This window comes from Anomaloglossus baeobatrachus, chromosome 2, assembly GCF_048569485.1.
Source record: "Anomaloglossus baeobatrachus isolate aAnoBae1 chromosome 2, aAnoBae1.hap1, whole genome shotgun sequence".
Taxonomy (NCBI): Eukaryota; Metazoa; Chordata; class Amphibia; order Anura; family Aromobatidae; genus Anomaloglossus; species Anomaloglossus baeobatrachus.
Window position 1 is genome coordinate 6356747 of NC_134354.1, and position 144179 is coordinate 6500925.

The window sequence follows — 144179 nt, forward strand, 5'->3', positions numbered from 1 at the left end:
AGGCTCTGTAAGGGGAACTGTGAAAACAGGCTCTGTAGGGGGAACTGTGAATACAGGCTCTGTAGGGGGAACTGTGAAAATAGGCTCTGTAGGGGGAACTGTGAATACAGGCTCTGTAAGGGGAACTGTGAAAACAGGCTCTGTAGGGGGAACTGTGAAAACAGGCTCTGTAGGAGGAACTGTGAATACAGGCTCTGTAAGGGGAACTGTGAAAACAGGCTCTGTAGGGGGAACTGTGAATACAGGCTCTGTAGGGGGAACTGTGAATACAGGCTCTGTAAGGGGAACTGTGAAAACAGGCTCTGTATGGGGAACTGTGAAAACAGGCTCTGTAGGGGGAACTGTGAATACAGGCTCTGTAGGAGGAACTGTGAATACAGGCTCTGTAAGGGGAACTGTGAAAACAGGCTCTGTAGGGGGAACTGTGAATACAGGCTCTGTAGGGGGAACTGTGAATACAGGCTCTGTAGGGGGAACTGTGAAGACAAACTCTGTAGGAGGAACTGTGAATACAGGCTCTGTAGGAGGAACTGTGAATACAGGCTCTGTAAGGGGAACTGTGAAAACAGGCTCTGTAGGGGGAACTGTGAATACAGGCTCTGTAGGAGGAACTGTGAAAACAGGCTCTGTAAGGGGAACTGTGAATACAGGCTCTGTATGGTGAACTGTGAAAACAGGCTCTGTAGGGGGAACTGTGAATACAGGCTCTGTAGGGGGAACTGTGAATACAGGCTCTGTAGGAGGAACTGTGAAGACAAACTCTGTAGGAGGAACTGTGAATACAGGCTCTGTAGGGGGAACTGTGAAAACAGGCTCTGTATGGTGAACTGTGAAAACAGGCTCTGTAGGAGGAACTGTGAATACAGGCTCTGTAGGGGGAACTGTGAAAACAGGCTCTGTAGGAGGAACTGTGAATACAGGCTCTGTAGGGGGAACTGTGAAGACAAACTCTGTAGGAGGAACTGTGAATACAGGGTCTGTAGGAGGAACTGTGAAAACAGGCTCTGTAGGGGAACTGGGAAAACAGGCTCTGTAGGGGGAACTGGGAAAACAGGCTCTGTAGGGGGAACTGTGAATACAGGCTCTGTAGGGGGAACTGTGAATACAGGCTCTGTATGGTGAACTGTGAAAACAGGCTCTGTAGGAGGAACTGTGAATACAGGCTCTGTAGGGGGAACTGTGAAAACAGGCTCTGTAGGAGGAACTGTGAATACAGGCTGTGTAGGGGGAACTGTGAAGACAAACTCTGTAGGAGGAACTGTGAATACAGGCTCTGTAGGGGGAACTGTGAATACAGGCTCTGTAGGGGGAACTGTGAAAACAGGCTCTGTAGGGGGAACTGTGAATACAGGCTCTGTAGGGGGAACTGTGAATACAGGCTCTGTATGGTGAACTGTGAAAACAGGCTCTGTAGGAGGAACTGTGAATACAGGCTCTGTAGGGGGAACTGTGAAAACAGGCTCTGTAGGAGGAACTGTGAATACAGGCTGTGTAGGGGGAACTGTGAAGACAAACTCTGTAGGAGGAACTGTGAATACAGGCTCTGTAGGGGGAACTGTGAAAACAGGCTCTGTAGGGGGAACTGTGAAAACAGGCTCTGTAGGGGGAACTGTGAAAACAGGCTCTGTAGGGGGAACTGTGAAAACAGGCTCTGTAGGGGGAACTGGGAAAACAGGCTCTGTAGGGGGAACTGTGAATACAGGCTCTGTAGGGGGAACTGTGAATACAGGCTCTGTATGGTGAACTGTGAAAACAGGCTCTGTAGGAGGAACTGTGAAAACAGGCTCTGTAGGAGGAACTGTGAATACAGGCTCTGTAGGGGGAACTGGGAAAACAGGCTCTGTAGGGGGAACTGTGAATACAGGCTCTGTAGGGGGAACTGTGAAGACAAACTCTGTAGGAGGAACTGTGAATACAGGCTCTGTAGGGGGAACTGTGAAAACAGGCTCTGTAGGAGGAACTGTGAATACAGGCTCTGTAGGGAGAACTGTGAAGACAAACTCTGTAGGAGGAACTGTGAATACAGTCTCTGTAGGGGGAACTGTGAAAACAGGCTCTGTAGGGGGAACTGTGAAAACAGGCTCTGTAGGGGGAACTGGGAAAACAGGCTCTGTAGGGGGAACTGTGAATACAGGCTCTGTAGGGGGAACTGTGAATACAGGCTCTGTAGGGGGAACTGTGAATACAGGCTCTGTATGGTGAACTGTGAAAACAGGCTCTGTAGGAGGAACTGTGAATACAGGCTCTGTAGGGGGAACTGTGAAAACAGGCTCTGTAGGGGGAACTGTGAATACAGGCTCTGTAGGGGGAACTGTGAATACAGGCTCTGTATGGGGAACTGTGAATACAGGCTCTATAGGAGGAACTGTGAATACAGGCTCTGTAGGAGGAACTGTGAATACAGGCTGTGTAGGGGGAACTGTGAAGACAAACTCTGTAGGAGGAACTGTGAATACAGGCTCTGTATGGGGAACTGTGAAAACAGGCTCTGTAGGGGGAACTGTGAAAACAGACTCTGTAGGGGGAACTGGGAAAACAGGCTCTGTAGGGGGAACTGTGAATACAGGCTCTGTAGGGGGAACTGTGAATACAGGCTCTGTAGGGGGAACTGTGAATACAGGCTCTGTATGGTGAACTGTGAAAACAGGCTCTGTAGGAGGAACTGTGAATACAGGCTCTGTAGGAGGAACTGTGAAAACAGGATCTGTAGGAGGAACTGTGAATACAGGCTCTGTAGGGGGAACTGTGAAAACAGGCTCTGTAGGGGGAACTGTGAAGACAAACTCTGTAGGAGGAACTGTGAATACAGGCTCTGTAGGGGGAACTGTGAATACAGGCTCTGTATGGGGAACTGTGAAAACAGGCTCTTGTGAATTGTGAAAACAAACTCTGTAGGGGGAACTGTGAAAACAGGCTCTGTAGGGGGAACTGTGAAGACAAACTCTGTAGGAGGAACTGTGAATACAGGCTCTGTAGGGGGAACTGTGAAAACAGGCTCTGGTGAATTGTGAAAACAAACTCTGTAGGGGGAACTGTGAAAACAGGGTCTGTAGGAGGAACTGTGAATACAGACTCTGTAGGGGGAACTGTGAATACAGGCTCTGTAGGAGGAACTGTGAATACAGGCTCTGTATGGTGAACTGTGAATACAGGCTCTGTAGGGGGAACTGGGAAAACAGGCTCTGTAGGGGGAACTGTGAAAACAGGCTCTGTAGGGGGAACTGGGAAAACAGGATCTGTAGGAGGAACTGTGAATACAGGCTCTGTAGGAGGAACTGTGAATACAGGCTCTGTAGGAGGAACTGTGAATACAGGCTCTGTAGGGGGAACTGTGAATACAGGCTCTGTAGGAGGAACTGTGAAAACAGGCTCTGTATGGTGAACTGTGAATACAGGCTCTGTAGGGGGAACTGTGAAAACAGGGTCTGTAGGAGGAACTGTGAATACAGGCTCTGTAGGGGGAACTGTGAATACAGGCTCTGTACGAGGAACTGTGAATACAGGCTCTGTAGGGTGAACTGTGAAAACAGGCTCTGTAGGGGGAACTGTGAATACAGGCTCTGTAGGGGGAACTGTGAAAACAGGCTCTGTAAGCGGAACTGTGAAAACAGGCTCTGTAGGAGGAACTGTGAATACAGGCTCTGTAGGGGGAACTGTGAAGACAAACTCTGTAGGAGGAACTGTGAATACAGGCTCTGTAAGGGGAACTGTGAAAACAGGCTCTGTAGGAGGAACTGTGAAAACAGGCTCTGTAGGGGGAACTGTGAATACAGGCTCTGTAGGAGGAACTGTGAATACAGGCTCTGTAGGGGGAACTGTGAATACAGGCTCTGTAGGAGGAACTGTGAATACAGGCTGTGTAGGAGGAACTGTGAATACAGGCTCTGTAGGAGGAACTGTGAATACAGGCTCTGTAGGGGGAACTGTGAAGACAAACTCTGTAGGAGGAACTGTGAATACAGGCTCTGTATGGGGAACTGTGAAAACAGGCTCTGTAGGGGGAACTGTGAATACAGGCTCTGTAGGGGGAACTGTGAATACAGGCTCTGTAGGGGGAACTGTGAATACAGGCTCTGTAGGGGGAACTGTGAATACAGGCTCTGTATGGTGAACTGTGAAAACAGGCTCTGTAGGAGGAACTGTGAAAACAGGCTCTGTAGGAGGAACTGTGAATACAGGCTCTGTAGGGGGAACTGTGAAAACAGGCTCTGTAGGGGGAACTGGGAAAACAGGCTCTGTAGGGGGAACTGTGAAAACAGGCTCTGTAGGGGGAACTGTGAATACAGGCTCTGTAGGGGGAACTGTGAATACAGGCTCTGTAGGAGGAACTGTGAATACAGGCTCTGTAGGGGGAACTGTGAAAACAGGTTCTGTAGGAGGAACTGTGAATACAGGCTCTGTATGGTGAACTGTGAATACAGGCTCTGTAGGGGGAACTGGGAAAACAGGCTCTGTAGGGGGAACTGTGAAAACAGGCTCTGTAGGAGGAACTGTGAATACAGGCTCTGTAGGGGGAACTGTGAATACAGGCTCTGTAGGAGGAACTGTGAATACAGGCTCTGTATGGTGAACTGTGAAAACAGGCTCTGTAGGAGGAACTGTGAATACAGGCTCTGTAGGGGGAACTGTGAATACAGGCTCTGTAGGAGGAACTGTGAAAACAGGCTCTGTAGGGGGAACTGTGAAAACAGGGTCTGTAGGAGGAACTGTGAATACAGGCTCTGTAGGGGGAACTGTGAATACAGGCTCTGTAGGAGGAACTGTGAAAACAGGCTCTGTATGGTGAACTGTGAAAACAGGCTCTGTAGGGTGAACTGTGAAAACAGGCTCTGTAGGGGGAACTGTGAATACAGGCTCTGTAGGGGGAACTGTGAAAACAGGCTCTGTAGGAGGAACTGTGAATACAGGCTCTGTATGGTGAACTGTGAAAACAGGCTCTGTAGGAGGAACTGTGAATACAGGCTCTGTATGGGGAACTGTGAAGACAAACTCTGTAGGAGGAACTGTGAATACAGGCTCTGTAGGGGGAACTGTGAAAACAGACTCTGTAAGGGAACTGTGAAAACAGACTCTGTTTGGTGAACTGTGAATACAGGCTCTGTAAGGGGAACTGTGAAAACAGGCTCTGTAGGAGGAACTGTGAAAACAGGCTCTGTAGGGGGAACTGTGAATACAGGCTCTGTAGGAGGAACTGTGAATACAGGCTCTGTAGGGGGGACTGTGAATACAGACTCTGTAGGGGGAACTGTGAATACAGGCTCTGTAGGGGGAACTGTGAATACAGGCTCTGTAGGGGGAACTGTGAAAACAGACTCTGTTTGGTGAACTGTGAATACAGGCTCTGTAGGGGGAACTGTGAATACAAGCTCTGTAGGAGGAACTGTGAATACAGGCTCTGTAGGGGGAACTGTGAATACAAGCTCTGTAGGAGGAACTGTGAATACAGGCTCTGTAGGGGGAACTGTGAATACAGGCTCTGTAGGAGGAACTGTGAATACAGGCTCTGTAGGGGGAACTGTGAAAACAGACTCTGTAGGGGAACTGTGAAAACAGACTCTGTTTGGTGAACTGTGAATACAGGCTCTGTAAGGGGAACTGTGAAAACAGGCTCTGTAGGAGGAACTGTGAAAACAGGCTCTGTAGGGGGAACTGTGAAAACAGGGTCTGTAGGAGGAACTGTGAATACAGGCTCTGTAGGGGGAACTGTGAATACAGGCTCTATAGGAGGAACTGTGAAAACAGGCTCTGTATGGTGAACTGTGAAAACAGGCTCTGTAGGGTGAACTGTGAAAACAGGCTCTGTAGGGGGAACTGTGAATACAGGCTCTGTAAGGGGAACTGTGAAAACAGGCTCTGTAGGAGGAACTGTGAATACAGGCTCTGTATGGTGAACTGTGAAAACAGGCTCTGTAGGAGGAACTGTGAATACAGGCTCTGTATGGGGAACTGTGAAGACAAACTCTGTAGGAGGAACTGTGAATACAGGCTCTGTAGGGGGAACTGTGAAAACAGACTCTGTAGGGGAACTGTGAAAACAGACTCTGTTTGGTGAACTGTGAATACAGGCTCTGTAAGGGGAACTGTGAAAACAGGCTCTGTAGGAGGAACTGTGAAAACAGGCTCTGTAGGGGGAACTGTGAATACAGGCTCTGTAGGAGGAACTGTGAATACAGGCTCTGTAGGGGGAACTGTGAATACAGACTCTGTAGGGGGAACTGTGAATACAGGCTCTGTAGGGGGAACTGTGAATACAGGCTCTGTAGGGGGAACTGTGAAAACAGACTCTGTTTGGTGAACTGTGAATACAGGCTCTGTAGGGGGAACTGTGAATACAAGCTCTGTAGGAGGAACTGTGAATACAGGCTCTGTAGGGGGAACTGTGAATACAAGCTCTGTAGGAGGAACTGTGAATACAGGCTCTGTAGGGGGAACTGTGAATAAAGGTCTGTAGGAGGAACTGTGAATACAGGCTCTGTAGGGGGAACTGTGAATACAGGCTCTGTAGGAGGAACTGTGAATACAGGCTCTGTAGGAGGAACTGTGAATACAGGCTCTGTAGGAGGAACTGTGAATACAGGCTCTGTAGGAGGAACTGTGAATACAGGCTCTGTAGGAGGAACTGTGAATACAGGCTCTGTAGGAGGAACTGTGAATACAGGCTCTGTAGGGGGAACTGTGAAGACAAACTCTGTAGGAGGAACTGTGAATACAGGCTCTGTAGGGGGAACTGTGAAAACAGACTCTGTAGGGGAACTGTGAAAACAGACTCTGTTTGGTGAACTGTGAATACAGGCTCTGTAAGGGGAACTGTGAAAACAGGCTCTGTAGGAGGAACTGTGAAAACAGGCTCTGTAGGGGGAACTGTGAATACAGGCTCTGTAGGGGGAACTGTGAATACAGGCTCTGTAGGAGGAACTGTGAATACAGGCTCTGTAGGGGGAACTGTGAATACAGACTCTGTTGGGGGAACTGTGAATACAGGCTCTGTAGGGGGAACTGTGAATACAGGCTCTGTAGGGGGAACTGTGAAAACAGACTCTGTTTGGTGAACTGTGAATACAGGTCTGTAGGGGGAACTGTGAAAACAGGCTCTGTAGGAGGAACTGTGAAAACAGGCTCTGTAGGGGGAACTGTGAATACAGGCTCTGTAGGAGGAACTGTGAATACAGGCTCTGTAGGGGGAACTGTGAATACAGGCTCTGTAGGGGGAACTGTGAATACAGGCTCTGTAGGAGGAACTGTGAAAACAGGCTCTGTAGGGGGAACTGTGAATACAGGCTCTGTAGGAGGAACTGTGAATACAGGCTCTGTAGGGGGAACTGTGAATACAGGCTCTGTAGGGGGAACTGTGAATACAGGCTCTGTAGGAGGAACTGTGAATACAGGCTCTGTAGGAGGAACTGTGAATACAGGCTCTGTAGGAGGAACTGTGAATACAGACTCTGTAGGGGGAACTGTGAATACAGGCTCTGTAGGGGGAACTGTGAATACAGGCTCTGTAGGGGGAACTGTGAATACAGACTCTGTAGGGGGAACTGTGAATACAGGCTCTGTAGGGGGAACTGTGAATACAGGCTCTGTAGGGGGAACTGTGAATACAGGCTCTGTATGGTGAACTGTGAAAACAGGCTCTGTAGGAGGAACTGTGAAAACAGGCTCTGTAGGGGGAACTGGGAATACAGGCTCTGTAGGGGGAACTGGGAAAACAGGCTCTGTAGGGGGAACTGGGAAAACAGGCTCTGTAGGAGGAACTGTGAAGACAGGCTCTGTAGGGGGAACTGTGAAAACAGGCTCTGTAGGGGGAACTGTGAATACAGGCTCTGTAGGGGGAACTGTGAAGACAGGTTCTGTATGGGGAACTGTGAAGACAAACTCTGTAGGAGAAACTGTGAATACAGGCTCTGTAGGGGGAACTGTGAAAACAGGCTCTGTAGGGGGAACTGTGAATACAGGCTCTGTAGGGGGAACTGTGAAAACAGGTTCTGTAGGGGGAAATGGGAAAACAGGCTCTGTAGGGGGAACTGTGAATACAGGCTCTGTAGGGGGAACTGTGAATACAGGCTCTGTAGGGGGAACTGTGAATACAGGCTCTGTAGGAGGAACTGTGAATACAGGCTCTGTAGGGGGAACTGTGAATACAGGCTCTGTAGGGGGAACTGTGAATACAGGCTCTGTAGGGGGAACTGTGAATACAGGCTCTGTATGGTGAACTGTGAATACAGGCTCTATAGGAGGAACTGGAAATACAGGCTCTGTAGGAGGAACTGTGAAGACAAACTCTGTATGGTGAACTGTGAATACAGGCTCTGTAGGGGGAACTGTGAATACAGGCTCTGTAGGGGGAACTGTGAATACAGTCTCTGTAGGGGGAACTGTGAATACAGGCTCTGTAGGAGGAACTGTGAAGACAAACTCTGTAGGGGGAGCTGTGAATACAGGCTCTGTATGGTGAACTGTGAAAACAGGCTCTGTAGGGGGAACTGTGAATACAGGCTCTGTAGGAGGAACTGTGAATACAGGCTCTGTATGGTGAACTGTGAATACAGGCTCTATAGGAGGAACTGGAAATACAGGCTCTGTAGGAGGAACTGTGAAGACAAACTCTGTATGGTGAACTGTGAATACAGGCTCTGTAGGGGGAACTGTGAATACAGGCTCTGTATGGTGAACTGTGAATACAGTCTCTGTAGGGGGAACTGTGAATACAGGCTCTGTAGGAGGAACTGTGAAGACAAACTCTGTAGGGGGAGCTGTGAAAACAGGCTCTGTAGGGGGAACTGTGAAAACAGGCTCTGTAGGGGGAACTGTGAATACAGGCTCTGTAGGAGGAACTGTGAATACAGGCTCTGTAGGGGGAACTGTGAATACAGGCTCTGTAGGAGGAACTGTGAATACAGGCTCTGTAGGAGGAACTGTGAATACAGGCTCTGTAGGAGGAACTGTGAATACAGGCTCTGTAGGGGGAACTGTGAAGACAAACTCTGTAGGAGGAACTGTGAATACAGGCTCTGTATGGGGAACTGTGAAAACAGGCTCTGTAGGGGGAACTGTGAATACAGACTCTGTAGGGGGAACTGTGAATACAGGCTCTGTAGGGGGAACTGTGAATACAGGCTCTGTAGGGGGAACTGTGAATACAGGCTCTGTATGGTGAACTGTGAAAACAGGCTCTGTAGGAGGAACTGTGAAAACAGGCTCTGTAGGAGGAACTGTGAATACAGGCTCTGTAGGGGGAACTGTGAAAACAGGCTCGGTAGGGGGAACTGGGAAAACAGGCTCTGTAGGGGGAACTGTGAAAACAGGCTCTGTAGGGGGAACTGTGAAAACAGGCTCTGTAGGGGGAACTGTGAATACAGGCTCTGTAGGGGGAACTGTGAATACAGGCTCTGTAGGGGGAACTGGGAAAACAGGCTCTGTAGGGGGAACTGGGAAAACAGGCTCTGTAGGAGGAACTGTGAAGACAGGCTCTGTAGGGGGAACTGTGAAAACAGGCTCTGTAGGGGGAACTGTGAATACAGGCTCTGTAGGGGGAACTGTGAAGACAGGCTCTGTAGGGGGAACTGTGAATACAGGCTCTGTATGGGGAACTGTGAAGACAAACTCTGTAGGAGAAACTGTGAATACAGGCTCTGTAGGGGGAACTGTGAAAACAGGCTCTGTAGGGGGAACTGTGAATACAGGCTCTGTAGGGGGAACTGTGAAAACAGGTTCTGTAGGGGGAAATGGGAAAACAGGCTCTGTAGGGGGAACTGTGAATACAGGCTCTGTAGGGGGAACTGTGAATACAGGCTCTGTAGGGGGAACTGTGAATACAGGCTCTGTAGGAGGAACTGTGAATACAGGCTCTGTAGGGGGAACTGTGAATACAGGCTCTGTAGGGGGAACTGTGAATACAGGCTCTGTATGGTGAACTGTGAATACAGGCTCTATAGGAGGAACTGGAAATACAGGCTCTGTAGGAGGAACTGTGAAGACAAACTCTGTATGGTGAACTGTGAATACAGGCTCTGTAGGGGGAACTGTGAAAACAGGCTCTGTATGGTGAACTGTGAATACAGGCTCTGTATGAGGAACTGTGAAGACAAACTCTGTAGGGGGAGCTGTGAATACAGGCTCTGTATGGTGAACTGTGAATACAGGCTCTGTAGGGGAACTGTGAATACAGGGTCTGTAGGGGGAACTGTGAATACAGGCTCTGTAGGAGGAACTGTGAATACAGGCTCTGTAGGGGGAACTGTGAATACAGGCTCTGTAGGGGGAACTGTGAATACAGGCTCTGTAGGGGGAACTGTGAATACAGGCTCTGTATGGTGAACTGTGAAAACAGGATCTGTAGGGGGAACTGTGAAAACAGGCTCTGTAGGGGGAACTGTGAAAACAGGCTCTGTAGGGGGAGCTGGGAAAACAGGCTCTGTAGGGAGAACTGTTAAAACAGGCTCTGTAGGGAGAACTGTGAATACAGGCTCTGTAGGAGGAACTGTGAATACAGGCTCTGTAGGGGGAACTGTGAATACAGGCTCTGTAGGGGGAACTGTGAATACAGGCTCTGTAGGGGGAACTGTGAATACAGGCTCTGTAGGGGGAACTGTGAAAACAGGCTCTGTAGGGGGAACTGTGAAAACAGGCTCTGTAGGGAGAACTGTTAAAACAGTCTCTGTAGGGGGAACTGTGAAAACAGGCTCTGTAGGGGGAACTGTGAAAACAGGCTCTGTAGAGGGAACTGTGAAAACAGGCTCTGTAGGGGGAACTGTGAAAACAGGCTCTGTAGGGGGAACTGTGAAAACAGGCTCTGTAGAGGGAACTGTGAAAACAGGCTCTGTAGGGAGAACTGTGAATACAGGCTCTGTAGGGGGAACTGTGAATACAGGCTCTGTAGGGAGAACTGTTAAAACAGGCTCTGTAGGGGGAACTGTGAAAACAGGCTCTGTAGGGGGAACTGTGAAAACAGGCTCTGTAGAGGGAACTGTGAAAACAGGCTCTGTAGGGGGAACTGTGAAAACAGGCTCTGTAGAGGGAACTGTGAAAACAGGCTCTGTAGGGGGAACTGTGAAAACAGGCTCTGTAGGGGGAACTGTGAAAACAGGCTCTGTAGGGAGAACTGTTAAAACAGGCTCTGTAGGGGGAACTGTGAAAACAGGCTCTGTAGGGGGAACTGTGAAAACAGGCTCTGTAGAGGGAACTGTGAAAACAGGCTCTGTAGGGGGAACTGTGAAAACAGGCTCTGTAGGGGGAACTGTGAAAACAGGCTCTGTAGAGGGAACTGTGAAAACAGGCTCTGTAGGAGGAACTGTGAATACAGGCTCTGTAGGGGGAACTGTGAATACAGGCTCTGTAGGGGGAACTGTGAATACAGGGTCTGTAGGGGGAACTGTGAAAACAGGCTCTGTATGGGGAACTGTGAATACAGGCTCTGTAGGGTGAACTGTGAAAACAGGCTCTGTAGGAGGAACTGTGAATACAGGCTCTGTAGGGTGAACTGTGAATACAGGCTCTGTAGGGTGAACTGTGAATACAGGCTCTGTAGGGGGAACTGTGAATACAGGCTCTGTATGGTGAACTGTGAATACAGGCTCTGTAGGGGGAACTGTGAATACAGGCTCTGTATGGTGAACTGTGAAAACAGGCTCTGTAGGGGGAACTGTGAATACAGGCTCTGTATGGTGAACTGTGAAAACAGGCTCTGTAGGAGGAACTGTGAATACAGGCTCTGTAGGAGGAACTGTGAATACAGGTTCTGTAGGGGGAACTGTGAAAACAGGCTCTGTATGGTGAACTGTGAATACAGGCTCTGTAGGGGGAACTGTGAATACAGGCTCTGTATGGTGAACTGTGAAAACAGGCTCTGTATGTTGAACTGTGAATACAGGCTCTGTAGGGTGAACTGTGAATACAGGCTCTGTAGGGGGAACTGTGAATACAGGCTCTGTAGGAGGAACTGTGAATACAGGCTCTGTATGGTGAACTGTGAAAACAGGCTCTGTAGGAGGAACTGTGAATACAGGCTCTGTATGGTGAACTGTGAATACAGGCACTGTAGGGGGAACTGTGAAGACAGGGTCTGTAGGAGGAACTGTGAATACAAGCTCTGTAGGGGGAACTGTGAATACAGGCTCTGTAGGGGGAACTGTGAAAACAGGCTCTTTAGGGAGAACTGTGAAAACAGGCTCTGTAGGAGGAACTGTGAATACAAGCTCTGTAGGAGGAACTGTGAATACAGGCTCTGTAGGGGGAACTGTGAATACAGGCTCTGTAGGGGGAACTGTGAATACAGGCTCTGTAGGGTGAACTGTGAAAACAGGCTCTGTAGGAGGAACTGTGAAAACAGGCTCTTTAGGGAGAACTGTGAAAACAGGCTCTGTAGGAGGAACTGTGAATACAGGCTCTGTAGGGGGAACTGTAAATACAGGCTCTGTAGGGGGAACTGTGAAAACAGGCTCTGTAGGGGGAACTGTGAATACAGGCTCTGTAGGAGGAACTGTGAATACAGGCTCTGTAGGGGGAACTGTGAATACAGGCTCTGTAGGGGGAACTGTGAAAACAGGCTCTGTAGGGGGAACTGTGAATACAGGCTCTGTAGGGGGAACTGTGAATACAGGCTCTGTAGGGGGAACTGTGAATACAGGCTCTGTAGGGGGAACTGTGAATACAGGCTCTGTAGGAGGAACTGTGAATACAGGCTCTGTAGGGGGAACTGTGAATACAGGCTCTGTATGGGGAACTGTGAATACAGGCTCTGTAGGGTGAACTGTGAATACAGGCTCTGTAGGGGGAACTGTGAAAACAAGCTCTGTATGGGGAACTGTGAATACAGGCTCTGTAGGGGGAACTGTGAATACAGGCTCTGTAGGAGGAACTGTGAATACAGGCTCTGTAGGGGGAACTGTGAATACAGGCTCTGTAGGGGGAACTGTGAAAACAGGCTCTGTAGGGGGAACTGTGAATCCAGGCTCTGTAGGGGGAACTGTGAATACAGGCTCTGTAGGAGGAACTGTGAATACAGGCTCTGTATGGGGAACTGTGAATACAGGCTCTGTATGGTGAACTGTGAATACAGGCTCTGTAGGAGGAACTGTGAATACAGGCTCTGTAGGAGGAACTGTGAATACAGGCTCTGTAGGGGGAACTGTGAATACAGGCTCTGTAGGGGGAACTGTGAATACAGGCTCTGTATGGTGAACTGTGAATACAGGGTCTGTATGGGGAACTGTGAAAACAGGCTCTGTAGGAGGAACTGTGAATACAGGCTCTGTAGGGGGAACTGTGAAAACAGGCTCTGTAGGAGGAACTGTGAATACAGGCTCTGTAGGGGGAACTGTGAAAACAGGCTCTGTAGGAGGAACTGTGAAAACAGGCTCTGTAGGAGGAACTGTGAATACAGGCTCTGTAGGGGGAACTGTGAATACAGGCTCTGTAGGGGGAACTGTGAATACAGGCTCTGTAGGGTGAACTGTGAATACAGGCTCTGTATGGTGAACTGTGAATACAGGCTCTGTAGGGGGAACTGTGAATACAGGCTCTGTAAGGGGAACTGTGAATACAGGCTCTGTATGGTGAACTGTGAATACAGGGTCTTTAGGAGGAACTGTGAAAACAGGCTCTGTATGGTGAACTGTGAATACAGGGTCTGTATGGTGAACTGTGAAAACAGGCTCTGTATGGTGAACTGTGAATACAGGGTCTGTATGGTGAACTGTGAAAACAGGCTCTGTAGGAGGAACTGTGAATACAGGCTCTGTAGGGGGAACTGTGAAAACAGGCTCTGTAGGAGGAACTGTGAAAACAGGCTCTGTAGGGGGAACTGTGAATACAGGCTCTGTAGGGGGAACTGTGAAAACAGGCTCTGTAGGGGGAACTGTGAATACAGGCTCTGTAGGGGGAACTGTGAATACAGGCTCTGTAGGGGGAACTGTGAATACAGGTTCTGTAGGGGGAACTGTGAATACAGGCTCTGTAGGGGGAACTGTGAATACAGGCTCTGTAGGAGGAACTGTGAATACAGACTCTGTAGGAGGAACTGTGAATACAGGCTCTGTAGGAGGAACTGTGAATACAGGCTCTGTATGGGGAACTGTGAATACAGGGTCTGTAGGGGGAACTGTGAATACAGGCTCTGTAGGGGGAACTGTGAATACAGGCTCTGTATGGTGAACTGTGAATACAGGCTCTGTAGGAGGAACTGTGAATATAGGCTCTGTAGGGGGAACTGTGAATACAGGCTCTGTATGGTGAACTGTGAAAACAGGCTCTGTATGGTGAACTGTGAATACAGGGTCTGTAGGGGGAACTGTTCAAACAGGCTCTGTATGGTGAACTGTGAAAACAGGCTCTGTAGGGGGAACTGTGAAAACAGGCTCTGTAGGGGGAACTGTGAATACAGGCTCTGTAAGGGGAACTGTGAATACAGGCTCTCTATGGTGAACTGTGAAAACAGGCTCTGTAGGGGGAACTGTGAAAACAGGCTCTGTAGGGGGAACTGTGAATACAGGCTCTGTAGGAGGAACTGTGAATACAGGCTCTGTAAGGGGAACTGTGAAAACAGGCTCTGTAGGGGGAACTGTGAATACAGGCTCTGTAAGGGGAACTGTGAATACAGGCTCTGTAGGGGGAACTGTGAATACAGGCTCTGTAGGGGGAACTGTGAAAACAGGCTCTGTAGGGGGAACTGTGAATACAGGCTCTGTAGGGGGAACTGTGAAAACAGGCTCTGTAGGAGGAACTGTGAAAACAGGCTCTGTAAGGGGAACTGTGAAAACAGGCTCTGTAGGAGGAACTGTGAATACAGGCTCTGTAGGAGGAACTGTGAATACAGGCTCTGTAGGAGGAACTGTGAATACAGGCTCTGTAGGGTGAACTGTGAATACAGGCTCTGTAGGAGGAACTGTGAATACAGGCTCTGTAGGGGGAACTGTGAATACAGGCTCTGTAGGAGGAACTGTGAATACAGGCTCTGTAGGGTGAACTGTGAATACAGGCTCTGTAGGAGGAACTGTGAAAACAGGCTCTGTAGGGGGAACTGTTAAAACAGGCTCTGTAGGGGGAACTGTGAAAACAGGCTCTGTATGGTGAACTGTGAAAACAGGCTCTGTAGGGGGAACTGTTCAAACAGGCTCTGTAGGAGGAACTGTGAAAACAGTCTCTGTAGGAGGAACTGTGAATACAGGCTCTGTAAGGGGAACTGTGAAAACAGGCTCTGTAGGAGGAACTGTGAATACAGGCTCTGTAGGGGGAACTGTGAAAACAGGCTCTGTAGAGGGAACTGTGAATACAGGCTCTGTAGGAGGAACTGTGAATACAGGCTCTGTAAGGGGAACTGTGAATACAGGCTCTGTAGGAGGAACTGTGAATACAGGCTCTGTAGGAGGAACTGTGAAAACAGGCTCTGTAGGGGGAACTGTTAAAACAGGCTCTGTAGGGGGAACTGTGAATACAGGCTCTGTATGGGGAACTGTGAATACAGGCTCTGTAGGGGGAACTGTGAATACAGGCTCTGTAGGAGGAACTGTGAATACAGGCTCTGTAGGGGGAACTGTGAATACAGGCTCTGTATGGGGAACTGTGAATACAGGCTCTGTAGGGGGAACTGTGAATACAGGCTCTGTAGGGGGAACTGTGAATACAGGCTCTGTAGGGTGAACTGTGAATACAGGCTCTGTAGGAGGAACTGTGAAAACAGGCTCTGTAGGGGGAACTGTTAAAACAGGCTCTGTAGGGGGAACTGTGAAAACAGGCTCTGTAGGGGGAACTGTGAAAACAGGCTCTGTAGGGGGAACTGTTCAAACAGGCTCTGTATGGTGAACTGTGAAAACAGTCTCTGTAGGAGGAACTGTGAAAACAGGCTCTGTAGGGGGAACTGTGAAAACAGGCTCTGTAGGGGGAACTGTGAATACAGGCTCTGTAGGGGGAACTGTGAAAACAGGCTCTGTAGGGGGAACTGTGAATACAGGCTCTGTAGGGGGAACTGTGAATACAGGCTCTGTAGGGGGAACTGTGAATACAGGCTCTGTAGGGGGAACTGTGAATACAGGCTCTGTAGGGGGAACTGTGAAAACAGGCTCTGTATGGTGAACTGTGAAAACAGGCTCTGTAAGGGGAACTGTGAAAACAGGCTCTGTAGGAGGAACTGTGAATACAGGCTCTGTAAGGGGAACTGTGAATACAGGCTCTGTATGGGGAACTGGGAAAACAGGCTGTGTAGGGGGAACTGTGAAAACAGGCTCTGTAGGGGGAACTGGGAAAACAGGCTCTGTAGGGGGAACTGTGAATACAGGCTCTGTAGGGGGAACTGTGAATACAGGCTCTGTATGGGGAACTGGAAAAACAGGCTCTGTATGGGGAACTGGGAAAACAGGCTCTGTATGGGGAACTGGGAAAACAGGCTCTGTAGTGGGAACTGTGAAAACAGGCTCTGTAGGAGGAACTGTGAATACAGGCTCTGTAGGGGGAACTGGGAAAACAGGCTCTGTAGGAGGAACTGTGAATACAGGCTCTGTATGGGGAACTGTGAAAACAGGCTCTGTAGGGGGAACTGTGAATACAGGCTCTGTATGGGGAACTGTGAAAACAGGCTCTGTAGGAGGAACTGTGAATACAGGCTCTGTAGGGGGAACTGGGAAAACAGGCTCTGTAGGAGGAACTGTGAATACAGGCTCTGTATGGGGAACTGTGAAAACAGGCTCTGTAGGGGGAACTGTGAATACAGGCTCTGTAGGGTGAACTGTGAAAACAGGCTCTGTAGGAGGAACTGTGAATACAGGCTCTGTATGGGGAACTGTGAATACAGGCTCTGTAAGGGGAACTGTGAAAACAGGCTCTGTATGGGGAACTGTGAAAACAGGCTCTGTAAGGGGAACTGTGAAAACAGGCTCTGTAAGGGGAACTGTGAATACAGGCTCTGTAAGGGGAACTGTGAAAACAGGCTCTGTAAGGGGAACTGTGAATACAGGCTCTGTAAGGGGAACTGTGAAAACAGGCTCTGTAGGGGGAACTGTGAAAACAGGCTCTGTAGGGGGAACTGTGAATACAGGCTCTGTAGGGGGAACTGGGAAAACAGGCTCTGTAGGAGGAACTGTGAATACAGGCTCTGTAGGGGGAACTGTGAATACAGGCTCTGTAGGAGGAACTGTGAAAACAGGCTCTGTATGGGGAACTGTGAAAACAGGCTCTGTAGGAGGAACTGTGAAAACAGGCTCTGTAAGGGGAACTGTGAAAACAGGCTCTGTAGGAGGAACTGTGAATACAGGCTCTGTAAGGGGAACTGTGAAAACAGACTCTGTAAGGGGAACTGTGAAAACAGGCTCTGTAGGAGGAACTGTGAATACAGGCTCTGTATGGGGAACTGTGAAAACAGGCTCTGTAAGGGGAACTGTGAATACAGGCTCTGTAAGGGGAACTGTGAATACAGGCTCTGTAGGGGGAACTGTGAATACAGGCTCTGTAAGGGGAACTGTGAATACAGGCTCTGTATGGGGAACTGGGAAAACAGGCTCTGTAGGGGGAACTGGGAAAACAGGCTCTGTAGGGGGAACTGTGAAAACAGGCTCTGTAGGGGGAACTGTGAAAACAGGCTCTGTAGGGGGAACTGGGAAAACAGGCTCTGTAGGGGGAACTGTGAAAACAGGCTCTGTAGGGGGAACTGTGAATACAGGCTCTCTATGGGGAACTGGGAAAACAGGCTCTGTAGGGGGAACTGGGAAAACAGGCTCTGTAGGGGGAACTGTGAAAACAGGCTCTGTAGGGGGAACTGTGAAAACAGGCTCTGTAGGGGGAACTGTGAATACAGGCTCTCTATGGGGAACTGGGAAAACAGGCTCTGTAGGGGGAACTGGGAAAACAGGCTCTGTAGGGGGAACTGTGAAAACAGGCTCTGTAGGGGGAACTGTGAAAACAGGCTCTGTATGGGGAACTGTGAAAACAGGCTCTGTAGGAGGAACTGTGAATACAGGCTCTGTATGGGGAACTGGGAAAACAGGTTCTGTAGGGGGAACTGTGAATACAGGCTCTGTAGGGTGAACTGTGAATACAGGCTCTGTAAGGGGAACTGGGAAAACAGGCTCTGTAGGGGGAACTGTGAATACAGGCTCTGTAGGGGGAACTGGGAAAACAGGCTCTGTAGAGGGAACTGTGAATACATGCTCTGTAGGGGGAACTGTGAAAACAGGCTCTGTAGAGGGAACTGTGAATACATGCTCTGTAGGGTGAACTGTGAATACAGGCTCTGTAGGGGGAACTGTGAATACATGCTCTGTAGGGTGAACTGTGAATACAGGCTCTGTAGGGGGAACTGTGAATACAGGCTCTGTAGGGGGAACTGGGAAAACAGGTTCTGTAGGGGGAACTGGGAAAACAGGCTCTGTAGAGGGAACTGTGAAAACAGGTTCTGTAGGGGGAACTGTGAATACACGCTCTGTAGGGGGAACTGTGAATACAGGCTCTGTAGGGGGAACTGTGAATACAGCCTCTGTATGGTGAACTGTGAATACAGGCTCTGTATGGGGAACTGTGAATACAGGCTCTGTAGGGGGAACTGTGAATACACGCTCTGTAGGGGGAACTGTGAATACAGGCTCTGTAGGGGGAACTGTGAATACAGGCTCTGTAGGGGGAACTGGGAAAACAGGCTCTGTAGAGGGAACTGTGAAAACAGGTTCTGTAGGGGGAACTGTGAATACACGCTCTGTAGGGGGAACTGTGAATACAGGCTCTGTAGGGGGAACTGTGAATACAGGCTCTGTAGGGGGAACTGTGAATACAGCCTCTGTATGGGGAACTGTGAATACAGGCTCTGTAGGGGGAACTGTGAATACACGCTCTGTAGGGGGAACTGTGAATACAGGCTCTGTAGGGGGAACTGTGAATACAGGCTCTGTAGGGGGAACTGTGAATACAGCCTCTGTATGGTGAACTGTGAATACAGGCTCTGTATGGGGAACTGTGAATACAGGCTCTGTAGGGGGAACTGTGAATACAGGCTCTGTAGGGGGAACTGTGAATACAGGCTCTGTAGGAGGAACTGTGAAAACAGGCTCTGTAGGGGGAACTGTGAATACAGGCTCTGTAGGGGGAACTGTGAATACAGGCTCTGTAGGGGGAACTGTGAATACAGGCTCTGTAGGGGGAACTGTGAATACAGGCTCTGTAGGGGGAACTGTGAAAACAGGCTCTGTAGGGGGAACTGTGAATACAGGCTCTGTAGGGGGAACTGTGAATACAGGCTCTGTAGGGGGAACTGTGAATACAGGCTCTGTAGGGGGAACTGTGAAAACAGGCTCTGTAGGGGGAACTGTGAATACAGGCTCTGTAGGGGGAACTGTGAATACAGGCTCTGTAGGGGGAACTGTGAATACAGGCTCTGTAGGGGGAACTGTGAATACAGGCTCTGTAGGGGGAACTGTGAATACAGGCTCTGTAGGGGGAACTGTGAAAACAGGCTCTGTAGGGGGAACTGTGAATACAGGCTCTGTAAGAGGAACTTTGAAAACAGTCTCTGTAGGGGGAACTGTTAAAACAAGCTCTATGGGGGAACTGTAGAAACAGGCTCTGTAGGGGGAACTGTGAATATAGGCTCTGTAGGGGGAACTGTGAATACAGGCTCTGTAGGGGGAACTGTGAAAACAGGCTCTGTAGGAGGAACTGTGAAAACAGGCTCTGTAGGGGGAACTGTGAATACAGGCTCTGTATGGGGAACTGTGAATACAGGCTCTGTAGGGGGAACTGTTAAAACAAGTTCTATGGGGGAACTGTGAATACAGGCTCTGTAGGGGGAACTGTGAAAGAAGGCTCTATAGGGGGAACAGTGAAAACAGACTCTGGAGGGGAAACAGTGAAAACAGGCTCTGTGAGACCCGCAACACACATCCGTTTGTACGTGTGCGGTACGTATTTGCACATACCGGAGACACATACACATGGAGACCCATGTTATTCAATGGTAGATGGCACACACACGTAAAATCACACGGAACGTGTGTCCGTGTCGTAAAGACGTGTGTGCGCTTTTCTACACAGACGACATGTCCGTTTTTGGCCGGCAGCACGCAGGCATTGACCCGCTTTAGTCTATGGGTCCGTACCTGCTCGTACCGCACACGGAGTATGTCCGTGTTCAGCAGGTTTCGTGCGTGTGCGTTTTTACACTAGCGATCTTATTTTTTGATTTTTTTAAATTAAAGTCAGTATACTTACCTTTTTTTCTGCTGTTCTCAGTCATACTTACATTGGCACTCGTTTTTTTTCTTCCCCCGGCTCATATCGCTCCCCGATCACCAGCGCGGCGAGGAACAGCTGTGCAGAGAATGCGCAGCAACAATTACTTTGAATATGCCGGCCGCTCATTAATCAATCTGAAGTTCACCCGAGTTCATTCTCATCGCGCAACTCTGTCTGCTGTCAGCCGACATGTATCAACGACATTGTGCAACACACACACGGACATTCCACACGCACATTCCACACGGACATTCCACACGGACATTCCACACGGACATTCCACACGGACATTCCACACGGACATTCCACACGGACATTCCACGTACACATACACGGGCATTTTACACACAAACACGGACATTTTACACGTACACACGGCTCGCATACGCCATCACACAGATGCCATACGTACCGGAGAAACGCCCCAAAAAAACGGAACACGGACCCGAAAAACGGACCGTGTCACACGGACGGTTTTTTTGCGGAAGTGTGTTTTAGGCCTAAGAAGAACTGTGAAAACAGGCTCTGTAGGGGGAACTGGGAAAACAGGATCTGTAGGAGGAACTGTGAATACAGGCTCTGTAGGGGGAACTGTGAATACAGGCTCTGTAGGAGGAACTGTGAATACAGGCTCTGTAGGGGGAACTGTGAATACAGGCTCTGTAGGAGGAACTGTGAATACAGGCTCTGTAGGGGGAACTGTGAATACAGGCTCTGTAGGGGGAACTGTGAATACACGCTCTGTAGGGGGAACTGTGAATACAGGCTCTGTAAGGGGAACTGTGAATACAGGCTCTGTATGGTGAACTGTGAATACAGGCTCTGTAGGGGGAACTGTGAAAACAGGCTCTGTAGGAGGAACTGTGAAAACAGGCTCTGTAGGGGGAACTGTGAAAACAGGCTCTGTAGGGGGAACTGTGAAAACAGGCTCTGTAGGGGGAACTGTGAAAACAGGCTCTGTAGGAGGAACTGTGAATACAGGCTCTGTAGGGGGAACTGTGAATACAGGCTCTGTAGGAGGAACTGTGAATACAGGCTCTGTAGGGGGAACTGTGAATACACGCTCTGTAGGGGGAACTGTGAATACAGGCTCTGTAGGGGGAACTGTGAAAACAGGCTCTGTAGGAGGAACTGTGAATACAGGCTCTGTAGGGGGAACTGTGAAAACAGGCTCTGTAGGAGGAACTGTGAATACAGGCTCTGTAGGAGGAACTGGGAAAACAGGCTCTGTAGGGGGAACTGTGAATACAGGCTCTGTAGGAGGAACTGTGAATACAGGCTCTGTAGGAGGAACTGGGAAAACAGGATCTGTAGGGGGAACTGTGAAAACAGGCTCTGTAGGGGGAACTGGGAAAACAGGCTCTGTAGGGGGAACTGGGAATACAGGCTCTGTAGGGGGAACTGTGAATACAGGCTCTGTAGGGGGAACTGTGAAAACAGGCTCTGTAGGAGGAACTGTGAATACAGGCTCTGTAGGGGGAACTGTGAAAACAGGCTCTGTAGGAGGAACTGTGAATACAGGCTCTGTAGGGGGAACTGTGAATACAGGCTCTGTAGGAGGAACTGTGAATACAGGCTCTGTAGGAGGAACTGTGAATACAGGCTCTGTAGGAGGAACTGTGAATATAGGCTCTGTAGGGGGAACTGTGAATACAGGCTCTGTAGGGGGAACTGTGAATACAGGCTCTGTAGGAGGAACTGTGAATACAGGCTCTGTAGGGGGAACTGTGAAAACAGGCTCTGTAGGAGGAACTGTGAATACAGGCTCTGTAGGAGGAACTGGGAAAACAGGCTCTGTAGGGGGAACTGTGAATACAGGCTCTGTAGGAGGAACTGTGAATACAGGCTCTGTAGGAGGAACTGGGAAAACAGGATCTGTAGGGGGAACTGTGAAAACAGGCTCTGTAGGGGGAACTGGGAAAACAGGCTCTGTAGGGGGAACTGGGAATACAGGCTCTGTAGGGGGAACTGTGAATACAGGCTCTGTAGGGGGAACTGTGAAAACAGGCTCTGTAGGAGGAACTGTGAATACAGGCTCTGTAGGGGGAACTGTGAAAACAGGCTCTGTAGGAGGAACTGTGAATACAGGCTCTGTAGGGGGAACTGTGAATACAGGCTCTGTAGGAGGAACTGTGAATACAGGCTCTGTAGGAGGAACTGTGAATACAGGCTCTGTAGGAGGAACTGTGAATATAGGCTCTGTAGGGGGAACTGTGAATACAGGCTCTGTAGGGGGAACTGTGAATACAGGCTCTGTAGGAGGAACTGTGAATACAGGCTCTGTAGGGGGAACTGTGAAAACAGGCTCTGTAGCGGGAACTGTGAATACAGGCTCTGTAGCGGGAACTGTGAATACAGGCTCTATAGGGGGAACTGGGAAAACAGGATCTGTAGGGGGAACTGTGAAAACAGGCTCTGTAGGGGGAACTGGGAAAACAGGCTCTGTAGGGGGAACTGGGAATACAGGCTCTGTAGGGGGAACTGTGAATACAGGCTCTGTAGGGGGAACTGTGAAAACAGGCTCTGTAGGAGGAACTGTGAATACAGGCTCTGTAGGGGGAACTGTGAAAACAGGCTCTGTAGGAGGAACTGTGAATACAGGCTCTGTAGGGGGAACTGTGAATACAGGCTCTGTAGGAGGAACTGTGAATACAGGCTCTGTAGGAGGAACTGTGAATACAGGCTCTGTAGGAGGAACTGTGAATATAGGCTCTGTAGGGGGAACTGTGAATACAGGCTCTGTAGGGGGAACTGTGAATACAGGCTCTGTAGGAGGAACTGTGAATACAGGCTCTGTAGGGGGAACTGTGAAAACAGGCTCTGTAGCGGGAACTGTGAATACAGGCTCTGTAGGGGGAACTGTGAATACAGGGTCTGTAGGAGGAACTGTGAATACAGGCTCTGTAGGAGGAACTGTGAATATAGGCTCTGTAGGGGGAACTGTGAATACAGGCTCTGTAGGGGAAACTGTGAATACAGGCTCTGTAGGGGGAACTGTGAATACAGGGTCTGTAGGGGGAACTGGGAATACAGGCTCTGTAGGGGGAACTGGGAATACAGGCTCTGTAGCGGGAACTGTGAATACAGGCTCTGTAGGGGGAACTGTGAATACAGGGTCTGTAGGAGGAACTGTGAATACAGGTTCTGTAGGAGGAACTGTGAATATAGGCTCTGTAGGGGGAACTGTGAATACAGGCTCTGTAGGGGGAACTGTGAATACAGGCTCTGTAGGGGGAACTGTGAATACAGGCTGTGTAGGGGGAACTGTGAATACAGGCTCTGTAGGGGGAACTGTGAAAACAGGCTCTGTAGGGGGAACTGTGAATACAGGCTCTGTAGGGGGAACTGGGAAAACAGGCTCTGTAGGGGGAACTGTGAATACAGGCTCTGTAGGGGAAACTGTGAATACAGGCTCTGTAGGGGGAACTGTGAATACAGGCTCTGTAGGGGGAACTGTGAATACAGGGTCTGTAGGAGGAACTGTGAATACAGGCTCTGTAGGAGGAACTGTGAATATAGGCTCTGTAGGGGGAACTGTGAATACAGGCTCTGTAGGGGAAACTGTGAATACAGGCTCTGTAGGGGGAACTGTGAATACAGGGTCTGTAGGGGGAACTGGGAATACAGGGTCTGTAGGGGGAACTGTGAAAACAGGCTCTGTAGGGGGAACTGTGAATACAGGCTCTGTAGGGGGAACTGTGAATACAGGCTCTGTAGGGGGAACTGTGAATACAGGGTCTGTAGGAGGAACTGTGAATACAGGCTCTGTAGGGGAAACTGTGAATACAGGCTCTGTAGGGGGAACTGGGAAAACAGGCTCGGTAGGGGGAACTGTGAAAACAGGCTCTGTAGGGGGAACTGTGAATACAGGCTCTGTAGGGGGAACTGTGAAAACAGGCTCTGTAGGGGGAACTGTGAATACAGGCTCTGTAGGGGGAACTGTGAATACAGGCTCTGTAGGGGGAACTGTGAATACAGGCTCTGTAGGGGGAACTGGGAAAACAGGCTCGGTAGGGGGAACTGTGAAAACAGGCTCTGTAGGGGGAACTGTGAATACAGGCTCTGTAGGGGGAACTGTGAATACAGGCTCTGTAGGGGGAACTGTGAATACAGGGTCTGTAGGAGGAACTGTGAATACAGGCTCTGTAGGAGGAACTGTGAATATAGGCTCTGTAGGGGGAACTGTGAATACAGGCTCTGTAGGGGAAACTGTGAATACAGGCTCTGTAGGGGGAACTGGGAAAACAGGCTCGGTAGGGGGAACTGTGAAAACAGGCTCTGTAGGGGGAACTGTGAATACAGGCTCTGTAGGGGGAACTGTGAAAACAGGCTCTGTAGGGGGAACTGTGAATACAGGCTCTGTAGGGGGAACTGTGAATACAGGCTCTGTAGGGGGAACTGGGAAAACAGGCTCTGTAGGGGGAACTGTGAAAACAGGCTCTGTAGGGGGAACTGTGAAAACAGGCTCTGTAGGGGGAACTGGGAAAACAGGATCTGTAGGGGGAACTGTGAAAACAGGCTCTGTAGGGGGAACTGGGAAAACAGGCTCTGTAGGGGGAACTGAGAAAACAGGCTCTGTAGGGGGAACTGTGAATACAGGCTCTGTAGGGGGAACTGTGAATACAGGCTCTGTAGGGGGAACTGTGTATACAGGCTCTGTAGGGGGAACTGTGAATACAGGCTCTGTAGGGGGAACTGGGAAAACAGGATCTGTAGGGGGAACTGGGAAATCAGGATCTGTAGGGGGAACTGGGAAAACAGGCTCTGTAGGGGGAACTGGGAAAACAGGCTCTGTAGGGGGAACTGGGAAAACAGGATCTGTAGGGGGAACTGGGAAATCAGGATCTGTAGGGGGAACTGGGAAAACAGGATCTGTAGGGGAACTGGGAAAACAGGATCTGTAGGGGAACTGGGAAAACAGGATCTGTAGGGGAACTGGGAAAACAGGATCTGTAGGGGAACTGAGAAAACAGGATCTGTAGGGGGAACTGGGAAAACAGGATCTGTAGGGGGAACTGGGAAAACAGGATCTGTAGGGGAACTGGGAAAACAGGATCTGTAGGGGGAACTGTGAAAACAGGCTCTGTAGGGGGAATTGGGAAATCAGGATCTGTATAGGGAACTGGGAAAACAGGATCTATAGGGGGAATTGGGAAATCAGGATCTGTATAGGGAACTGGGAAAACAGGATCTATAGGGGGAATTGGGAAATCAGGATCTGTAGGGGGAATTGGGAAAACAGGATCTGTAGGGGGAACTGGGAAAACAGGATCTGTAGGGGGAACTGGGAAAACAGGATCTGTAGGGTGAACTGTGAATACAGGCTCTGTAGGGGGAACTGGGAAAACAGGATCTGTAGGGGGAACTGTGAATACAGGCTCTGTAGGGGGAACTGGGAAAACAGGATCTGTAGGGGGAACTGGGAAAACAGGATCTGTGGGGGGAACTGGGAAAATAGGATCTGTAGGGGGAACTGGGAAAACAGGCTCTGTAGGGGGAACTGGGAAAACAGGCTCTGTAGGGGGAACTGTGAAAACAGGATCTGTAGGGGGAACTGGGAAAACAGGCTCTGTAGGGGAACTGTGAAAACAGGATCTGTAGGGGGAACTGGGAAAACAGGATCTGTAGGGGAACTGGGAAAACAGGCTCTGTAGGGGGAACTGTGAAAACAGGATCTGTAGGGGGAACTGGGAAAACAGGCTCTGTAGGGGAACTGTGAAAACAGGATCTGTAGGGGGAACTGGGAAAACAGGATCTGTAGGGGGAACTGTGAATACAGGCTCTGTAGGGGGAACTGGGAAAACAGGATCTGTAGGGGGAACTGGGAAAACAGGATCTGTAGGGGGAACTGGGAAAACAGGATCTGTAGGGGGAACTGGGAAAACAGGCTCTGTAGGGGAACTGTGAAAACAGGATCTGTAGGGGGAACTGGGAAAACAGGATCTGTAGGAGGAACTGTGAATACAGGCTCTGTAGGGGGAACTGTGAATACAGGCTCTGTAGGGGGAACTGTGAATACAGGCTCTGTAGGGGGAACTGTGAATACAGGCTCTGTAGGGTGAACTGTGAATACAGGCTCTGTAGGAGGAACTGTGAATACAGGCTCTGTAGGGGGAACTGTGAATACAGGCTCTGTAGGGGGAACTGTGAATACAGGCTCTGTAGGGGGAACTGTGAAAACAGACTCTGTAGGGGGAACTGGGAAAACAGGATCTGTAGGAGGAACTGTGAATACAGGCTCTGTAGGGGGAACTGTGAATACAGGCTCTGTAGGGGGAACTGTGAATACAGGCTCTGTAGGGGGAACTGTGAATACAGGCTCTGTAGGGGGAACTGTGAATACAGGCTCTGTAGGGGGAACTGTGAATACAGGCTCTGTAGGGGGAACTGTGAATACAGGCTCTGTAGGGGGAACTGTGAATACAGGATCTGTAGGGGGAACTGGGAAAACAGGATCTGTAGGGGGAACTGGGAAAACAGGATCTGTAGGGGGAACTGGGAAAACAGGATCTGTAGGGGGAACTGGGAAAACAGGATCTGTAGGGGGAACTGGGAAAACAGGATCTGTAGGGGGAACTGGGAAAACAGGCTCTGTAGGGGAACTGTGAAAACAGGATCTGTAGGGGGAACTGGGAAAACAGGATCTGTAGGGGGAACTGGGAAAACAGGATCTGTAGGGGGAACTGGGAACACAGGATCTGTAGGGGGAACTGGGAAAACAGGATCTGTAGGAGGAACTGGGAAAACAGGATCTGTAGGGGGAACTGTGAATACAGGCTCTGTAGGGGGAACTGTGAAAACAGGATCTGTAGGGGGAACTGGGAAAACAGGATCTGTAGGAGGAACTGGGAAAACAGGATCTGTAGGAGGAACTGTGAATACAGGCTCTGTAGGGTGAACTGTGAATACATGCTCTGTAGGGGGAACTGTGAATACAGGCTCTGTAGGGGGAACTGTGAATACAGGCTCTGTATGGGGAACTGTGAATACAGGCTCTGTAGGGGGAACTGTGAATACAGGCTCTGTAGGAGGAACTGTGAATACAGGCTCTGTAGGGGGAACTGTGAATACAGGCTCTGTAGGGGGAACTGTGAATACAGGCTCTGTAGGAGGAACTGTGAATACAGGGTCTGTAGGGGGAACTGTGAATACAGGCTCTGTAGGAGGAACTGTGAAAACAGGCTCTGTAGGAGGAACTGTGAATACAGGCTCTGTAGGAGGAACTGTGAATACAGGCTCTGTAGGGGGAACTGTGAATACAGGCTCTGTAGGAGGAACTGTGAAAACAGGCTCTGTAGGAGGAACTGTGAATACAGGCTCTGTAGGGGGAACTGTGAATACAGGCTCTGTAGGGGGAACTGTGAAAACAGGCTCTGTAGGAGGAACTGTGAATACAGGCTCTGTAGGGGGAACTGTGAATACAGGCTCTGTAGGGGGAACTGTGAATACAGGCTCTGTAGGGGGAACTGTGAATACAGGATCTGTAGGAGGAACTGTGAAAACAGGCTCTGTAGGAGGAACTGTGAATACAGGCTCTGTAGGGGGAACTGTGAATACAGGCTCTGTAGGGGGAACTGTGAATACAAGCTCTGTAGGGGGAACTGTGAATACAGGCTCTGTAGGGGGAACTGGGAAAACAGGCTCTGTAGGAGGAACTGGGAAAACAGGCTCTGTAGGGGGAACTGTGAATACAGGCTCTGTAGGGGGAACTGTGAAAACAGGCTCTGTAGGAGGAACTGTGAATACAGGCTCTGTAGGGGGAACTGTGAATACAGGCTCTGTAGGGGGAACTGTGAATACAAGCTCTGTAGGGGGAACTGTGAATACAGGCTCTGTAGGGGGAACTGGGAAAACAGGCTCTGTAGGGGAACTGTGAATACAGGCTCTGTAGGAGGAACTGTGAATACAGGCTGTGTAGGGGGAACTGTGAATACAGGCTCTGTAGGGGGAACTGTGAATACAGGCTCTGTAGGAGGAACTGTGAATACAGGCTCTGTAGGGGGAACTGTGAATACAGGATCTGTAGGGGGAACTGTGAATACAGGCTCTGTAGGGGGAACTGTGAATACAGGCTCTGTAGGGGGAACTGTGAATACAGGCTGTGTAGGGGCACTCAAATGTTTTACTTTTTTCATTTACTTCCTATCCACATTTGTTTGCAGGGCAATTGTCCTTCTCTTACTTTCATTTTGCTTCCTTCTGCAGCCCCCTAGCCCTTACTATGACCATTTTACAAAACAGAACTCCGGGTCTCGATTGACTTATATGGGGGTTCAGAGTCCAGGGTCAAGTTCGGGTCAAGGTTGAGAACCGAAACAAACTTCTAATTAAACTCCGGCTGAACCCAAGCAAACCTGAACATGCACGGATGCACTCATCTTTAGTGGTCACCCCAGGAGCTGGTTCTTTCCTGTGAGAGCGGTGAATCTGTGGAGTAGTCACCCCAGGAGCTGGTTCTTTTCTGTGAGAGCAGTGAATCTGTGCAGTAGTCACCCCAGGAGCTGGTTCTTTTCTGTGAGAGCGGTGAATCTGTGGAGTAGTCACCCCAGGAGCTGGTTCTTTTCTGTGAGAGCGGTGAATCTGTGGAGTAGTCACCCCAGGAGCTGGTTCTTTTCTGTGAGAGCAGTGAATCTGTGGAGTAGTTACCCCAGGAGCTGGTTCTTTTCTGTGAGAGCAATGAATCTGTGGAGTAGTCACCCCAGGAGCTGGTTCTTTTCTGTGAGAGCGGTGAATCTGTGGAGTAGTCACCCCAGGAGCTGGTTCTTTCCTGTGAGAGCAGTGAATCTGTAGAGTAGTCACCCCAGGAGCTGGTTCTTTTCTGTGAGAGTAGTGAATCTGTGCAGTAGTCACCCCAGGAGCTGGTTCTTTTCTGTGAGAGCGGTGAATCTGTGGAGTAGTCACCCCAGGAGCTGGTTCTTTCCTGTGAGAGCGGTGAATCTGTGGAGTAGTCACCCCAGGAGCTGGTTCTTTTCTGTGAGAGCAGTGAATCTGTGCAGTAGTCACCCCAGGAGCTGGTTCTTTTCTGTGAGAGCAGTGAATCTGTGGAGTAGTCACCCCAGGAGCTGGTTCTTTTCTGTGAGAGCAGTGAATCTGTGGAGTAGTTACCCCAGGAGCTGGTTCTTTTCTGTGAGAGCAATGAATCTGTGGAGTAGTCACCCCAGGAGCTGGTTCTTTTCTGTGAGAGCGGTGAATCTGTGGAGTAGTCACCCCAGGAGCTGGTTCTTTCCTGTGAGAGCAGTGAATCTGTGCAGTAGTCACCCCAGGAGCTGGTTCTTTTCTGTGAGAGCGGTGAATCTGTGGAGTAGTCACCCCAGGAGCTGGTTCTTTTCTGTGAGAGCGGTGAATCTGTGGAGTAGTCACCCCAGGAGCTGGTTCTTTTCTGTGAGAGCAGTGAATCTGTGGAGTAGTCACCCCAGGAGCTGGTTCTTTTCTGTGAGAGCGGTGAATCTGTGGAGTAGTCACCCCAGGAGCTGGTTCTTTTCTGTGAGAGCGGTGAATCTGTGGAGTAGTCACCCCAGGAGCTGGTTCTTTTCTGTGAGAGCAGTGAATCTGTGGAGTAGTTACCCCAGGAGCTGGTTCTTTTCTGTGAGAGCAGTGAATCTGTGGAGTAGTCACCCCAGGAGCTGGTTCTTTTCTGTGAGAGCAGTGAATCTGTGGAGTAGTCACCCCAGGAGCTGGTTCTTTTCTGTGAGAGCAGTGAATCTGTGGAGTAGTCACCCCAGGAGCTGGTTCTTTTCTGTGAGAGCGGTGAATCTGTGGAGTAGTCACCCCAGGAGCTGGTTCTTTCCTGTGAGAGCGGTGAATCTGTGCAGTAGTCACCCCAGGAGCTGGTTCTTTTCTGTGAGAGCAGTGAATCTGTGGAGTAGTCACCCCAGGAGCTGGTTCTTTTCTGTGAGAGCGGTGAATCTGTGCAGTAGTCACCCCAGGAGCTGGTTCTTTTCTGTGAGAGCGGTGAATCTGTGGAGTAGTCACCCCAGGAGCTGGTTCTTTTCTGTGAGAGCGGTGAATCTGTGCAGTAGTCACCCCAGGAGCTGGTTCTTTTCTGTGAGAGCAGTGAATCTGTGGAGTAGTCACCCCAGGAGCTGGTTCTTTTCTGTGAGAGCAGTGAATCTGTGGAGTAGTCACCCCAGGAGCTGGTTCTTTTCTGTGAGAGCAGTGAATCTGTGGAGTAGTCACCCCAGGAGCTGGTTCTTTCCTGTGAGAGCAGTGAATCTGTGGAGTAGTCACCCCAGGAGCTGGTTCTTTTCTGTGAGAGCAGTGAATCTGTGGAGTAGTCACCCCAGGAGCTGGTTCTTTCCTGTGAGAGCAGTGAATCTGTGGAGTAGTCACCCCAGGAGCTGGTTCTTTTCTGTGAGAGCAGTGAATCTGTGGAGTAGTCACCCCAGGAGCTGGTTCTTTTCTGTGAGAGCGGTGAATCTGTGGAGTAGTCACCCCAGGAGCTGGTTCTTTTCTGTGAGAGCGGTGAATCTGTGGAGTAGTCACCCCAGGAGCTGGTTCTTTTCTGTGAGAGCGGTGAATCTGTGGAGTATTTACCCCAGGAGCTGGTTCTTTTCTGTGAGAGCAGTGAATCTGTGGAGTAGTCACCCCAGGAGCTGGTTCTTTTCTGTGAGAGCGGTGAATCTGTGGAGTAGTTACCCCAGGAGCTGGTTCTTTTCTGTGAGAGTAGTGAATCTGTGGAGTAGTCACCCCAGGAGCTGGTTCTTTTCTGTGAGAGCGGTGAATCTGTGGAGTAGTCACCCCAGGAGCTGGTTCTTTTCTGTGAGAGCAGTGAATCTGTGGAGTAGTCACCCCAGGAGCTGGTTCTTTTCTGTGAGAGCAATGAATCTGTGGAGTAGTCACCCCAGGAGCTGGTTCTTTTCTGTGAGAGCAGTGAATCTGTGGAGTAGTTACCCCAGGAGCTGGTTCTTTTCTGTGAGAGTAGTGAATCTGTGGAGTAGTCACCCCAGGAGCTGGTTCTTTTCTGTGAGAGCGGTGAATCTGTGGAGTAGTCACCCCAGGAGCTGGTTCTTTTCTGTGAGAGCGGTGAATCTGTGGAGTAGTCACCCCAGGAGCTGGTTCTTTTCTGTGAGAGCGGTGAATCTGTGGAGTAGTCACCCCAGGAGCTGGTTCTTTTCTGTGAGAGCGGTGAATCTGTGGAGTAGTCACCCCAGGAGCTGGTTCTTTTCTGTGAGAGCGGTGAATCTGTGGAGTAGTCACCCCAGGAGCTGGTTCTTTTCTGTGAGAGCGGTGAATCTGTGGAGTAGTCACCCCAGGAGCTGGTTCTTTTCTGTGAGAGCAGTGAATCTGTGGAGTAGTCACCCCAGGAGCTGGTTCTTTTCTGTGAGAGCAGTGAATCTGTGGAGTAGTCACCCCAGGAGCTGGTTCCTTTATATACAAGCAGTGAATCTGTGGAGTAGTCACCCCAGGAGCTGGTTCTTTCCTGTGAGAGCGGTGAATCTGTGGAGTAGTCACCCCAGGAGCTGGTTCTTTTCTGTGAGAGCAGTGAATCTGTGGAGTAGTCACCCCAGGAGCTGGTTCCTTTATATACAAGCAGTGAATCTGTGGAGTAGTCACCCCAGGAGCTGGTTCTTTCCTGTGAGAGCGGTGAATCTGTGGAGTAGTCACCCCAGGAGCTGGTTCTTTTCTGTGAGAGCAGTGAATCTGTGGAGTAGTCACCCCAGGAGCTGGTTCTTTTCTGTGAGAGCAGTGAATCTGTGGAGTAGTCACCCCAGGAGCTGGTTCTTTCCTGTGAGAGCAGTGAATCTGTGGAGTAGTCACCCCAGAACCTGCCTCTTTAATGTACAAGTAGTGAATATATTTAGAAGGTTCCTCTGGATTCTTCACTGTAGGGGCGGTAGATCAGTAGAGCAGTCACCAGAGCGTGACTCTTTTCTGTAACAGCGGAAATCTGTGGAGTAATCATCTCAGGAACCTGTCAGACGAGTAACTGGTCTGGGCTTTGGTGATTGTGTGATGATCATATGTAACTATGTAACAGGGACTGCACAGAGCGATGTCGGCTTATAACCCCATACTCCATATTCCCAGGACAGTGAGAAGATTCCGCAATATCGTACAGGAGGAATCCTGGAGAAGACAGGCTCCGGCCGACATCCGCGAGGGTGGGAAGAAATGCAGCCCTTCGATGAAGAACCCGATGAGCGCTCCAGACTGAATCCGACCTCCGCAGTGCGCCGGAAATTCAACATGTGAGTGACTTGTATAATTGATATACAAAGTATCTAGAGTGTACACAGCCCATTATACTCATAGATCGTATAGTCATAGATCTTATACAATGTATCACATGACCCGGTGACACTGATACTGCACATAACTCAGGAAGTGCCCACAACCCCCGAGACGGAGAGTTCCCTCGCAGCAGTCCTCCGAGGGTCTGATCCGCATCTCATACTTACTCTATGGGCTGTCCGAGTGTATCCACCCAAGCAAGAGTAATATCTACAGTCATATGAAAAAGTTTGTGCACCCCTATTAATGTAACCTTTTTTCTTTATAACAATTTGGGTTTTTGCTATTTCAGTTTCATATATCTAATAACTGATGGACTGAGGAATATTTCTGGATTGAAATGAGGTTTATTGTACTAACAGAAAATGTGCAATCCGCATTTAAACTAAATTTGACTGGTGCAAAAGTATGGGCACCCTTATCAATTTCTTGATTTGAACACTCCTAACTACTTTTTACTGACTTACTAAAGCACTAAATTGGTTTTGTAACCTCATTGAGCTTTGAGCTTCATAGGCAGGTGCATCCAATCATGAGAAAAGGTATCTAAGGTGGCCACTTGCAAGTTGTTCTCCTATTTGAATCTCCTATGAAGAGCGGCATCATGGGCTCCTCAACACAACTCTCAAATGATCTGAAAACAAAGATTATTCAGCATAGTTGTTCAGGGGAAGGTACAAAAAGTTGTCTCAGAGATTAAACTGTCAGTTTCCAATGTGAAGAACATAGTAAGGAAATGGAAGAACACAGGTACAGTTCTTGCTAAGCCCAGAAGTGGCAGGCCAAGAAAAATATCAGAAAGGCAGAGAAGAAGAATGGTGAGAACAGTCGAGGACAATCCACAGACCACCTCCAAAGACCTGCAGCATCATCTTGCTGCAGATGGTGTCAATGTGCATCGGTCAACAATACAGCGCACGTTGCACAAGGAGAAGCTGTATGGGAGAGTGATGGGAAAGAAGCCGTTTCTGCAAGCACGCCACAAACAGAGTCGCCTGAGGTCTGCAAAAGCACATTTGGACAAGCCAGTTACATTTTGGAAGAAGGTCCTGTGGACTGATGAAACCAAGATTGAGTTGTTTGGTCATACAAAAAGGCGTTATGCATGGAGGCAAAACAACACGGCGTTCCAAGAAAAGCACTTGCTACCCACAGTAAAATTTGGTGGAGGTTCCATCATGCTTTGGGGCTGTGTGGCCAATGCCGGCACCGGGAATCTTGTTAAAGTTGAGGGTTGCATGGATTCAACTCAGTATCAGCAGATTCTTGACAATAATGTGCAAGAATCAGTGACGAAGTTGAAGTTACGCAGGGGATGGATATTTCAGCAAGACAATTATCCAAAACACGCTCCAAATCTACTCAGGCATTCATGCAGAGGAACAATTACAATGTTCTGGAATGGCCATCCCAGTCCCCAGACCTGAATATCATTGAAAATCTGTGGGATGATGTGAAGCGGCTGTCCATGCTCGGCGACCATCAAACTTACCTGAACTGGAATTGTTTTGTAAACAGGAATGGTCAAATATATCTTCATCCAGGAACTCATTAACAGCTACAGGAAGCCACTAGAGGCTGTGATTTCTGCAAAAGGAGGATCTACAAAATATTAATATCACTTTATGTTGAGGTGCCCATACTTATGCATCGGTCAAATTCTGTTTAAATGCAGATTGCACATTTTCTGTTAGTGCAATAAACCTCATTTCAACCCAGAAATATTCCTCAGTCCATCAGTTATTAGATATATGACACTGAAATAGCAAAAACCCAAATTGTTATAAAGAAAAAAGGTAACATTAATAGGGGTGCCCAAACTTTTTTATATGACTGTATACAAACATATATCGTACATTCAGTAAATATTGTATATATATAATTCTTAATATTGAAATTGCACCATCAAGATGGAGCAGTGGTGGAATTATGGAGATCAAAAAACTGACCAGTACTTCCAAATGGAATAAAGCAAGTGTGAACAGGTGCAAGCTCCTGTGAGTGTATACCAACAGAAGAATACAACAGTGTCACACAGTGTTTGGCTCTAAACTCACTGACTGTCATGGCGGCATCAGATACTGTTCACAATGCAGAGTCTGACACTCCACACTATGCCTCTTTTGGTGCTTCTGACTAACACAGGCAGGCTCGGGCATTGACCAGCTGTGTGCTCATTAGTGATCCGGCATGCAGGAGTTAATTGCTACTAGCCTGCTGGTTACCTCTTGGATCACATGTTGTGGGAGATCTATCACAGTTACTCCTCGCCTTTTTAGGATGGAGGAGCCTGTTTTCTGTTTTCCCATGCCTACTATAGCTTTAGCTACACCGGTCCATGTGCTGTTGTATCCCAGTCCTGCTGGTGCTTTGTGTGTGGAGTTGTTGTGGAGTTTTCTCATTGTCTCGGTGTTTCCTCCAAGCTCTTATTTTCCTTCTTACCACTTTTTGTCTAATACATTTGTGTTAGCGTGCTGTTTAATCGAGTTTTGATTTCCCGTTTGTCCTTATCTATTGATTCTGCCACTTCTGTCCCGGCCCTCTCCTAGGGTGAGGGAGAGGGGTATTAGATCAGGGATATTCAGGAGCAGGGCAAGGAAGGCGGCCCAGACATCATCACCATCAGAGATATCTCTGTGATCAGGGACAGCTAGGGGGCGCCCTAACCTGAGGGCCGGTTTATGAGCCCTGGTCCAGAGTTATCCCGTCACTCCTCGTGATAATCTGCCTCAAAAAGAGCTAAAATATCTGGAAGAATTGAATCTATGACATGTAAACTGCATTCATGCTGTACGGAATATAGCTATAAAATGAAGGAGCATAAAGTGGCCAATTGTCGTGAGCCCACCAGACGCGACAAGCAAGGTTTACCTGTCTTTGATGGGACCTACTATGGCTGGTGGGCTCCCATGAATTGGCCAATTTATGCGCTAAGCTCTTCATTTTTAATGTTTTGGTTAATATTTTATATCTTGTTTTGATTTTAGTTTACACAATGTACTGTACATCTATATCTCTAGCTTTAATATCTTCTTGTTTTGTATTAGTTTTATAATCTTGTTCATAAAAGTAACGAGACGGTTTTGGCTTTGTTTAAAACCGTTGAAAGCATTGAGGGCTGTTTCAGCTTGGTCTTGAGATGAAGTAGCAGAATCCAAAATTCGCATAATTGCTCTGATCATTGGAGGCAGCGGAGGCTGGTGATGACAAATTGGTTGCAGCAGTGGAACATCTGTGACCCCCCCCCGCTGCCCCGGAGTCAGTACTTTGTAGGACCACCTTTCTATGTCTTGCATTAGTATTCAGCCCCCGGAGTCAGCACTTTGTAGGACCACCTTTCTCTGTCTTGCATTAGTATTCACTCCCCGGAGTCAGTACTTTGTGGGACCACCTTCCTCTGTATTTTGGGGTCTCTCCAGCTTTGCACATCTGGAGGTGACATTTTCCTCTTCTCTCGGTCGGTGAGGTTGGATGGAGACGTCTGTGATCGGTGATCTTCCCGTCTTGTCACAGATTCTCGGTGGATTTGGGTCTGGGCTGTGACTTGGCCGCTCACACACAGGAATATGCTCTGATCTGACCCTCCATTGTGGATCTGCAGGAAGATGAGGGTTGATGTCCTGCTGGAAAGTGAACCTACGCCCCCACAGCAGGATGCTGCTTCCACCATGTATGACAGTGGGGAGGGTCTTCAGGGAGATGTGAGGGGTTAGTTCACCGCCACACACAGCAATTTGCATTTAGCCCAGTTCTCCTTTTTTCTTCACTGACCAGAGCCCCTTCCTCCACTGCTCGCTGTGGCGCCTACATGTCTTTCTTCTTGTTACTCTTCCATATAGCAGCTTTGTGGATTATGCGACTAATAGTCGTCCTGTAAACAGATTCTCCTCCTGAGCTGTGGTCTCTGCTCGTCCTGTGGACAGATTCTCCTCCTGAGCTGTGATCTCTGCTCGTCCTGTGGACAGATTCTCCTCCTGAGCTGTGGTCTTTGCTCGTCCTGTGGACAGATTCTCCTCCTGAGCTGTGATCTCTGCTCGTCCTGTGGACAGATTCTCCCCTGAGCTGTGATCTCTGCTCGTCCTGTGGACAGATTCTCCTCCTGAGCTGTGATCTCTGATCGTCCTGTGGACAGATTCTCCTCCTAAGCTGTGATCTCTGATCGTCCTGTGGACAGATTCTCCTCCTGAGCTGTGATCTATGCTTGTCCTGTGGACAGATTCTCCTCCTAAGCTGTGATCTCTGATCGTCCTGTGGACAGATTCTCCTCCTGAGCTGTGATCTCTGCTCGTCCTGTGGACAGATTCTCCTCCTGAGCTGTGATCTTTGCTCGTCCTGTGGACAGATTCTCCCCCTGAGCTGTGATCTCTGCTCGTCCTGTGGACAGATTCTCCCCCTGAGCTGTGATCTCTGCTCGTCCTGTGGACAGATTCTCCTCCTGAGCTGTGATCTTTGCTCGTCCTGTGGACAGATTCTCCCCCTGAGCTGTGATCTCTGCTCGTCCTGTGGACAGATTCTCCTCCTGAGCTGTGATCTCTGCTTGTCCTGTGGACAGAGTCTCCTCCTGAGCTGTGATCTCTGCTCGTCCTGTGGACAGAGTCTCCTCCTGAGCTGTGATCTCTGCTTGTCCTGTGGACAGATTCTCCCCCTGAGCTGTGATCTCTGCTCGTCCTGTGGACAGATTCTCCTCCTGAGCTGTGATCTCTGCTCGTCCTGTGTACAGATTCTCCTCCTGAGCTGTGATCTCTGCTCGTCCTGTGGACAGATTCTCCTCCTGAGCTGTGATCTCTGCTCATCCTGTGGACAGATTCTCCTCCTGAGCTGTGATCTCTGATCGTCCTGTGGACAGATTCTCCTCCTGAGCTGTGATCTCTGCTCGTCCTGTGGACAGATTCTCCCCCTGAGCTGTGATCTCTGCTCGTCCTGTGGACAGATTCTACCCCCTGAGCTGTGATCTCTGCTCGTCCTGTGGACAGATTCTCCTCCTGAGCTGTGATCTCTGCTCGTCCTGTGGACAGATTCTCCCCCTGAGCTGTGATCTCTGCTCGTCCTGTGGACAGATTCTCCCCCTGAGCTGTGATTTCTGCTCGTCCTGTGGACAGATTCTCCTCCTGAGTTGTGATCTCTGCTCGTCCTGTGGACAGATTCTCCTCCTGAGCTGTGATCTCTGCTCGTCCTGTGGACAGATTCTACCCACTGAGCTGTGATCTCTGCTCATCCTGTGGACAGATTCTCCTCCTGAGCTGTGATCTTTGCTCCTCCTGTGGACAGATTCTCCTCCTGAGCTGTGATCTCTGCTTGTCCTGTGGACAGATTCTCCTCCTGAGCTGTGATCTCTGCTCGTCCTGTGGACAGACTCTCTCCTGAGCTGTAATCTCTGCTCGTCCTGTGGACAGATTCTCCTCCTGAGTTGTGATCTCTGCTCGTCCTGTGGACAGATTCTCTTCCTGAGCTGTGATCTCTGCTCGTCCTGTGGACAGATTCTCCTCCTGAGCTGTGATCTCTGCTCGTCCTGTGGTCAGATTCTCCTCCTGAGCTGTGATCTCTGCTCGTCCTGTGGTCAGATTCTCCTCCTGAGCTGTGATCTCTGCTCGTCCTGTGGACAGATTCTCCTCCTGAGCTGTGATCTCTGCTCGTCCTGTGGACAGATTCTCCCCCTGCGCTGTGATCTCTGCTCATCCTGTGGACAGATTCTCCCCCGGAGATGTGATCTCTGCTCATCATGTGGACAGATTCTCCCCTGAGCTGTGATCTCTGCTCATCCTGTGGACAGATTCTCCTCCTGAGCTGTGATCTCTGCTCGTCCTGTGGACAGATTCTCCTCCTGAGCTGTGGTCTTTGCTCGTCCTGTGGACAGATTCTCCTCCTGAGCTGTGATCTCTGCTCGTCCTGTGGACAGATTCTCCTCCTGAGCTGTGATCTCTGCTCGTCCTGTGGACAGATTCTCCTCCTGAGCTGTGATCTCTGCTCGTCCTGTGGACAGATTCTCCTCCTGAGCTGTGATCTCTGCTCGTCCTGTGGACAGATTCTCTCCTGAGCTGTGATCTCTGCTCGTCCTGTGGACAGATTCTCCTCCTGAGCTGTGATCTTTGCTCGTCCTGTGGACAGATTCTCCCCCTGAGTTGGGATCTCTGCTTGTCCTGTGGACAGATTCTCCCCGTGAGTTGTGATCTCTGCTTGTCCTGTGGACAGATTCTCCTCCTGAGTTGTGATCTCTGCTCGTCCTGTGGACAGATTCTCCTCCTGAGCTGTGATCTCTGCTCGTCCTGTGGACAGATTCTACCCCCTGAGCTGTGATCTCTGCTCATCCTGTGGACAGATTCTCCTCCTGAGCTGTGATCTCTGCTCCTCCTGTGGACAGATTCTCCTCCTGAGCTGTGATCTCTGCTTGTCCTGTGGACAGATTCTCCTCCTGAGCTGTGATCTCTGCTCGTCCTGTGGACAGACTCTCTCCTGAGCTGTAATCTCTGCTCGTCCTGTGGACAGATTCTCCCCCTGAGCTGTGATCTCTGCTCGTCCTGTGGACAGATTCTCTCCTGAGCTGTGATCTCTGCTCGTCCTGTGGACAGATTCTCCTCCTGAGCTGTGATCTCTGCTCATCCTGTGGACAGATTCTCTCCTGAGCTGTGATCTCTGCTCGTCCTGTGGACAGATTCTCCTCCTGAGCTGTGATCTCTGCTCGTCCTGTGGACAGATTCTCCCCCTGAGCTGTGATCTCTGCTCGTCCTGTGGACAGATTCTACCCCCTGAGCTGTAATCTCTGCTCGTCCTGTGGACAGATTCTCCTCCTGAGCTGTGATCTCTGCTCGTCCTGTGGACAGATTCTCCTCCTGAGCTGTGATCTCTGCTCGTCCTGTGGACAGATTCTCCTCCTGAGCTGGGATCTCTGCTCGTTCTGTGGACAGATTCTCCTCCTGAGCTGTGATCTCTGCTCGTCCTGTGGACAGATTCTCCTCCTGAGCTGTGATCTCTGCTCGTCCTGTGGACAGATTCTCCTCCTGAGCTGTGATCTCTGCTCGTCCTGTGGACAGATTCTCCCCCTGAGCTGTGATCTCTGCTCGTCCTGTGGACAGATTCTACCCCCTGAGCTGTGATCTCTGCTCGTCCTGTGGACAGATTCTCCCCCTGAGCTGTGATCTCTGCTCGTCCTGTGGACAGATTCTCCTCCTGAGCTGTGATCTCTGCTCGTCCTGTGGACAGATTCTCCTCCTGAGCTGTGATCTCTGCTCGTCCTGTGGACAGATTCTCCTCCTGAGCTGTGGTCTCTGCTCGTCCTGTGGACAGATTCTCCTCCTGAGCTGTGATCTCTGCTCGTCCTGTGGACAGATTCTCCTCCTGAGCTGTGATCTCTGCTCGTCCTGTGGACAGATTCTCCTCCTGAGCTGTGGTCTCTGCTCGTCCTGTGGACAGATTCTACCCCCTGAGCTGTGATCTCTGCTCGTCCTGTGGACAGATTCTCCTCCTGAGCTGTGATCTCTGTTCGTCCTGTGGACAGATTCTCCTCCTGAGCTGTGGTCTTTGCTCGTCCTGTGGACAGATTCTCCTCCTGAGCTGTGATCTCTGCTCGTCCTGTGGACAGATTCTCCTCCTGAGCTGTGATCTCTGCTCGTCCTGTGGACAGATTCTCCTCCTGAGCTGTGATCTCTGCTCGTCCTGTGGACACATTCTCCTCCTGAGCTGTGATCTCTGCTCGTCCTGTGGACAGATTCTCTCCTGAGCTGTGATCTCTGCTCGTCCTGTGGACAGATTCTCCTCCTGAGCTGTGATCTTTGCTCGTCCTGTGGACAGATTCTCCCCCTGAGTTGGGATCTCTGCTTGTCCTGTGGACAGATTCTCCCCGTGAGTTGTGATCTCTGCTTGTCCTGTGGACAGATTCTCCTCCTGAGTTGTGATCTCTGCTCGTCCTGTGGACAGATTCTCCTCCTGAGCTGTGATCTCTGCTCGTCCTGTGGACAGATTCTACCCCCTGAGCTGTGATCTCTGCTCATCCTGTGGACAGATTCTCCTCCTGAGCTGTGATCTTTGCTCCTCCTGTGGACAGATTCTCCTCCTGAGCTGTGATCTCTGCTTGTCCTGTGGACAGATTCTCCTCCTGAGCTGTGATCTCTGCTCGTCCTGTGGACAGACTCTCTCCTGAGCTGTAATCTCTGCTCGTCCTGTGGACAGATTCTCCTCCTGAGTTGTGATCTCTGCTCGTCCTGTGGACAGATTCTCTTCCTGAGCTGTGATCTCTGCTCGTCCTGTGGACAGATTCTCCTCCTGAGCTGTGATCTCTGCTCGTCCTGTGGTCAGATTCTCCTCCTGAGCTGTGATCTCTGCTCGTCCTGTGGTCAGATTCTCCTCCTGAGCTGTGATCTCTGCTCGTCCTGTGGACAGATTCTCCTCCTGAGCTGTGATCTCTTCTCGTCCTGTGGACAGATTGTCCCCCTGCGCTGTGATCTCTGCTCATCCTGTGGACAGATTCTCCCCCGGAGATGTGATCTCTGCTCATCATGTGGACAGATTCTCCCCTGAGCTGTGATCTCTGCTCATCCTGTGGACAGATTCTCCTCCTGAGCTGTGGTCTCTGCTCGTCCTGTGGACAGATTCTACCCCCTGAGCTGTGATCTCTGCTCATCCTGTGGACAGATTCTCCTCCTGAGCTGTGATCTCTGCTCGTCCTGTGGACAGATTCTCCTCCTGAGCTGTGGTCTTTGCTCGTCCTGTGTTCAGATTCTCCTCCTGAGCTGTGATCTCTGCTCGTCCTGTGGACAGATTCTCCTCCTGAGCTGTGATCTCTGCTCGTCCTGTGGACAGATTCTCCTCCTGAGCTGTGATCTCTGCTCGTCCTGTGGACAGATTCTCCTCCTGAGCTGTGATCTCTGCTCGTCCTGTGGACAGATTCTCTCCTGAGCTGTGATCTCTGCTCGTCCTGTGGACAGATTCTCCTCCTGAGCTGTGATCTTTGCTCGTCCTGTGGACAGATTCTCCCCCTGAGTTGGGATCTCTGCTTGTCCTGTGGACAGATTCTCCCCGTGAGTTGTGATCTCTGCTTGTCCTGTGGACAGATTCTCCTCCTGAGTTGTGATCTCTGCTCGTCCTGTGGACAGATTCTCCTCCTGAGCTGTGATCTCTGCTCGTCCTGTGGACAGATTCTACCCCCTGAGCTGTGATCTCTGCTCATCCTGTGGACAGATTCTCCTCCTGAGCTGTGATCTCTGCTCCTCCTGTGGACAGATTCTCCTCCTGAGCTGTGATCTCTGCTTGTCCTGTGGACAGATTCTCCTCCTGAGCTGTGATCTCTGCTCGTCCTGAGGACAGACTCTCTCCTGAGCTGTAATCTCTGCTCGTCCTGTGGACAGATTCTCCTCCTGAGTTGTGATCTCTGCTCGTCCTGTGGACAGATTCTCTTCCTGAGCTGTGATCTCTGCTCGTCCTGTGGACAGATTCTCCCCCTGAGCTGTGATCTCTGCTCATCCTGTGGACAGATTCTCCTCCTGAGCTGTGGTCTCTGCTTGTCCTGTGGACAGATTCTACCCCTGAGCTGTGATCTCTGCTCGTCCTGTGGACAGATTCTCTCCTGAGCTGTGATCTCTGCTCGTCCTGTGGACAGATTCTCTCCTGAGCTGTGATCTCTGCTCGTCCTGTGGACAGATTCTCCTCCTGAGCTGTGATCTTTGCTCGTCCTGTGGACAGATTCTCCCCCTGAGTTGGGATCTCTGCTTGTCCTGTGGACAGATTCTCCCCGTGAGTTGTGATCTCTGCTTGTCCTGTGGACAGATTCTCCTCCTGAGTTGTGATCTCTGCTCGTCCTGTGGACAGATTCTCCTCCTGAGCTGTGATCTCTGCTCGTCCTGTGGACAGATTCTACCCCCTGAGCTGTGATCTCTGCTCATCCTGTGGACAGATTCTCCTCCTGAGCTGTGATCTCTGCTCCTCCTGTGGACAGATTCTCCTCCTGAGCTGTGATCTCTGCTTGTCCTGTGGACAGATTCTCCTCCTGAGCTGTGATCTCTGCTCGTCCTGTGGACAGACTCTCTCCTGAGCTGTAATCTCTGCTCGTCCTGTGGACAGATTCTCCTCCTGAGTTGTGATCTCTGCTCGTCCTGTGGACAGATTCTCCTCCTGAGCTGTGATCTCTGCTCGTCCTGTGGACAGATTCTCTTCCTGAGCTGTGATCTCTGCTCGTCCTGTGGACAGATTCTCCTCCTGAGCTGTGATCTCTGCTCGTCCTGTGGTCAGATTCTCCTCCTGAGCTGTGATCTCTGCTCGTCCTGTGGTCAGATTCTCCTCCTGAGCTGTGATCTCTGCTCGTCCTGTGGACAGATTCTCCTCCTGAGCTGTGATCTCTGCTCGTCCTGTGGACAGATTCTCCCCCTGCGCTGTGATCTCTGCTCATCCTGTGGACAGATTCTCCCCCGGAGATGTGATCTCTGCTCATCATGTGGACAGATTCTCCCCTGAGCTGTGATCTCTGCTCATCCTGTGGACAGATTCTCCTCCTGAGCTGTGATCTCTGCTCGTCCTGTGGACAGATTCTCCTCCTGAGCTGTGGTCTTTGCTCGTCCTGTGGACAGATTCTCCTCCTGAGCTGTGATCTCTGCTCGTCCTGTGGACAGATTCTCCTCCTGAGCTGTGATCTCTGCTCGTCCTGTGGACAGATTCTCCTCCTGAGCTGTGATCTCTGCTCGTCCTGTGGACAGATTCTCCTCCTGAGCTGTGATCTCTGCTCGTCCTGTGGACAGATTCTCTCCTGAGCTGTGATCTCTGCTCGTCCTGTGGACAGATTCTCCTCCTGAGCTGTGATCTTTGCTCGTCCTGTGGACAGATTCTCCCCCTGAGTTGGGATCTCTGCTTGTCCTGTGGACAGATTCTCCCCGTGAGTTGTGATCTCTGCTTGTCCTGTGGACAGATTCTCCTCCTGAGTTGTGATCTCTGCTCGTCCTGTGGACAGATTCTCCTCCTGAGCTGTGATCTCTGCTCGTCCTGTGGACAGATTCTACCCCCTGAGCTGTGATCTCTGCTCATCCTGTGGACAGATTCTCCTCCTGAGCTGTGATCTCTGCTCCTCCTGTGGACAGATTCTCCTCCTGAGCTGTGATCTCTGCTTGTCCTGTGGACAGATTCTCCTCCTGAGCTGTGATCTCTGCTCGTCCTGTGGACAGACTCTCTCCTGAGCTGTAATCTCTGCTCGTCCTGTGGACAGATTCTCCTCCTGAGTTGTGATCTCTGCTCGTCCTGTGGACAGATTCTCTTCCTGAGCTGTGATCTCTGCTCGTCCTGTGGACAGATTCTCCTCCTGAGCTGTGATCTCTGCTCGTCCTGTGGTCAGATTCTCCTCCTGAGCTGTGATCTCTGCTCGTCCTGTGGATAGATTCTCCTCCTGAGCTGTGATCTCTGCTCGTCCTGTGGACAGATTCTCCTCCTGAGCTGTGATCTCTGCTCGTCCTGTGGACAGATTCTCCCCCTGAGCTGTGATCTCTGCTCATCCTGTTGACAGATTCTCCCCCGGAGATGTGATCTCTGCTCGTCCTGTGGACAGATTCTCCCCTGAGCTGTGATCTCTGCTCATCATGTGGACAGATTCTCCTCCTGAGCTGTGATCTCTGCTCGTCCTGTGGACAGATTCTCCCCCTGAGCTGTGATCTCTGCTCGTCCTGTGGACAGATTCTCCCCCTGAGCTGTGATCTCTGCTCGTCCTGTGGACAGATTCCCCTCCTGAGCTGTGATCTCTGCTCGTCCTGTGGACAGATTCTCCTGAGCTGTGATCTCTGCTCGTCCTGTGGACAGATTCTCCTCCTGAGCTGTGATCTCTGCTCATCCTGTGGACAGATTCTCCCCCTGAGCTGTGATCTCTGCTCGTCCTGTGGACAGATTCTCCTCCTGAGCTGTGATCTCTGCTTGTCCTGTGGACAGATTGTCCTCCTGAGCTGTGATCTCTGCTCGTCCTGTGGACAGATTCTCCTCCTGAGCTGTGATCTCTGCTCGTCCTGTGGACAGATTCTCCTCCTGAGCTGTGATCTCTGCTCGTCCTGTTGACAGATTCTCCCCCGGAGATGTGATCTCTGCTCGTCCTGTGGACAGATTCTCCCCTGAGCTGTGATCTTTGCTCATCATGTGGACAGATTCTCCCCCTGAGCTGTGATCTCTGCTCGTCCTGTGGACAGATTCTCCCCCTGAGCTGTGATCTCTGCTCGTCCTGTGGACAGATTCCCCTCCTGAGCTGTGATCTCTGCTCGTCCTGTGGACAGATTCTCCTGAGCTGTGATCTCTGCTCGTCCTGTGGACAGATTCTCCTCCTGAGCTGTGATCTCTGCTCATCCCGTGGACAGATTCTCCCCCTGAGCTGTGATCTCTGCTCGTCCTGTGGACAGATTCTCCTCCTGAGCTGTGATCTCTGCTTGTCCTGTGGACAGATTGTCCTCCTGAGCTGTGATCTCTGCTCGTCCTGTGGACAGATTCTCCTCCTGAGCTGTGATCTCTGCTCGTCCTGTGGACAGAGTCTCCTCCTGAGCTGTGATCTCTGCTCGTCCTGTGGACAGATTCTCCTCCTGAGTTGTGATCTCTGCTCATCCTGTGGACAGATTCTCCTCCTGAGCTGTGATCTCTGCTCGTCCTGTGGACAGATTCTCCCCCTGAGCTGTGATCTCTGCTCGTCCTGTGGACAGATTCTCCCCCTGAGCTGTGATCTCTGCTCGTCCTGTGGACAGATTCTCCTCCTGAGCTGTGATCTCTGCTCGTCCTGTGGACAGATTCTCCCCCTGAGCTGTGATCTCTGCTCCTCCTGTGGACAGATTCTCCTCCTGAGCTGTGATCTCTGCTTGTCCTGTGGACAGATTCTCCCCCTGAGCTGTGATCTCTGCTCCTCCTGTGGACAGATTCTCCTCCTGAGCTGTGATCTCTGCTCGTCCTGTGGACAGAGTCTCCTCCTGAGCTGTGATCTCTGCTCGTCCTGTGGACAGATTCTCCTCCTGAGCTGTGATCTCTGCTCGTCCTGTGGACAGATTCTCCCCCTGAGCTGTGATCTCTGCTCCTCCTGTGGACAGATTCTCCTCCTGAGCTGTGATCTCTGCTTGTCCTGTGGACAGATTCTCCCCCTGAGCTGTGATCTCTGCTCCTCCTGTGGACAGATTCTCCTCCTGAGCTGTGATCTCTGCTCGTCCTGTGGACAGATTCTCCTCCTGAGCTGTGATCTCTGCTCGTCCTGTGGACAGATTCTCCTCCTGAGCTGTGATCTCTGCTTGTCCTGTGGACAGATTCTCCCCCTGAGCTGTGATCTCTGCTCGTCCTGTGGACAGAGTCTCCTCCTGAGCTGTGATCTCTGCTCGTCCTGTGGACAGATTCTCCCCCTGAGCTGTGATCTCTGCTCGTCCTGTGGTCAGATTCTCCCCCTGAGCTGTGATCTCTGCTCGTCCTGTGGACAGATTCTCCTCCTGAGCTGTGATCTCTGCTCGTCCTGTGGACAGATTCTCCCCCTGAGCTGTGATCTCTGCTCGTCCTGTGGACAGATTCTCCCCCTGAGCTGTGATCTCTGCTTGTCCTGTGGACAGATTCTCCCCCTGAGCTGTGATCTCTGCTCGTCCTGTGGACAGATTCTCCCCCTGAGCTGTGATCTCTGCTCGTCCTGTGGACAGATTCTCCCCCTGAGCTGTGATCTCTGCTCGTCCTGTGGGCAGATTCTCCTCCTGAGCTGTGATCTCTGCTCGTCCTGTGGACATATTTTCCTCCTGAGCTGTGATCTCTGCTCGTCCTGTGGACAGATTCTCTCCCTGAGCTGTGATCTCTGCTCCTCCTGTGGACAGATTCTCCCGGAGCTGTGATCTCTGCTCCTCTTGTGGACAGATTCTCCTCCTGAGCTGTGATCTCTGCTCCTGCTGTGGACATATTCTCCCTGAGCTGTGATCTTTGCGGCTCCTCTAGTGACCAGGGACCTCTCCGCTTTTCTTTTATGGTGCTTTCCTTCTTGGGATGTCAGTCTTAGTGGACGCCATATCTTGGTCGGTTTGCAGTCGTGCCATACTCCTTCCATTTTTAGATGATGGATTGATCACTGCTCTGTGAGATGATCAGAGCTTGGGCTATTTTCTATAGCCTAACTCTGCTTTCCTCCTCTTTATCCCTGACCTGTCTGGTGTGTTCCTTGGTTTTCATGATGCCAATTGATCTCTGACCTGTCTGGTGTGTTCCTTGGTTTTCATGATGCCATTTGATCTCTGATTTGTCTGGTGTGTTCCTTGGTTTTCATGATGCCAATTGATCTCTGACCTGTCTGGTGTGTTCCTTGGTTTTCATGATGCCATTTGATCTCTGATTTGTCTGGTGTGTTCCTTGGTTTTCATGCCGCTGGTTTGTGGCGCCCCAGGACCTGGTCGCCACAACAGCATTGCCCCTCCAAAGGGTTAATGCTGAGCCTGGAGGTAATTGGGGAAATCATTGGCCAGTAGATACCAACATCCAACGCAGTTTCTCCCTCAGGCCAGCAGAGGGAGCTCTGAACCTGGAGTTCCAGGGAGCATTCCTCAAGCCTGACCTGAGGGAGGAGTTAGTGTTTAGTCTGAGAGAAAAGTTTGGAGAGTGCAGACGCAGAGTAGTGCTGTCCTGTGGACTGGGGCCTGGAGCTGGAGTAGCTTGGCCCAGTGAAGCAGGATTGGCAGAGAGGCACAGAGGAGAACTAGACATCGGAGTCTGTGGCCGCCAGGGCCTAAAATCCTACCTGGTAGCCGAATCCGAAGGGCAGGAGAGCTGCAAGTCTCCTGGCCCCAAAACGAACCTAAGGTGCAGCTGCGGTGCGGACCCCGGAGGGGAAGCATCAGAGAGGGTCTGCGCAGCCTATCCTAAGAAAAAGGGACGAACCACCGGTCCCAGCAGCAAGAGGGACGTTGCTACATCCAGAGTGCAGGGTCCTGTAAAAACAAAGGAAGAACAGGGAGTAGGCCTCAATACTCAACTGGCCAAGGGATCACCCCCCATCTACTTACAGGCCGGCCGGATCACCTTACCACCTGTAACGGTCTCCCAAGACGACTGGCTGCCAGTAAAAGAAAAGAAGGTAAAAAGACTGTTGTTTGTGTCCGGTCCTTTCACCGCCCTGTTGGCCCTGCACTACACCGCAACTACATCGACACTTACAAGCACCAACTGTTGCCCCGGGGCACCGCTCCACCTGTGGGGAGCAGTACCACCATTGCTGCCGTTCCATCACCCCGGAGGCCTCATACAGCAGCGGCGGCTTATTAGCCGCAAACCACAAGTGGCGTCACGAATAATACAAACTTTAATCACCCCCAAGTCACCAGCCATATTAATTGACCCCACCAGGGTACGGAGTTGGGCCCAGCCACCACTGACGACCCTCAAGACTAGTCCGGCCCGGCACCGGGTGTCCCATAGCCCTGGAGTGGGCGAGTCAGGTTGATCCCTGACCTGTCTGGTATGTTCCTTGGTTTTCATGCTGCTGGTTGATCCCTGACCTGTCCGGTGGGTTCCTTGGTTTTCATGCTGCTGGTTGATCCCTGACCTGTCTGGTGGGTTCCTTGGTTTTCATGCTGCTGGTTGATCCCTGACCTGTCTGGTGGGCTCCTTGGTGTTCATGCTGCTGGTTGATCCCTGACCTGTCTGGTGGGTTCCTTGGTTTTCATGCTGCTGGTTGATCCCTGACCTGTCTGGTGGGTTCCTTGGTTTTCATGCTGCTGGTTGATCCCTGACCTGTCTGGTGGGCTCCTTGGTGTTCATGCTGCTGGTTGATCCCTGACCTGTCTGGTGGGTTCCTTGGTTTTCATGCTGCTGGTTGATCCCTGACCTGTCTGGTGGGTTCCTTGGTTTTCATGCTGCTGGTTGATCCCTGACCTGTCTGGTGGGCTCCTTGGTGTTCATGCTGCTGGTTGATCCCTGACCTGTCCAGTGGGTTCCTTGGTTTTCATGCTGCTGTTTAATCCCTCACCTGTCTGGTGGGTTCCTTGGTTTTTATGCTGCTGGTTAATCCCTGACCTGTGCGGTGGGTTCCTTGGTTTTAATGCTGCTGGTTAATCCCTGACCTGTCCGGTGGGTTCCTTGGTTTTCATGCTGCTGGTTGATCCCTGACCTGTCTGGTGGGTTCCTTGGTTTTAATGATGCTGGTTAATCCCTGACCTGTCTAGTGAGTTCCTTTGATTTTCATGCTGCTGGTTAATCCCTGACCTGTCTGGTGTGTTCCTTGGTTTTCATGCTGCTGGTTGATCCCTGACCTGTCTGGTGGGTTCCTTGGTTTTCATGCTGCTGGTTAATCCCTGACCTGTTCAGTGGGTTCCTTGGTTTTCATGCTGCTGGTTAATCCCTGACCTGTTCAGTGGGTTCCTTGGTTTTCATGCTGCTGGTTAATCCCTGACCTGTCTGGTGGGTTCCTTGGTTTTCATGCTGCTGGTTGATCCCTGACCTGTCTGGTGGGCTCCTTGGTGTTCATGCTGATGGTTGATCCCTGACCTGTCCAGTGGGTTCCTTGGTTTTCATGCTGCTGTTTAATCCCTCACCTGTCTGGTGGGTTCCTTGGTTTTCATGCTGCTGGTTAATCCCTGACCTGTCTGGTGGGCTCCTTGGTGTTCATGCTGCTGGTTAATCCCTGACCTGTTCAGTGGGTTCCTTGGTTTTCATGCTGCTGGTTAATCCCTGACCTGTTCAGTGGGTTCCTTGGTTTTCATGCTGCTGGTTGATCCCTGACCTGTTCAGTGGGTTCCTTGGTTTTCATGCTGCTGGTTGATCCCTGACCTGTCTGGTGGGCTCCTTGGTGTTCATGCTGCTGGTTAATCCCTGACCTGTTCAGTGGGTTCCTTGGTTTTCATGCTGCTGGTTAATCCCTGACCTGTCTGGTGGGTTCCTTGGTTTTCATGCTGCTGGTTGAGCCCTGATCTTCTCACACAAACCTCTGAGGTCTTCACAGAACAGCTGTAGTTATACTGTGGAGAAATCACCCAGGAGGTGATGTACGGATTATGTGAGTTCTGGGGGTGACTGGTCACTCAGTATTATATTTAGGGAAATTAGACTACAGGGGGCTGAGTACTAATGAATATTAGAATATTCAGATTCTTTTTATATATATATATATATATAATATGTGGAAAACAGGCATCATTTCCTTTACATGTCACACATCCTTGTACTCAGTGCTGGAATCACCTATAATCACAATAAAATATAATTAAGTTTCGGGATGTAAAATGAAAAAATATGAAAACGTTCACGAGGTGTGAATACTTTCTCAAAGCACTTTAGATGCTGCGATTCTGCTGGCAATCTGTCACAGCTGTATTGATAAGATGTGATCACCCCAGTAAGTCGATCACGGGGCACTGATGCGTTACCTTGGGCGCTGGACGCCTGCTGAAGACCCCGTCACTGCCATCTTGGTACCTCTGTGAGGCGCAGCAGGCGGGGCTTCCTAGGACGCCATTATTTACACCGTATACTGCAACACCGTGCACCGCAGGGTCAAGTCTCCTGAGGTACAAAGATATAAAGATTTGTATCACTGATCTAGGGGTGGTGTCCGCTACAAGGCGGCGTGCAGAGCTGACGGTGACTGCTCGGACAGACACTCCTCGTAAACTTGCTGTATTGCATTTTTCTATCCCTCTCAGTAAGACGACGGGCCGGAGGCGCAGGGCCGGTCACTGACGCTATTGCACAACATTGGCCGCACCTTCCTGGAAGCCTCTGACAGCCCTGGTCGTCTCTTTGGTTCTCACAGAGGCAAATCCCATAGAGGAGCATAAGAACGACACCTGCAGCCATCGTTATCCCCTGGGCTTCCTCCTCTGTATAGCGGGTGTGTGTAATGGGGGTCATTGCAATAACTGACGGTTTTCCACCGGTGTTCATACACAGCTGTGAAATAAGTATTGAACACGTCAGCAATTATCTGAGTAAATATATTCCTAAAGCTGCTACTGACATGAATTTCTCACCAGATGTCGGTAACAACCCATCCAATCCACACAGGCAAAGAGTCAAACCATAGATGTCCATGGTTTAAGTTGTGTGTTATTGAAATTTAATGATGTTCCCACCTCCATGCCTCACTGTTGGTGTTTTGGGGTAATTTGCCTTTTGGCCTCCAAACATGGTGTGTATTATGGCCTCCAAAGAAATCAGTTTTGGTCTCATCTGAGCAGACTATATTCTCTTGTATTTCACAGACTTGTTTACATTTTGTTGAGCAAATTTAATGGCGCTTGAACCTGCTTTTTGTTTAGCCATGGACTCCTGTGGTGAGCGTGCATACAGGAGCGTGCATACAGGAGCGTGCATACATGAGCATGCATACAGGAGCGTGCATACAGGAGCGTGCATACAGGAGCGTGCATACAGGAGCGTGCATACAGGAGCGTGCATACAGGAGCGTGCATACAGGCCATGGAGGGGGAGTGCAGTACTTGTTTTCTTTCATACAATTGTACCTGCTCATTCCAGGTCTTTCTGCCGCTCTCTACAGGTGTTCTTGGCTCTTGGACAACTCTTGTAATAATTCTGTTCACTCTTCTGAGAACTCTTCATGGCGGTTCATCGCTTTGAAGCAGTGACTTTCACTTGTGAATCAACCTGATAACACTGAGCTATCAGGGAATGTGAGAACAGGTTGTGATTTGTAGTATACAGGAAGAAAAAGATTATTCCACCACCAGGAGCAAAACAGTAACAATGCAGAGACTGACGAGAATCTGCAGAACTAATCATATGCTAAATAGCTCCAGTCACATTTATGTATGAGAAGCCGAGATGATTGTCTATAAGATGAAGACGTCTCACGCTCAGAGCTGTAGAGGATGGTGAGATCTGGAGCCGGAAAGTCACAAGATCAAAACATTGTTACCCTTCTGCTCATCAGTGTATATGGAGATTTATGTGCAGCCCATTATAATATATGGAAGGCAAAGTGGGGTCCATTATAATATGTGGAGGGCTATGGGGGGGGGGCACTATAATATTTGGAGAGCTATGGGGGGTATTATAATATTTGGAGGGCTATGGGGGGTATTATAATATTTGGAGGGCTATGGGGGGTATTATAATATTTGGAGGACTATGGGGGGTATTATAATATTTGGAGGGCTATGAAGGGCACTATAATATTTGGAGGGCTATGGGGGCACTATAATATTTGGAGGGCTATGAAGGGCACTATAATATTTGGAGGGCTATGGGGGCACTATAATATTTTGAGAGCTATGGGGGGCACTATAATATTTGGAGGGCTATGGTGGCACTATAATATTTGGAGGGCTATGGGGGGCACTATAATATTTGGAGGGCTATGGGGGCACTATAATATTTGGAGGGCTATGGGGGGGCACTATAATATTTTGGTGGGTTATGGGGGGCACTATAATATTTGGAGGGCTATGGGGGGAACTATAATATTTTGGAGGGCTATGGGGGGCACTATAATATTTGGAGGGCTATGGGGGGCACTATAATATTTTGGAGGGCTATGGGGGGCACTATAATATTTGGAGGGCTGTGGGGGGCACTATAATATTTGAAGGGCTATGGGGGGCACTATAATATTTTGGAGGGCTATTGGGGGGCACTATAATATTTGTTAATATTTGGAGGGCAATAGGGGGTCATTAATACTTTATGGAGGGCTATTTTCTGGCCATTATACTGTAGAGAAGGAATGTTACAGTGAGAAGTTTTGTCTTCTGTGACCCCGCCGCCCATGATTACTATTTACGCCCCTGTTCAGGTTCTTTATAAGTTGTCACGTTTCATTGAAGGTCCACCCATTGGATTTCTTCACAGGCAGAGAAGATCCCTTCTATCACGCTGCTAATAGGACTGGGAGAATCAGATTTATATCTTTGTAGGGGTTTCTAGGAACGACATTTGATGGATTCTTTGAATTGCACAGGTACATTGCTGTGATTGGACAGATTGGTTTACTCTCATAGATGGAGAAAGTAATTCAGATGGACGACAGCAACAGTTAAAGTGAATTTTACTCACTGGGAAAAAACAACCTTGATGGTTTCAAGGTCTCAGTGTTTAGCTGAGGTAGAAAATTGGTTAATTGTGAGAAACTAATATTTTCCACACTTATACCTGGGACAGTCTGCTGGCAAGCACTTCAGCAGCACCTCCTTCACAAAGACACACTGTTGTAGATGAGCACTAAGACATTACAGAAGAATGAACGGCTTTACTAACTAGCTTATTTACTTACTAATCCATCTAATCTTTGATGTTCTGACTATTGGAAGTCATCACATAGTCTTTGGATTTGCAACTTGAGGATTTCTGCCACATCGTGCACAAAGTCCTTCCAGGCAGGGTCCCCTGATTATTCTGCGGGGCTTTGAGTGGACTGTACAAGCATCTCCAGAGCTTCTCTAGTCTGATGAACTCCTTGCACCAGGGCTCCTCTGCACAAACCTCTGCACAGTGCTTCACTCCACGGACCGGCAAAAATATGGTCTCGCAACCACAGCTCCGGTTCTCAGCTCAGTCGTTTTCACTTCTTTTCAGCTGGGATTCTGAATATTGCTGGGATGTGTCCTTCTCGCTTTGCTTGGGCAGCAGGATCTGTGTGGCCTGTCCGACCTCTTCATTCACACCTCCGTAATGCGATCTGGTATAAATGCGATGTCGCCTTCAGTCACCGCCCGGTCTGATAACGGACCTTCTCTGCTGCTCTACTATATTCAACAATTGAGCTCTCAGCAGGTAAAGAGGGATGCAGCAGCTGTGGCAGTGTCCACCTCCCTCGGTACTCTCTACTGCTCATCCCTGGGAGATCCACCCAACTACCCCACAATATTAGGTGTCACGTGATTGTGTAAGTGGCAGTCACTTACATGGATTACTTACACTGACCCATGTTGGACTGAGAGGTTTCCTTCTTTTTGATGGTAAAAGCGATGCAGATGGACACCAGCAATAGTGGCATTTTACTCAGTAGGAGGCAACAAACGTGATGATGACATCTCTTTAAGAGGCAATGTGCGGGCTTGACAAAGGATGATAGTTGGTATAATTAACATTGGTGACACTTTTCAATAACCTGCTGGCAAACACATCAGCAGCAATTCCTTCTCATAGACACGCACACACACACACACACACACACACACACACACACACACACAGTGCTGGTCATCGACCGTTCCTCAGAATCCCCTCACTCGGAAATGGTACTGAAAAAAGCAATTCTCTGGAAATGTAAGCACTGGCAGCCACTCACTCAATTACTGCATCATAACCACACACGCCCAGGCATGGATTGTCCTGCAGGGATTGCTTCCCCTGTCATCACATACACTCTGTGCTCACAGAAGTAATCCTTTTTGTACCCCCTGGTGGTGTAGGAGATCTCAGCCATCTCTCTGTAATGGTGACTTTTATATCCAGCTAATCAGTTCCTCCTGGGGCGGACTGCACCCATTTCAGTGCGGTATGGTGCTTCTTACAGGCTCTTCTGCAGCCATAAATAGTTTTCACAGGTGACAATTGACAAACGTTACGCACCTCTTTTCTTGCCAGCACAACATGTGGGCTTTTTGCTTCTGCTAGTGATTTCCTTCTGTGCTCAAACAATAAACACTATAAACAATAATATGGCATTTGCAGTCCACAATGACTCCCACAGCAGCTCAGTGTGTTACCTCTTTATGCTTTGTATTCAGCCCTTCAGATATCACTCCTGCTGCTCAGTGCCCACTGTCAGGGCACATTAGACTTCTCCTACAGAATGTACTGATGAACATCACACCCTCACATCACACATGCGACACTTATCAGACCGTCCACATGGATAGTATGAAACCCTGCGTTACATAGGGCAGCGAGTCATAATACTGACGAGGCCTTAGCTCCGTCCTGGACACTTCAACATAAAGGATCAGACTGCAGTGTCTCTGAGAGCAGCAAATCCATCAACCGTTTTACATTATAAATTACAATCTTTCTAATTTATAATATAAATATCACAAGAATAAATAATGGACACGTCCGATCTCACCGCCGCCTCCGCGCTCTGCCAGGAAATGCTACGGACGATGTATTATAGTTTACAGGAGGATATAACAATACACAATATAATGATGCTGCATAAACCAGCTATAGAGCAGCGTATTACCGCTATACTGTGTCCATATCCCAGCACTAACTCTTCTCTCCATACACAGTGTGATGGCGGCACTAATCCTTGTCCTGGTGGTCCTGACCCTCGCTGTGATTATCTGCTTATTGACGACAAAGGGTAAGATACAGAATATAAAGCACTGCGGCCGCGGCGTCATCACATACACGGAGGATAGAGACAGGAGGATGGTGAGCAGAGGAAGAGTCACAGCAAGAGGAGCAGAAGAGGCAGGAGGAGCAGAAGAGCAAAGAGGAGCAGAAGGGGCAGGAGGCGCAGAAGAGCAAAGAGCAGCAGAAGGGGCAGGAGGAGCAGAAGAGCAAAAAGGAGCAGAAGGGGCAGGAGGAGCAGGAGAAGCAAAAGGTGCAAAAGAGGCAGGAGGAGCAGAAGAGCAAAGAGGAGCAGAAGGAGCAGGAGGAGCAGGAGAAGCAAAAGGGGCAGAAGAGGCAGGAGGAGCAGAAGAGGCAGGAAGAGCAGAAGAGCAAAGAGGAGCAGAAGAGGCAGGAGGCGCAGAAGTGGCAGAAGATGCAAAAGTGACAGAAGGAGCAGAAGGGGCAGGAGGAGCAGAAGAGCAAAGAGGAGCAGAAGGGGCAGGAGGAGCAGAAGAAGCAGAAGGGGCAGAAGAGGCAGAAAGGGCAGAAGGGACAGAAAGAGCAGAAGAGGCAGGAGGAGCAGAAGAAGCAGAAGGGGCAGAAGAGACAGAAGGAGCAGAAGAGACAAAAGGAGCAGAAGAGGCAGGAGGAGCAGAAGGGGCAGAAGGGGCAGAAGGAGCAGAAGAGACAGAAGGAGCAGAAGAGGCAGGAGGAGCAGAAGGGGCAGAAGAAGCAGAAGAGGCAGAAGGAGCAGAAGAGACAGAAGGAGCAGAAGAGGCAGGAGGAGCAGAAGGGGCAGAAGGGTCAGAAGAAGGAGAAGAGGCAGAAGGAGCAGAAGAGACAGAAGGAGCAGAAGAGGCAGGAGGAGCAGAAGAGGCAGGAGGAGCAGAAGAGGCAGGAGGAGCAGAAGAAGCAGAAGGGGCAGAAGGAGCAGAAGAGACAGAAGGAGCAGAAGAGACAGAAGGAGCAGAAGAGGGAGAAGAAGCAGAAGAGGCAGGAGGAGCAGAAGAGGCAGGAGGAGCAGAAGAGGCAGGAGGAGCAGAAGAGACAGAAGGAGCAGAAGAGACAGAAGGAGCAGAAGAGGGAGAAGAAGCAGAAGAGGCAGGAGGAGCAGAAGAGGCAGGAGGAGCAGGAGAAGCAGAAGGGGCAGAAGGAGCAGAAGAGACAGAAGGAGTGTTAAAAATATACTCTTAAATATATTTTTCTTCAAATACGCGATAAGATGCATGAAAAATGGACTACAAAATGTGTAAAAAATAAATGTAGTTTACATATGATAAAAATGATTGCTAAATTATAAAGTTGCAGTTCAGTTACAGAAAAGGAAAAAAGATATACTGCATTAGCTTACGTAAAAGAGTTCAATGAGTCCATACTGATCAATAGAAAACCTTCATCCATCTCTCCTTGGATCCTGAATGGTAAGGCAGGGGTGATATACTGTAGGCTTTTCAGCATGTGTTCATCTTGCAGCCTGGAAGGATTCTGGGACAGTTGGTGACGTGCAGGAGGAGTGAACGACCCCCTCCCTCGTGTCATGTTATATGACAACTGTCCAAACCATATAGGGAAATTACTGCTGGACGCATGTCACATGGTGTAATCTCTAGAAGCTTCCGTGACGACATGGACTCTCATGGGTTAAAGTTTCTTAAAATCCAGCCAGACAGCATGATAGATTGTCTATAGACGGGGGAGAAGTCCCTCATTGTTTTTACAAGACTCTTGTTGACTCAATGTAATTGTGTTGGCCATTGAAAGCTAGACGTATTGTTCTCCAGACTTTTCCAGTAACCATTGTATTGTAGTTGTGTATTGCTAATGTGATTACCTTAGTAGCCATTGTCTAGTCGGTGACTCCCAGATTACATGTACATCTTCAGTCTTTCTACCCATATCATTTAAATAAACATTGTCTATGCAGCTTGAGATTCATCCAATGGGAGAGGCGATCTTGTCCAACCAATCGATGAGGACGCAGTGTATCTAAGTGGAAGGCTGTGGCTATAAAAGGGACTTCTTTAAGCCACCAGGGTTGATGAAGGTTGATGCATGCTGATGGATCCAGTCTAAGCTCTTTGGAGCTGACTAGAGGATCAGGATATCTTATGGCTTCAATCTAGGGACTCCGGATCCGGTTGGAGACCATATCCACAGCCTAGGGATTTCGACTCCGGCTGCCAGGATTTTAACATCAAACCAGGACTACCTAAGGAGGACACTCAGGTTGGGACAGTTCAGTCACCTGTTACAGACTTTGCAGACCTCAGACAGCTTGGAACCTGTGAGGCATGGACATTCTAAATCCCTGGTGAGCCAGCGGAAGGGTGAGACTCTGTTGCCTGTTACATTTGTGTGTTTTGCTGGTTATGTGTTATGTGCCGTTAATTGTTTGGGGCTCCAATAAAGTCTAATTATTGTAGTTCCCTCATCCTGTGTTGTCTGAGTAGTGTTACGCCCACGGTTAAGGAGGCCGGCGTTCAGTTGGGATGAGCCCTGAGCCACGCTGTCTTTCTAAAGGCGGCGGGTTTTAGTGGACGAGAGCACCCACTGAGCCCCGTGTCTCCACAATTGGTGGCAGCAGTGGGATACTACTCAGCCTGGTTTACCCAGGGGAGCTGCAGCGGACTGGTGTTCGTGGACACCGTCCAGGGCTCAATAACCAGGGAGGCACATAAGCATACCCAGCAGGCCATAGGGGAGGCATTCAGGTTTCGGACGCTGCCATGTCCAACCCCACCAGCTCAGCCATGGGACAAGGACAAGAGAGGAGTTACGACCGCTGCAGTAAATGGATGCTGCAGGATCTGTGCCGGAGGCGAGAGATTGTCTGCTGGAGCGCTGAGACTCGGTCGGACTTGATCCGGAAATTAGTCCGTTGGGATGCCCAGAATGATGCAGAGGACGATGAGGATCCCGCCGATATTGACCCAGAGGATGTAGACTATGTGCCACATCATGGATCTAGTGACAATTGGGAATCAACTTTGTCCAAAATGGCCCAAGCCACAGCGTTGTTGGATGCATTGGGGCCTAGATCCTCAAGAGAAGAGAGGGCTTATGTTCTGGAATATGTTTATGGGATTCCAGCTGCCATACTGCTAACACCAGCTGCTCGAGAAGGATGGTCCCGCTACCCAGCAGAAGCTGCGCCAAAACAAAGGACTACAGACAAGGCCTGTGACTCGCCCAATCTATGGCGCTGTTATACATGTGGGCGCAATGGACATCTAGATAAAGATTGTCTCCAAAACCGAGGCCGCATGCTTGGAGCCCGTCTGCCACTCCAACCAGTCAACATGTGCCGAGATGAACCAATGAGACCTGAGGAATGCTACTCCCAAGAAACACCAATAGTTGAGGAAGTGGTTTATCCAGTCCACACCCTACGGCAGGCCGGACACCGTACACCAGCCAACCTCCATCCCCACATCCAGACGGTCAAGGTCGGTGATATACAGGCTCAGGGACTTCGAGACATTGGATCTTCCATCACTCTGGTAAGCCCAGTTATTGTTTCCCCAGAAGACCCTGTACCAGATTCCCAATTATCCATCTCCCTGGCTGAGGGCCAGCGCTCAGACGTCCCTCTGGCATGTGTGCAGTTGGACCTAAAAACCGACCAGGGAGAGGTCGAGGTGGAGCTTGTGGATAGCCTCCCCACACCTGGTATTTTGGGGACCATCCAGGAAGTGATCGATGTGGGGATTGTGAACAGCCTCCCCATTCCTGACATTGTGGAGACTGACCAGAGCAAGGCTGATGTGGAGCTTATGGACACCGTCCACACACCTGTTGTTTCGGGGACTAGCCAGGAGGAAGTTGAAGTGGGGTTCATAGATGGCCCCACCAAGCCTGTTGTTTCGGATACCACTCAAAGGGAAGTGAAAGTGGGGCTTGTGAATTACCTGCTCACACCAGTCATTTTGGAGAATGACCTAGGACAAGGACTAGCCAGTCAGTTTGAAGAAGCCATCACCCACCTCCAAGCCAAGCAGGACCCTGATGTGGATCTTTCTAACATCTTTTCCAGGGATGGTTTGCATTCCCGGTCTCCATCATCCACTTCTGAGCTAAGAACCGTGAGTAAGCCTAACCACACTGTGGCTATTGACTGGGGGAGGATTGATAGTGGGAGATTTGTGCAGGCCCAACTCATGGACCCCACCTTAGTGCTTGTCCACCATATGGCTGCTCAACTTGGGGGAGGTAATCAGGGGGAGGTGTATAGATGCGAGCCTCTGTTGCTGACCTCACCATTAAAAAGGACAATACCGTCAAGAGGAGAAGGATGATCGGAAGCCTATCATGTCTGGCTAATATTAAGAAGGGGGAGGAATGTGACGACATGGACTCTCATGGGTTAAAGTTTCTTAAAATTCAGCCAGACAGGATGATAGATTGTCTATAGACGGGGGAGAAGTCCCTCATTGTTTTTACAAGACTCTTGTTGACTCAATGTAATTGTGTTGGCCATTGAAAGCCAGACGTATTGTTCTCCAGACTTTTCCAGTAACCATTGTATTGTAGTTGTGTATTGCTAATGTGATTACCTTAGTAGCCATTGTCTAGTCGGTGACTCCCAGATTACATGTACATCTTCAGTCTTTCTACCCATATCATTTAAATGAACATTGTCTATGCAGCTTGAGATTCATCCAATGGGAGAAGCAATCTTGTCCAACCAATCGATGAGGACGCAGTGTATCTAAGTGGAAGGCTGTGGCTATAAAAGGGACTTCTTTAAGCCACCAGGGTTGATGAAGGTTGATGGATGCTGATGGATCCAGTCTAAGCTCTTTGAAGCTGACTAGAGGATCAGGATATCTTATGGCTTCAATCTAGGGACTTCGGACCCGGTTGGAGACCATATCCACAGCCTAGGAATTTCGACTCCGGCTGCCAGGATTTTAACATCAAACCAGGACTACCTATGGAGGACACTCAGGTTGGGACACTTCAGTCACCTGTTACAGACTTTGCAGACCTCAGACAGCTTGGAACCTGTGAGGCATGGACATTCTAAATCCCTGGTGAGCCAGCGGAAGGGTGAGACTCTGTTGCCTGTTACATTTGTGTGTTTTGCTGGTTATGTGTTATGTGCCGTTAATTGTTTGGGGATCCAATAAAGTCTAATTATTGTGGTTCCCTCACCCTGTGTTGTCTGAGTAGTGTTACGCCCACGGTTAAGGAGGCCGGCGTTTAGTTGGGATGAGCCCTGAGCCACGCTGTCTTTCTAAAGGCGGCGGGTTTTAGTGGACGAGAGCACCCACTGAGCCCCGTGTCTCCACAGTTGCAGTTCAGTTACAGAAAAGGAAAAAAGATATACTGCATTAGCTTACGTAAAAGAGTTCAATGAGTCCATACTGATCAATAGAAAACCTTCATCCATCTCTCCTTGGATCCTGAATGGTAAGGCAGGGGTGATATACTGTAGGCTTTTCAGCATGTGTTCATCTTGCAGCCTGGAAGGATTCTGGGACAGTTGGTGACGTGCAGGAGGAGTGAACAACCCCCTCCCTCGTGTCATGTTATATGACAACTGTCCAAACCATATAGGGAAATTACTGCTGGACGCATGTCACATGGTGTAATCTCTAGAAGCTTCCAGATGGAAGGATATATATATATATATATATATACCATGTCAGCACTTATGTATATTCAATATGAATATCTTAATATTTATTCCTTATAAGAAACTATCGATAAGCTATGCCCTCCAACATAAACAGAACTGTGAACATATATATGTCCTACTATAAAATGTTTGATAACTAGATGTATTAATTTTAATGTTTTTACAAGGATCAGAAGAGACAGAAGGAGCAGAAGAGACAGAAGGAGCAGAAGAGACAGAAGGAGCAGAAGAGACAGAAGGAGCAGAAGAGGCAGAAGGGGCAGAAGAGGCAGGAGGAGCAGAAGGGTCAGAAGAAGCAGAAGAGGCAGAAGGAGCAGAAGAGACAGAAGGAGCAGAAGAGACAGAAGGAGCAGAAGAGACAGAAGGAGCAGAAGAGGCAGAAGGGGCAGAAGAGGCAGGAGGAGCAGAAGGGGCAGAAGGGTCAGAAGAAGCAGAAGAGGCAGAAGGAGCAGAAGAGACAGAAGGAGCAGAAGAGGCAGGAGGAGCAGAAGAGGCAGAAGGAGCAGAAGAGGCAGGAGGAGCAGAAGAGGCAGAAGGAGCAGAAGAGGCAGGAGGAGCAGAAGAGGCAGGAGGAGCAGAAGAAGCAGAAGGGGCAGAAGGAGCAGAAAGGGCAGAAGGAGCAGGAGGAGCAGAAGAGACAGAAGGAGCAGAAGAGGCAGGAGGAGCAGAAGAGGCAGAAGGAGCAGAAGAGGCAGGAGGAGCAGAAGAGGCAGGAGGAGCAGAAGAAGCAGAAGGGGCAGAAGGAGCAGAAAGGGCAGAAGGAGCAGGAGGAGCAGAAGGGACAGAAGGAGCAGAAGGACAGAAAGGGCAGAAGGGACAGAAGAAGCAGAAGGGGCAGGAGAAGCAGAAGAGGCAGAACGAGCAGAAGCAGCAGTAGGCAGCACGGTGGCTCAGTGGTTAGCACTGCAGTCTTGCAGCGCTGGGATCCTGGGTTCAAATCCCACCAAGGACACCATCTGCAAGGAGTTTGTATGTTCTCCCCGTGTTTGCGTGGGTTTCCTCCCACACACCAAAGACATACAGATAGGAACTCTAGATTGTGAGCCGCAATGGGGACAGTGTTGCCAATGTATGTAAAGCGCTGTGGAATTAATAGCGCTATATAAATGAATAAAATTATTATTATTATTATTATTAGGCGGCAGAAGGGGCAGAAGGACCAGGAGGAGCAGGAGGAGCAGAAGGGACAGAAGGGACAGAAGGGACAGAAGGGACAAAAAGAGCAGAAGGGGCATAAGGAGCAGAAAAAGCAGAAGGGGCAGAAGGTCCAGAAGGAGCAAAAAGAGCAGACGATTACCATGAAGAAGCCACAGTGTATGTACATGTAGCCAGATGTGCGTCCTAGCCACCAGGGGTCTGCAGCTACAGACCAGAGATAGGCTGGAATCTGGCCAGAATACAGAAACTAAAAAGAGATCTTGTAGGAAATCCGCTTAAGTGTCAGTATCTGTCTGATGACAAGTTTACTGCCTATTTCTAGGGACAACCAGCAGAATAGTGAGTGCAGCTCTGGAGTATAATACAGGAGGTAACTCAGGATCAGTAATGTATGTACACAGTGACTGCACCGGCAGAATAGTGAGTGCAGCTCTGGAGTATAATACAGGAGGTAACTCAGGATCAGTAATGTATGTACACAATGACTGCACCAGCAGAATAGTGAGTGCAGCTCTGGAGTATAATACAGGAGGTAACTCAGGATCAGTAATGTATGTACACAATGACTGCACCAGCAGAATAGTGAGTGCAGCTCTGGAGTATAATACAGGAGGTAACTCAGGATCAGTAATGTAATGTATGTACACAGTGACTGCACCAGCAGAATAGTGAGTGCAGCTCTGGAGTATAATACAGGAGGTAACTCAGGATCAGTAATGTAATGTATGTATACAGTGACTGCACCAGCAGAATAGTGAGTGCAGCTCTGGAGAATAATACAGGAGGTAACTCAGGATCAGTAATGTATGTACACAATGACTGCACCAGCAGAATAGTGAGTGCAGCTCTGGAGTATAATACAGGAGGTAACTCAGGATCAGTAATGTAATGTATGTACACAGTGACTGCACCAGCAGAATAGTGAGTGCAGCTCTGGAGTATAATACAGGAGGTAACTCAGGATCAGTAATGTAATGTATGTATACAGTGACTGCACCAGCAGAATAGTGAGTGCAGCTCTGGAGTATAATACAGGAGGTAACTCAGGATCAGTAATGTATGTACACAGTGACTGCACCGGCAGAATAGTGAGTGCAGCTCTGGAGTATAATACAGGAGGTAACTCAGGATCAGTAATGTATGTACACAATGACTGCACCAGCAGAATAGTGAGTGCAGCTCTGGAGTATAATACAGGAGGTAACTCAGGATCAGTAATGTATGTACACAATGACTGCACCAGCAGAATAGTGAGTGCAGCTCTGGAGTATAATACAGGAGGTAACTCAGGATCAGTAATGTAATGTATGTACACAGTGACTGCACCAGCAGAATAGTGAGTGCAGCTCTGGAGTATAATACAGGAGGTAACTCAGGATCAGTAATGTAATGTATGTAGACAGTGACTGCACCAGCAGAATAGTGAGTGCAGCTCTGGAGTATAATACAGGGGTAACTCAGGATCAGTAATGTATGTATACAGTGACTGCACCAGCAGAATAGTGAGTGCAGCTCTGGAGAATAATACAGGAGGTAACTCAGGATCAGTAATGTATGTACACAGTGACTGCACCAGCAGAATAGTGAGTGCAGCTCTGGAGTATAATACAGGAGGTAACTTACGATCAGTAATGTAATGTACGTATACAGCAGAATAGTGAGTGCAGCTCTTGAGTATAACATTAGATGTAGTCCAGGTAATGTGTAATGTATCCAAGAAAGGAGGAAATACAAGTTTTTAAAGTGCAAAAAGTACATAATTTATTAATGAATATGGTGACAAGGACTTGAAAAGGTTAATATGAAAGTTTTAAAAGACCGAATCAAACAGGATGTTATATGCACCTAATACATTGGGCCCAAGCTGTAGCACTGATAGTCATTTAAATGTATCCACAATCAATGTCCCTCTGCTTACAACATATCTGTGCTTTAAGAACAATAATGTAAACAATGGAACATTCATAGATTCAATCAGATTTAGTAAAACAGAGAGAACAATGTTTAGACATGAATGGATAATGACTCTATAAGGGCCAGTGGCAAGACAGAGGGTATATGGTCAGATCGCATCATTATATTGCTGCAGTTCATGGTAAGTCCAGGTGTGGGGCCCCGAGGTTCGGTGTCGGTGCAGCGGTGCATTACCTTCAGGGACTCCACGCGGCTGGATCTTGTCACAGGTAGGAAATCCTCTATTTTGATTGTCGTGACGCCACTCTCAGAATTGCGGTCAGTGGAGACCGCCACTGCAGGTTAGGGGGCCTGGGGCCGATAGTGGGTGCAGTCAGGTGTAATAGCCTCCTGAGAGTGAGGCATGCCCCAGGGCCCCGTGTAGATGTGTGGAACTACAAGTCGCAGAATGACTCACACGCACAAGCAGAATGTCTTTCAGGGGTTTTTACTCACTGATGGTGGCAGGGTGAGTAACCCGGGCGTAGCTGGGATGAACCAGGCTGGAACCAGGCGTCCTTCAGGCTGACTTATGAGGGTGGCTACCGACTCGCCTTCCTTAGCCCTTTGTGTTTTGGGGTAACCCCTGCTTGAAGCCCTGCTGGGGTCGCCCAGGGAAGTTGCTGGTGCCTCTCTCCCCTTCCTTTTGGCCCGTTTGCTTGTAGCCTGGACCAGGTCACTCCGGCTGCTTGCCTCCTGTGAGCTATGGGCCCTCACTTTGCTACGTGGCTGCGGACTCTGTGGTGTTGTCTTGGGGGTGTAAAGTGCCCCCTCATGCAGGTTTGGCAAAGGACAGGTGAATCTATCCCTGCACTGGTACCTGTTACCCGGTTGGGCCTGGTATCTCCCTGACAGTCTCCTTACTCTCCACTCCGTTGCTCTCTCTTTAGCCGTGGGTGGATTTCGGGCAGCACTACCAGGTGACCGTTCTCCCCCGTCGGTAGTCACTGCGCGTACGTTGTCAGAATTGTGTCGAGCTCCAGGGTCGGCTTCTGCTCTCCCTGAACTTCACTACCCAACTCCTCTCGGCTCACTCCTGTTCCCGCCTACGTCACCTAGCAACCAGGCTCTCTACCACACCCCTTGAGTGGAGATGGAGGCCTCGCCCCCTCCTGGGATCCCCAGGGGTCCTCCCAAAGGTACATGTGTGAGACCTGATCACTATGCGCCTGTGTAGTCACACCTCGGTCAGCCTTCTGGATTACCTGTTTTGTACTGTCCCCAGCATGGGTGCAGTACTCAGTGGTGCCTGACCAGGTCAGGGGCACCACATTCCCCCTTAGTTATCACCAGCACGTCCTCGGGCTGCAAGACAACATTTTAAAATGCATAAAACATTAAAACATTGTAAAACATTTTAAAACCACCAGGTACCATACATCACCACCCTCCACCCACAAGTCCGTTAACCCACCCAAAACCCTCTCAGGAGGCAGGTCACCGGTTTCTTTTGGTAACCAGGTCTGGGCCATCTGCTTCCCCAGACCTTTCCTCCAATCTTCCTCTCCCGTTGGCCGCGCCTTCAGCCACTTCTGGCAGGATGTGGAGGCGGCTTTCATGGTCTGGTGGTTTCAGGGTATACCTGGCCTGGTGGAGCCGCGCCTTCAGCCTCTTCTCAGCAGGATGCAGAGGCGGCCTCCACAGTTGGTGCCGACCAGGTACCCTCTTTGTGGTGGAGAGCCAGGCCCCATAAACAGGCGTGCTCCCTGGTTGCAGGCGAGCCAGGCCCCTAAACAGGCTGGCTCTGGTGGTGGTACCTCTGGGGTAACTATTTACACTGCGAGAGTTTGTGGCTATAGCCAGTTCATAGCCTTAAGGTTCATGGGTTAAAGTGCAAAAAGAGGTTTCTCACATTAGTTCATGTGGGCACATTTCTTGAACTTGTAAACGTTGCAAAACTTGTCAAAACTTGTAACTTCTGTACTTTACTTGCTTTACACAGATTCCTCCGCACCAGGGCTTGGGCCTGTAGGGCTGTGGCACCTGTTGCTTTCTCCATCTCTGTCATCATCTGTAGTGGTCTCATCAATGGGTTCTTTATCTTTTCTTTCCTCTTCTTCTTCATCTTGTAGTGTTGAGATAGCAGGTTTACTGTAGAGACTTCTGGGGCATGGTGTGACATCTAGTGCGTACCATCCGCGTTCTCCTTGGTGTTTGGTGAATTCTACCGGGTCTCCTATCTGTAGCTTTCTTCCTGGATGTCCTCTAGGTAAATGTGCTCTTACATCCCTTCTGTTCACAAAAATGCCCTCCTTTACACCAGGTGCTACTATAAAGCCATATCCAGACCTTAGACTGAAGTCTTCTACAACTCCTCGACAAAGTGGGCCTCTGACCTGGGATTTGGCTCTTCTCAAGGACCGCTTTTCCTCTAAGTCTCTGGCCGTGACCTCGTCCTTCTCCTCGGGAGACTGCTGTGCAGGTGGATCCCTTGTCCTACTGCGGCGCCATGTCCTGCGGGCTGGGTCCTGCCTGACTGCCACCTCACCGCTTGCAGGCTCCCAGGTGATGTATTTGGACAGATCTTCTTCAGCGGAGGATGTCGGGCTCTCTTCATCCCAGCGGGAGTACGGCAGCATCTCTAGCTCTTGGACTGGTGCTGCATCCGCTGCTGACGGCTCTGGGGTCAGCTTCTCAGCTTTCTGGCCTCCCCTCCCCCTTAGTTCTTCTGAGCACTCCTCTTGTGGCAGCGCTAGGGATGGATATTCATCAGCAGGCCAGGGCGGTGGACTCTTTGGCGTGGATGTTGCAGGAGTCTTCCTGTGGGTGTGCGGGGGAAGCAGATACCGGTCCACCATCTCCTTTGGGAAGTGGGCCTCTAGATCAGCCTTCAGCTTCCAGTATTCGGGGTCCTCCCCCAGCATGGACTTCCCAGCAGGGACTTCCTTGGGCTGGGGAGTGATGTCTGCTCTGGCCTTGCAGGCCGGGGTAGATAATTGTACAGTCTTGCCTTGGCGGGCCGCGACTGGCAGGGCGGCGGCCTGAATCAGCGTCGCTGTTGTGGCCGGTTCTTGGCGGGCCGGGCTGGGCGTCGCTGCAGCGGTCTGGGCTTGGCGGACCGCACCTGACTTGGCGGCGGTCTGGGTCAGCGCCGCCGCGCCGGGCATCTCTCCAGGGACCGCAGGCATGGCAGCAGGGGTCGGGGCACTCGCGCTGGCAGGGGCAACACAGGACTCACCCATCGGTAGCATCATCGGGGCCTGAGTCGTCGCCGCTCGGTCTGGCACCCGTCGTGCGGTTCCCCTCTCGTAGGCCTGAACCGCCGCAGCCATCTCCTGCAGCTCCGCACGTCCCTCTCGGATCTGCTGCACGATCCTCGCTTCCAGTCGGTTACTGAACTGGGCAAGCTCCCAGGACCACCAGGCAGCGGAACCCGGCTCTGGGCTCCTATCTTCAGACGCCATCTTCACCGCGTCGTCGCCGCTCTGCAGATCTTTTCTCAGCAGCAGGCCTCCGACTCTTCCTTGCAGCCTCAGTGCCAGTTCCTTCACTGCCTTGAACTCTTCTCCCAACAGCAGGCTTATCAGTCTCTGCTCTGCCTTTTCCAGCAGCAGGCTTCTGGCTCCCTTTCTGTCCCGACGTCTCTGAACGCCTCCGCTCTCATCACTTGCGAGGTCAGGACTCTGCAGGGGATCTCTGGGTAGCCACACCTCTTCGTGGGCGGTAACTTCTCCCAGCGCGGGCTGCTGTGGTTTTTCAGCGCGCTTTTCATGGTGGCAATATGGCGGCGCTTCCAATTTTTCAAGCGGACCGCCCAGGCACATGGTCACCTGTCTGAACAGGTCTAGTCCTTATCCTGTTCGTGACGCCAGGACTGTGGGGCCCCGAGGTTCGGTGTCGGTGCAGCGGTGCATTACCTTCAGGGACTCCACGCGGCTGGATCTTGTCACAGGTAGGAAATCCTCTATTTTGATTGTCGTGACGCCACTCTCAGAATTGCGGTCAGTGGAGACCGCCACTGCAGGTTAGGGGGCCTGGGGCCGATAGTGGGTGCAGTCAGTTGTAATAGCCTCCTGAGAGTGAGGCATGCCCCAGGGCCCCGTGTAGATGTGTGGAACTACAAGTCGCAGAATGACTCACACGCACAAGCAGAATGTCTTTCAAGGGTTTTACTCACTGATGGTGGCAGGGTGAGTAACCCGGGCGTAGCTGGGATGAACCAGGCTGGAACCAGGTGTCCTTCAGGCTGACTTGTGAGGGTGACTACCAACTCGCCTTCCTTAGCCCTTTGTGTTTTGGGGTAACCCCTGCTTGAAGCCCTGCTGGGGTCGCCCAGGGAAGTTGCTGGTGCCTCTCTCCCCTTCTTTTTGGCCCGTTTGCTTGTAGCCTGGACCAGGTCACTCCGGCTGCTTGCCTCCTGTGAGCTATGGGCCCTCACTTTGCTACGTGGCTGCGGACTCTGTGGTGTTGTCTTGGGGGTGTAAAGTGCCCCCTCATGCAGGTTTGGCAAAGGACAGGTGAATCTATCCCTGCACTGGGACCTGTTACCCGGTTGGGCCTGGTATCTCCCTGACAGTCTCCTTACTCTCCACTCCGTTGCTCTCTCTTTAGCCGTGGGTGGATTTCGGGCAGCACTACCAGGTGACCGTTCTCCCCCGTCGGTAGCCACTGCGCGTACGTTGTCAGAATTGTGTCGAGCTCCAGGGTCGGCTTCTGCTCTCCCTGAACTTCACTACCCAACTCCTCTCGGCTCACTCCTCACTCCTGTCCCCGCCTACGTCACCTAGCAACCAGGCTCTCTACCACACCCCTTGAGTGGAGATGGAGGCCTCGCCCCCTCCTGGGATCCCCAGGGGTCCTCCCAAAGGTACATGTGTGAGACCTGATCACTATGCGCCTGTGTAGTCACACCTCGGTCAGCCTTCTGGATTACCTGTTTTGTACTGTCCCCAGCATGGGTGCAGTACTCAGTGGTGCCTGACCAGGTCAGGGGCGCCACACAGGATTTTTGCAATTGTAATGTAGAAATCATGCCAAGGCAGGAGTCACACCCTTTGTTTGCCAGAGAAGCGTTCAGATGGCCGGTGCTGGAGTGCAGGTTTGGTCCGGAGGAGAGGCCCCAAGGGTATATTTCTAGTATGGTATTCTGGAAATTTGCTCTAATAATAAATGTGTAATGTATGTAGAAATTGATTCTATACTATACGCTACATAAATATGTCAGACTGTAAATGGAGGACACTTTTACTGTAGAACCTGAATCTTTATTGATCTTTCCAGGGTCTCTGGACGGTTCCTCCATTGATGTGAGGACCATTAACGCCGTTGGACAGATCGGTGAGAGTCTGATTCTCATTTGCTCTTTCATCCCTGATGTGACACAATCCAGTGATATCCTGTGGGAGAAGATGGGCGACTCCGGAGTTGTGCACAGATACAAGAATGGAGAAGTGTCGTTGATGGACCAGAACCAAAACTTCCGAGGTCGGACCTCACTGTTTGTTGAGCAGCTGTCTGCATGAAACGCCTCCCTGAAGATCGATAATTTACAGATGAGGGACGCCGGAGACTACAAGTGCACAGTCTCCAATTCCAAAGGGAAGAGTGAAGGCGAGCTGAGTCTTATGGTGGGAGGTGAGTGGTCTACACGAGGTCTACACGAGGTCCACAGATACATGTACGAGAGGTCTAGGACGGATGTATCTTCATCACAAGGAGAACAATGAGAATTAGTGCAACTTAATTCAGAGTGTAAGAGGTGGAATATAATGAGGAGCTGACGCAGCAGAGTCTACTCCAGGAGAAGGAAGGAGTCTACAGAACATGGGTGGGTCGGGAGGAGAAAGAGAGTCTGGAGGACAGATAGGTCTGAAACAGACAGAGGAGTCTGGAGGAGGAACAGAGAGGAGTCTGGAAGAGGAACAGAGAGGAGTCTGGAGGAGGAGGACAGAGGAGTCTGGAGGAGGATAGAGGAGTCTAGAGGAGGAGGACAGAGGAGTCTGTAGGAGGAGCACAGAGGAGTCTGCAGGAGGAGCACTGAGGAGTCTGGAGGAGCAGAGAGGAGTCTGTAGGAGGAGGACAGAAGAGTCTGTAGGAGGAGCACAGAGGAGTCTGTAGGAGGATAGAGGAGTCTGTAGGAGGAACAGAGAGGAGTCTGCAGGAGGAGCACAGAGGACTCTGTAGGAGGAGGAAGGAGGAGTCTGTAGGAGGAGCACAGAGGAGTCTGTAGGAGGAGCACAGAGGAGTCTGGAGGAGTAGAGAGGAGTCTGTAGGAGGAGCACAGAGGAGTCTGTAGGAGGAGCACAGAGGAGTCTGGAGGAGCAGAGAGGAGTCTGTAGGAGGAGCACAGAGGAGTCTGTAGGAGGAGGACAGAGGAGTCTGAAAGAGGAGGACAGAGGAGTCTGGAGGAGGAGGACAGAGGAGTCTGGAGGAGGAGCAGAGAGGAGTCTGCAGGAGGAGCACTGAGGAGTCTGGAGGAGCAGAGAGGAGTCTGTAGGAGGAGGACAGAAGAGTCTGTAGGAGGAGCACAGAGGAGTCTGGAGAAGGAGCACAGAGAAGTATGGAGGAGGAGCACAGAGGAGTCTGTAGGAGGAGCACAGAGAAGTATGGAGGAGGAGCACAGAGAAGTCTCTAGGAGGAGCACAGAGGAGTCTGTAGGTAACCTCTGCAATGCTGTGATGAACCAGGTGGAACCAGGAGGTCACTGTTGACTCGCCTTCCTAGTGTCGCGGGCGGGGAGGACGCCGCCACTGCGCGCTCGCTAACGCTCGGTCCGGCGCTGCTGCGGCTGCCGCTCGGTGGCTTGAGCAGTGGCCCGGATTCGGGGACTCGAGCGGCGCTCCTCGCCCGTGAGTGAAAAGGGTGGTTGGTTTGGGGGATTTAGTCCGTGACGCCACCCACGGGTCGTGGTGAAGATGGGCACCACCGCTGCTGGTGACGGGGATCCCGGGAGCAATGGTAGGGAGCAGCTGGGATGTTGTTTTGCCCCTCCGTGGGTAGGGGTCGGTGGTCCCGGGGCCTGGTGATGTGACGGGGAGGCTGGGTTGGTGAGGTGCAGGGTTGCAGGGACAGCGCGGCGTGGTGCCGGATGGCACGGGTGTACTCACTCAGTAAGAGATGCACAAAGTCCTCGGTAAACCAAACGGCTGGATGGACGGTCCCGCAGCCGGCTGCAGTGTCTCTCCCCGGACAGGTGATGGCAGCTGTCTTTCCCTGCACCTTCATGTACTTGATTGACTATGGATCCCCAACGGTAGTCCGCTCCCCGGTGTATGGATGCCAGAGGAGCCCGTTTGCCCGCAGGCGCCGGCCCTTGGGTCTCTAGCCTTAGGCGGTAGCTGTATACCCTCACGGTGTGGGCGGTTGCCTTCTATCGGGTCTTTGGCTGTTAGGAAAACCCTGGGGTTCCGGTCACACTCGGATTTGACTATTGTCGGCGGCTCCAAGACTGGTCGGGGTCCAATGGCCCTGCCTGTGTGTGCTGGCTTCACTTCGCTCCCCGGTCGGTACCGGCGGGCCAACGCCCGACCCCGGTCCTACGGTTCCGCGTTGCTTCACCACTCCTGCAGACAGCCACCACCGTCTGCCAACCTTGCTGTCAGTGCCTGGTCCACAAACCCAGACACCCAAGTGCTTGCTCCTCTCACTTCCACCTCCTGGACTAAACTGTCACTTTTCCCGCCTCCAGGCCTGTGAACTCCTCGGTGGGTGGAGCCAACCGCTTAGCTCCGCCCCACCTGGTGTGGACATCAGACCCTAGAGGGAGGCAACATGGGTTTTGTGTTTAGCTGGTGTCACTGTCTGTCACGAACCACCGGGGGGGTCACTCAGAAATCCCCCGCGCTGGCTACCAGTACGTCACAATCGGGGGGTAACAAGTGGGGGTCACCCCTCCTTTATACCTCCCGACCGACAGACAGAGCACGTGACGCGCTCTCTAGCGCCCCTCTTATAGTCAGGCCAATTATGGAATTGCCCGACCATAAGCAAGGAGGCCGCTATACTACTTATGCCGATTATTGAAGGGTCCCCGGTGAGAGTAGGGTATATATTCCCCCGACCTCCGCGGGCGGAATATATAAAACCTCCCCGAATCTCACTGGCCTCCCCACAATAATCCTTGGCACAACTCGCTGCCACCAACCGCTTCACGGTAACTATTAGCCGAACACACAGACGTGGGATTCAAGATCGAGATAACAGAACAGCCCAAGATTAATTATATAATTTAATCAGCCTAAAGCACACTAGAAACTACAATATATACAATAGGGAATCTACAGAATATACATATGTCAGAGTACAGTTACAATCAAAGCATGGGTTACAAACAGGCATACACAGTTCCAGCAGTTACCTTGTGCGTCTGGCCACAGGGGGGCGCTGTAGACCAGGTTTCTAGGATCCTTCCCACAGATGTTTCCTACACGTGACCCCCAGCGAAAGAACACTGGAAAATGGCCGAAGTAGGGTTATCAACCTGGGCAAATCCAGGTCCCCTCCTACCTTAGTGACCTCAGAGGGAGCACTGCTCCACCCCTGGCTGGAGTTATGGACAATATCAACAACAGGGGATATGGCCATAACTTGGCCTGGGAGCGTCGTAGGCAGACGCCAACGCTCTAATTGTGACAGTTATGAATTTAGCTACAGAACGAGAGGACTCATGACTTGTCTACTAGTTCCCCATTGGCTGATATCACGCCTGGGGTATTTCCCCAGGTCCTGCTCCCATAAAAAGGGTGTGCCAGCATCGTCCGCATGCGGAGACACCATTTTTATGGTTGCCATATTTATCGGAAATATGGCTTGCGAGATATGAACCATTTTTTACTGGAGTCGTTCTGTCTGGATAGTTCCATAGCCTTGCTAATTAGATAGCAGCCCCTACCACAGGGTCACGGCAGGGAGTCATCCTGTGTCCATTGTTCCCACATCATCTAATCTCCATATCACAGGAGATGGCTGTTGGAGGTGTAAGTGGAACACAGACCAGTTCCTTTGACACCTATCTGCTAAACAAACCGTTTATCCCTGTGGTAAATTTTCTGCTTGAAGGAGTTGTGTGAAGGAAAGGGGGGGTGACACCAGGAGAGGGCTTCCTGACATAACTTGAATATCATGATTTATCGTCATATCTCCGGATTTACCTCACACCTCCCCCCTTTTGAGGGCGCTAGGGGGCAGCACACTCCGGTGTTCCCCCGTGCGCCCGTCCGCGGCCTCTCCTTGTCAGGACAGCCCGTCTGCGTTACCGTGGTCACGGCCCCTTTTGTGGCGAATGGTGAAGTTGTATTGCTGGAGCGCCAGGCTCCATCGCAACAACCTGCCATTCGTCCCGGAGACAGTGTGTAACCAGCTGAGGGGATTGTGGTCCGTCTCCACGATGAAGTGGCGCCCGTATAGATAGGGTTGCAGACGCTGCAGGGCCCACACTATGGCCAGGCACTCCTTTTCCATCGTGGAATAGGCCACTTCCCTTGGTAACAGCTTCCTGCTCAGGTACAAGACTGGGTGCTCTTGGCTCGCAGAGTCCACCTGGCTGAGCACCGCACCGAGGCCGAAGTCACTGGCGTCGGTCTGTACTACAAACGGCCGCGTGAAGTCGGCTGCCTGTAGCACGGGCGGGCTGGACAGGGCGTCCTTTAGGGCCCGGAAGGCTGTCTCGCAGTCCATTGTCCAATCGACTGCAGAGGGCAGCTTCTTCTTGGTGAGGTCCGTCAAGGGCTTTGCCAGGCTACTATAGCATGGAACAAACCTCCTATAGTACCCAGCGGTCCCCAAGAAGGACATCACCTGCTTCTTGGTCCTGGGGGTGGGCCAGGACGCGATGGCCTCCACTTTCTCAGGCTCGGGCTTCAGTGTTCTCCCGCCTACCCGGTGACCGAGGTACTGGACCTCGCTCATGGCCAGCTGACACTTTCCCGGCTTGATGGTCAAACCTGCCTGGTGGATCCGCCTGAGCACCTGTGCTAGATGCTCTAGGTGGTCCTCCCAGGTGGGACTGAAGACGGCAATGTCATCCAGGTACGCGGCCGCGTACCCTTCAAGTCCCTTGAGCAGGGTGTTGACCATCCGCTGGAAAGTGGCAGGGGCATTCCTCATCCCGAATGGCATCACCGTGGACTCGTACAGTCCAAATGGGGTAATAAAGGCAGAGCGTTCCCTGGCCTTGCGAGTCAGGGGGATCTGCCAATATCCCCGGCTCAGATCCATGATGGTCAGGTACTGAGCCCCGGCCAACTGATCGAGCAGGTCATCGATGCGTGGCATTGGGTACGCATCGGCGACCGTGACAGCATTGAGCCCCCTGTAGTCCACGCAGAACCGAGTGGTTCGGTCCTTCTTAGGGACGAGGACTACAGGCGAGGCCCAAGCGCTGTTGGATGCCTGGATCACCCCCAGCTTCAGCATCTCGTCAATCTCCTGGCGCATGTGTTGCTGCACCTCCAGGGAGACCCGGTATGCTGAACGCCGGATTGGGGGATGATCCCCAGTGTCCACGTGATGGACAGCCAAGTTAGTCCTTCCGGGCTGGTTGGTAAACAACCCCCGGAAGGGGTGTAGGGTGGCCCACAGCTGGGACCGTTGGTCTTCCAAGAGCTGGTGGCCAACCTCCACATCCTCAATGGATCCGCCTGCCCTAACCTGGGCTAGCATATCCAAGAGGGCTTCCGCTTCTCCCTCCTCGGGCAGGTTGCACACGGGGAGCGCACACGCCTCCCGCTCATGATGTGCCTTCATCATGTTCACATGGAAGGGCTTCCGCCTTCCACGGGCAGGGTCCAGGGTGACCAGGTACGTTACAGGGTTGAGCTGCTGGTACACGAGGTATGGGCCTTCCCAGGCTGCCTGAAGCTTGTCCTGTGGTACGGGGACCAGTACCCACACCTTTTGACCCACTTGGTAGGTCCTCTCACAAGCGTTCTGGTCGTACCAATGCTTCTGATCGGCCTGGGCTTGAGCCATATTGTCGTGTACCAGTTGCGTCAAGGCCTGCATTTTGTCCCGGAAGCGCATGACATACTCGATAACCGACACTCCAGGGGTGGCCAAATCCCCTTCCCAAGCCTCTTTCACCAGAGCCAGGGGGCCCCGCACACGTCGCCCGTACAGGAGCTCAAACGGTGAGAATCCTGTTGAGGCCTGTGGAACCTCCCGGTAAGCAAATAACAGGTGTGGGAGATACCGCTCCCAGTCACGCCCATGGGAGTCGACCAACATCTTAAGCATCTGCTTTAAGGTGCCATTGAACCGCTCGCACAGGCCATTAGTCTGTGGATGGTACGGGCTGGCCACCAGATGTCGCACCTGGACTTGCTTACAGAGGGCCTCCATCAGCTGGGACATGAATTGGGTCCCCCGGTCAGTGAGCATTTCCTGGGGAAAACCCACTCTGGAGAAAATCTCCAGCAATGCGGTGGCCACCTTGTCAGCCCGAATGGACGACAAGGCCACTGCTTCTGGGTACCGGGTGGCATAGTCCACTACCGTCAGTATGAAGCGTTTCCCGGAGCTGCTGGGGATGGCCAGCGGGCCGACCAGATCCACAGCCACCCTCCTGAAAGGCTCATCGATGATTGGCAGAGATACCAGTGGGGCTTTGGGGTGTGGCCCCGCCTTCCCCACTCTCTGACAGGTTTCACACGAACGGCAGTAGGCAGCCACATCGGCCCCCATTTTCGGCCAGTAGAAATGCTGGTTTAACCTGGCCTTGGTCTTAGCGATCCCTAGGTGTCCGGCCATCGGAATCTCATGTGCGATCCGCAACAACTCCGTCCGGAACGGATAGGGTACCACCAACTGTCGGTCCCTGGGCCACGCCTCCGGTGAACCCTGCTGGACCGTGACCCGGTACAGCCGTCCTTGGTCCCAGACCACTCGCTCCGGGTCCGAGTCCGAGGGAGGCTGTGCCGCCTGCTCCTTTAGAGCTTTCAGGCTGTCGTCAGCTTCTAACGCTGCCTGAAACCCCTGACTAGATGTGGCCAGAATCGACGAGACTGTCACATCTTCGGTCAGTACCCCGGGACCTGTGTCCTGGCCTCCACCTGACTCGGCTGCCACTTGGTCAGAAGGGGAAGAGCTATCGGACCTCCGGGAGGCCCCTTGGCTTCCAGCACTCCCACTGCGGGTGACAGCGGCCACAGCCGCTGCGACCGTGGGTCGTGCCTGCTCCTCCTCCGTTCCTGACCAAGTCGCCGGTTCAGGCAGACCTACCTGGCTTCCTGACACCCCGGTTGTGGGGGAACCCTGCACCGAGATCTTACCTGGGAGCACTTCCGCTCCGGGACCGGCCCCAATCTCACCTGCCTGTTCCCCCCCTGCAGCAACAGAACCCCGCTGTGAAATCTCTGGGGACCCCACATTTGCTGTGGTAGCCCCCACCCCACACACTGGTCCTCCCCCTGCAGCACCCTGCTCTCTGCTTATCCCTGCAGAGGGCAACAGATCCCAGCTCACAGGCTGATTACTGTAGAGGCATTGTCACACCTTTCTCTGACCCCCTCCCCTGTCACAGCTGCAGCTGAGTGTGTGTCTATGGTGTCTGTGCAAGCAGAAATATCAGAGTTCACTCCCTCCTCCCTTACATCATTCATAGAGAACACATTAACATTGTCAGGAGTCATGTCAGTACTGGCTGAAGGTTCAGCCTTTGGGGGGGGCCCAAACTGGGAGGTTATCTGCCCCAAATCTGTCCCAAGTAGCACGTTTGCGGGGATCCGATCAGTTACCCCCACCTCTCTCACCCCTCGCCCTGCGCCCCAGTCCACATAAATGCCAGCAACAGGCAGCGCCGGGTCAATGCCTCCAATCCCGGAGACAGAGAGGGTTTTTCCAGGTATCAAGTCTTGGGGGGACACCATCTCAGGCCGCACCAGAGTCACCTCCGAGGCGCTGTCTCGCAGTCCTATGGTCACAGACCGGCCGACGGTGACAGGTTGGAAGCTGTCCAGGGACCTACCACCACCCCCACCCACACAATACACCTTGGGCGGCCCTTGGGACGGGGACGGAGCCGGGGCCTTGGGACGCTGAGGGCACATGGCCTTGAAGTACCAGGTAGGTTGCACTGGTGGCACCGTCTTGGCTCTGCCACGGGCCTGGAGAGGGGAGTTGAGGGGGACACCCCCTGCAGTCTAGGGGCAGGTGGGGCAGTCGCAGAATTCATCTTACCCCCTCTCCAGGTGCTGCTGGTGGCTGCTCTCCTGGCCTCAGGAGCCCGATTGTTGGTGTAGTCATCGGCCAGGGCAGCTGTAGCCGTGGACCCCTTTGGCTTCTGGTCTCGGATGAACTGGCGGAGATCCTCAGGGCAGTTCCACAAGAGTTGCTCTGTGATGACCAAGTCTAGGATCTCTGGTCCGGTGGTAAGCTGCAGGCCTTGGGTCCAGTGGTCGGCAGCTCAGGCAAGTGCCCGCCGGTGGTCAGCCCAGGAGTCCTTTGGTCCCTTCTGCAGGGTCCGGAACTTCTTGCGGTGGGACTCCGGAGTGAGGTTGTACTGTTGGATCAGGGCCCGCTTGATGGTGTCGTAGCCCTGATCTGCCTCAGTAGGCAAGTCCCCAAGGATTTCCAGGGCCTTACCCCTTAAACGGGGGGTCAGGTATTTGGCCCACTGGTCCTTGTCCAGATGGTGCTGCAAGCAAGTCCGTTCAAAAGCAGTCAGGAAAGAGTCCAAGTCTCCATCCTTCTCCAGCACTGGGAAGTCCTCAACACGGACCTTTGGAAGTTTGGTGTCTTGAAGGTCACGTGTGGCTGATGAGGGCCGGAGCTGAGCTAGCTGCAGCTGGTGGTCACGCTCTGCCTGTTGCTGTCGCTCTTCACGTGCTGCTTGCCGCTCCGCAGCCTCAGCGTCACGCGCTGCCTGTCGCTCACGCTCGGCCATGAGTATCTCGTAGGTATCCCGGTCTCCAGCCATAAGCCTGGCCAAGGCAGCTTGAAGGAGGGCCTCTGCACCTCTCAGGCCGGAGGGATTGGCAAGTGGTGATCTGCGGCACGCTGCAGAGCCAGGTGATTCACTGTCCATTTCAAAGCGGAGGACTGGCATCTGGCTCGTTGAGGACCCTTGGGCGAGCTCCTCCTCATCTTGTCCAGCAGTGCCAGGTTGTGCAATGTCCTCTGCAGAGCTGTTCTCTGGCGTCGGGCTCTTGGAGGGCTCGTGGACAACCTCCTCATCGTCTCTGGCCTGAGCATCGGCCATTCCTTTGGCTTTGCTCCTGGTGCCATCAGCCATTCTTGCAGACTTTTGGTCACTGACACAGAACTGACACCTGATGCACCCACACACCTTACAGTATCTGCACTCTGACACTCTAGTGTTGAGCTGGTCTGAAGACCCCAGCAGCCACAGCTGCTGCAGGCAGTCTTTAGTGTCTGGGAGTATGGGTCTCACACTCACATACACTATTATCTCGATCCCACCGCTATGCCACCAATATGTCACGAACCACCGGGGGGGTCACTCAGAAATCCCCCGCGCTGGCTACCAGTACGTCACAATCGGGGGGTAACAAGTGGGGGTCACCCCTCCTTTATACCTCCCGACCGACAGACAGAGCACGTGACGCGCTCTCTAGCGCCCCTCTTATAGTCAGGCCAATTATGGAATTGCCCGACCATAAGCAAGGAGGCCGCTATACTACTTATGCCGATTATTGAAGGGTCCCCGGTGAGAGTAGGGTATATATTCCCCCGACCTCCGCGGGCGGAATATATAAAACCTCCCCGAATCTCACTGGCCTCCCCACAATAATCCTTGGCACAACTCGCTGCCACCAACCGCTTCACGGTAACTATTAGCCGAACACACAGACGTGGGATTCAAGATCGAGATAACAGAACAGCCCAAGATTAATTATATAATTTAATCAGCCTAAAGCACACTAGAAACTACAATATATACAATAGGGAATCTACAGAATATACATATCTCAGAGTACAGTTACAATCAAAGCATGGGTTACAAACAGGCATACACAGTTCCAGCAGTTACCTTGTGCGTCTGGCCACAGGGGGGCGCTGTAGACCAGGTTTCTAGGATCCTTCCCACAGATGTTTCCTACACGTGACCCCCAGCGAAAGAACACTGGAAAATGGCCGAAGTAGGGTTATCAACCTGGGCAAATCCAGGTCCCCTCCTACCTTAGTGACCTCAGAGGGAGCACTGCTCCACCCCTGGCTGGAGTTATGGACAATATCCACAACAGGGGATATGGCCATAACTTGGCCTGGGAGCGTCGTAGGCAGACGCCAACGCTCTAATTGTGACAGTTATGAATTTAGCTACAGAACGAGAGGACTCATGACTTGTCTACTAGTTCCCCATTGGCTGATATCACGCCTGGGGTATTTCCCCAGGTCCTGCTCCCATAAAAAGGGTGTGCCAGCATCGTCCGCATGCGGAGACACCATTTTTATGGTTGCCATATTTATCGGAAATATGGCTTGCGAGATATGAACCATTTTTTACTGGAGTCGTTCTGTCTGGATAGTTCCATAGCCTTGCTAATTAGATAGCAGCCCCTACCACAGGGTCACGGCAGGGAGTCATCCTGTGTCCATTGTTCCCACATCATCTAATCTCCATATCACAGGAGATGGCTGTTGGAGGTGTAAGTGGAACACAGACCAGTTCCTTTGACACCTATCTGCTAAACAAACCGTTTATCCCTGTGGTAAATTTTCTGCTTGAAGGAGTTGTGTGAAGGAAAGGGGGGGTGACACCAGGAGAGGGCTTCCTGACATAACTTGAATATCATGATTTATCGTCATATCTCCGGATTTACCTCACACTGTCTAATGGGGGTGGGGGTGTTTGAGTGTTATCTGTGACGACCTGGCATTTCTCCAATATTGTGCGCCCCTTGAAATTCCACCGCAGCCATATCTATAGCATTATTGTGTCGCCAGGGGTTAAGGGGATACCCAGAACCGGGCCAAAGGGTCGCTTCTGGAAAGGGGATCACGGTGTCGTGACCCGGTCTGTGCTCCCTGGTTCCACAATAAAAAGGGGGGTTATGTTCGTGACGCCACCCGTGGAATGTGATCAGAGATGACCACCGCTGCTGCAGAACCTCCGGGGTGATGGAAGGCAGCTTGAGATGGGACGGCTCCCCACGGGTAGAGCCTTTTCCCCGGGGCAGTGTGTTAGTCTATGGGGGGAGTGCAGGACACGAGCACAATAAACAGGCAGACTCACGGTTTTGCAGTTTCTTTGTCTTTTACTGATGATGGTATTCAGCAGAGTACTGTCCACGGAGTCTGTGAGGGGTTCAGGGTTTCTCCCACCCAGCCGGGCCGTTTTGGCTTCCTTGCCTGCACTGTGTGTCTGTGGCCCTGCTGCTGTGTGAACTATGCAGCCGGCTCTGCTCTGCTTCTAGGTACCGACCTGACAGGCAACTCGAGTCCTTCCTTGTATGTTCCTGAACTCTCCTATGTTGCTTGTGTCTGTGGTACAGGTGAAAGATCTGGAATCTTCACTTCTCTGGTGGTAACTGTACAGTATGTAACCTGCAGTCTCAGATCCAGCATCCATTCTGTGTGCTCCACTGGGATGAGCTCAGCAATGCTCTGTCTCCCAGGAATGTTCCTCTTTGTACTCTGTCTCCTTTCCTCAGACCCTCAGCTAGGCCTGGAATTGGTCAGTGGATCCTGAGGTGAGCTAAAGCCAGCTTCCAACCTGCAGAGATCCTTTCTCCTCAGTCCTCTGCACTGAACTTCCAAACTGAAACTACTGACCATTTCCTCCCCCCACCAGAATATACAGGGAAGCAGCTTGGTCTCCCCCTTCTGGCCAGGAGGTCTTGGTGTTGTGTGTGGGGAGTTAACCCTTTGTGTTGTTACTGTGGCAACCCTGGGGTGCCACATTCCCCCTTAGTGAAGAACAGTACTCCGGGACTGTGAAAGAAACAAACAAGTTATGAACAACAAGTGTATATATAAATACAGAGTCTCAAAAGGAAAAAAATACAAAAACCTTAAAGCTCAAAAAGAGTCCAAAATGTTCAAAAATATATGTGTTCATACAGTATAGTCTCTGTAGGTACTGGGCTTTTGGTCTTAACGTTGCAATTATATATACATTTAAACAACCAAACGCTTCTTACAGGTGTCTCTACTCTGGTCGTTAGTGCAGTAGACCTCACAGCCCTCGGGCCACCAACAATGTGATCAAGTTGTAACTCTCCGTGCTGCCACCTTACACCACTCTTCTCTCACCTTTTCTGTACACTAAACTGTTACGGTTTTTCAGCTAAACATTATAACATATGTACATTTTACATGCAATTCCACATTAGTCTTTATATCTTGCTGGTATCTGACCCTGAGTACTACGCTGTGACCTGCGTACTGCTGGTGTACTGGGTGTACTTAGCATAATGGTGTGGGTGGAAGTGTACCTATTTGGTGTTTCTGGTACTTGTGAGGATGGTGGACTGACTGTAGGGCTGGCAAGCTCACTGGGACCAGGAATCTGTTCTTCCTCTACGGTTTCAACTTCCAGTTCTTCTTGTCTTGAGACTTCTTGTGGTATGGATTCTGATGTTGATTCTGCCACTTGAGGGAAGGCGATCATTGGGACTACTACTGCTCCATAGTAATTTGGCCATGTTTTTGGGAAATCTCCTAAGACTGTATGGAATACATCTTCTTCCTTCTTGACAGGTTGTACCTGTACGGGTAAGGTGACTTCTGGTGTCTTCAGGGTTTCAGGACATGGTTTGAGTTGATCTCTTGACACGACAGCTGATGTCTTTCCTTCATCCTTACTGATAAGACATACTTTGGGATTATCCATACTTGATGGCAAGACTGTATATGGGGTGGTTTCCCACTGATTATCCAATTTGTTTGTGCGCCGTTTCCTCTTGAGAACTTGGTCACCAGGTTGCAATGGGGTTGCTAGAGCATGCTGGTTGAAGTTTCTCTCCTGTCTTCCCCTAGCTTGTTGGAGACTTTTCTCTACGCACTCTTGTACTTGGCGATACTGCTGCTGACGTAGGGTATCCCAATTGGATTCTTGAACTTCCGCATCTGGCTTTAGAATTCCCATATCTAAATCAATTGGCAGTTTACCGGGCCTTGCACGCATGAGGTAAGCGGGGGTGCAGTTTGTAGAACTCACCGGGACATGATTGTACAAGTCTACTAGGTCGGGCAACTTCTCTGGCCATTGATTTCTTTCTGACTCTGGTAAGGTCTTCAACAGGTCAATCACAATATGGTTCATCTTCTCACATAAGCCATTTGTTTGGGGATGGTATGCTGTTGTGCGGATCTTTTTACAGCCATACATGTTGCAGAATTCTTGGAAGATCTGTGATTCGAAAGCTGGACCTTGATCTGCAAGGACTTGTTCTGGGTAACCATGGGGTCTGCAAAAGTACGTCTGGAATGCTTTAGCTGCTGTTCTAGCTGTAAGGTCTTTCACGGGTACCACCACTAAGAAGCGTGAGTAATGGTCCACGATGGTTAAGGCATAGACATAGCCAGACCAGCTTGGTGACAACTTGACGTGGTCTAATGCGACTAGCTCGAGTGGTTGCTTGGTTACTATGGACTGGAGTGGAGCTCTCTGGTTCTGTTGATCCTTTCTTCTGAGGTTGCACGGTCCGCATTTTCTACACCAATCTTCAATTGATTTTCTCATGCCAACCCAGTAGAATCTTTCTCTTAAGAGCACTTCCAACTTTTTCCAACCAAAATGACCAGCACCGTCGTGGTAAGCTTCCAGAACCATCTTGACATCTCTCTTGGGCACGATGATCTGCCAGACCAACTCATGTGTTTTTGGATTGGTGTGCCTTCTACAGAGCTTCCCTTGGTACAGGAACAATTTACCTCTCTCTTTCCAGAGATGTTGTGTCTCAGCTGGGGCATTCTAATTAGGGTATGCACCTTGTTGTGTAAGCAGTTCTTTCACTAGCTTCACAGCTGGATCGCTGTCTTGTGTTTCAGCCCATCCGTGGTGTGCTAATGGGTTCAGAGTTGCCTGCTGTTGTTTTTGGTAGACACTCGGTTGATACTGTCCCACATTAGGACGGTGAAAGGCCGGCAGCTCAATTTCTTCCAGTCCCTCCGGTTCCTCTTCCACGTTCCCCGAGTGTGGCATCCGGGATAAGGCATCTGCATTCCCATTCTTGTGGCCTGCCCTGTACTTGATGACAAAGTTGTAGTTTGACAGTCGGGCTATCCACCGCTGTTCCAGTGCACCTAATTTTGCCGAGCCCAGGTGGGTCAACGGATTGTTGTCAGTAAAGATGGTAAATTCTGCAGCTGCCAGGTAGTGTTTGAAACGCTCTGTTACAGCCCAAACTACTGCCAGTAGTTCTAACTTGAAGGAGCTGTAATTCTCTGGGTTTCTTTCTGTAGGCCGGAGCTTCCTGCTTGCAAAGGCAATAACTTTCTCCTTGCCTTCCTGCTTTTGAGACAATACTGCTCCCAGTCCTACGTTGCTGGCATCCGTGTACAAAATGAAGGGTTGATGGTAATCTGGATATGCCAGGATCTCTTCTCCTGTCAGCGCCCACTTCAACTTTGTTGAGGATAAAGAATTGAGTATCCAAAAATACTTAATTCAGCCATTTCATAGACTCAGTTATATAGTTCAGTAGATGTGAACTAACACACATATTTGTGAATGCTTTTGTTTCTTACTAACATGTATATATGTATATTGCATATTCAGTGTATTTTCCTTAGACACAGTATATACCAGCACATGTAATTGTAAAGATGGCTGCTATTTCCTGTTCTACACCCAAGACAGATGGACAAAGTAAATTCCTGGAGCCTGGACTGACCAATCCAAGGAGGATGTGTAGATCTCTCTACGTCATGAAGCCCTGCCCTGCGATACTTGATTGGACTAAAACTTTTGTTTACACCCCCTTACTGTTTGGTCTAGAGTTTCTTTCAAACAATAAAAAACACACTTGGTCAAGAGCCAGTCATGGAGATAGATATAACTGACTTGCTGTGCAGTTATTTATTCTCGTGTGCACACATGACATTTTTAATTAGAAACAGCAGCCGGATATCGAGAGATCCTTTGAGTCTCATCATCATCGTCATTTTGACCTTGACAACTTCTTAAATGACTCTTCTCTCTCATCACTCCACTGGAAAGGAGGATTTCGGGCTGCAGACTTCTTTGACTGTCCTACCAGGATGTCTTGTAGGGGAGCTTCTAGCTTCGTGAACCCTTTTATAAATCTTCTATAGTAGCCCACCAGTCCCAGGAATTGCCTCACCTCTTTCACGCTGGTGGGTCTTGACCAATCTCTGATCACGGTAACTTTTTCAGGATCTGGTGCTACCCCTTCTGAGCTCACGACATGTCCCAGGTACTGTACCCTTGGCTTTAGAAGGTGACACTTGGATGGCTTGATTTTCATGCCATATCCAGATAAGGCTTCAAACACTTCTGCCAGGTCTTGTAGATGCTGTTCATAGGTCTTGGAGTAGACTATGACGTCATCCAGGTACAGGAGGACAGTTTCGAAGTTCTTATGTGCTAGGCAGCACTCCATCAGTCGCTGGAAGGTTCCGGGTGCGTTGCAGAGTCCAAACGGCATACAATTGAACTCACAGAGGCCCATCGGCGTGGTGAACGCTGTCTTCTCCTTGTCAGCCTCTGCCACAGGAACTTGCCAATACCCACTAGTCAGATCTAGGGTGGAAAAGTAAGTAGCGGATTTTAATGCAGCCAATGACTCTTCTATCCTAGGTAATGGGTATGCATCCTTGTGTGTAATGCGGTTGATCCGTCTGTAGTCTACACACATCCTCATGGTCCCATCCTTTTTTCTAACTAGCACTAGTGGGGCTGCCCAGGGGCTACAGCTGTCTCTTATTACCCCTGCCTCTTTGATTTCTTTGAGCATGTCTTTGGCGCATTGGTAGTGAGCTGGTGGTACTGGTCTATACCTCTCCTTTATGGGTGGATGGTTACCTGTGGGTATAGTGTGCTCTACCCCTTTGATCTGCCCAAAGTCTAATGGGTGTTTGCTGAATATTTGTTCATATTCTTTCACTACCCTGTATACTCCATGCTTTTGATGGGAGGGTGTAGAATCGGTGCCTACATGTAGCTTTTGGCACCAATCCTCCAGCTTTCCCTCTGAGCCATTGTCTTCCGCCTGACTTGACGGGCTCAAGGGCTCAACGGTGGTGATGGCGTTGTTATCAACCGTATATAGCTTAGCCATGGTAGCATACTTTGGTAGGGTGACCTCATCTTCCCCACTATTTAGAAGACGTATTGGCACTCTTCCCCTGTGTACCTCAACTATTCCTCTGGCCGTCAGTACAGTGGGCCTACTGTCTGAGTACACGGGTTCTACCAGGGCCTGATAGTCTCGCCCTCTGATGCCTATTGCGGCTCTACACCAGACCAGCATTTCAGTTTTGGGAGGAATTACAATAGGTATTGGGTCACTTACCCTTGCACTGCCAATTTCACCTCCTGACATTTCTACCTGCTGCTTCAGCATCAAGGCTTTAATTTCCTTCTGCAGGAGTCTCTGTTGCCCAGGTTTGGCAGTCTCGACGATCTGCTGCAAGACAGTAATTACCTCTGCAAAACAATTTTCAATTACATTCATTCCTAGCAGCATTGTTGGTTCACGTTCTCGTCGGTCAACATCAACAATGATAATGCCCTGATTCTGCAATTCTACTCTCCCAATCTTAATGGTCATTTCTCTGAAACCAACCTGTGGTACTAATTCACCATTGCTAGCCCATATATTCAATGCAATGTTAGATGGACCACTGCTAACGTCTGAATCAGCCCAGTACCTCTTATAAAGGACATGCGGAATTGATGTTATTTGGGAACCAGTGTCCAGCAAGGCGTTGAGCGGAATGCCATCCAGCACGATGGGGATGACTGGACATCCCCCCACATACTTGTCGTGCCAGGGTGAGGGACCTTGAGAGTTCATTCCTGAGGAGCGGCCCACCTCCCCAGGAGATCCCCATTTAAAGCACATTCACGGGCAAAGTGACCTGGCTCCTTGCAACGGCGGCAAATGGGCTGTCTATCTGGCTGGTAGCGGTCGCTGGGTCGTCCTCTCGTCGCTTGGTATCTCCTAGGCCTCATCCATGGGACATCCTCCTTGCTGGTCGCCAGCTCAATCTTGGGTGCAAACTTGGATCCACGCAGCTCCTGGACGATTCTAGCCATGGAAGCAACAGTGTCTGTAAGGGCTTCAAGCTTTTGATGTAGAGCCTCATTAGTGATGGGCTCCAGGTGGTTAGCAGCAGCCGCTGACATGGCCGATGTCACCGGCACTACTGGCTGCTGGGGTGCCACTGTAAGGTGTTGAACAGAGTCTATATCCTGCAGCTCCTCCACCTGCTGGAGGCGGATGGCTCTATCCTTTAGCTGGGCAAATGTTAGTCCTGGATCCTGGATCACCATCATGCTCAGTTGTCCCCGGTGGGAAGGGGATGAGAGTCCATCCAGGAATTGGTCTATCAGCAGCTTATCTGCTCCAGGGGCTAAGGCAGGTTCTGCTAATTTAAGTGCTGTGAGCGCCTCCTGCAAGTTTAAGGCAAAGTCTCTTGCGCTCTCTCTAGGTTTTTGCTTGCATCCAAAGAACCTCATTTTAGCCCGGCTGCCGGCAGTGGATTCAAAAGCTGCTTTTAGTCCAGCTATTATGTGCTCTACAGTGTCCTTTGCATCGTCCGGCCAGGATGTAGCCTCCCGCTGGGCATTGCCAGTTAACTGTCCCATAAGCATACCAACACGCTGGGCTTCTGTCAGGGGGTACATGCTGTAGTAGATTTTTAGCTTTCCGATAAAGTCATTAAGTGTGTTGGGCTCACCTGAGTACTGCGGCAGCCACACTGCACCCGGGGTGTACGGCATCAGGAACGGCATGATAGGTGCCGCTGCACCGCCGGGCACAACAGCGTCTCCCTGCTGCGACATCTTTGCGCCCCCTTAGTTAATTTCACCAGTCTTCTTGACAGCAAGCCTTGGACACTTTTCTGCGTTTTCGTTCGGGTCGCAGCACCGAGCGCACCTCCTCTGCAAGCAGGGGGCGGAGTCTTAGTTTAGGCGCGATGTTTTCCCGCGCGTAGCAGGTAATGGCGTGATTAAAGATGGCGCCTGGAAAATTTTACCAATGATGTTTTTGGATTTTTCCAGGTATCTTTGCAAAGTTTAAAGTCCGTTCTTTGTTGCAACAATTCACAGTGCAAGTCTTTTATGCGATGCAATAAGTCTTTACAGGCGCACGTCACCCGGGTTGCAGCCGGGTCCAGTCCGCATCCTGTTCGTGACGCCAAAGCTGTGTCGCCAGTGGTTAAGGAGATACCCAGAACCGGGCCAAGGGGTCGCTTCTGGAAAGGGGATCACGGTGTCGTGACCCGGTCTGTGCTCCCTGGTTCCACAATAAAAAGGGGGGTTATGTTCGTGACGCCACCCGTGGAATGTGATCAGAGATGACCACCGCTGCTGCAGAACCTCCGGGGTGATGGAAGGCAGCTTGAGATGGGACGGCTCCCCACGGGTAGAGCCTTTTCCCCGGGGCAGTATGTTAGTCTATGGGGGGAGTGCAGGACACGAGCACAATAAACAGGCAGACTCACGGTTTTGCAGTTTCTTTGTCCTTTACTGATGATGGTATACAGCAGAGTACTGTCCACGGAGTCTGTGAGGGGTTCAGGGTTTCTCCCACCCAGCCGGGCCATTTTGGCTTCCTTTTTCTGCACTGTGCTTGTGTGTGGCCCTGCTGCTGTGTGAACTATGCAGCCGGCTCTGCTCTGCTCCTAGGTACCGACCTGACAGGCAACTCGAGTCCTTCCTAGTATGTTCCTGAACTCTCCTATGTTGCTTGTGTCTGTGGTACAGGTGAAAGATCTGGAATCTTCACTTATCTGGTGGTAACTGTACAGTATGTAACCTGCAGTCTCGGATCCAGCATCCGTTCTGTGTGCTCCACTGGGGTGAGCTCTGCAATGCTCTGCCTCCCAGGAATGTTCCTCTGTGTCTTCTGTCTCCTTCCCTCAGACCCTCGGCTAGGCCTGGAATTGGTCAGTGGATCCTGAGGTGAGCTAAAGCCAGCTCCAACCTGCAGATCCTTTCTCCTCAGTTCTCTGCACTGAACTCACAAACTGAAACTACTGACCATTTCCCCTCCCCACCAGAATATACAGGGAAGCAGCTTGGTCTCCCCCTTCTGGCCAGGAGGTCTTGGTGTTGTGTGTGGGGAGTTAACCCTTTGTGTTGTTACTGTGGCAACCCTGGGGTGCCACATTATACACCCCCAAAATTTCCATCAGTCATCCTCCAGCATCGCACACACCAAAATCCTACCACATGTGTCCCTCCAGAATCGCACACTCCCTAAATTCCCATTAATGGCATACCCCTCGTATTACGCCCCCCGAAATCCTATCACAGGCATATTTATAGTATTATAGACCCTCAAAACCCACGAAAGACATCCCCACAACATTGCACATACGCTCCCAAATCCCAACACATCCCCACAGCATTGTAGACCCTTAAAATCCCACCACAAGCACCCCCCAAGATTGTATACCCCCTTGAATCCACTACAAGCTTCCTATCACATAATAGACCCCCCAACTCCCACCACAGGCATCCCCCTGGCATTATAGACCCCCTACACCCCACCACAGGCATCCTCCTGGCATTATAGACCCCCTACACCCCAGCACAGGCATCCCCCTGGCATTATAGACCCCCTACACCCCAGCACAGGCATCCCCCTGGCATTATAGACCTCCTACACCCCACCACAGGCATCCCCCTGGCATTATAGACCTCCTACACCCCACCACAGGCATCCTCCTGGCATTATAGACCCCCTACACCCCAGCACAGGCATCCTCCTGGCATTATAGACCCCCTACACCCCAGCACAGGCATCCTCCTGGCATTATAGACCCCCTACACCCCAGCACAGGCATCCCCCTGGCATTATAGACCTCCTACACCCCACCACAGGCATCCCCCTGGCATTATAGACCTCCTACACCCCCCACAGGCATCCTCCTGGCATTATAGACCTCCTACACCCCACCACAGGCATCCTCCTGGCATTATAGACCACCTACACCCCACCACAGGCATCCCCCTGGCATTATAGACCCCCTACACCCCAGCACAGGCATCCTCCTGACATTATAGACCACATACACCCCAGCACAGGCATTCTACTGGCACTATAGACCCCCTACACCCCAGCACAGGCATCCTCCTGGCATTATAGACCCCCTACACCCCACCACAGGCATCCTCCTGGCATTATACACCCCCTTCACCCCACCACAGGCATCCTCCTGGCATTATAGAGCTCCTACACCCCAGCACAGGCATCCTCCTGGCATTATAGACCCCCTACACCCCACCACAGGCATCCTCCTGGCATTATAGACCCCCTACACCCCAGCACAGGCATCCTCCTGGCATTATAGACCTCCTACACCCCACCAAAGGCATCCCCCTGCCATTATAGACCTCCTACACCCCACCACAGGCATCCTCCTGGCATTATAGACCCCCTACACCCCAGCACAGGCATCCTCCTGGCATTATAGACCACCTACACCCCACCACAGGCATCCCCCTGGCATTATAGACCCCCTACACCCCACCACAGGCATCCTCCTGGCATAATAGACCCCCTACACCCCAACACAGGCATCCTCCTGGCATTATAGACCTCCTACACCCCACCACAGGCATCCTCCTGGCATTATAGCCCCCTACACCCCACCACAGGCATCCTCCTGGCATTATAGACCCCCTACACCCCAGCACAGGCATCCCCCTGGCTTTATAGACCCCCTACACCCCACCACAGGCATCCTCCTGGCATTATAGACCCCCTACACCCCAGCACAGGCATCCCCCTGGCATTATAGACCTCCTACACCCCACCACAGGCATCCTCCTGGCATTATAGACCTCCTACACCCCACCACAGGCATCCCCCTGGCATTATAGACCTCCTACACCCCACCACAGGTATCCTCCTGGCATTATAGACCTCCTACACCCCACCACAGGCATCCTCCTGGCATTATAGACCCCCTACACCCCAGCACAGGCATCCTACTGGCATTATAGACCCCCTACACCCCAGCACAGGCATCCCCCTGGCATTATAGACCTCCTACACCCCACCACAGGCATCCCCCTGGCATTATAGACCTCCTACACCCCAGCACAGGCATCCCCCTGGCATTATAGACCTCCTACACCCCACCACAGGCATCCTCCTGGCATTATAGACCTCCTACACCCCACCACAGGCATCCTCCTGGCATTATAGACCCCCTACACCCCAGCACAGGCATCCTCCTGGCATTATAGACCCCCTACACCCCAGCACAGGCATCCTCCTGGCATTATAGACCCCCTACACCCCAGCACAGGCATCCCCCTGGCATTATAGACCTCCTACACCCCACCACAGGCATCCCCCTGGCATTATAGACCTCCTACACCCCACCACAGGCATCCCCCTGGCATTATAGACCCCCTACACCCCAGCACAGGCATCCTCCTGGCATTATAGACCCCCTACACCCCAGCACAGGCATCCTCCTGGCATTATAGACCTCCTACACCCCAGCACAGGCATCCTCCTGGCATTATAGACCCCCTACACCCCAGCACAGACATTCTCCTGGCATTATAGACCCCCTACACCCCAGCACAGGCATTCTCCTGGCATTATAGACCCCCTACACCCCAGCACAGGCATCCTCCTGGCATTATAGACCCCCTACACCCCACCACAGGCATCCTCCTGGCATTATAGACCCCCTACACCCCAGCACAGGCATCCCACTGGCATTATACACCCCCTACACCCCACCACAGGCATCCCCCTGGCATTATAGACCTCCTACACCCCAGCACAGGCATCCTCCTGGCATTATAGACCTCCTACACCCCAGCACAGGCATCCCCCTGGCATTATAGACCTCCTACACCCCAGCACAGGCATCCTCCTGGCATTATAGACCCCCTACACCCCAGCACAGGCATCCTCCTGGCATTATAGACCCCCTACACCCCAGCACAGGCATCCCACTGGCATTATACACCCCCTACACCCCACCACAGGCATCCCACTGGCATTATAGACCCCCTACACCCCAGCACAGGCATCCTCCTGGCATTATAGACCCCCTACACCCCAGCACAGGCATCCCACTGGCATTATACACCCCCTACACCCCACCACAGGCATCCTCCTGGCATTATAGACCTCCTACACCCCAGCACAGGCATTCTCCTGGCATTATAGACCCCCTACACCCCAGCACAGACATTCTCCTGGCATTATAGACCCCCTACACCCCACCACAGGCATCCTCCTGGCATTATACACCCCCTGCACCCCACCACAGGCATCCCACTGGCATTATACACCCCCTGCACCCCACCACAGGCATCCTCCTGGCATTATAGACCCCCTACACCCCAGCACAGGCATCCCACTGGCATTATAGACCCCCTACACCCCACCACAGGCATCCTCCTGGCATTATAGACCCCCTACACCCCAGCACAGGCATCCCACTGGCATTATACACCCCCTGCACCCCACCACAGGCATCCTCCTGGCATTATAGACCCCCTACACCCCAGCACAGGCATCCCACTGGCATTATAGACCCCCTACACCCCACCACAGGCATCCCCCTGGCATTATAGACCTCCTACACCCCACCACACGCATCCTCCTGGCATTATACACCCCCTACACCCCACCACAGGCATCCTCCTGGCATTATAGACCCCCTACACCCCAGCACAGGCATCCTCCTGGCATTATAGACCCCCTACACCCCACCACAGGCATCCTCCTGGCATTATAGACCCCCTACACCCCAGCACAGGCATCCTCCTGGCATTATAGACCCCCTACACCCCACCACAGGCATCCTCCTGGCATTATAGACCCCCTACACCCCACCACAGGCATCCTCCTGGCATTATAGACCCCCTACACCCCAGCACAGGCATCCTCCTGGCATTATAGACCTCCTACCCCCCACCACAGGCATCCTCCTGGCATTATAGACCCCCTACACCCCACCACAGGCATCCTCCTGGCATTATAGACCCCCTACACCCCAGCACAGGCATCCCACTGGCATTATAGACCCCCTACACCCCACCACAGGCATCCTCCTGGCATTATACACCCCCTGCACCCCACCACAGGCATCCTCCTGGCATTATAGACCCCCTACACCCCACCACAGGCATCCTCCTGGCATTATAGACCTCCTACACCCCACCACAGGCATCCTCCTGGCATTATAGACCCCCTACACCCCAGCACAGGCATCCCACTGGCATTATACACCCCCTACACCCCACGGCATCCCCCTGGCATTATAGACCTCCTACACCCCAGCACAGGCATCCTCCTGGCATTATAGACCCCCTACACCCCAGCACAGGCATCCTCCTGGCATTATAGACCCCCTACACCCCACCACAGACATTCTCCTGGCATTATAGACCCCCTACACCCCAGCACAGGCATCCTCCTGGCATTATAGACCCCCTACACCCCAGCACAGGCATCCTCCTGGCATTATAGACCTCCTACACCCCAGCACAGGCATCCTCCTGGCATTATACACCCCCTACACCCCACGGCATCCCCCTGGCATTATAGACCTCCTACACCCCAGCACAGGCATCCTCCTGGCATTATAGACCCCCTACACCCCAGCACAGGCATCCTCCTGGCATTATAGACCCCCTACACCCCACCACAGACATTCTCCTGGCATTATAGACCCCCTACACCCCAGCACAGGCATCCTCCTGGCATTATAGACCCCCTACACCCCAGCACAGGCATCCCCCTGGCATTATAGACCCCCTACACCCCAGCACAGGCATCCTCCTGGCATTATAGACCCCCTACACCTCACCACAGGCATCCTCCTGGCATTATAGACCTCCTACACCCTGTAAAATGATTAAAATTAATACATCTAGTTATCAAATATTTCATAGTAAGACATATACGTTCATAGTTCTGTTTATGTTGGAGGGCATAGGTTATTAATAAAGTTTATAAGGGTAAATATGCCCATATTGAATATACTTGAGTGCTGAGCATGAAGGGATATATTTAAATCCTTCCCGAAGCTTTCCGAAGTTTCCAGAAGGTTACGTAATATGGAACTATATTCAACTGTGTTACACTAGAATGCCCTATATGGACTGAGCAGCTGGTATATAATACACGATGGAGGGGGCTACGGGGCGCTCTCCACACTGCCTGCTGTGAGAAGACTCCAGTGCTGCAAGATATGACACATTGTCCAGCCTAAGAGATGACATCTCCTGCATTGCCGTTCAGGACCCAAAGAAAGATGGGTAAAGACTTTCCATTGATCATTATGGACTAAATGAACTCTTATTTTTGCGTAAGCTATCAAAGTATATTATTTTTTCCTTTCTGTAACTGAACCCTGGCAACCATTTTTAAATAGATAAAATACATTTATTTTTTACATTTTTGAGGTCTTTTCATTCATGCGCCTTTACGTATTTGAAGAAAAATATATTTAAGAGTATATTTTTTTTAACATTTTGGTGAGCCACCCATTCGTAATTTTTTTGCATTTTTTTTGTTGTTCCTTCACTTTGCATAAGGGGGGTATCTCAAGTACGCAAGTATCTCCTGCAAAGGATCAGGAATCGACAATTTATAAAAAAAAAAAAATCACGCAGAACCTAGGAAATACGTATAAGTCAAGTAGCATGAATGTTTTTTTAAATGAACTTTAAAGACTTTATAAAGCCACAGAAGTTAACTTTTGACGTATTTTTGAGCAAGAAAGATAGTGTCAGTCCATAAGAAGTATTGGACGGGTTGAACAAGGTGAATCAAGTCTTACAGGATCATCCATCAGATCATCTGATCATTTCAGGTAAGAAAATGGATTTTATCTCTTCATATGTTAAGCAAAGTAAACTTCAGTTCACTTATCCAGATATTTCTAATGTAGAAGAGATTTGGTTACGCTTATATGAGGAGTGTGAACTTGAGAATTCACGTATAGAATGTGTAAGGTCTTTTAATAGAGAGAAACAGAAAATCAGAAATGTCTGTCATTTTGTCTATGATTTTCACAGGTTAATCGTAGAAAAGTGTAAAAATGGTGGAAATAGACAACCTGAATTGTCAGGAGAGTTAGTGACAGAGAAATCCAAAGACTGCTTAGAACTTGGAATGTCAGTCAGTGATATTGTGAATTCTGACTGTAATGTTGTAAATGATCAGTCAGATGATTTAGACTGTAATTTTGTAAATCAGAATTTTGATAATGGCGACAGACACGTGTTACCTAATCAAGGTGCCTTTCAAGATACTGAGAAAGAAGCAGGAAATGACGTAGTGAAGCCAGAAGGGGGAGGAGCCAGAATGGGACACAGGCAGAAAGCCGTCAGAGAAGGACACGTGGAGAGAGAAAATGGCGACGATCAGTTTCTAAACATAGAACAGGCTAAGTTAGGGATTACACTTAGAAAAAATTTATTGGACATATGCAAATTAATTCCCGCATATAATCCTAAAATACATGTTTGCAGAAATTCAGAGATATTTGAAAGTTCCATCGAGAGGTTAAATTTAACCAATAGTGAGACGAATCAGTTATTCCGTATGTGGTTACCTCAGCATTTCTTTAGACAATTGGCATTAAAAAAGTCTTCTGACAATGAGACATTTGATTGTTCAAATGATAACGATCTCATAAGGCTGAAATATCTCATCTTCTGTGCAAGGAATGAATCTGATCCAAACTACGAGATGTTGAAGGAATTACAAATTGAACAGAATGAGAGTACGTTCTCATTTATGTCCGTTTTTGAACGTTTGTATAGGGCGGTCATTCCAAATGTCAGATTGGATGGAATGATACGTTTATTCATCAAGAAATTTAATTTCCTTGATAATGCCGCCTGTGCGGTGGCATTAAATAAAAAGTCCCTATTCGAATGTACGACATTTATCAATTTTGTTAGAAGTCGCCAAAGTCAATCAAGACAGAAATTAATTAATTCTGAAAAACCAACACGGAAAAGGGAGAGTTTCCGTGAAAAACCAACAGTGTCTCCCAGATCCAGATATTTCTGTGACAGGGTATATGCAATTCGGAGGAAGATGCATACGTGTTACAAACCATACAATCCACCCCAATTTTTATCATCTAAAAGTCTTTTTTCACAGGAAAAACCCCTGTCACCAGTGACGGGATCGATCACTGGGATTGAGGATCCCAGACAAATGATGAGTAAAAGCTTTGAAAGACAGAAACAGGTGTCTTGTGCAGACTCTTTCCCTGGATTAGGGTTTGATAGTCAGCAACAGCTGGGTGGTTTTTCAGAGAGAGACATTTTCTCTCAAATAAGAGAAAACCTTGAATTACATAAGTTCCGAGATTCCTATAAGTTCAAAGGGAATCTAATAAATCGAATCTTTGAAGAAAAAATTAGGTATGGTCTTCAGTTAAATAAAGTGGATTTCTGGGTAAATTAATTTTATTGTTTGATAAATATGTTTATTCATATACAGTGAATCTATGCACATATATATATATATATATATATATATATATATATTAAAGGTAGTGATAGTAAACCAAGGTCATATTTTCATTTAGTCAAATGATAGTTTAATGTTATAAATTAATAATTTGATCTCTGTATATGAATAATAATATTTAAAATAAAATAATAAGAGAAAGTAACGGGTTTTAAGTGTTTCATTTTTATCATAAATATGATAATAATTTTATTCTTTTATTTCCCTCAGAATTTATCAGTAAAACAGATTGATGAAGTATTAACTTTTTATTTTTACATATGTTCTTGTCCTCAATCAGGTAACATATATTTTCTTGTGTAAGGTTAATTCGCGAAAGCATGATTGGATAATAATTATTATTTTCTCAGGTACCAATGGTCAGAGAAGTATACTTGAACGTTTTTTTTTATGAATATATATATCTCCTTTAGAGTTATTAGAAATGTAATCTGAGCTTTGGAAGTGTAGTAAAACTGTTTGCTGTTTTGGAATGGTGTTCCTTGCACGTAACCAGAGCATGACTTGGTACTAAAGCTAAAAATAAATGTTTGTTCCATGGTCATATGTACAGTGTGTAATACATTGGAATTTGTTTTTTCGAGAAGTACTTCAAATTAGTAACATAATTTTTGAAATGCGCATAGAATATTGAAAAAAAAAGGATATGTGTTTGTCAGTTTCTATGTAGAAGTGTATGTTGGAAAAAACATGACAGTCTTGTGTGCACAGATGTGTCTTTGAATGATTGATTGTTTGAGCAGCTGCTAAAGTCAAAGTATTTGGATCCAGAGAGGGAGAGGAAAAAAAAGAGAATTTTTGTTTTAACTTAGAGGTTATAATATGTATGTATAATATTAGATAATAAGTTATAGTACATAAGTATAAATGAAGGAATTTATACCGGATATATATATCTTATTCTTAGACATTTCTTTAGTATAGAGATATTAGGATTTTTTATTAAGGGTTTATTCTGAAGAGTTACATTCTAGAATAAGGTTATAACGTTTTGATTTTCTTATATCTTTTTGTGTTAGTCACTTCTTTTACTGATACACAGATTGGTAATCATTTTTTCTTTTCAAATATGGAAGTGATATTTATAATATGGTCTTGAAGATATACCACACAAATTTTAATTTAATTTAATCTAAACATATTAATTTTTATAATATCATATTTCATGATATTGAAAGGGGGAGGTTTGGTCTCAATCACACACATTTATATTTGATAAATATATGTGTTTACAGGATACTTTAATAATTAATATTTCAAGTACAAAGGAAGAATTGGGAATAAAAAATATATTTGAAGTATATCATAATGCATTTATATACTAAGAGAAGTGTATTATTTGCAAGGTTACATGACTTAATTATTTTTATTGGTTATTGATAGGTTTGGTAATTTTATAAGATACTGGTAATATTAAGGTTATCTGGTAACATTAAGGTTATGTATTATTAAAGACATAGGTGTTATATACATAGAAGGCCTTATTTTTATTTCAAGTTTTATTTTTATTCCGATTTTCATTTTTCTTTTTATTCCTATTTTTTATATTAATTATTATTTTAATATTCACATTTTTAATTAAAATCTTAATTCTACAATTTTTATTTTTTTCTTCAGATTTTAAATATCTCAATTGAGAAAACACTTCAATATTTAGTTCAGTAATATCTAATATAAGAATATTACTTTATTAAATATGAATCATATTAAAAGGGAAAAGTTCCATTTTTTGGAAGAAAAGATACTTTTTTCATCAATATATACAATTGTTTACTTTCTGGTAATACATTATTTTTATATTAGTATGTTAACTCAATAAGGGTGAAATATCACTTATAGTTACACATTTTCTTATAGTAGGTTATTTAATAAATAATAGACAAATCAAATAAATTAAATTAGAGTAATAAAGATGGAAGATCGAGGTACATCTAGGTTTACCTACCTATATTTACAAATAATATATATTATATTTTTAATCAATAATAATTTATAATGGGTATTATTGTGTTTTGATGGTATCATCCAGTCTTTTCTAAAAGGTTATTTGCTTTGATTTATAATTTACAAATGATCTAACTAAAAGCCACATTGTTGCCTTTCATATTTATAATATGATACATGTTATAGGTACATATTATATTATTTCATACTTTATATTATATTTTGGTTACATTCAACACATTGCCACCTATGGGTTTGTAAGGGTAATGCACCAATGACAAAAAAGGTCATTACAAGGAAATACTATTGTCTATACCATTATGCAGTATTTTATCGTTCTGTGTATCAATTATATTAATACTTTTACGATAATAATAATGACATGGTATTATAGTATTAGAGTTATGATACGCTGTGACATTTATTAGTGATAGTTATTGCCATATTTGGTATTTAGGTAGGGAATGAAGTCTTCAATCAAGATTACAGAAGATAAAAAGACTTTATATTTTTCCTAAAGTTAAAAGGGATTCTGCAAAAAGGTCCAAAAGGTAACGTCTCAAATAAGACTGTGAAACATACAATACACTTACCGTGCTTGCATCTCAGAAACGTAATATCTTTTGGTCCAAGGATGGACAATGACACATGGTCTGTGCATTAAGACCTCCCTAAAGTTACTAAGAAAAGCAATGACGTGTTAAAGTTAACCCCTGTCGTGCTGACCAAGAACGTCTTAACATCTGTTCCTGGGTTATTTGACAACAGGCAGCATGAAAGGTGACTAGTGTAAATCACACTGCACAGACATCAAAGACTTCTGCTATTCATCTACACTCATGAACTGTGGTTTATCAACATTGGCTATGGACTTTGCAATAAAAAATAAAGTTTATGGACTTTGATCTAACAATGATAAACGCAATATGGGACTGTATAAATTGGTAACCATCCATTTTTATCAAAGGATTTATTTCTAAGAGACTGTGTTTATGCCGGATTACATCGGAGATAAGAAGACATCAACTCAGAGGACATCATATGGTGACCGGATTTGGTTTTTGCATTTTTTTTAGGTCTAGCGAAGTATAGTTATATACATTTTTATATGATTGATCAGTCACAGCCTGTCATAACATGAATCCACATTATTATATTATTGAACTTACATGAATAATGCAAATTAATTATTCTTCATCATTATTATTGATATTAATCCGCTATTGACAAATAAGGAAAGAAGTTTTGTTATTTTAATGATGTATTAATTAATTTTCGGGGTTGCTCCACCCACTTCAAGGGGGAATTGTAAAATGATTAAAATTAATACATCTAGTTATCAAATATTTCATAGTAAGACATATACGTTCATAGTTCTGTTTATGTTGGAGGGCATAGGTTATTAATAAGGTTTATAAGGGTAAATATGCCCATATTGAATATACTTGAGTGCTGAGCATGAAGGGATATATTTAAATCCTTCCCGAAGCTTTCCGAAGTTTCCAGAAGGTTACGTAATATGGAACTATATTCAACTGTGTTACACTAGAATGCCCTATATGGACTGAGCAGCTGGTATATAATACACGATGGAGGGGGCTACGGGGCGCTCTCCACACTGCCTGCTGTGAGAAGACTCCAGTGCTGCAAGATATGACACATTGTCCAGCCTAAGAGATGACATCTCCTGCATTGCCGTTCAGGACCCAAAGAAAGATGGGTAAAGACTTTCCATTGATCATTATGGACTAAATGAACTCTTATTTTTGCGTAAGCTATCAAAGTATATTATTTTTTCCTTTCTGTAACTGAACCCTGGCAACCATTTTTAAATAGATAAAATACATTTATTTTTTACATTTTTGAGGTCTTTTCATTCATGCGCCTTTACGTATTTGAAGAAAAATATATTTAAGAGTATATTTTTTTTAACACACCCCAGCACAGGCATCCTCCTGGCATTATAGACCTCCTACACCCCAGCACAGGCATCCTCCTGGCATTATAGACCTCCTACACCCCAGCACAGGCATCCTCCCGGCATTATAAACCCCCTACACCCCAGCACAGGCATCCTCCTGGCATTATAGACCCCCTACACCCCAGCACAGGCATCCTCCTGGCATTATAGACCCCCTACACCCCACCACAGGCATCCTCCTGGCATTATAGACCCCCTACACCCCACCACAGGCATCCTCCTGGCATTATAGACCCCCTACACCCCACCACAGGCATCCTCCTGGCATTATAGACCCCCTACACCCCACCACAGGCATCCCACTGGCATTATACACCCCCTGCACCCCACCACAGGCATCCTCCTGGCATTATAGACCCCCTACACCCCAGCACAGGCATCCCACTGGCATTATAGACCCCCTACACCCCACCACAGGCATCCTCCTGGCATTATAGACCCCCTACACCCCAGCACAGGCATCCCACTGGCATTATACACCCCCTGCACCCCACCACAGGCATCCTCCTGGCATTATAGACCCCCTACACCCCAGCACAGGCATCCCACTGGCATTATAGACCCCCTACACCCCACCACAGGCATCCCCCTGGCATTATAGACCTCCTACACCCCACCACACGCATCCTCCTGGCATTATACACCCCCTACACCCCACCACAGGCATCCTCCTGGCATTATAGACCCCCTACACCCCAGCACAGGCATCCTCCTGGCATTATAGACCCCCTACACCCCACCACAGGCATCCTCCTGGCATTATAGACCCCCTACACCCCAGCACAGGCATCCTCCTGGCATTATAGACCCCCTACACCCCACCACAGGCATCCTCCTGGCATTATAGACCCCCTACACCCCACCACAGGCATCCTCCTGGCATTATAGACCCCCTACACCCCAGCAAAGGCATCCTCCTGGCATTATAGACCTCCTACACCCCACCACAGGCATCCTCCTGGCATTATAGACCCCCTACACCCCACCACAGGCATCCTCCTGGCATTATAGACCCCCTACACCCCAGCACAGGCATCCCACTGGCATTATAGACCCCCTACACCCCACCACAGGCATCCTCCTGGCATTATACACCCCCTGCACCCCACCACAGGCATCCTCCTGGCATTATAGACCCCCTACACCCCACCACAGGCATCCTCCTGGCATTATAGACCTCCTACACCCCACCACAGGCATCCTCCTGGCATTATAGACCCCCTACACCCCAGCACAGGCATCCCACTGGCATTATACACCCCCTACACCCCACCACAGGCATCCCCCTGGCATTATAGACCCCCTACACCCCACGGCATCCCCCTGGCATTATAGACCTCCTACACCCCAGCACAGGCATCCTCCTGGCATTATAGACCCCCTACACCCCAGCACAGGCATCCTCCTGGCATTATAGACCCCCTACACCCCACCACAGACATTCTCCTGGCATTATAGACCCCCTACACCCCAGCACAGGCATCCTCCTGGCATTATAGACCCCCTACACCCCAGCACAGGCATCCTCCTGGCATTATAGACCCCCTACACCCCACCACAGACATTCTCCTGGCATTATAGACCCCCTACACCCCAGCACAGGCATCCTCCTGGCATTATAGACCTCCTACACCCCAGCACAGGCATCCTCCTGGCATTATACACCCCCTACACCCCCACGGCATCCCCCTGGCATTATAGACCTCCTACACCCCAGCACAGGCATCCTCCTGGCATTATAGACCCCCTACACCCCAGCACAGGCATCCTCCTGGCATTATAGACCCCCTACACCCCACCACAGACATTCTCCTGGCATTATAGACCCCCTACACCCCAGCACAGGCATCCTCCTGGCATTATAGACCCCCTACTCCCCAGCACAGGCATCCCCCTGGCATTATAGACCCCCTACACCCCAGCACAGGCATCCTCCTGGCATTATAGACCTCCTACACCCCAGCACAGGCATCCTCCTGGCATTATAGACCTCCTACACCCCAGCACAGGCATCCTCCTGGCATTATAGACCTCCTACACCCCAGCACAGGCATCCCCCTGGCATTATAGACCTCCTACACCCCAGCACAGGCATCCCCCTGGCATTATAGACCTCCTACACCCCAGCACAGGCATCCTCCTGGCATTATAGACCTCCTACACCCCAGCACAGGCATCCTCCTGGCATTATAGACCTCCTACACCCCAGCACAGGCATCCTCCTGGCATTATAGACCTCCTACACCCCACCACAGGCATCCTCCCGGCATTATAAACCCCCTACACCCCAGCACAGGCATCCTCCTGGCATTATAGACCCCCTACACCCCAGCACAGGCATCCTCCTGGCATTATAGACCCCCTACACCCCACCACAGGCATCCTCCTGGCATTATAGACCCCCTACACCCCACCACAGGCATCCTCCTGGCATTATAGACCCCCTACACCCCACCACAGGCATCCTCCTGGCATTATAGACCCCCTACACCCCAGCACAGGCATCCTCCTGGCATTATAGACCCCCTACACCTCACCACAGGCATCCCCCTGGCATTATAGACCTCAAATTCTCCGAAGGCTAAAGATGTGAAGCCCGTGTCACCTGTCTCCTGAGTCCCAGCCCCTCCATCTTTTGGCGCACTGCCCTCCGGACCGGAGGTGATGACGACAACAGGTGACGGGAATGACGTCACACCTGCCAGGATCCCATACATTCTAGCATCTACCACTTGTACCGCACACTGCAGCCTCTTTAGCGCATGCACAGCACAAACTGGCGGAAAATTTTAAAAAATGACGGACGGTGTTTTTTTTCTGCCGGATGCTGTGGACGGCAGAGAATAGTGCAGCGTCCCATGGGGCAGGTGGTTAACCTACTCATTGCTGGGCCTTTTCAGGTCGGGTCAGGCAGTGTCACGGGTGCCCTTGCCCAGTTCTGTTGCCCTGAGGCGTACAGTAAATGGTGGGGGAAGTGGGGTATTGGGGAGAGTTTGTCGTGACGCTACCTGTGGTATGCGGCCAGTAGTAGCCGCCGCTACCGGGATCCTCTCCGGGGCAGGTGTTACAGCAGCCGGGATGGTGTCGCTCCCCACAGGCAGAGCAGGCCCCGGGTGGATGATGAGGGTTATAGTGGCCGTTGGCGCCTAAGCGCTGGGCAGCGGCGCCAGTAAGAACGAGCCAACACAGTCTCTGCGGGTTCAGGGTGTAGTTTACTCACAACTGCAGCTGCCGGTCACTGCCATGAAGGGCTCAGGTCGATTCCGGATCCACGGGAGGTCAGAACCGGTCCGGTAGTCTGTGGGCCCTTCCTTGCTGCGCTTTTTAGTGCGGGTCCCTGTGACTTGAAGCACTGAGAGTCCCTCCCGTACTAGGTAGAGTACTGTTCCCTATGCCAGGAGCGGGGATTCCCTTGAGTCTGACCGTGATCGAGGCCCGGGAATCCTAGGTGCCACTTGGCTCTGGAAACTTGTGTGGTCGGAGAAGCGTGGAACCTCTCCATGCAGCAGAATCTGGTGATGCAACGAGGTATGACACCCCCGCTAGCGTTTTGCACCCTGAACAGCGCTGGTCCCGGGAGAACTGACACGGTATCCTCCACAGCGACCATTAAACGCCTATGTCCCACAGGAGCTACCAGGAAAGACGTCCGCTCACTGTCACTCCTACTGGAGAACTCCCCAAATTTACTGTGTGTGACTCCTAACTCCCCCTGGTGTCCGCTCCTCCCCTCACCCAGGTCCTAAGCCAGTGGATTGGAGCCCCTGTTGTGATGAATGCCACACTGTTGGAAACCCCTTTTATACCTGACCCTAGCTCAGTCCCCAGTGGGGAAAAGGGCAACCCATGTGTGTATGTGGTTGTGGATGGTGAAACCGGCACCGACCTCCTTTGGATCCATGATCAGCACCACACCCTAAGTAGGGTGCAATACCCTGTGGCGACCTGAGCCTCAGGGGCGCCACAAAAGTGCCAAGTGTTAATGGCATCCAAGCCCGTGGGCCACATGTATGTAAAGCCAGGAAACCTCTTCCAGGCACAGGACACACCGGCTCTCCTCGTAGATATAGATGATCCATAAAGGCTCCAGCCTCTACCACCGCCCTCCGGATGGAGGAGTCATTATACGATAAGTAATACCTCAGTGAGCACCTCCTGATCAAGACCTCCTGATATCTGACAGCTCCTCCACAATTCCTGGGGGTCTCTGTGATCCCGGTGGTGATATGTCTGATCTCCAGATAATATGGGGTCTCATGTACATCCCCCATCCCCCCAGGGGTCTGATATCGGCTGTTGTAACCTGTAACATTTGTTTTCAGTTTTTACCAACCTGGAAATTACGAACATCTCCCGGACCACCCTGCGCTGCGCATCCCCCAGCTGGTACCCCAAACCCAGTGTCACCTGGATGAATGCGACCTCCGGAGCGGACCTCACCGCATTCTCCAACACGACCTATGAGCCCGGCCTCAGCGGCATCGTCAGGGTCACCTCTGACTTCAAGGAGATCAAAGAGAAGGAACATTATAAATGTGTCATACGGAATAAGCTGGCGTGTGCCGAGGGGAACGCGGTAATGACAGGTGAGTAACAGGGTGGGACGTGACTGTGCGCAAGCGGAGTGCGATACATGACGAGATATTAGACGGATGACATCACAGGCCGTTAATGTAAGGGTGATGACATCACTGTGCAGTGTATATACTGTATGTACATAATAGGCATCATAGACTGGTGATATCACAGGCCGCTAATGTAAGGGTGATGACATCACTGTGCAGTGTATATATACTGTATATACATAATAGGTAGCATCATAGACCGGTGACATCACAGGCCGCTAATGTAAGGGTGATGACATCACTGTGCAGTGTGTATATACTGTATGTACATAATAGGCATCATAGACTGGTGACATCACAGGCCGCTAATGTAAGGGTGATGACATCACTGAGCAGTGTGTATATACTGTATATACATAATAGGTAGCATCATAGACCGGTGACATCACAGGCCGCTAATGTAAGGGTGATGACATCACTGAGCAGTGTGTATATACTGTATATACATAATAGGCATCATAGACCGGTGACATCACAGGCCGCTAATGTAAGGGTGATGACATCACTGAGCAGTGTGTATATACTGTATATACATAATAGGTAGCATCATAGACCGGTGACATCACAGGCCACTAATGTAAGGGTGATGACATCACTGAGCAGTGTGTATATACTGTATATACATAATAGGTAGCATAGACTGGTGACATCACAGGCCGCTAATGTAAGGGTGATGACATCACTGTGCACTGTATATATATACTGTATATACATAATAGGTAGCATCATAGACCGGTGACATCACAGACTCATAACTGTCAAAATGAGAGCATTGACGTCCGCCTACGACGTTCCCAGGCAAGGTTATGGCCAATATTCCCTTTTGGGATTTATTTTGACTCCAGCCAGGGGAGGAGCAGTGCTCCCTCTGAGGTCACTAAGGTAGGAGGGGACAGGGATTGAGCCAAGTTGATAACCTCAGTGCAGCCATTTATTAGCTGTTCTTTGCCGGGGGTCACGTGTGGATACACCTGTGGGAAAGTTCCTGGAATCCTGGTCTACAGCGCTCCCCTGTGGCCAGATGCACAAGGTAACCGGGAGCCCTTCAAGCATCGGCACAGTAGAATAGCGGCCTCCTTGCTTATTGTCGGGCAATTCCATAATTGGCCAGACTATAAGAGGGGCGCTAGAGAGCGCGTCACGTGCTCTGTCTGTCGGTCGGACGGGTGGTGGAAAGGAAGGACGTAATTCCCGCTTCCTATACCCCCCTTGTGTGACATATTCCTGACATCACTGTACAGTGTATATATATATATATATATATATATATATATATATATATACTGTATATACATAATAGGCATCATAGATTTGATGACATCACAGGCCACTAATATAAGGGTGATGACATCACTGTGCAGTTTATATATAGGGATATAGATATAATAGGTATCATCATAGACCGGTGACATCACAGGCTCCTAATATGAGGATGATGACATCATGGTGCGCAGTATATACAGTTGAAACCAGAAGTTTTATCCTGGCTTTTTTCTGTGTATTTTGGAGTAATGGCTTCTTCCTGGCAGAGCGGCCTTTCACCCCATGTTGATACAGGACTCGTTTCACTGTGGATAATGTCACAATCTTACCAGCTTCCGCCAGCATCTTCACAAGGTCTTTTGCTTTTATTCTTGGGCGGTCCCATATTGTTTACAGGCAAATTACTCTTAAGCCTGCTTTACACCAGGCAATCTATCGGGCGATAGATCTTCGGGGTCACGGTTTTTGTGACGCACATCCTTCATCGCTGGCGACCTCGGCCTGTGTGACACCTCCTAGCGACGCAGTATCGCTCACAAATCGTGAGTCGGGTACTGCTCGTTAGGTTCCATAATATCGGTTACTTTAGTCGCCCATCGTTTCCGTGGTAGCACACGTCGCTCCGTGTGACACCACGGGAACGATGAGCAGCTCACCTGCCTCCCGCGGCCGCCGCCGGCTCTATGTGGAAGGAAGGAGGTGGGCGGGATGTTTACATCCTGCTCATCTCCGCCCCTCCGCTCTGATTGGCCGGCGGCCGTGTGACGTCACTGTGACGCCGAACGTCCCTCCCACTCCAGGAAGTGGACGTTCGCCGCCCACAGCGAGGTCGCACGAGAGGTAAGTATGTGTGACGGGGTTTAGTAACTTTGTGCGACACGGGCAGCGATTTGCCCGTGACGCAAAAAGGACGGGGGCGGGTACGATCGATTGTGAAATCGCACAATCGATCGTACCGTGTAAAGCAGGCTTTAGTGTATAGAAACTTTTGACATTGCAGAAAGTAATAAAAATGCCTGAAAGCATTATCACAATGTCTCATTACTCTGCCATTTGACGAATAGAAATAATTTTGATTCCTAATTGACTGAAAAGCGGAGAAAAACCTGCAGATGTGTCTGTATAGAGAGCAGAGGGAAAAACCTGCAGATGTGTCTTTATAGAGAACGGAGGGAAAAACCTGCAGATGTGTCTGTATAGAGAGCGGAGGGAAAAACCTGCAGATGTGTCTGTATAGAGAGCAGAGGGAAAAACCTGCAGATGTGTCTTTATAGAGAGCGGAGGGAAAAACCTGCAGATGTGTCTGTATAGAGAGCAGAGGGAAAAACCTGCAGATGTGTCTTTATAGAGAACGGAGGGAAAAACCTGCAGATGTGTCTGTATAGAGAGCGGAGGGAAAAACCTGCAGATGTGTCTGTATAGAGAGCGGAGGGAAAAACCTGCAGATGTGTCTTTATAGAGAGCGGAGGGAAAAACCTGCAGATGTGTCTGTATAGAGAGCGGAGGCAAAACCTGCAGATGTGTCTGTATAGAGAGCAGAGGGAAAAACCTGCAGATGTGTCTGTATAGAGCACGAAGCGAAAAACCTGCAGATGTGTCTGTATAGAGATCGGAGGGAAAAACCTGCAGATGTGTCTGTATAGAAAGTGGAGGGAAAAACCTGCAGATGTGTCTGTATAGAGAGCGGAGGAAACTTCTGGTTCCAACTGTATGTGTCCTGTGTTCCGCCTTTCTCTGATGCTCTTATCTGACTCCAGTTCTGTTCATCCCACGTTTTTCATTTATTTATTTTATAGCCTCAGGTCTGAAGACATCGGTACACCTAGCAGTGACTGAATCAGCAGCAAAGACGCTGTCTCCTTCTCTCCACCTCCTGTGTCTGCTCGTCCTGCTCTGCCATCTTATACATGGAAACTAATAAATGACTCTTGTGACCAACAACTGAATATCCTATAATGGCGCCTAACAAGCTAATCATAAGATAACGTTATGCCTTGAGCCACCACTAGAGGGAGCTCACTACATACAGATTTATACAGCCACCACTAGAGGGAGCTCACTACATACAGATTTATACATCCACCACTAGAGGAAGCTCACTACATACAGATTTATACACCCACCACTAGAGAGAGCTCACTACATACAGATTTATACACCACCACTAGAGGGAGCTCACTACATACAGATTTATACAGTCACCACTAGAGGGAGCTCACTACATACAGATTTATACAGCCACCACTAGAGGGAGCTCACTACATACAGATTTATACAGTCACCACTAGAGGGGGCTCACTACATACAGATTTATACAGCCACCACTAGAGGGAGCTCACTACATACAGATTTATACAGTCACCACTAGAGGGAGCTCACTACATACAGATTTATACAGTCACCACTAGAGGGAGCTCACTACATACAGATTTATACAGCCACCACTAGAGGGAGCTCACTACATACAGATTTATACAGTCACCACTAGAGGGAGCTCACTACATACAGATTTATACAGCCACCACTAGAGGGAGCTCACTACATACAGATTTATACAGCCATCACTAGAGGAAGCTCACTACATACAGATTTATACACTCACCACTAGAGGGAGATCACTACATACAGATTTATACAGTCACCACTAGAGGGAGCTCACTACATACAGATTTATACAGCCACCACTAGAGGGAGCTCACTACATACAGATTTATACAGCCACCACTAGAGGGAGCTCACTACATACAGATTTATACAGCCACCACTAGAGGGAGATCACTACATACAGATTTATACAGTCACCACTAGAGGGAGCTCACTACATACAGATTTATACAGTCACCACTAGAGGGAGCTCACTACATACAGATTTATACAGCCACCACTAGAGGGAGCTCACTACATACAGATTTATACAGCCACCACTAGAGGGAGCTCACTACATACAGATTTATACAGACACCACTAGAGGGAGCTCACTACGTACAGATTTATACAGCCACCACTAGAGAGAGCTCACTACATACAGATTTATACAGACACCACTAGAGGGAGCTCACTACATACAGATTTATACAGTTACCACTAGAGGGCGCTCACTACATACAGATTTATACAGCCACCACTAGAGGGAGCTCACTACATACAGATTTATACATCCACCACTAGAGGAAGCTCACTACATACAGATTTATACAGCCACCACTAGAGGGCGCTCACTACATACAGATTTATACAGACACCACTAGGGGGAGCTCACTACATACAGATTTATACAGCCACCACTAGAGGGAGCTCACTACATACAGATTTACACAGTCACCACTAGAGGGCGCTCACTACATACAGATTTATACAGCCACCACTAGAGAGAGCTCACTACATACAGATTTATACAGACACCACTAGAGGGAGCTCACTACATACAGATTTATACAGCCACCACTAGAGAGAGCTCACTACATACAGATTTATACAGACACCACTAGAGGGAGCTCACTACATACAGATTTATACAGACACCACTAGAGGGAGCTCACTACACACAGAATTATACAGCCACCACTAGAGGGAGCTCACTACATACAGATTTATACAGTTACCACTAGAGGGAGATCACTACATACAGATTTATACAGCCACCACTAGAGGGAGCTCACTACATACAGATTTATACAGTCACCACTAGAGGGAGCTCACTACATACAGATTTATACAGCCACCACTAGAGGGAGCTCATTACATACAGATTTATACAGCCACCACTAGAGGAAGCTCACTACATACAGATTTATACAGTTACCACTAGAGGGAGATCACTACATACAGATTTATACAGCCACTACTAGAGGGAGCTCACTACATACAGATTTATACAGTCACCACTAGAGGGAGCTCACTACATACAGATTTATACAGCCACCACTAGAGGGAGATCACTACATACAGATTTATACAGCCACCACTAGAGGGAGCTCACTACATACAGATTTATACAGCCACCACTAGAGGGAGCTCACTACATACAGATTTATACAGCCACCACCAGAGGGAGCTCACTACATACAGATTTATACAGCCATCACTAGAGGGAGCTCACTACATACAGATATATACAGCCACCACTAGAGGGAGATCACTACATACAGATTTATACAGCCACCACTAGAGGGAGCTCACTACATACAGATTTATACAGCCACCACTAGAGGGAGCTCACTACATACAGATTTATACAACCATCACTAGAGGGAGCTCACTACATACAGATTTATACAGCCATCACTAGAGGGAGATCACTACATACAGATATATACAGCCACCACTAGAGGGAGATCACTACATACAGATTTATACAGCCACCACTAGAGGGAGCTCACTACATACAGATTTATACAGCCACCACTAGGGGGAGCTCACTACATACAGATCTATACAGCCACCACTAGAGGGAGCTCACTATATACAGATGTATACAATCTCCACTAGAGGGGGCTCACTACATACAGATTTATAGAGCCACCACTAGAGGGAGCTCACTATATACAGATGTATACAATCTCCACTAGAGGGGGCTCAGTGTATACATAATTATGCAGCCACCACTAGAGGGAGCTTATAATATTGAAAGATATACAGTCACTAGTAGGTGGAGCTTAGCAATAGTATAAAGTAGTAATACATTAATAGTAATAATAATAATGTCGGCAAGATGGACAATGTTGTGCATGTTATATCTGCAGAGAATTAAATTCATAATGGCATTAATATCTCCCACCTGTGACCTTCATGGGTCGTAGATATTCTGAAGATCAGGAATTTTCAGAAGTCACCAGGGGAGGTTGTGGTTGTGACTTTAATATGGTTATAGCACATTGTACCTTATTGCCATTGTCCATTCTGGAAGATGCAGCTCGCTGTGAGGCTGCTTTGTTTCCTAGTTGGACTGATTCCCTCCGCAAAGACCTGCGCTATTCCTGTGATATCAGGTCTACTCACTTTCTTTTGTATAGCCATTTTCTTATATGTAATTGTATATATTGCTTTCTTTTGGTCGCTTTGTAACATCTTTTGTATATTTTTATAAATGCCGCCTACGTTTCAAATTAAATATATAAAATGTTATATCTTTGTTCCTCTTGCTCTATAAACCACATCCCTGAAGCTTCATGGGGCCAAACATTACAGTACCGGGCATCCAATTGGCCTATATAAACGATTGGTGGTGGAAGATAGATTTTCCTTTGAATATTGCAGAGTTTACATTATAGAAGTATATGTATACAGTCATGACTGAAGGTGTTGGCACCCTTAAAATTGTTCCAGAAAATGAAGTATTTCTCCAACAAAATTATTACAATTTCTCATGACAAAATTGTTGTCCCCCTCAACTTAATATTTGGTTGCACCTTTTACCCTTTTGGAACAAAGGGGCGGGGCCTCAGCTAACAGAAAAATATTGCTTTCTGATAGTAGTTTTGTTGGCTGAGGCCCCGCCCCTTCTGGTCACATGGGTATGACATCAGCACAGGTCCTGTAAGGGAAAAAGTGAATCGTTTGTATAATACTTATGCAAAATTCTAACAGGGGCAGGGGATAACTATGAATTCCTCCCAGATATTATCTGATCCTCAGCTGCTGTCACTCAACAAGCTGATGATTTTATAAACTTTACTTTCTTGGATTTCAAAACCTAAACATCGGCGTTGAGCACTAAAGGTATATATAGAGTCAGCACTGGCCATAGGTTATATAGGAAAATCCTGGTGATTGGTGCGCTTTAAATACCCAGTGCCTCTCAGCTATAGGCTGAGAGGCACTTCCTAGGAGTGGGGTGCTGGCACTTTAAGAGAGGGGCAGCCATAGTATAAGGTGCCCTCTTTCACCATCCACACTGCCCCTCTGCACACTGTGCCCCCCATAAAGGTCCTGTATATTTTGACTCCATTGGAGCGCAGAAGTGACGTAAGCAGCGTGATCAGGTGACTTCATCTCGCTACTGCATGTCGCCTCTACCACTGTAGTGCCCTGCGGTGCCAGCACGCTACTCATCACACATGGAATTAAATGCAGAGGGACGGTGGTGATAGCGCTGCTCTCTGAGCCGGCGGTCAGATTAACAGCTGCATCAGGGAACTGGCTGAGCCCCGCTCCTGGGGCGTCAAATTCTGACCACTAAGACACCTTGGACCACACATGAGACAAGACGCTCTACTCGCCTTATGGAAGAAGACGTCAGACAGCAGTGTGGTCTCCTGCAATATACTGCAACTTATTTCACTGTAAAGACATTAAAATTAACCTCAAATTTTTTTATAAATACATCAATGCCAAGAGGAAAAAAAAAATAGTTTTGTCCCCATAAAAGATTATAACAGGATAATTATAGAGGACAAAAAAAGGCTGAGATATTAAACAGGCACTTTTCATCCGTGTTCACTAAGGAACTGAATGTTCCATTTCACAAAGCAAAAATCAAAGGGAATTGAGCTCAATAATTGACAGACCGCTGTATTAAAATACAGAGGTCTTTGTACAAACAAGAAAAAATGTGCATTGAAGACCAGTGTAATTAAAAAATATATTTTATTGAATTATTAAAAACACAAGAAAAAAGAAAATACCGCAAATAGCCACAAGGTGGCACTGCTCAAAAGATACAGGAAAATTTCAAAGCTAACATTACTAGTGCCAGGATGCTGATAATGAAGAATTGCTGCCATAATGAAAGATTATGCCACAGAGTTTAGGGGACAATCTGGCAAGAAGGGGACAATGTTCTTCTAAAATTCTAACTATTGTCTCCTCATTTCCTCAGTATTTACAGACTGTTGTAAGATGAATAGGGGTTGCTTTACAATGGTGGACATGGTCCAAGGCACAATGGTAGGCACGACCCGGGCACAATGGTGGACACGGTCTGGACACAATGGTGGACACGGTCCAGGGCACAATGGTAGGCACGACCCGGGCACAATACTGGACACGTTCTGGACACAATGGTGGACACCGTCCAAGGCACATTGGTGGACACGACCCGGACACAATACTGGACATGGTCTGGACACAATAGTGGACACGGTCCAGGGCACAATGGTAGGCACGACCCGGGCACAATGGTGGACACGGTCCAGGGCACAATGGTGGATGCAGTCTAGGTACAATAGTTCAGGCACAAGAGTGGAGTTGACCCAGACACAATGGTGGACACGGCCCTGGCACATTGGGGGTCACTGCCCAGGCACAATGGCGGACGCAGCCTGGGCACAATGGGGGACGTGGCCCGGGCACAATAGCGGACACTAATAATGGCATAATGGTGGCCACAATGCAGGCACGATGGTGGATGAAGCCCGGTACAATAATGAATGCAGCCCAGTCACAATGGTGGACGCAACCCAGGGCACAATACAAGCCATGACCCTGGCACAATGGTGAATGCAGCAGAGACACAATGGTGGACATAACCTTGGCACAATGGCAGACACAGCTCAGGGCACAATGGTGGACATGGCCCAGACACAATGGTGGCCACAGCTCAGGGCACAATGGTGGACATGGCCCGGTCACAATGGTGGACATGGACCGGGCACAATGGTGGACACAGCTCAGGGCACAATGGTGGACATGGCCCAGGCACAATGGTGGACATGGCCCAGGCACAATGGTGGACATGGCCCAGACACAATGGTGGACACAGCTCAGGGCACAATGGTGGACATGGCCCAGACACAATGGTGGACACAGCTCAGGGCACAATGGTGGACATGGCCCAGGCACAATGGTGGACATGGCCCAGGCACAATGGTGGACATGGCCCAGACACAATGGTGGACATGGCCCAGACACAATGGTGGACTTAACCTTGGCACAACTCTTCTGAGAACTGTCATCACCATCAGATTGTAAATTAATTCTTTTTTTCACATGACATGGAGAAACGTCCAATGTTCACCCTCTGATGTCTTCTACGTTCTGTGAGGTAAAATCTGGAGATGAGAGATTCCGGATCATCGTACTCTTGTTTTCTGCTCAATTACGCACCGTCCTAATATTGTTAGAATATCGGTTGTGTAACCCATAGACGCTGCGGTACAAACAGGAGCAGATCTGCGTCTCCGGAGCCGTCTGATGGGTGCAGAGCGCGTCATATGAGCAGAATGTACTCGCTTTATTATTTATTCATAGGTGAAGAGTCATTGCCGTGTCCAGAAATAATCTGGTGCTGACGTCACCTCCAGGATATGATCCGGGGCGGCATTTCTAAGGGATATGCCCACCACTAAAGGCATATTGCCAGGTAGGGTGTGATGTGTGTGACCGCACTGATCCAGGGGCTGGCATTCCCTGTATCTTCTGTATGGTGGTGTGACGCCCTGGCCTATCAGGTCGTCAGAGGGTATTGTGCAATCTGCCCTTCTGTACAATAGCCACCTCCTCCTTGGTTACGGGTCCCTAACAATTGGTGTTGCCAACAGCAGTCAATCAAAATCCTAGGAACACTCTGCACCACACCCACCAGACACACCAGTGGACGGCCTGAGTGGAGGGTTGGTAAGGGGAGGTCAGGACTGTCAGTAAGAGTCAGTGAGAGTCAGTGCAAGTGAGAGGAGAGGTCAGGAGCTGGGCTCCTTGGAGTTACTAGGTAGCAGATGTTGGTCTGGGCCTGGTAGGAGCTGGACCCCCGGTCGCAGGGGATCGTGACAAGGGACACGGACTGTTGAGGAGGACAGCCGGCAGCCTTGTACCATCACTAGGCTGGGACCAGGGCACGACGGGGTACGTGGACCCTAGGTTAGGGAGTAGCTTCAGGCAACCTGACAATTCACCCGACAAGAACGGAACCTTCAAGATCCGCTCTCCACTTGCTCCAAAATCGGGGTACTAGCGCAACGAGGGGGATAGGACTTTCCACAAAAACGATCAAAGAAATCCCAAGCGTGAACCCTGAGAGCAAACTCCCTCTGTTAGCCACACTGGGGAGCGGGACCTGACTAGTTCTACACTACAGGGACCAACCAGAAAGAAACAAGGTTACAGATCAACAGGCAACACCAACAGAACGGGACCCAAACGTGCTCCCCTCAGCGGCAGCGGTGTCCAGAACTTTGGTTTACTACAGTTGTTGGTGTCAGTGACTCGCCCACCCCAGGGCTATGGGACACCCGGTGCCGGGCCGGACTAGTCCGGGGGTCGTCAGTGGTGGCGGGGCCCGACTCCGTGGCCCTGGTGGGTGTCAGTTTAATATGGCTGGTGACTTGGGAGCAATTAAAGTATTTGTTTCGTGACGCCACCTGTGGTCTGCAGCCATTATTATTATTATTATTATTATTTATTATTATAGCGCCATTTATTCCATGGCGCTTTACAAGTGAAAGAGGGTATACGTACAACAACCATTAAGCCGCCGCTGCTGTGTGAGGCCTCCGGGGTGATGTTATGGCAGCAATGGTGGTACTGCTCCCCACAGGTGGAGCGGAGCCCCGGGGATACTGTTCGTGCTCGTGAAAGTCTATGGGGTTGTGTGGCTAACACGGTGCAGGGCCGACAGGCGATGAAAGAACCAGGCACAAACAACAGTCTCTTTACCTTCTCCTCTTTTTCTTTAGGAACAGTCCAATCCTGGGAGACCGTCACAGGTGGTGATGGGGATCCGGTCGGCCTGGAAGTACTTGGGGTGATCTTTCTGGCCAGCTGAGTATGAGGCCTACTCCTGTTCCTTTCTTTACTACGATAGGACCCTGCTTCTCTGGATCCAGCAATGGCCCTCTTTGCTGCTGGGACCGGTGATACGTCCCTTTCCCTCTGTGGTAGGCTGCGCAGGCGCTCTCTGGTGCTTCTCTGCTGGAGTCCACACCGGGCCCTGATGCTGCAGCTGTACCTTCGGGCTGTTTATGGGCCAGGTGCTTGCAGCTCTCCTGCCCTTCGGATTCGGCTACCAGGGAGTATTTTAAGCCCTGGTGGCCACAGACTCGATGTCCGAGTCTCTTCTCTGCCTCTCTGCTACTCCTGCTTCCCTGGGCCAAGCTGTTCCAGCTCCAGGCCCCAGATCCACAGGACAGCACACTCTGCGTCTGCTTCCTTTCACTTCTCTCTACAGACTGAACACTACTTCCTCCCTCAGGTCAGACTTAAGGAATGCTCCCTGGAATTCCAGGTTCAGAGCTCCCCCTGCTGGCCGGAGGGAGAACTGCGTTGGATGTTAAACTTGCTGGCCAATGGACCTCCCAATTACCTCCAGGCTCAGCATTAACCCTTTGGGAGGGCAATGCTGTTGTGGCGACCAGGTCCTGGGGCGCCACACTCCCCCTTAGTTAAATTCAGTACTCCCGGACTGTAGAAAACAAAACAAGACATACATGTTACAACCTTAAACAACTATAAGAGTCCAGTGTGGCTCCCTGCCGGGTGTCCATTACACTGCTCCATGGGGGACCCGCCGCGATAAAACCCCCAACGTAGGCTCTGGGCGTGCGTCAGAGCATTGATGACCCCACTCTATGCACGCCGGACGGCTTTTTCTTCAGGGGTTGCTGAGCACACTGGTGCTAACTGTGTACAGCTAGGTGTTGGCCACCCATAGTCCAGTGGCCCAATTGTCCATTATCTCAACCAAAAAAAAACATTTTATACACAACATTACAGACATTTCACATAACTATTTACATTCTAATAAGTACTCTTTCTTTTTACTCTCTATACCTTGGAGGGGGATGTCCCCGAGTGCTGCGTTGGGACCTGCGTAGCTCTGGTGTCTGCCCCTGACTACTTGGTGTGTCTTCTACCTCAGCACTACAGGTAGGCCTAACCCTGATAGGTATGCGTGATGATTGCCTACGTGGTCTGAGAGTCGCCAAGGGTATGACAGGTTCACCACTGACAGGGGGTTGATTCTCCTGTTCCACTGCTGGCGTGTCATCTCGTGTTGGAGCGGACGGTTCTTTAGGTGGATCTGGAACCTCTTCTGTCGCATCCATGGGACGTCATCTGGGCTGGAGGCCAACTCGATTTTTGCAGGCGATGGGGTCACTTGTAGAGACTGCACGGTCTTGGCAAGAGCAGCTACAGTCTTGGTCAGCTCCTGGACCTGCTGTCTGAGCTCTGCAGCGGGATCCTTATCCAGGGACTGCGCCTCAGCCCCTGCAGCGGCTCGTGTTGCAGGCACCACCCCGGGGTACGTGATAGCAAGAGGCCGGAGGGGTACTGGGTCATTCGGTGTAGATTCTCTCAGTACCCGGATGGCCTGGTCCTTAAACTTTGCAAAGTCCAGAGCAGGGTTCTGCAGGACCATGATACGCAGCTGGGTCCTGTGGGCGTCTGACAGGAGCCCTTCTATGAACTGCTCAGTTAGGAGTTTGTCTTCTTCACGTACACTCTCTGGGTCCACCTGTTTAACTGCTTTCAGGGCCTCCTGCAAGTTTAAGGCATAGTCCCTGATGCTGTCTGTGGCCCGTTGTTTGCACCCAAAGAATCTCATCTTTATCTCTGCTGCGGTGCGGGTGTCAAAAGTACTCTTTAGCTTGGCCAGTATCTGGGTTACTGTCCCTTTATCTGTATCAGGCCAGGACTTCACTTCACGCTGGGCCGCGCCGGCTAGCTGCCCCATTAATATGCCCACCTTCTGGCTCTCAGTCAGAGGATACACCCGGAACAAGCTGTGCAGCCTTTCTCTGAAGTCGCTCAAGGTATGGGACTCCCCGGAGTACTGCGGCAGCCATTCTGCTCCCGGGATGTACGGCATTGTGATCGGCATTACCGGCGCTACAGCGGGGGCTGGGGCGACGGCGACCGGGATTGCTTCGGCCGGTGCTGCGGCGTCTCGGGCTATGGCAGCCACCTGCCCTGCCTCCGAGTCGGACATCTTCCTCCCCCTTAGTGAACCTTACCAGGCTCCGTTCACTTTTCAAATTCCCTTCTGGGTCGCACGGGGTTAACGGCGCTCTGCGCTGATGGCGCGCTCCCTTCGCGCTCTTTGTCAGGCACGCCCCCCTTCTTCCTGCGCTCGGCGAGGCTAATGGCGGCGGCAGTTTGCAAACAGTAACACAGTCTTTTAAGCACAGTTTCTGCAGGCACACAGTACCCGGTGGGACCGGGCACGAAATCCTGTTTGTGACGCCAAAGTTGACTCGCCCACCCCAGGGCATGGGACACCCGGTGCCGGGCCGGACTAGTCCGGGGGTCGTCAGTGGTGGCGGGGCCCGGCTCCGTGGCCCTGGTGGGTGTCAGTTTAATATGGCTGGTGACTTGGGAGCAATTAAAGTATTTGTTTCGTGACGCCACCTGTGGTCTGCGGCTATTAAGCCACCGCTGCTGTGTGAGGCCTCCGGGGTGATGATACGGCAGCAATGGTGGTACTGCTCCCCACAGGTGGAGCGGAGCCCCGGGGACACTGTTAGTGCTCGTGAAAGTCTATGGTGTTGTGTGGCTAACACGGTGCAGGGCCGACAGGCGATGAAAGAACCAGGCACAAACAACAGTCTCTTTACCTTCTCCTCTTTTACTTTAGGAACAGTCCAATCCTGGGAGACCGTCACAGGTGGTGATGGGGATCCGGTCGGCCTGGAAGTATTTGGGGTGATCTTTCTGGCCAGCTGAGTATGAGGCCTACTCCTGTTCCTTTCTTTACTACGATAGGACCCTGCTTCTCTGAATCCAGCAATGGCCCTCTTTGCTGCTGGGACCGGTGATACGTCCCTTTCCCTCTGTGGTAGGCTGCGCAGGCCCTCTCTGGTGCTTCTCTGCTGGAGTCCTCACCGGACCCTGATGCTGCAGCTGTACCTTCGGGCTGTTTATGGGCCAGGTGCTTGCAGCTCTCCTGCCCTTCGGATTCGGCTACCAGGGAGTATTTTAAGCCCTGGTGGCCACAGACTCCGATGTCCGAGTCTCTTCTCTGCCTCTCTGCTACTCCTGCTTCCCTGGGCCAAGCTGTTCCAGCTCCAGGCCCCAGATCCACAGGACAGCACACTCTCCGTCTGCTTGCTATCACTTCTCTCTACAGACTGAACACTACTTCCTCCCTCAGGTCAGACTTAAGGAATGCTCCCTGGAATTCCAGGTTCAGAGCTCCCCCTGCTGGCCGGAGGGAGAACTGCGTTGGATGTTAAACTTGCTGGCCAATGGACCTCCCAATTACCTCCAGGCTCAGCATTAACCCTTTGGGAGGGCAATGCTGTTGTGGCGACCAGGTCCTGGGGCGCCACATCAGCGTTATTGGACTGAGTGAGTACGCAAGTGACCCATACCTCCCCAACGGCACCTCCCTACCACCACAACCGAGTCCCGGGGCATTCCCCCTACCCGTGGAGGGGTCTAACACCTGGCTGCCCACTCCATTGCCAGCGGGTACTCCCAGCTGCAGCGGTGGTACTCCATCTTAACACGCACCACGAGTGGCATCACGAACTTTAAATACACCATACCCCCTGTAAATACCCCCCTTCATTCGAGTGACCGCGAGACCCCCCGGTCCGGACGCCCCTCAAGCCACCGCGGATCCAGATCCGAGCAGCCCGGCTGTTGACACGTGGGCGGTACAGTGGTAGCCACTGACGTCCCCCTTCACAAACATTGTGAGGGTGCAGGTAAGAATTAAAGATATATAAACCCACCTAACAACGAAAAGAGGTATAACATGGCTATCTGGTAATAACAGTGCCATAAGATGTTACACAGATGGTCATTTGTGGTATTAACGGTATATGGCGGGTACTGTGGGGTCTTCCTTTTATATGGCAGGACTTGTAGGGTGCCCTGGTACCCTGTGGATTTTGTGGGGTGTTTCGATATACTGTGGCGCTTGTGGGGTCTTCCCGGTATATGGTAGGTCTTGTGAAGTCTTCCTGATATACTGCAGGACTTATTGGGTGTGGTTGTTCCAAGTATACGGCTGGTATTATGGGGTGTTTCTGATATACGGCAGGTCTTGTGGGTACTTCATCGTACAAGGCAAGTACAAGGCAAATCTTGTGCGTTGTACTCGGTATATGGCACATCTTATGGGGTGTTCCCAGTAAACGTCAGGTTTTGTGTGGTGCTCACAGTATATGGCAGGTTTTGTGGTGTGCTCCCTGTATATTGCAGGTCTTATGGGATCTTCCCGGTATACAGCTGCTCTTGTGTGGTGGTACGGGGAAATACCAAGTGAATGGCAAAAGGAAAGGGAAACCCTGTGTCTAGGGAAGGGGGAGATTGTGACCCCTGACCAAACCTACCACTGGCTCCTGGCTTCCTTCACCACCCTATATAGGTTCCACACCTGAGCCTATGTACCCCTAGGGCTTGGCCCTAACTACGGAACAGATGGGATGAGCGCTTAGTTAACCCCACTAAGCTCTAAAGAAAAAACAGGGAAAACACACGGGGAAAGTAATAGCTTACCTCCAGATGACTCAGGGAAAGGATCTTCAACAACAAGAACGTTTCTCCAGATGAATACAGACTTGTTAACGGTATAAGACCTATCACCAGAACAGAGTAAGGGGGAATTATTGTATTTAAAGACACCAAGGGAAGTGCTGAACATTAACAGCTAAAAAATGAGGAAATCTGCAGGGTCCTAAGGGGAAAGGGATTAACCCTAAGCAGGGAAAAAAGGAAAATCAGAGAGCAGCTTGTGTAGCCAAACACTGCGACCTTCTACAGCTGGAAACCACATGACTGTCTGTCAAGCATGACACACCTGTGACAGCAGGGCCGTATTTACCATTAGGCACCCGTGGTCCGGTGCCTAGGGCGGCAGATTGTGAGGGGCGGCACCTTCTGGCAGCAAAAAAAAAAAAAAAAAAAAAAAAATTTTTTTTTTTTTTTTTTTTTTTACATTTTTTTTTTTTTTGTGGCCGCCGAGCACAGGGAGCTGATTGACCCCGGAACTGCCGGCGCCTGCACTTCCGGGGTCACAGGCGCGCGCCAATCAGCTCCTTCCTCTGTGCTGCGTCCACTGCTGTGTGGACGTCACATGCAGAGCTCACAGCAGGACGCCGCGGAGGACGCCGTGATGGAAGCCGGTGTCAGAAGAGGATACTCACGTGGAGCCAGGAAGATGGCGGCGGGCACTGGAGCAGGTAAGTGGATTCATAAGGAGCGTGGGAGTGTCTCTAATGCAGACCAGAGATCTGCGCATGCGGGGGGGGGGAGGCGGCAAAGGCAGATACTGGAGGGAGGCAGAGGCTGAGACTGGGGGGAGGCTGGAGGGAGGCAGAGGCTGAGACTGGGGGGAGGCTGGAGGGAGGCAGAGGCTGAGACTGGGGGGAGGCTGGAGGGAGGCAGAGGCTGAGACGGAGGGAGGCAGTGGCTGAGACTGGGGGGAGGCTGGAGGGAGGCAGAGGCTGAGACTGGAGAGAGGCAGAGGCTGAGACTGGGGGGAGGCTGGAGGGAGGCAGAGGCTGAGACTGGAGGGAGGCAGAGGCTGAGACTGGGGGAGGCTGGAGGGAGGCAGAGGCAGAGACTGGGGGGGGGGCTGGAGGGAGGCAGAGGCAGAGACTGGGGGGAGGCTGGAGGGAGGCAGAGGCTGAGACTGGGGGAGGCTGGAGAGAGGCAGAGGCTGAGACTGGGGGGAGGCTGGAGGGAGGCAGAGGCAGAGACTGGGGGGAGGCTGGAGGGAGGCAGAGGCTGAGACTGGGGGCAGGCTGGAGGGAGGCAGAGGCAGAGACTGGGGGGAGGCTGGAGGGAGGCAGAGGCTGAGACTGGAGGGAGGCTGAGACTGGGGGGAGGCTGGAGGGAGACTGAGGCTGAGACTGGGGGGAGGCTGGAGGGAGGCTGAGGCTGAGACTGGAGAGAGGCAGAGGCTGAGACTGGGGGGAGGCTGGAGGGAGGCAGAGGCTGAGACTGGAGGGAGGCAGAGGCTGAGACTGGGGGAGGCTGGAGGGAGGCAGAGGCAGAGACTGGGGGGGGGGCTGGAGGGAGGCAGAGGCAGAGACTGGGGGGAGGCTGGAGGGAGGCAGAGGCTGAGACTGGGGGAGGCTGGAGAGAGGCAGAGGCTGAGACTGGGGGGAGGCTGGAGGGAGGCAGAGGCAGAGACTGGGGGGAGGCTGGAGGGAGGCAGAGGCTGAGACTGGAGGGAGGCTGAGACTGGGGGGAGGCTGGAGGGAGACTGAGGCTGAGACTGGGGGGAGGCTGGAGGGAGGCTGAGGCTGAGACTGGAGGGAGGCTGAGGCTGAGACTGGGGGGAGGCTGGAGGGAGGCAGAGACTGGGGGGAGGCTGGAGGGAGGCAGAGACTGGGGGGAGGCTGGAGGGAGGCTGAGGCTGAGACTGGAGGGAGGCAGAGGCTGAGACTGGAGAGAGGCAGAGGCTGAGACTGGGGGGAGGCTGGAGGGAGGCAGAGGCTGAGACTGGAGAGAGGCAGAGGCTGAGACTGGGGGGAGGTTGTTGGGAGGCAGAGGCTGAGACTGGAGGGAGGCAGAGGCTGAGACTGTGGGGAGGCTGGAGGGAGGCAGAGGCTGAGACTGGGGGAGGCTGGAGGGAGGCAGAGGCAGAGACTGGGGGGAGGCTGGAGGGAGGCAGAGACTGGGAAGAGGCTGGAGGGAGGCAGAGGCTGAGACTGGGGGGAGGCTGGAGAGAGGCAGAGGCTGAGACTGGGGGAGGCTGGAGGGAGGCAGAGGCAGAGACTGGGGGGAGGCTGGAGGGAGGCAGAGGCAGAGACTGGGGGGAGGCTGGAGGGAGGCAGAGGCAGAGACTGGGGGGAGGCTGGAGGGAGGCAGAGGCAGAGACTGGGGGGAGGCTGGAGGGAGGCAGAGGCAGAGACTGGGGGGAGGCTGGAGGGAGGCAGAGGCAGAGACTGGGGGGAGGCTGGAGGGAGGCAGAGGCTGAGACTGGGGGGAGTTTGGAGGGAGGCAGAGGCTGAGACTGGGGGGAGGCTGGAGAGAGGCAGAGGCTGAGACTGGGGGGAGGCTGGAGGGAGGCAGAGGCAGAGACTGGGGGAGGCTGGAGGGAGGCAGAGGCAGAGACTGGGGGGAGGCTGGAGGGAGGCAGAGGAAGAGACTGGGGGGAGGCTGGAGGGAGGCAGAGGCAGAGACTGGGGGGAGGCTGGAGGGAGGCAGAGGCTGAGACTGGGGGGAGGCTGGAGGGAGGCAGAGGCAGAGACTGGGGGGAGGCTGGAGGGAGGCAGAGGCAGAGACTGGAGGGAGGCAGAGGCTGAGACTGGAGGGAGGCAGAGGCTGAGACTGGGGGGAGGCTGGAGGGAGGCAGAGGCTGAGACTGGAGAGAGGCAGAGGCTGAGACTGTGGGGAGGCTGGAGGGAGGCAGAGGCTGAGACTGGAGAGAGGCAGAGGCTGAGACTGGGGGGAGGCTGGAGGGAGGCAGAGGCTGAGACTGGAGAGAGGCAGAGGCTGAGACTGTGGGGAGGCTGGAGGGAGGCAGAGGCTGAGACTGGGGGAGGCTGGAGGGAGGCAGAGGCAGAGACTGGGGGGAGGCTGGAGGGAGGCAGAGGCAGAGACTGGGAAGAGGCTGGAGGGAGGCAGAGGCTGAGACTGGGGGGAGGCTGGAGAGAGGCAGAGGCTGAGACTGGGGGAGGCTGGAGGGAGGCAGAGGCAGAGACTGGGGGGAGGCTGGAGGGAGGCAGAGGCAGAGACTGGGGGGAGGCTGGAGGGAGGCAGAGGCAGAGACTGGGGGGAGGCTGGAGGGAGGCAGAGGCAGAGACTGGGGGGAGGCTGGAGGGAGGCAGAGGCAGAGACTGGGGGGAGGCTGGAGGGATGCAGAGGCTGAGACTGGGGGGAGGCTGGAGGGAGGCAGAGGCTGAGACTGGGGGGAGGCTGGAGGGAGACTGAGGCAGAGACTGGGGGGAGGCTGGAGGGAGGCAGAGGCAGAGACTGGGGGAGGCTGGAGGGAGGCAGAGGCTGAGACTGGGGGGAGGCTGGAGAGAGGCAGAGGCTGAGACTGGGGGGAAGCTGGAGGGAGGCAGAGGCAGAGACTGGGGGGAGGCTGGAGGGAGGCAGAGGCAGAGACTGGGGGGGAGGCTGGAGGGAGGCAGAGGCAGAGACTGGGGGGAGGCTGGAGGGAGGCAGAGTCAGAGACTGGGGGCAGGCTGGAGGGAGGCAGAGGCAGAGACTGGGGGGAGGCTGGAGGGAGGCAGAGGCTGAGACTGGAGGGAGGCTGAGACTGGGGGGAGGCTGGAGGGAGACTGAGGCTGAGACTGGGGGGAGGCTGGAGGGAGGCTGAGGCTGAGACTGAAGGGAGGCTGAGGCTGAGACTGGGGGGAGGCTGGAGGGAGGCAGAGACTGGGGGGAGGCTGGAGGGAGGCAGAGGCAGAGACTGGGGGGAGGCTGGAGGGAGGCTGAGGCTGAGACTGGAGGGAGGCTGAGGCTGAGACTTGAGGGAGGCTGAGGCTGAGACTGGAGGGAGGCTGGAGGGAGGCTGAGGCGGAGACTGGGGCAGGCTGAGGCTGGGGGGGAGGCAAAGGCTGAGACTGGGGAAGAGAGGCTGATGCTGAGGGAAGATAGAGGCTGATGCTGGGGGAGAGAGGCTGATGCTGGGGGAGTGGGAGAGAGGGGCTAATGCTAGAGACAGAGGACAAGGGATGAGGGATAGTGCAATGACAAAATCGATTGGGTGGGGGGAGTGTAAGGACTCAGAATAAGAGGGGGCAGCATTGGGAGCTCATTGTGAAGAAGGGGCAGCATGTGTGGGATCAGTATGGAGTGGAGCAATGTAGGGGAGTCAATATCAAGAGTGGGGTAGTGTGTGTGGGGGGGGGTCTCAGCATAAGCGTTAGTGTGGTGGTCTTAGCATGAGTGGGGCAACATGAAGGTCTCATTATGGAAAAGAGGAAGGCAGTATTAGGAGCTCATGGAGAGGGACAGCATGCATGGGACATTGTGAGAAGGGGGCAGCATGCATGGGACACTGAGGAGGGGGCAGCATGCATGAGACATTGTGAGAAGGGGGCAGCATGCATGAGACATTGTGAGGAGGGAGCAGCATGCATGGGACATTGTGAGGAAGGAGCAGCATGCATGGGACATTGTGAGGAGGGAGCATCAAGCATGAGACATTGTGCGGAGGGAGCAGCATTCATGGGACATTGTGAGGAGGGAGCAGCATGCATGGGACATTGTGAGGAGGGAGCAGCATGCATGGGACATTGTGAGGCGGGAGCAGCATACATGAGACATTGTGAGGAGGGGGCAGCATGCATGAGACATTGTGAGGAGGGAGCAGCATTCATGGGACATTGTGAGGAGGGAGCAGCATGCATGGGACATTGTGAGGCGGGAGCAGCATACATGAGACATTGTGAGGAGGGGGCAGCATGCATGAGACATTGTGAGGAGGGAGCAGCATTCATGGGACATTGTGAGGAGGGAGCAGCATGCATGGGACATTGTGAGGAGGGGCAGCATGCATGGGACATTGTGAGGAGGGAGCAGCATGCATGGGACATTGTGAAGAGGGGGCAGCATGCATGGGACATTGTGAGGAGAGAGCAGCATGCATGGGACATTGTGAGGAGGGGGCAGCATGCATGGGACATTGTAAGGAGGGGGCAGCATGCATAAGACATTGTGAGGAGGGGGCAGCATGCAAGGGACATTGTGAGGAGGGGGCAGCATGCAAGGGACATTGTGAGGAGGGAGCAGCATGCATGGGACATTGTGAGGAGGGGGCAGCATGCATGGGACATTGTGAGGAGGGGGCAGCATGCAAGGGACATTGTGAGGAGGGGGCAGCATTCATGGGACATTGTGAGGAGGGGGCAGCATGCATGGGACATTGTGAGGAGGGGGCAGCAAGCATGGGACATTGTGAGGAGGGAGCAGCATGCATGGGACATTGTGACGAGGGAGCAGCATGCATGGGACATTGTGAGGAGGGGGCAGCATGCATGGGACATTGTGAGGAGGGGGCAGCATGCATGGGACATTGTGAGGAGGGGGCAGCATGCATGGGACATTGTGAGGAGGGGGCAGCATGCATGGGACATTGTGAGGAGGGGGCAGCATGCATGGGACATTGTCCTCACATCATGCTGCTCCCTCCTCACAATGTACAGATCATATTTCATAATCGAGGAAGGTGTGGTGGATATACAGTAGTTTATAAGGGAGGGCAGTGTGGTGTTTATTAGGGGCAGTGTCACAGTCACAGTATATAAGTGGGGACGGTGTGTTGGGAATATTTTATACTCATGCTATGTTTTGATGTGCCTGTGGTGATTCCCATTGGGGGGGGGGTTCGTTTCTTATTGATACTTTTTAAAGTGTGCTACAGAGTAGATCTGCCTTAAACAGATGTCGTGTGCGAAAACTCAGTTTTACGTTGTCACTAAGGGGCGCGACCACTTAAAGTGCCTAGGGCAGCACGAAGGCAAAATACAGCCCTGTGTGACAGTACCACTCCTTCTATGAGCAGTATCTGGACACTCAGGACCAGGTTTATCCAGATGGGCAGCATGAAATGAACGAACACACCTTGCAGCATTCACATCCGATGCTGGGAGCCAAATCCTCTCTTCCGGTTTGTAACCCCTCCAGTGCACCAAGTATTGAAGGGAACGAGGTAAAAAAATGATAGTCAACAATCTTAGCTATTTGAAGTTAACATCAACCATAGTTGAGGCCGGCACCAAGGGGGATGGCTCCAAAGATAGCACATACTGTTTGAGCAGTGCCCTGTGGGACATATTGTGGATCCTAAGAGCCTGCGGTAACTCCAGATGAAATGCTACTGGGTTAATGGTGGTAGTTATTTTATAGGGACCAATAAACCAAGGCCCCAGCTTCCAGGAAGGAATCTTCAACTTAGTATTCCTGGTAGACAACCACACACAGTCAGTCACACTCAGGTCCGGACCTGGCAAGTGTTTTTTGTCAGCCATACATTTGTATGTTTCCTATCAGCTTCAAATTATTCTGAACCCCTTGCCATACAGAAGAGAGGGATGAGGCAAACCCCTCCTCCTCAGGAACTCCAGAAGCACCTTACTAGTGAAGGTACCAAATTGTGACGCTACTGCACACTGGGCTATGAAATGACGGCCGATGCCCTGCTCCACTGACCTTGCTTCTGCCACATGGCTAATTTTCATGCGATGAACTAGAAGGGCAAATTAGTCATGAACAGTGGCTGAAGCTACTCTGCCGGGCCCCCCTGCTGCAGCTGTGACTGGGGCCCAGTGAAGAGGAGGGCCCGGACCATAGCTTAATAAAGCTTAGTAACTACCCCAGGTCACCCTCTTCACTGGGCCCCATACACTAGTCATGGTTGTCATGTCCTGATGGCGACCCGGTTGCCAACATCATAGTTTCTCTCGGCCAAAGATAATTTCTTGGAAAATAAAGCGCATGAACGCCATTTACCAGGAGATGGACCTTGTGACAACACAGCCCCAACCTCCACCTCAGATACATTGACCTCCACTAAAAACTGCTGTGAAACATCAGGTTGACTGAGTATAGGTGCTGAGGAAAAAACATCTTTTTAAAGAGGATAAAGCCTGCTGAGTCCAGCCATTTAGAGAAATACGACTCCTTCTTTGTCATGTCAGTGAAAGGTTTCACAATTAACAAATAATTCTGAATAAATTTCCGGTAAAAGTTGGTAAACCATAGAAAGTGCTGGAACACGTTTTATGGACGATCCCAGTCAAGTTCCTCAAGGACCTTCTCAGGATCCATCTGAAAACCTGAAGATGACAAAAATTGTACCTCTTGGACCGCAAATTCACACTTCTCCAGTGTGGCATACAGTTTGTCTCATAAATCTGTAATGCCTGTTTTACATGTATCTGAAGTGTCTCCATATCAGGTGAGTAGATCAAGATGTCGTCCAAATCACCCACCACAAACCTGCCCACCAAATGATGAAAAATACCATTCATATAATGCTGGAAAATGGCGGGGTCATTGACTCTTGAAGTGACCCTCAGGTGTATTGAAAGCCGGTTTCCATTCATCCCCTTCTCTGTTTCTGACCAGATTGTAGCCCCCCCTTTACCCCCAACTTGAAGAACCCCTGAGCTCCCACAATCTGGTTAAATAAATCCGGAATCAGAGGGAGAGGATAAGGGTCTCGGATGGTAATCTGATTTAATTCTTGAAAATACAAGCAAGGACGAAGACCCCCATCTTTCTTCTTAACGAAGAAGAACCCCGCTGCCGCCACGGGCGACGAGAAGGGTCTGTTGTGTCCCTTCTCAAGACTCTCAGCAATGTAAGATATTATGGCCTATTTCTCTGGGACAGATGATTATACAGTCTGGACTTGGGAAATGGGACAGTCATATACACGATGGGGAGAGAGAAGTGTTCAGACAATTATTAATACAGTAGTTTCCCCACTCTACAATTTCCCTGGATTGCCAATCCACTACAGGATTATGCTTCACCAACCAGGGTAGACCCAGTACAATGGGAGTGGGAAGACCCTCCAGGACATAGCAGGAAATTACCTCATAATTCAGGGTCCTATCCTCAGTCTTATACTATGTACAATCTGTGTCAGGCATCCCTGAGCAAGTGGTGCTGAGTTCATGACATAGATGGAGCTGGGGTTAGCCAACGTCCTTCAGGTAAGTCTATGAGTCCTTACAACCAGAGCATCCACCATGCTGACTCCTGCTCCACCACCCAGAAACACAGAAACTCTCTCAGTCCTGCTCTCTAGCGCCACCTCAGCTGTCAGGACAAACTGAGAATTACATGTAGAACACAAACACACCCTGATTGTCCACCCCCACCCCACCGAGGGTCAGCCGAGAACCAGATGTCCCTTTTTACTTAGTAATCGAGGGGCAGATGCCAATAAAATGAGTTTTTTAACACAAAAAACAAACCACTTTTTTATGGCCGGTCTCAGTGGAAACATGTGAAGTATTGGCTCCCTCTAGCTCGATGGGCTCCTCCACACCCCCCTGTAACAGTGAGATCACAATCCCCACCCGCTGCCCCTCATCCCCAGAGGAGGAAGCCTGAAGTCTAAAGTACAATCTGCAGGCCTCCTGGAACACTTAAGGGTGCTTTACACGCTGCGACATCGCTACCGATATATCGTCGGGGTCACGTCGTTAGTGACGCACATCCGGCGCCGGTAGCGACATCGCAGCGTGTGACACAAATGAGCGACGATCAACGAACACAAAAATGTGAAAAATCGTTGCTCGTTGACACGTCGCTCATTTCCTTAATATCGTTGCTGCTGCAGGTACGATGTTGTTTGTCGTTCCTGCGGCAGCATACATCGCTCCGAGTGACACCGCAGGAGCGACGATCATCTCGTTACCTGCCTCAACCGGCAATGCGGAAGGAAGGAGGTGGGCGGGAAGTTCCGGCCGCTCATCTCCGCCCCTCCGCTTCTATTGGACGGCCACTTAGTGACGTCACGGTGACGTCACTGTGACGCCGAACGCACCTCCCCCTTGAAGGAGGGATTGTTCGGCGGTCACAGTGACGTCGCTGACAAGGTATGTGAATGTGACGCTGCCGTAGCGATAATGTTCGCTATGGCAGCGATCACCACACGACGGGGGCGGGTGCTATCGCACGCGACATCGCTAGCAATTGCTATTGATGTTGCAGCGTGTAAAGTACCCCTAAGAATTTGCCTTCACCCTTTGCAAACCTGTCTGGAGAGCAATCTTGGGCTCTGGGTGGCCTGCCTACCTGCAGAATCTCCAAAATTGCTGACCAGCTAACCTGAGGTCTGCTACCTCCCGGGACAGAGCCTGCAGCCGCTCAGCCAGAACAGTAACAGGATCCATGGAAAATGGGAAAAAACACAACAACCAAAAAAAAAAACAACCCATGTGTTAGTTGTGCAGCTGTCAATAATGCCGCTCTAGGTACGGGGAAGTACCCAGCGAAAGGGAAGGGAACCCCGGGGTCTAGGGAAGGGGGAGATGGTGACTTCTGACCAAAACTACAACTAGGCCTGGGGTTCCCTCACTGCCCTAGATAAGTTCCGCACCTACAGTATGCGCAGAGCCGGATACTTGACCCTGACTGACCCTGAACTGGGCTCTCTTGTGAATGTCAGTTATGCTTTGGCTGCTGTGGGGCTCCCTCTTGTGGCCAGGAATGGTTTGGACAGAGATCAGGTGTGCTGGAGCAATGGGCATTTCCATTGCTAACTCTCTGCCTATTTAAACCTTGGTCTGCTAGCAGGCTGAGCCGGTTGTCATTTGTTCTGTGCTTCACCAGCCTTCTGATCTTGCTCCAGACCACATCTACCCCAGATAAGTGCTTGGTTCTTTCTTATGTTGTTTTGTTCTTTTTGTTCTTATCTGGGTTTGTCATTTATTGGGGTTATTGTCAGTTTATTTGCTTGCAGGAATCTTCCCTCTCTGTTGCTTAGCTGGAAAACTCCCTGCAGTTTTGTTTGCAGTTTTGCTCCTATAAGTCCATGTGTTTGTTGCTTCTTGAATTTGTAATGGTTCCTGCTTTCTGTTCATTGGTATGACAAGAGCGCCTGATATAGGACGGAGTTCAGATCTAGCGATCTGAGGGCTTTTTGTACTATCAGGTATTTGGATTTTTGTAGGGTTTTTCTCTGGCAACCATCAGCCCCTTTCCTGTCCTTTCCTATTTTAGTCAGCGGGGGCCTCACCTTTTGCTAGTCCTGTCATCTACCTGTGTATTGTGTTTTTCCTATATCACCGCAGTCTTTGAATGTGGGGGGCGCAGTCTGTGAATGTGGGGGGCGCAGTCTGTGAATGTGGGGGGCTTGCTATTCTTGTCTATTTTCTGAGGCAGAGAGTTATTCATCTTTCCTTCCTTTAGGATAGTTAGTTCTCCGGCTGGGTTCGCGGAGCTCAGGATGTTAGTTCACCCCTCGGCTACTTCTAGTTGTGATGGTTAGTAAGGGGATGGTGGCCAGATTAGTTGCCAATGCTCTTGTCACCTTTTACCAATGATCTATTGTGATCTTCCATGGTTCCGGATCATAACAGTACAACCGGCCTAAAATTTAAAGTGTACTCTTAAGGGAAAAAAAAAAAAAGTCTGCTGAATTTTTTTTTTTATTTATTTTTTCCTCTTTTTCTTTGGGTTCTGTGGAAGATTTTTTTTTTCCCAGCATGGATGATTTGGGTGCTGGCTTCTTCTTTGTTGCTAAGAAAGATGGGTCGTTGAGGCCTTGTATTGATTACCGTCTTCTTAATAAAATTACGGTCAAATATCAGTGCCCTTTGCCTCTGATGTCTGATCTTTTCTCTAGAGTGAAGAGTGCCAAATGGTTTATGAAACTGGATCTCAAGGGTGCGTATAATCTCATCCGTATTAAGGAGGGTGATGAATGGAAGACGGCTTTTAATACTCCTGAGGGGCATTTTGAGTACCTAGTGATGCCTTTTGGGCTCACTAATGCACCCTCCGTCTTCCAGGCCTTCATGAATGATATTTTTCGGGACCTTATTGGTAAATTTTTGATTGTGTATTTGGATGACATCTTGATTTTTTCTGATGATTGGGACTCTCATGTGGGGCAAGTACGGGCTGTTTTTCAGATACTTAAGGATAATGCACTGTACGTTAAGGGGTTAAAGTGCCTCTTTGGGGTGCAAAGGATTTCCTTTTTGGGCTTCATCCTGTCTCCCTCCGCTATTGAAATGGCCCCGGTTAAGGTTCAGGCTATTTACGACTGGGTGCAACCGACTTCTCTAAAATCCCTGCAGCGGTTTTTGGGGGTTGCTAATTTTTACCGTAAATTTATAGCCAATTTCTCTGCCATTGTCAAGCCTCTGACAGATTTGACAAAGAAGGGAGGTGATGCTGAGCATTGGACCCCTGAGGCTATTGTGGCCTTCCAGGAGCTTAAACGGCGATTCACTTCTGCCCCAGTCCTGCAGCAACCTGATGTGTCTCGCCCATTTCAAGTTGAGATCGATGCCTCAGAGATCGGAGCAGGAGCTGTTCTGTCTCAACGAGACGCTACTTCGGGTAAACTTAAGCCCTGTGCCTTTTTCTCTCGGAAGTTTGCTCCTTCTGAACGGAATTATGATGCGGGGAACCGGGAATTATTGGCGATGAAGTGGGCGTTTGAAGAGTGGAGGCATTGGTTGGAGGGGGTTAGGCATCAAGTGGTGGTGCTTACGGACCACAAGAATCTTACCTATCTGGAATCGGCCAAGAGGTTGAATCCTCGGCAGGCCAGGTGGGCTTTGTTTTTTACCCGGTTTAATTTTGTGGTCTCTTTTTTGCCGGGCACCAAGAATGTTAAGGCCGATGCCCTTTCCAGGAGTTTCTGCGCTGACTCTTTGGAGGTTGTCGAACCGTCTACTATCTTGAATGATGGTGTAGTTCTCTCGGCTATTTCGCCTGATCTGCAGTTGGCACTGGCGGAATTTCAGGGGGATAAACCTGAGAGATGTCCTACAGGGAAACTGTTTCTCCCAGACCAATGGAGAGACCGAGTTGTCTCTGAGGTTCATTGCTCTGTTTTGGCGGGTCATCCTGGCATTTTTGGTACTCGGGATCTTGTGAGACGCTCTTTTTGGTGGCCTTCCCTGTCCCGAGATGTCCGTCGTTTTGTGAAGTCGTGTGGAGTTTGTTCTAGGTCCAAGCCCTGTTGTTCACGTTCTAGTGGGCTATTATTGCCTTTGCCTGTACCTAAGAAACCTTGGACGCACATCTCTATGGATTTTATTTCAGAGCTTCCCGTCTCTCAGAAAATGACTGTGATTTGGGTGATCTGTGACAGATTCTCCAAGATGGTCCACTTGGTTCCCCTATCTAAGTTGCCGTCTTCATCAGAGTTGGTGCCTTTGTTTTTCCAACATGTTGTCCGTTTGCATGGTATTCCCGAAAACATTGTTTCTGACAGAGGGGTGCAGTTTGTATCCAGGTTTTGGAGGATTTTTTGCTCCAAATTGGGTGTTCAGCTGTCTTTCTCCTCAGCGTTTCATCCTCAGACCAACGGTCAGACTGAAAGGGCTAACCAGACCCTGGAGACCTATTTACGGTGTTTTGTTTCTGCGGATCAGGATGACTGGGTTTCGTTTTTGCCTTTGGCTGAATTTGCCCTTAACAATAGAGCTAGCTCTACCACGTTGGTGTCCCCCTTTTTCTGCAATTTTGGGTATCACCCTAGGTTCCTCTCAGGGCAGCCTGAGGCGTCTGACTGTCCGGGGGTGGATTCGGTGGTCAACAGAATGCAGCAGATTTGGGGGCAGGTAGTGGATAAATTGTTTCAGTCCCAAGAATCTGCCCAGACGTTTGCCAACCGGCGTCGGACTGTTGGTCCCCGGTTTAAAGTAGGGGACATGGTGTGGTTGTCCTCTAAAAATATTCCTATGAGAGTTCCGTCTCCTAAATTTAAGCCCAGATTTATTGGACCTTATAAGATTTCGGAGATTATTAACCCTGTATCTTTCCGTTTGACTCTGCCTGTGTCATTTAAGATTCACAATGTCTTCCATAATTCCTTGTTGAAGAGACATGTGGAGCCAGCAGTTCCTGCAGCAGCGCCTCCTGACCCTGTTTTGGTACAAGGGGAACTGGAGTATGAGGTTGAAAAAATTCTGGATTCCCGTCGCAGTAGGCGTCAGCTTCAGTACCTTGTGAAATGGAAGGGTTATGGGCAGGAGGATTTTTGGGTTGTGGCTTCTGACATTCATGAGGACAGGTTGGTTCGCGCCTTCCATCGTGCTCATCCTGAGCGACCCAGTGGCATTGGTGAGGGTTCGGTGACCCCTCCTCAAGGGGGGTACTGTTGTGAATGTTAGTTATGTCTTGGCTGCTGGGAGGCTCCCTCTGGTGGCCAGGAATGGTTTGGACAGAGACCAGGTGTGTTGTGCAATGGTTGTTTCCTTTGCTAACTCTCTGCCTATTTAAACCCTGGTCTGCTAGCAGGCTATGCCAGATGTCAGTTGTTCTTTGTATCTCCAGCCTGCTTCATCCTGCTCCACACCACATCTACCCCAGATAAGTGCTTGGCTCTTTATTTATTGTTTGGTTCTTTTTGGTCTTATATGAGTTTGTCATTTGCTGTGGTTGGTTTCAGTTTATTTGCTTGCAGGGTTTTTCCCCTCAGTGGTTTGTTGAGGAACTCCCTGCAGTTCTGTGTGGAGTATAGCTCCTTTGGGTCCATGTGTTTGTTGCTTCTTGAATTTGTAATGATTCTTGTTTTCTGTTCATTGGTATGACAAGAGTGCCTGGTATAGGACGGGGTTCAGATCGAGCGATCTGAGGGCTTTTTGTAATATCAGGTTTTTGGATTTTTGCAGGGTTTTTCTCTGGCCACCATCAGTCCCTTTCTTGTCCTTTCCTATTTTAGTCAGCGGGGGCTTCACCTTTTGCTAATCCTGTCATCTACCTGTGTATTGTGTTTTTCCTATATCACCGCAGTCTGTGAATGTGGGGGGCGCAGTCTGTGAATGTGGGGGGCGCAGTCTTTGAATGTGGGGGGCTTGCTATTCTTGTCTATTTTCTGAGGCAGAGAGTTATTCATCTTTCCTTTCTTTAGGATAGCTAGTTCTCCGGCTGGGTTCGCGGTGCACAGGATGTTAGTTCACCCCTCGGCTACTTCTAGTTGTGATGGTTAGTAAGGGGATGGCGGCCAGATTAGTTGCCAATGCTCTTGTCACCTTTTACCAATGATTTATGGTTGTCTTCCATGGTTCTGGATCATAACACTATAGCCCAGCAGGCCTACCCTCACAGGTTCCTTGGTTTTCATACTGCTGGTTGACCTGTCTGGTCTGTTCCTTGGTTTTCATGCTGCTGGGTAATCCCTGACCTGTCCGGTGGGTTCCTTGGTTTTCATGCTGCTGGTTAATCCCTGACATGTCTGGAGGGTTCCTTGGTTTTCATGCTGCTGGTTAATCCCTGACATGTCTGGAGGGTTCCTTGGTTTTCATGCTGCTGGTTAATCCCTGACCTGTCTGGTGAGTTCCCTGGTGTTCATGCTGCTGGGTAATCCCTGACCTGTCTGGTGAGTTCCCTGGTGTTCATGCTGCTGGTTAATCCCTGACCTGTCTGGTGAGTTCCCTGGTGTTCATGCTGCTGGGTAATCCCTGACCTGTCTGGTGAGTTCCCCGGTTTTCATGCTGCTGGTTAATCCCTGACATGTCCGGTGGGTTCCTTGGTTTTCATACTGCTGGTTAATCCCTGACCTGTCCGGTGGGTTCCTTGGTTTTCATGCTGCTGGTTAATCCCTGACTTGTCTGGTGGGTTCCTTGGTTTTCATACTGCTGGTTAATCCCTGACCTGTCCGGTGGGTTCCTTGGTTTTCATGCTGCTGGTTAATCCCTGACATGTCTGGTGGGCTCCTTGGTTTTCATGCTGCTGGTTGATCACTGATCTTCTCACACAAACCTCTGAGGTCTGCACAGAACAGCTGTGGTTATACTGAGAAGAAATCCCCCAGGAGGAGGTGATGTGCGGATTATGTGACTTCTGGGGGTGACTGGTCACTCAATATTTTATTCAGGATATCAGACTACAGGGGGCTGAATACTAATGCACATCATAATATCAGATTTATATGTATACAATATTTAGAAAGCCGGGAATCCTTTCCTTTACACGTCACAGATACTTGTGCTTAGTGTCGGTGTCACAGAAAATCCCAATAACAGACATTAAAGATTTTGGGTGTAATGGGAAAAATGTGGAGTTCACGGGGTGTGAATATTTTTTCAATGCCCTTTATATTACACTGCCTGTGCTCAGTGTCTCCCCCTGCTGGCAGTGCCTCTCACGTGGGCTGTATATTAAGGGGGAGGGGGGGGGGCACTTACTTATTCACACTGTCTGGTGTACACAGGCCTTGCTCGGTTATTTACAGCCCCATTTGCACAATGTCCTCAGGCCCTACATGTAATTATAGTCAGGTACATCATCACACAACAGGCGCTGGCACGGTACAGCGCACCCCGGGGAGCTTAACCCTTCACTGTCTGCTGAGCCATGTATCTAATCCTCTCCTGTGTGATACTGTCTGCTGACCTGTGTATCTAATCCTCTCCTGTGTGATACTGTCTGCTGAGCCATGTATCTAATCCTCTCCTGTGTGATACTGTCTGCTGAACCGTGTATCTAATCCTCTCCTGTGTGATACTGTCTGCTGAGCTGTGTATCTAATCCTCTCCTCTGTGATACTGTCTGCTGAGCCGTGTATCTAATCCTGTCCTGTGTGATACTGTCTGCTGAGCTGTGTATCTAATCCTCTCCTGTGTGATACTGTCTGCTGAGCTGTGTATCTAATCCTCTCCTGTGTGATACTGTCTGCTGAGCCGTGTATCTAGTCCTCTCCTGTGTGATACTGTCTGCTGAGCTGTATCTAATCCTCTCCTGTATGATACTGTCTGCTGAGCTGTGTATCTAATCCTCTCCTGTGTGATACTGTCTACTGAGCTGTGTATCTAATCCTCTCCTGTGTGATACTGTCTGCTGAGCTGTGTATCTAATCCTCTCCTGTGTGATACTGTCTGCTGAGCTGTGTATCTAATCCTCTCCTGTGTGATACTGTCTGCTGAGCCGTGTATCTAATCCTCTCCTGTGTGATACTATCTGCTGAGGTGTGTATCTAATCCTCTCCTGTGTGATACTGTCTGCTGTGCTGTGTGTCTAATCCTATCCTGTGTGATACTGTCTGCTGAGCCGTGTATCTAATCCTCTCCTGTATGATACTGTCTGCTGAGCTGTGTATCTAATCCTCTCCTGTGTGATACTGTCTGCTGAGCTGTGTATCTAATCCTCTCCTGTGTGATACAGTCTGCTGAGCTGTGTATCTAATCCTCTCCTGTGTGATACTGTCTGCTGAGCTGTGTATCTAATCCTCTCCTGTGTGATACTGTCTGCTGAGCCGTGTATCTAATCCTCTCCTGTGTGATACCGTCTGCTGTGCTGTGTGTCTAATCCTATCCTGTGTGATACTGTCTGCTGAGCTGTGTATCTAATCCTCTCCTGTGTGATACTGTCTGCTGAGCTGTGTATCTAATCCTCTCCTGTGTGATACTGTCTGCTGAGCCGTGTATCTAATCTTCTGCTGTGTGATACTTTCTGCTGAGCCGTGTATCTAATCCTCTCCTGTGTGATACTGTCTGCTGAGCCGTGTATCTAATCCTCTCCTGTGTGATACTGTCTGCTGAGCCGTGTATCTAATCCTCTCCTGTGTGATACTGTCTGCTGAGCTGTGTATCTAATCTTCTGCTGTGTGATACTGTCTGCTGAGCTGTGTATCTAATCCTGTGCTGTGTGATACTGTCTGCTGAGCTGTGTATCTAATCCTCTCCTGTGTGATACTGTCTGCTGAGCTGTGTACCTAATCTTCTCCTGTGTGATACTGTCTGCTGAGCTGTGTATCTAATCCTCTCCTGTGTGATACTGTCTGCTGAGCCGTGTATCTAATCTTCTGCTGTGTGATACTGTCTGCTGAGCTGTGTATCTAATCCTGTGCTGTGTGATACTGTCTGCTGAGCTGTGTACCTAATCTTCTGCTGTGTGATACTGTCTGCTGAGCTGTGTATCTAATCTTCTGCTGTGTGATACTGTCTGCTGAGCTGTGTATCTAATCTTCTGCTGTGTGATACTGTCTGCTGAGCTGTGTATCTAATCTTCTGCTGTGTGATACTGTCTGCTGAGCCGTGTATCTAATCCTCTCCTGTGTGATACTGTCTGCTGAGCCGTGTATCTAATCCTCTCCTGTGTGATACTGTCTGCTGAGCTGTGTATCTAATCTTCTGCTGTGTGATACTGTCTGCTGAGCTGTGTATCTAATCCTGTGCTGTGTGATACTGTCTGCTGAGCTGTGTATCTAATCCTCTCCTGTGTGATACTGTCTGCTGAGCTGTGTACCTAATCTTCTCCTGTGTGATACTGTCTGCTGAGCTGTGTATCTAATCCTCTCCTGTGTGATACTGTCTGCTGAGCAGTGTATATAATCTTCTGCTGTGTGATACTGTCTGCTGAGCTGTGTATCTAATCCTGTGCTGTGTGATACTGTCTGCTGAGCTGTGTACCTAATCTTCTGCTGTGTGATACTGTCTGCTGAGCTGTGTATCTAATCTTCTGCTGTGTGATACTGTCTGCTGAGCTGTGTATCTAATCTTCTGCTGTGTGATACTGTCTGCTGAGCTGTGTATCTAATCTTCTGCTGTGTGATACTGTCTGCTGAGCCGTGTATCTAATCTTCTCCTGTGTGATACTGTCTGCTGAGCTGTGTATCTAATCCTCTCCTGTGTGATACTGTCTGCTGAGCAGTGTATCTAATCTTCTGCTGTGTGATACTGTCTGCTGAGCTGTGTATCTAATCTTCTGCTGTGTGATACTGTCTGCTGAGCCGTGTATCTAATCCTCTCCTGTGTGATACTGTCTGCTGAGCCGTGTATCTAATCCTCTCCTGTGTGATACTGTCTGCTGAGCTGTGTATCTAATCTTCTGCTGTGTGATACTGTCTGCTGAGCTGTGTATCTAATCCTGTGCTGTGTGATACTGTCTGCTGAGCTGTGTATCTAATCCTCTCCTGTGTGATACTGTCTGCTGAGCTGTGTATCTAATCTTCTGCTGTGTGATACTGTCTGCTGAGCTGTGTATCTAATCCTGTGCTGTGTGATACTGTCTGCTGAGCTGTGTATCTAATCCTCTCCTGTGTGATACTGTCTGCTGAGCTGTGTACCTAATCTTCTCCTGTGTGATACTGTCTGCTGAGCTGTGTATCTAATCCTCTCCTGTGTGATACTGTCTGCTGAGCAGTGTATCTAATCTTCTGCTGTGTGATACTGTCTGCTGAGCTGTGTATCTAATCCTGTGCTGTGTGATACTGTCTGCTGAGCTGTGTACCTAATCTTCTGCTGTGTGATACTGTCTGCTGAGCTGTGTATCTAATCTTCTGCTGTGTGATACTGTCTGCTGAGCTGTGTATCTAATCTTCTGCTGTGTGATACTGTCTGCTGAGCTGTGTATCTAATCTTCTGCTGTGTGATACTGTCTGCTGAGCCGTGTATCTAATCTTCTCCTGTGTGATACTGTCTGCTGAGCTGTGTATCTAATCCTCTCCTGTGTGATACTGTCTGCTGAGCAGTGTATCTAATCTTCTGCTGTGTGATACTGTCTGCTGAGCTGTGTACCTAATCTTCTGCTGTGTGATACTGTCTGCTGAGCTGTGTATCTAATCTTCTGCTGTGTGATACTGTCTGCTGAGCTGTGTATCTAATCTTCTGCTGTGTGATACTGTCTGCTGAGCTGTGTATCTAATCTTCTGCTGTGTGATACTGTCTGCTGAGCTGTGTATCTAATCTTCTGCTGTGTGATACTGTCTGCTGAGCCGTGTATCTAATCTTCTCCTGTGTGATACTGTCTGCTGAGCAGTGTATCTAATCTTCTGCTGTGTGATACTGTCTGCTGAGCTGTGTATCTAATCCTGTGCTGTGTGATACTGTCTGCTGAGCTGTGTACCTAATCTTCTGCTGTGTGATACTGTCTGCTGAGCTGTGTATCTAATCTTCTGCTGTGTGATACTGTCTGCTGAGCTGTGTATCTAATCTTCTGCTGTGTGATACTGTCTGCTGAGCTGTGTATCTAATCTTCTGCTGTGTGATACTGTCTGCTGAGCCGTGTATCTAATCCTCTCCTGTGTGATACTGTCTGCTGAGCCGTGTATCTAATCCTCTCCTGTGTGATACTGTCTGCTGAGCTGTGTATCTAATCTTCTGCTGTGTGATACTGTCTGCTGAGCTGTGTATCTAATCCTGTGCTGTGTGATACTGTCTGCTGAGCTGTGTATCTAATCCTCTCCTGTGTGATACTGTCTGCTGAGCTGTGTACCTAATCTTCTCCTGTGTGATACTGTCTGCTGAGCTGTGTATCTAATCCTCTCCTGTGTGATACTGTCTGCTGAGCTGTGTATCTAATCCTCTCCTGTGTGATACTGTCTGCTGAGCAGTGTATCTAATCTTCTGCTGTGTGATACTGTCTGCTGAGCTGTGTATCTAATCCTGTGCTGTGTGATACTGTCTGCTGAGCTGTGTATCTAATCCTGTGCTGTGTGATACTGTCTGCTGAGCTGTGTACCTAATCTTCTGCTGTGTGATACTGTCTGCTGAGCTGTGTATCTAATCTTCTGCTGTGTGATACTGTCTGCTGAGCTGTGTATCTAATCTTCTGCTGTGTGATACTGTCTGCTGAGCTGTGTACCTAATCTTCTCCTGTGTGATACTGTCTGCTGAGCTGTGTATCTAATCCTCTCCTGTGTGATACTGTCTGCTGAGCAGTGTATCTAATCTTCTGCTGTGTGATACTGTCTGCTGAGCTGTGTACCTAATCTTCTGCTGTGTGATACTGTCTGCTGAGCTGTGTATCTAATCTTCTGCTGTGTGATACTGTCTGCTGAGCTGTGTATCTAATCTTCTGCTGTGTGATACTGTCTGCTGAGCCGTGTATCTAATCTTCTGCTGTGGTACCGCCCCTGCCCTGTAGAAAGATGGCGGTACTGGACCACGTTGCAGATCACATGACTGTCTCCGCCGGAAGTGACGTCTCCGTCCGCTCTGGGACACTCCGAGCATCTAGAGCTGTCATTGGCCGGTGTGGACTCGGCGTCTCCATGGCAGCCCCTCCTTGCTCCGCCTACCCGGCCAAGATGGCGAAGGGACCGATTAACGTATGAGACGGAGGAGGAGCTGCGGGAGATCGCGGGGAGCAGCAGAGGCCGCGGAGTCCGCCGGGAGCAGACGCGCTCACACAGCGGCCGGGGCACTGCAGCCGGAGCACCGGGCCCAGCTCCGCACCCGAGAGTACACAGGCCGAGACCGGCGCAGCGAGGCGGAAGGGGCCACTGAGGGGAGTGAGGGCCCACTGCTGACCCTGAGGGGGCCACAGGGGAAAGTGAGGGGCCACTGAGGGGAGTGAAGGGCCACTGCTGACCCTGAGGGGGCCACAGGGGAGAGTGAGGGGGCCCTGCTAGCACGGCTGATAGTGATGGGCCACAGAGAAGAGTGAGGGGTCACAACTTATCCTGAGGGGGCCACTGCTAAGAGTGAGGGGGCCACAGACGAGACTGAAGGGGCCACAGCTGATATTGAGAGGGTCCGGCTGGCTCTGCAGACAGTGTGGGGGTCCGCTTGGCACGGTTGGCACTGAGGGGGTCCGCCTGGCACTGAGGGGCTGACCGCCCGGCCCCTGGTCCCTCAATGCATTGCACGTTTGGCATCACCTGATAGCCGCTGTCAGCCATGACCACCCCGGCGCTGCTCCCCCTGTCCGGGCGCAGGATCCCCCCCCTCAGCCTGGGCACGTCGTCCATCCCTCACCACCGCGCCACCCTGAGGCTCTCGGAGAAGTTCATCCTGCTCCTCATCCTCAGCGCCTTCATCACGCTCTGCTTCGGGGCCTTCTTCTTCCTCCCGGACTCCACCAAGCACAAGCGCTTTGACCTGGGGCTGGAGGACGTGCTCATCCCCCACATCGAGTCCATCAAAGGGGACAAGAACACGGGCGGCTTCCTGATCCACGGCCAGGGCCACGATGAGCACCGCCACAGGTAAGTGCATCTGGGGCCATAGGTGGCACCCAGCTCCTCTGTAGTGGAGGGGACACGGAGGCGCTGCAGCCGGGCACCGGGGTCTGCTCTGACGGGAAATGGCGCAATGGTAGCGCTGACCGCCTGCACCTCATCCAGAGGAGCCAAAACTGCTGCTGATCAGCGCGCCGGTGCCAGAGGGTGCCCACAGCAAGCGTCTCCTCCACCCCCGCTAGCCATGCCTGCAGATCTCCTCCTCACTCACCGCCCCCCCCGCGCGCTTGTCCTCGCCGTTGCCCTCCCCCGCGCTCTTGTCCCCGCCGTTGCCCTCCCCCGCGCTCTTGTCCCCGCCGTTGCCCTCCCCCGCGCTCTTGTCCCCGCCGTTGCCCTCCCCCGCGCTCTTGTCCCCGCCGTTGCCCTCCCCCGCGCTCTTGTCCCCGCCGTTGCCCTCCCCCGCGCTCTTGTCCCCGCCGTTGCCCTCCCCCGCGCTCTTGTCCCCGCCGTTGCCCTCCCCCGCGCTCTTGTCCCCGCCGTTGCCCTCCCCCGCGCTCTTGTCCCCGCCGTTGCCCTCCCCCGCGCTCTTGTCCTCGCCGTTGCCCTCCCCCGCGCTCTTGTCCTCGCCGTTGCCCTCCCCCGCGCTCTTGTCCCCGCCGTTGCCCTCCCCCGCGCTCTTGTCCTTGCCGTTGCCCTCCCCCGCGCTCTTGTCCTCGCCGTTGCCCTCCCCCGCGCTCTTGTCCTCGCCGTTGTCCACCCCCGCGCTCTTGTCCCCGCCGTTGCCCTCCCCCGCGCTCTTGTCCCCGCCGTTCCCCTCCCCCGCGCTCTTGTCCTCGCCGTTCCCCTCCCCCGCGCTCTTGTCCTCGCCGTTCCCCTCCCCCGCGCTCTTGTCCTCGCCGTTGCCCTCCCCCGCGCTCTTGTCCTCGCCGTTGCCCTCCCCCGCGCTCTTGTCCTCGCCGTTGCCCTCCCCCGCGCTCTTGTCCTCGCCGTTGCCCTCCCCCGCGCTCTTGTCCTCGCCGTTGCCCTCCCCCGCGCTCTTGTCCTCGCCGTTGCCCTCCCCCGCGCTCTTGTCCTCGCCGTTGCCCTCCCCCGCGCTCTTGTCCTCGCCGTTGCCCTCCCCCGCGCTCTTGTCCTCGCCGTTGCCCTCCCCCGCGCTCTTGTCCTCGCCGTTGCCCTCCCCCGCGCTCTTGTCCTCGCCGTTGCCCTCCCCCGCGCTCTTGTCCTCGCCGTTGCCCTCCCCCGCGCTCTTGTCCTCGCCGTTGCCCTCCCCCGCGCTCTTGTCCTCGCCGTTGCCCTCCCCCGCGCTCTTGTCCTCGCCGTTGCCCTCCCCCGCGCTCTTGTCCTCGCCGTTGCCCTCCCCCGCGCTCTTGTCCTCGCCGTTGCCCTCCCCCGCGCTCTTGTCCTCGCCGTTGCCCTCCCCCGCGCTCTTGTCCTCGCCGTTGCCCTCCCCCGCGCTCTTGTCCTCGCCGTTGCCCTCCCCCGCGCTCTTGTCCTCGCCGTTGCCCTCCCCCGCGCTCTTGTCCTCGCCGTTGCCCTCCCCCGCGCTCTTGTCCTCGCCGTTGCCCTCCCCCGCGCTCTTGTCCTCGCCGTTGCCCTCCCCCGCGCTCTTGTCCTCGCCGTTGCCCTCCCCCGCGCTCTTGTCCTCGCCGTTGCCCTCCCCCGCGCTCTTGTCCTCGCCGTTGCCCTCCCCCGCGCTCTTGTCCTCGCCGTTGCCCTCCCCCGCGCTCTTGTCCTCGCCGTTGCCCTCCCCCGCGCTCTTGTCCTCGCCGTTGCCCTCCCCCGCGCTCTTGCCCTCGCCGTTGCCCTCCCCCGCGCTCTTGCCCTCGCCGTTGCCCTCCACCGCGCTCTTGCCCTCGCCGTTGCCCTCCACCGCGCTCTTGTCCTCGCCGTTGCCCTCCACCGCGCTCTTGTCCTCGCCGTTGCCCTCCACCGCGCTCTTGTCCTCGCCGTTGCCCTCCACCGCGCTCTTGTCCTCGCCGTTGCGCCTCCCCCCCCACAGTCTTGTCCTCGCCGTTGCCCCCCCCCGCGCTCTTGTCCTCGCCGTTGCCCCCCCCCCCCGCGCTCTTGTCCTCGCCGTTGCCCCCCCCCCCGCGCTCTTGTCCTCGCCGTTGCCCCTCCCCGTGCTCTTGTCCTCGCCGTTGCCTCCCCCCCCCCCCAGTCTTGTCCCTGCGTCCCAGGTGTTGGGAGTGGTGCTGGTGTGGAGGACGCAGTGATCAGGAGGTGATAAATACAGTGTAGCGAGTGACTCCAGTGACCTGCGGCCGCCTCTGATGACGCAGATCAGTGAATAATCGCCCCCTGACGTGTGATGAGCAGGGAACGTCGCCCCAAACCGGTTATTCCAGGATGTGCGCGAGTGAGGCTTTATGTGTCAGGCCCCGTCACACACAGAGATAAATCTTTGGCAGATCTGTGGCTGCAGTGAAATCATGGACATATTGTTTGTACACAGCCAGAAACCTGCCACTGATTGTCCACAATTTCACTGCAACCACAGATCTGCCGCAGATTTATCTCTGTGGTGACAGGGCCTTTATGCCGACATCACACGGTACGATCTATCGTGCAATCGCACCCGCAATTTGTTGCTCGTGGCGCACAAAGTCGTTAACCCCCGTCACACGCACTTACCTCTCGGGTGACTTCGCTGTGGGCGGCGAATATCCACTTTCTGAAGGGGGCGGTTCGTGCAGCGTCACAGCGACGTCATGTGGCAGCCGGCCAATAGAAGCGTAGGGGCGGAGATGAGCGGGACGTAAACATCCCGCCCACCTCCTTCCTTCCGCAAAGCCGGCGGGAGGCAGGTAAGGTGATGTTCGTCGTTCCCGGGGTGTCACACGGAGCGATGTGCGCTGCCTCGAGAACATTGACCAACCGGCGCGCAGAAGAAGAAACGACTTTATGAAAATGAGCGACGAGTCAACGAGCAGCGATAAGGTGAGTGTTTCTGCGCGTTCACAGTCGCTCGTAGCTGTCACACGCTACAATATATCAAACTGCACCGGATGTGCCTCACTAACGACGTGACCCCAACGACATATCGCCCCATATATCGTACCGTGTGACACCCGCATACGTCTGAGAATGGTGAGGAATATACAATCCAAGCAGTCAGACCCCGTGATCTCACTGCCCCATAGGTCTTTGGCCCTCCCTCCCTTGCTCTCGGTCTTTGCCCCCCTCCCCTACCTTGCTCTCGTTCTTTGCCCCCCCTCCCCTACCTTGCTCTCGTTCTTTGCCCCCCCCCTCCCCTACCTTGCTCTCGTTCTTTGCCCCCCCCCCTCCCCTACCTTGCTCTCGTTCTTTGCCCCCCCCCTCCCCTACCTTGCTCTCGTTCTTTGCCCCCCCCTCCCCTACCTTGCTCTCGTTCTTTGCCCCCCCCCTCCCCTACCTTGCTCTCGTTCTTTGCCCCCCCCCCCTCCCCTACCTTGCTCTCGTTCTTTGCCCCACCCTCCCCTACCTTGCTCTCGTTCTTTGCTCCCCTGCCTTGCGTTCCGTGTTTGCCCCCCCCCCCCCCCCCCCCTTGCGTTCCGTGTTTGACCCCCTTGCTCTTCTATCTGCGATCAGTGATTTCTCTGGTCCGGATTATCCATTGTGGTCGGATGAGCGCGGTCCATGCTGAGTTGTAGGATGCATTACACCCCTTTAGGGTGCAGCAAGGGTCCGGCTGCCATCTCCTGTAAAGTTAGCACTGCATATGGGGGTCCTGGATCGGTGCCCGCCCTGCGCTGCCATAACTGTAATTACCGGAGTCCATTAATGATGCATCTGTGCTGTATGGGGGAGGGGAGGAATGGATCACACAGGAGGGGGATGGGAATGCTCATCACACCAGTCCCCGAATAGACGGGACCACATCATGACCATGGGGCCTGGGATCTGCTCCAGCCTGTGCCGTATGTGTGGCGGGGCTCGCGTGCGCAGCCTGCGCCGTATGTGTGGCGGGGCTCGCGTGCGCAGCCTGCGCCGTATGTGTGGCGGGGCTCGCGTGCACAGCCTGCGCCGTATGCGTGGCGGGGCTCGCGTTCACAGCCTGCGCCGTATGTGTGGCGGGGCT

At 50.7% G+C, this 144179-nt stretch overlaps 1 pseudogene; it reads left to right on the forward strand.

Annotated features, from left to right (window-relative positions):
• Positions 1-56071: 56071 nt before the first annotated feature.
• Positions 56072-106663, forward strand: LOC142292436 (V-set domain-containing T-cell activation inhibitor 1-like; annotated as a pseudogene).
• Positions 106664-144179: the final 37516 nt, after the last annotated feature.